Here is a 144179-nt window from a genome sequence, read left to right as displayed (position 1 = left end):
ATGATTATGACGGAATGACTGGAACGACCAGTCGCTATGACGTGCACTGACCACCAGGGGGCATATGCTCAATGCAGGAGCTGCCCCCTGGTGGTCAGTGTGGCCTCATAGCAGGAGCACCACTCAGCCAGAAGCTGGGCTCACAGCTGGTGAGAGCAGTGGTGGTGGTGGTGGGAGCCTCTCCCACCTCGAGGCAGCACTAAAGAGCAGCGAGCCAAGTGGTAAGGAGTGAGCAGGCAGGTGGTTAGGAGTGAGGGGTCCTGGATTGGGAGAGGGCACAGGCAGGGCTAAGGGACCCCCCCTCACACCCTGTGCATGAATTTCATGCATTGGGCCTCTAGTATAGATAATAACAAAAAATTATTCCATAAATAAATATTTATTTGTTTATTAACTCTCACATCAAGACGCTGAGTTTTTATTGTAATCCCATTTACTATGGTAAAAAATTATCAACAAATAATAAAAGATAAATTATATCAATTTTTATTTATTGGGAAATTCTCAGTGACTTATGGCAAAAATCACTTTGTTATTAGGTTTATTGTAAAGAATCTGTAGAATACAAAATATTAAAACAAGATAACTAAAAAAAAATTTCCCCTAGTTTTATCTCACTTGTTCATTCTGTAGAATAACTCCAGAAAATGGAACAAGTTGTATGTTAACTGCATAGACAAAATCCTACTTTTGGATTGACTTCAAAATAGCCAGGACAGCCCAGCCAGAATAGCTCAGTGGTTGAGCACTGACCTATGAACCAGGAAGTCACAGTTTGATTCCCAGTCAGAGCACATGCTCCAGGTTGCAGGCTCGATCCCCAGTGCGGGGTGTGCAGGAGGCAGCCAATCAAATGATTCTCTTTCATCATTGATGTTCTTCTCTCTCTCTCTCTCTTCTCTCTCTCTCTCTCTCTCTCTCTCTCTCTCTCTGAAATCAATAAACATATATATATTTTAAAAAATAGCCAGGACAATTGTCCCAAACTTCTTGGATATTCTTAGCTCAGAGGAAACCATATTCATACATGAAGAGTCTAAACCAGTTCTACCAGCATTGGCTCCTATCAAAAGGGAAGAAAATTCAAAAGAATAGCGTAGACTAGACCCTGATCTCTAAATATTATTTTTCATAAAAATGATGAGGGATTCTTGGAGAAATGGCTGGTTCCAGGTCTGTGAAAGGAAAGACAGTAGATGAACATCTTGTTAGTCAGAAAGGGAGGTTAGTCAGAAGATACCACGCTACTGGGGACATGCTAGAGGGATCAGGGACTGCTTGAAGTGCTCCTACTAACCATAGATTAGATAATTAGAGCATCTAAAAGAATAATGACTGCAATGGATGACAATATGTCAAGTACTGTTAAATTTCATGAGTTTATAAGCTAAAATTAAAAAAATTTGACCTATGCCTTACAAAGGTGATATGAGGACTGTGATAATAGAAATACTCAGAGGCATACATAGCATATTTGATGCTTCCTATAGCTTGTCTGTACCAAAAAGTTACTTCCTGTAATAGCCACTCATGAAATGAAACAAACAAAAATAGTGGTTAGAAAAGAGGACGGCCATAAAAACTTTCTTTTAGTAAACTTTGTGCATATGAAAATGAGTAATAAATAAAATCAATATTACAGTGCAAAAATAAAAAAGTAATTGTTTTAAAATTATATAAATGTATTTTTGTTTGGCGACACACTCATTTTTTATTAAAGTACAGTTGACATATTCATGTATTTTTATTTTTTCATCACTATCTATGCTCTCTGTGCACTCTTCCACTCCCCCACCCTGAGCAATCAATGTATTTTTTATTTATTTATTTATTTATTTATTTATTTTTAATGAATCTTTATTGTTCAGATTACAATTGTTTCTCCTTTTCCCCCACATATCTCCCCACCACCCAGTTCCCACCCCCCCCTCTGCCCTTACCCCCCCCCCCCCCCGCTGTCCTTATCCATAGGTGTATGATTTTTGTCCGGTCTCTTCCCATACTCCCCACACAGACACCCCTTTCCCCCTGAGAATTATCAATCCACTCCCATTCTATGCCTGATTCTATTAAGTTCACCAGTTTATTCTGTTCCTCAGATTTTTAATTCACTTGACTTTTAGATTCACTTGTTGATAGATATGTATTTGTTGTTCATAATTTTTATCTTTCTTCTTCTTTTTCCTCTTTTTAAAGAATACCTTTCAGCATTTCATATAATGCTGGGTTGGTGTTGATGAACTCCTTTAGCTTTTTCTTATCTGTGAAGCTCTTTATCTGCCCTTCAATTCTGAATGATAACTTTGCTGGGTAGAGTAGTCTTGGTTGTAGGTTCCTGCTATTCATCACTTTGAATATTTCTTGCCACTCCCGTCTGGCCTGCATGGTTTCTGTTGAGAAATTAGCTGATAATCGTATGGGAGCTCCCTTGTAGGTAACTAACTGTTTTTCTCTTGCTGCTTGTAAGATTCTCTCTTTGTCTTTTGCTCTTGGCATTTTAATTATGATGTGTCTTGGTGTGGTCCTCTTTGGATTCCTTTTGTTTGGGGTTCTGTGCGCTTCCTGGACTTGTAAGTCTATTTCTTTCATCAGGTGGGGGAAGTTTTCATTCATTATTTCTTCAAATAGGTTTTCAGCATCTTGCTCTCTCTCTTCTTCTGGTACCCCCATAATTCTGATGTTGGTTCGCTTGAAGTTGTCCCAGAGGCTTCTTACACTATTTTCAACTTTCTGAATTCTCTTCTCTTCATGCTTCTCTGGAGGAGTGTCCTTGGCCTCTTTGTATTTCAAATCTTTGAGTTGATTCTTGCAATCCTCTAGACTGCTTTTGGGTCTCTGTATAATATTTTTTATCTCAGTCAGTGTATGTTTAATTTCTAGTTGGTCCTCATGGAATTTATCGGCCTTTTCCATGAAATTCTTGAAAAACCTTATAACCGTGGTTTTGAACTCTATGTCCAGTCGCTTGTTCTCCTCCATTTCTTTGGTTTGTGATCTGTTTCCTTGCCTTCTCATATTCTCTGCTTCCCTAAGTTGGTAGGGTAGTTTTGTGTACTAGGTGTCCTATTGGTTCAACGGGTCAGCCTCCCAGTTACCTGAGGTGGACACTCTTGGTGTACCCTTGTGTACTGTGTGTCCCCCAGCAGGAGCTACAGCAAGGGCTAGTTTTCTCCTCCTTTGCTTGGGCGGTTTTGGAGCAGTCTGACTGGAGCTGCAGTTAGTTTGGTTGGGCTGCTCCAGAACAGGCCATTTAAAAGCAAAAGCCGCTGTGTGGAGCCTGGGCGGGTTTGTAGAATGTGCTGGGCGGGTCTCAGGGCTGGGCGGGGTCTCAGGGCGTCACTAGGCTGGGGCGTGGCCAACGGCGATGGCTGCCGTCAGCCGTCTCTGCCTTTCCACGTTTCCAAGTCCCTGCGCCCGTGCTCCAGCGCAGTAAACAATGATTGCTGGGCGCACCACTGCAAAAAAGTAACTCTCACTTTCCGACCCGATGGCCGAGAGTCCAGCTTCTCCCCGTAGGTGCCTGGGTCCCCCGAGTGTCCCCAGAAACTGGATTTCAGAGTGATCGGGAGCTTGTCTCCCTGCGGGTTGAAGAAAAGCCGCGCACCCAGCCGCCCGCCGCCAGCCCGATTCGTGTGCCTCCGTACCTCAGCTTTTCAGTGATTGTGTTCCTTTCTCTTCTTAGTTGTCAGTCTTCCACTCAGCCAGCTTTCCCGTGGTTCTGGGTGGTAGACGTTTTTGTCTTTTAGTTGTATTTTTGAAATTGTTGTGTGAGGCAGCAGATTAGTTGTTTAACTATGCCGCCATCTTGGCTCCTTCAATGTATTTTTTTAAAAGAGAATAATAGATAAGGTTGTTAGATATGCTGATTATTATGAACTGAATGTTTGAGTTCTCCCCAAATTTATATGTGTAAACCCTAACTCCCAGTGTGGCTTTAGGAAGTAATTATATTCAAAGGAGCTCATAAATTGGGACCCTGATCTGATAGGATTAGTGTCCTTATAAGAAGAGACTTCTCTTTTTCAATGTGAATCCACTGAGGAAAGACCATGTGAGAAAGGAGAAATCAGTCATCTGCAAGCCAGAAGGAGAATCTGGAAACTGAATCAGCCAGAACCTTGGTCTTGCACATCTACTCTCCAAGACTGTAAGAAAATTAATTTCTGTTGCCTAAGCCATCCAGTCTATGGTATTTTGTTATGGCAGACCGAGCAGACTAATACACCAAACATGTTGGTCTGTTACAATAATAAATATATAACATTAAATTGTTTATTGCACTTTAACGTTTTGTAAATTTGTCAATAGCTTTGTCAAAGTTGATTTTATTTATATAGTTTTATTTAACAGATTGTCTAGCCAAATTTGCCAATCAATCTTTGCACAGAAGTGAAGAATACTTTTTATTCATTTTAATTTCAAAGTTTTTGTCACAAAAAGCCAAAAATATTAAACTAGACAAAAATCACAAACACAAATCTAGGTTGGGATAAGATTCATAAAAACTCATTGTACTGTAAGTTTCATAAATTTTAGACAGAAGAAAACTTTAAGTGGTGCCACAGAATGACTGAAGCCGCTCAAGTGCTACTTCTTCATCTTTTCCATTATGAGCTATCATTGTTTATTTTGAATCTACAGTTTAACTCAGGAATATATAGCTTCACAAGGGTTGCTAATGACACCCAAAGAGATCTTGAATAATTCAAAACTGTTATGAATTTACTCTCAAAATGAGTGTGTAGTTGTGTCTGCATATATCAGTGATTGAGAAGTCTTTAAATTAACTTTGTAGTAGAATTTTGATTATCGCATTCTACTTAAAAGTTAATTCAAAGAATCCTAAGTCACCTGTACAATTATTTAGAACTGAGAACAACAGAAGTTTTTTAGAATTATTGGCATACTGTGATAATAAAAAGCAGGTTAATTTTAAGTCAGTTTTATCATTGCTTTTAAATTCTCCAGAAACAATGCACTTCCTTATTTTACTGCCCTGTCTTTACGAAAAGTCCCTAGCAATGAAAATAGTTAACATTTGTTGAGTACATCAGAATTAAATGCATGTTCAATCACTGTGATGAATAAATGATTTAATAATCTGGGAATACTGAAATGCTGTTTTCAACATGTTTTATGTTGGTTGCTGTCCAAATTTTCTTTCTGGTCTAGAAGACTTGGGGCTGACTGTTCAATTCTTATAAAATTATTAACTCATCAAACTGAATTGGGATTGTATGTGATGGAGGGAAGAATGCTTGGGGATAAAGGGAAGTCATTCTGCCTTGTTTCTCTCTAATCATGAGGTCTTGTAGCTCCACTTTACTCTCTTCATAATGGTTTCCTTCATAGTTGGTTGATACATAAAAGCACATAAAACCAGTAAGAGTAAATCACATGTTTTCCTATATTCTATAAGTTATTTTTATGGAAGTACATGAACGATGTTACTTATTGTTATTTATTAATCATTTGGGAGAATTTGCCTTCTGTGAGTAGAATAAAAAGGTAAAGGGCCTGGCTGGGTGGCTCAGTTGGTTAGAACATCATCCTGATTCGCGGTTTGATCCCTGGTCAGAGCACATACTATAGGAATTAACCAATGAATATATAAATAAGTGGAACAACAATGGATGTTTCTCTTTCCCTCTCTCTCTCTTTCTCTCTCCCTTACTCTATGTCTAAAATCAACTTTAAAAAAAAGAAGTACAAATTGGTAGTTACAAAATAGTTACAGGAATATAAAGTAAAGCATAGGGAATATAGTCAATAATATTGATAATATTGTAATAACTATGTATGGTGGCAGGGGGTACTGGAAATATCGGGAGGAGCACTTTGTAAAATATATGATTTCCTAATCACTATGCTGTACACCTGAAACTAATCTATATTATAAAGAGGTAATATGCAAATTAGGCCAGGACTCCGAAACCGGTCATGACAAGACAGGAGGAGGTTGCTTGTGCAGGTGAGGCCTGGAGCAGAGATGAAGACAGAGGCAGGGGGGCCTGCCCGAGCTGGCGCAGAAGCTCAGGCGGCCCCGGAGCAGACACAGGCAGAAGGGCCAGGGGATGCTGAGAGTCAGGTGTGGGTCCTGGCGCCCCCAGGGGTGCCTCCTTGCTGGATTTCAATCACGTGCTGGGCCTCTAGTACAGAATAATATTGGCTCCCCGCCTGCTGCCCGCCTTCCTCCGTGGTTCTCTAGTTAGTCCGCCGCCTCCTTAGCCGCCCGCCCTAGTCCCGAGCTTGCGACTCAGGGACCCTTGTTGTGGGCGTTGTGGGTGCAGAGAGGCCCGAGTTGGAGCGTCTCCCGAGTGCCTTTCACCTGAGAAGTTCAAGGCACTTTGTAGAACTTCTGCCACTGGCTGGCTGTGCGTGTGTCTTGCAGCACATTTGTAAGCAATGGCTGCCATCCGGAAGAAATTGGTGATTGTTGGTGATGGAGCCCATGGCAAGACTTGCTTGCTCCTCGTTTTAGCAAGGACCAGTTCCCAGAGGTGCATGTACCGGCGGTGTCTGAGAACTACGTGGCAGACGCTGAAGTGGATGGAAAGCAGGTCGAGTTGGCTTTGTGGGACACAGCTGGGCAGGAGGATTATGATCGCTTGAGGCCCCTCTCCTACCCGGACACTGATGTTATCCTGATGTGTTTCTCCATTGACAGCCCTGATAGTTTAGAAAACATCCCAGAGAAATGGACTCCGGAAGACAAGCATTTCTGTCCCAGTGTGCCCATCATCCTGGTTGGGAACAAGAAGGATCTTGGAAATGATGAGCACACATGGCAGGAGCTAGCCAAGATGAAGCAGGAGCCGGTAAAACCGGAAGAAGGCAGAGAGATGGCAAACAGGATCGGCGCTTTTGGGGACATGGAGTGTTCAGCAAAGACCAAAGATGGAGTGAGGGAAGTTTCGAAATGGCCTCGAGAGCTGCTCTGCAAGCCAGACGTGGGAAGAAAAAACCTGGGTGCCTTGTGTTGTGAACCTGCTGCAAGCACAGCCCTCACGCGGTTCCTTTTGAAGTGCTGTTTTATTAATCTTAGTGTATGATTCCTGGCCTTTTTCATTTATCTATAATTTACCTAAGATTACAAATCAGAAGTCATCTTGCTATCAGTATGTAGAAGCCAACCATGATTATTAATGATCCAGCCCATCTGGCCCACCGGGTCCTCCGGCAGCGCTCTAACAGCCCTCCTCTGCACTCCCACCTGACACACCAGGCTGATTCAAGGAATTCCTTAACTTTTGCTTCCTTCTGGAAAGAGAAACGGTAACTTTTGTGAGTTAGGCTGTAACTACTTCATAACTAACATGCTTTGCCTGTCATCTGTCAGCTGCCAGGTACTCTGGTGAGCTACCACTTCAGAGCTTTGCTCCAGAGCAGATTTCATTGTCGTACCTCTGGAGTGGGCATCCAGTTTTTTCAAAATGTGCTCAGCCAGAGAGGCGCAAGTTCATGCAGCTGTGGCAAAGTTACAGTTCTGTGGTTTCATGTTAGTTGCCTTATAGTTACTGTGTAATTAGTGCCACTTAATGTGTGTTACCAAGAAATAAATATATCTACCCCCCCAAAAAAATACAAAATAATATTGAATGTAAAATATAATTTTAAAAATAAAAGAATTATTTTACTTTTTATACAGATTCTAGTGGGAAATTATTTCTTTTTCCCCTTTCAACCTTATTTATATTATGGAAAGAGAAGGTATTTAAACTTTCCCTTTATTTTTTATTTATTTATTTTTTTTTATTTGTTAAATATATAAGCTGGTAACCTTTTGGTAATTTGACTGTTTCCCATGTCATATTACTCAAAGCATCCGTGCCTGTGAGTATGCCAATATCAGCCTGTATTTTTCCAGCTTATTAACTTGTCTGCTCAACTCAGCTTTCTCTATCCTACAGGGCCCCATCTGCAGTTTTAACAATATTGATGATTAATTCTACAAAGGGTGGTTTAAACTGCAAGGAAGTACCTGGAACTGAGCCAGAGAGCAGCCATATCCTCTGAGATATCTCTACAGCATAGGAAGAAATGTTTTCTGAGACATTTCTATTATCTTGCTGAAAGATAGTCTAGTAGCTCCTGCTCTAAGTGCTTCTGGAGGGCCATGGCAATAAGTTAGAGGATTGTAAACTTGCAAGACAGATGACCCAGTTTAGGCCCTCAGAGTGACTGTACATTAGATATGAGGAAACAGGAGTATTTCTCACACTGAGAAAGGAACATTCTGCCTTCTGAACCATTTGTTAAATTTCACATCTGGCACAACTTTCCCCCCCCTATTTTTGCTGTAATTGTATCACTGTGCATGGCGAAATGAGTACGTGCAATGATATCTTAGCAATATAGAACAGTGCCAGTTTTTAAATGGGTATTTCCACCATTTTGAATCATGTGATCTGAGACTAGCTTATTTTTCAAAATGTCAATTTCTTCATTTATAAAATCCTCTTCTCAGGGTGGTTGTGAAGATTACACAAGACAACGCCTGTGAAAGTATCTGGCACAAAGCATCAAATCAGTGTGGACTCAGAAGAAAGGCAATGCTAAGTTTCAAGAATTCCCTGAGTCTGTAGAACATCTGTATTCACAGCTGCCTGACATATTCTTGAATTATTTGGTATTTCAAAGTCAAAGGGTGAAACTTTTTGATAAGAGATGCTTATATGTTTTAAGCATATATATTTTAAATTAAAAAAAAGTTTATTTAAATTAGTTAAAACAAGAAAATTATATTTTAGATATTCTTAAACTAATATGGGTTAGTTTATTTAGTGTTACATTTATTGAAGATATTTAGAGATACTTTGTCTCAGTGACTGTTTTTCTTGCTAACAAATTATTTGTTAAAAAATGGGAGGAAAGAGGCTTGATCTGATTATATAAAATAATTAAATGAGAATATAATAAAATCAGTGATTACATTGTCAATTCTCCCCCAAATAAATGTCTCATCTTAATGAACCTTAATTTTACTCTTGATTTTATTTATGCTCTATTATTATAAATTATTAGTTATGAAAATAGAGTAAATGTTACTAAAAACCTCCAAAAGTTTCATAATATAATTTTCATATCGTTTTAATTTAAAATATTTGTAAAATTATAATAGTTATTAGTTTATGGTTATAAAATTTTTAATTCAATGGGATTAAGTCATTTTCTTAGTTTCATACAAGAACTTCATTAAACAGTTGCCAGTATTATAATTTCCTATCATTTAACCATGCAGTTTTATTTATTGTGCCTTTTAGACATTTCCCGATTAATCACATTGCCACTGTGATTGTTTGGTCATCTCATTGGTCCTTTATTTTGATAATTTAAATTGTAACTTGACTATTATCTCTTTATGTAATCTTTTCTGCTTCAAACCTTGCTCCACAATATAAACAGTTATTTAAAAAAATGAAATCATAGCAATTCTTTTTTTAATTCTATTATATGGTTTCTAATAGCTAGAAGAAAAAGTTTAAACTACCTAGCTTTGTGTAGAAAAAAGCCTTTAGTAATCTCCCCAATTTTCATTACTGATGATCTCCAGCACATTAGTGCATTTAAGTTGCTCAAGGTGTTTTTGATGAATGAATGAATGAACTTCCCATTTCAGGTTCCTTCTGCCTACCTACTCTCTGCCCCATTCCCACACTCAACTCTTGCTTTATTTAAACATGCTATGCTCCCTCCTCCCCCTATGCCAACTGCATCTAAGCCTGCAGAAAAAAACTTCAGTAAAACAAAGGGATTTTGTCTGTGAGATTCATGAATTTTGGGCCATATTCAAATGCAGAGAAGATGGTAGGCATAATTACATGTTACAAAACAAGGGACTCATATAGGCATTGATAAAAGTATCAGAGTGTTTATAACTGGACCTTTACTTTAATCATATCCTTATTGTTGATTAAATTCATCAAAAACACCTTGGGGTTAGTGAGGGGGCAACCAGGCCAGTAGGGGGGGCAGTTGGGGGTGACCAGGCCAGCAGAGGGGGGCAGTTGGGGGCAATAAGGCCGGCAGGGGGGCACTAAGGGGCGACCAGGCCAGTAGGGGCAGCAGTTAGGAGCAACCAAGCCAGCAGGGGGAGGCAGTTGGGGGCAACCAGGCCACCGGCGGGGCAGTTAGGGAAGATCAGGCTTGCAGGCAGAGGCAGTTAGGGGTGATCAGGCTGGCAGGTGAGCAGTTAGGAGCCAGCGGTCCCGGATTGTGAGAGTGTGCAGGCTGGGCTGAGGGCACCCCCCCTCCCCCCCGTGCATGAATTTTGTGCACTGGGCCTCTAGTATCTGTAATAACAAGATAGAAAATGAACCTTGAAGGAAAGACATTCTAAGGTGACATTTATAACAATATTTGTTCAGAGAAAATTCTCAAATTCCTGAACTGATTTTCAACATGATGCACTGATTGCTTTAACAACAACAAAACATTATCTTTTATCCTAATTACTTAGAAAGAAACCAGGAAGCTTGAAGGTTTTTATTAGAAGATATGGTAGATTGGAAAAGTTGCTATGTCTCTCTGAAAGTGGTCCAGATCCACAGTCTTATGAACAAAGCACAAATACTACTTGTTAATTAAATCTGCTAATTATACATGGGCGATATTTGTTCTTTATGTGTCTTGGCACTATTTACTAAGTATATTTTGTTTTATAATAAAAAGTTGAATCAGTATACATTGGATAGGACTAGTAGTGAAATTCCTCAGAGTCAGTAATGGACTGATAATGAGTTGGTAATAAATAAAAATATTTACATATTTTTATTGTGATATAGACACATACAATAAAATGCACATATCTTAGTGTACAGTTCGGTGTATTTCTTAAAAGATATAAAGTGCATATATCCTAAGAATACAGTTCAATACATTTAAAGAATGTGTATGTAACAGGTAATCCCTAACCAGATCAAGACATGAAAGATTTCTGGCAATTCTTTCTATGTCTTTCAGAAAAAATGTCACTAGCTTCCTCATGCCTCCATCAAATCACTAAGAGTATCACTCGCGCCCCCACGCTCCCCCGCCAAAACACTTTGAAATTAATGTGAGTGAAATTATGCCATATGAACTATTTTCTGTTTGGCTTCTTTCACTAAAGATTATGTCTATAAGATTTATTCATGTCATTACTATGGTCTTATCTGTCACAAGGATTCTATACTCTGGTTATTTGATTGAAGTTTACCTTTTATGAAAAGCTCAATATAAAATTATTTCTAAAGTCTAAGTCATTTTAATGTTATTTGTTATTAGATTTTCCTGTTGCTTTTTGTACTATGTACTAGAAATGATATTAGAATTTTTATTAAAAGAGAAAATATTAGAAATTGCATCCTAAGGATCTGTTGATAATCTAGATACCTATGAAAACAATGAGCAATATCAAATATTTGGGCTTTCCTACTATATTAAAAATTTAATAATAAAATATTTTCTCTGAAGAAATGGAAGTATTCTATTTTTTTTTGCATTATTCAGTGTGCTATCAGATTTTTCTCTAAATAATGAACAATATTTTTAGTGACACAATTATATAGTTAACAAGAAAGTCCTGTGTTTGATGTTCAACTACAAAAACAAAACAAAATATACTGGAATAGATATCGTTTTAGAATAGAAAATATTTCCAATTTATAATATTCCACATAATTATTTAAAGATAAAATAAAATAAATTAAAAGTTTTATTTATTTTTTATTTGTATACAGGATTCCTTAATACGGGAAAGTCCAAATGGTCAATTTGGCATTTTTGAACAGCATAGCAATGGGAAACCAGGCAGTTTGATGGTCTCATTATTCAGACTTGAAGTAGTCCAGACTGAACATTATGTAATACCACATCCTCAAACTAAGGATACCATAATTAAATTGTCAGTTTTAGGTATATTTTCTTCCTCTACATACTAGTATATATCTCAGAAAATAATTACATTTTTTACTTTCATAGGGGTTTTTATTGCTCTATACTTATTTGAAAACTTATAATTCACAGCTTCAATGATAAAGAGAAAATTTAAGGCAGTAATTTGAGAAAATATACATAACTGGATGGAGTTGGTGGCATGATATTCTAATACTTTATAATATAAAATATGTACAGATCATTGAGTCTAGCTCCCTTGTTTCAAAGCCCTTTATAATGTTTAAACAGAATTGCAGAAATAAACTAGAATGATCAAAAAAGAAAAAGAGTAAGTGGTCATTTTAAATTCTTCTTATCTTTGTTATTAGTCAAAATATTAGGACATTTAAAACAAAAAATATACTTTGAGCACTTCTAAGTTGCATAGAGTTATTTATATTAATTGTTAATGATGATAATTAGAATATATTGAATGATCATTATTTTCTAGACAATGGTTTAATAACTCTATGTAGATTTTCTCATTTGAAATTTCTGTTGTTATTAGCATAAGCTTCCATAAATATTCCTGTGAGAATATTAATGTTATGATCATATAATATCTGAATAGTCCCACAAAATAGGTATTTTAGTAATAATTTATTTATTCAGCAAATATTAATTGTTAGCTATATAACACATAATGTTTAAATTGTAGGTGAATAGGAGAGACAAAATCTCTGTCCCCATGCACTATATTCTAAGGTGAGGCAGGAAATAAATAACTATAATATGATGGGTAACAATAAATGCTATAAAAGAAAATAAAGTGAGGGTACAGTGAGTGATGGAGGATGCTATTTCAGAGAAGTTAATAAGAAAAATTCTTTTTGAGATGAATTACAAGAAAATGTCATGTGAATATATAGGATAAGAGTGTTAAGGGAAAAGGGCACAGTAAAAACTCAGAGATTGGAACAGGCATATAGGTCAATGGAACAGAACAGAGAACCCAGAAATCAACCCAAGCCATTACCTTCAATTAATATTTGACAAAAGAGGCAAGAGCATACAATGGAGTCAAGACAGTCTCTTCAATAAATGGGGTTGGGAAAATTGGATGGACAAATGCAAAAAAAAAAAAAAAAAAAAAGAAACTAGACCACCAAATTACACCATACACAAGAATAAACTCAAAATGGGTAAAAGACTTAAATGTAAGTCTTGAAACCATAAAAATCTTAAAAGAAACCATAGGCAGCAAAATCTCAGACATCTCTTGTAGCAGTGTGTTTACCAATACATCTCCTAGGGCAAGGGAAACTAAGGAGGAGAGAAACAAATGGGGCTACATCAAAATAAAAAGCTTCTGCACAGCAAAAGAAACCATCAACAAAATGAAAAGGGAGCCCACTATATGGGAAAATATATTTGCCAATGATACATCTGATAAAAAGGGTTAATTTCCAAAATATATAAGGAACTCATACAACTTAACAAAAGGAAGACAAACAATCCAATTAAAAAATGGGCAACAGACCTAAAGAGACAATTCTCCAAAGTGGACATACAAATGGCCAAGATACACATGAAAAAATGCTCAAAGTCACTAATTATCAGAGAGATGCAACTTAAAATGACTATAAGATATACCCTTACACTTGTCAGAATGGCTATTATCAACAAATCAACAAATGACAAGTGCTGGTGAGGGTGTGGAGAAAAGGGAACCATAGTGCACGGCTGGTGGGAATGCAGACTGGTGCAGCCACTGTGGAAAACAGCATGGAGTTTCCTCAAAAAAAAAAAAAAATATGGAACAGCCATTTGAACCAGTGATTCCATTTCTAGGACTATGTCCGAAGAAACCCAAAACACCAATCAGAATGAATATATGTGCCCTTATGTTCATAGCAGTGCAATTTACAATAGCTAAGATCTGCAAACAGTCCAAGTGCCCATCAGTAGATGAGTGGATAAAAAAATCTGTGGTACATTTATACCATGTAATACTATGCAGCAGTATAAAAGAAGGAAGGACCCTTTGAAACATCATGGAGGGACCTGGAGAGTATTATACTAAGCTAAATAAGCCAGTCAGAGAAAGACAAGTATCACATGATCTCACTTATATGTGGAATCTAATGAACAAAACAAACTGATAAACAAAATAGATCCAGAGGCATGGAAGCCATTGAATAGACTGTTGAATTTCAGAGGGAAAGCTGTGGTGGGTGGAAAGAGATCAACCAAACAACTTGTATGCATATATGCATAACCCATGGACACAGACAATAGTGTGGTGAAGGCCTCGGGTGGGCAGTGGGGGTGGGCTAGAAGGGGTCAGTGGGTGGGGGAAGGACATCTGTAATACTTTGAACAATAAAGATAACAAAAACCAGATAAATACTCTGAAGGAAAGGGATATGGTACCATCAGAGTGTCTGAAAGATTTCTGATCTATCCTGAGAGGAGAAGGTGGTCAGGAAGGTTAAAATATAAAAATAAATGAAAATTTACTAGGTAAAAAATTTTGAGGAATGGGCATTTCTGAAAAAGGAAATAAAACGAGCAAAGACCTTGTGTTGGGAATGAACATGATCTGTTTGAGAAACAGAGATCTGTGTGGTTGGAACACAGAGAGAAGGGGGGGCAAGTAGTAGACATTGGACTTGGATTGGTAGACAGGGGCCAGGCTGCATAAGGTCAGGGTGTCTAAGTTAAGAACATTTGCCTTAATTCTTACATCAATGGAAACCATTAAAGGGAATGAACCAAGGCAGGAGTACATGTGACATGATCAGATTTGTCTGTGTTGTGGAGAAGAGAGTGGAGAGGGAGAAGCGAATGAACGCAATGAGATACAGTGGTATGTCAATGCATTGGTCTGGGTGAGAGATATTGATTACCTGAATGACTGTGATCAGATTGGAGATGGTGAGAAGTGGAATATTCCAAAAATATTTAGGAGGTAAAAATCAAGACTTGTTGATGGATTGGATATGAAAAATGAGGGAAAAGGAGGAAAATTCCTTCTTATATATCAAATTTTAAGACTCAGTCCAATTATCACTCATTTAGGTTAGCATTTTCTTACTGTCCCAGTAGATAAAAAAGAGTTTCAAGTCCTTTAGGTTCTTTTGGCATAATATTCAGATCATTTTATGGCACTTAAAGTAACTTGTTTGCTGGATTAAGTGCTTTTTCAATAGACCATGAACTTCTTGAGAAATCAATGACCATGTTTAATTTTGCTTTGTATTTCAACATGTGACATTATACCTTTCAAATAATATATGTTCATTGAAATTGTTTCTTGACAAACTGACAGAATAAATTAAAATGTCATAGATAAATAGAGCCAAAATTTATGAATTAAGCACAAATATTTTAATAAATAATACAAATACATTTTTGGTAGTCATATCTACAGAAATAGATTTATTCTATTCAAGGAATCAAGAGATCATTAAATATGAACTCTAAAAAATTTTAGCAGTGTACTTTGATAATTATGAAAGACAGCAATTTTCAATTTTTATTCATTATCCTATACTTTGTCCAGTTGTATTCAAAGAACTTTTTGGCTAACTGCACAAAAAATATACTAGCAAATACTAAAACAAATGTATTTTATTTTATTGAAATGTGATAACAGTAGTCATTGCACTCAAAAACGATGTACAGTATCTAAAAGTTTTAGTAGAACTATATTTTGAAAGTGCTTTAGAATTAATTAAAACTATGAAAATAAATAAAACAAATGAATAAATTATATTGCAATGATACTTAATTTTTTCAATATCCATATTCCACTTAAGTCTTCCATAAAATTAATTATATTCTCTTTATATACTACATTTTTTATATTTAGAATTTTTGTGGAGATTTACATAATTTTGTCAATTTTTCCATACTGTGTAAAATATAAGGTATTGACTATATTATGTAAATCTTTCCTTGATTATTTGATATTTATTATTATGCATTCTATTCAATTTAATTTATCGTGTGCCTATTGTGTGTAAGGTGTTATTCAGATGCTAAAGATTCAAAAGCTTGGAGTCTTCAGGGGTAGGAAAAAGAAACTCCCCATTTAAAGGTCAGCTATTAAAGCAAGGCATGGAGAAAATGCTATGGGAGCAAAGAGGAGGGGCTGGCGGACTAACTCTTTCTGAGGAAGTCAGGGGAGCTGTCACAGAGGTAACTCTTTAAATGTCATGAAGGGGCAGAGGTTTAGGAGGTGAAAGGAGCAGCATGGCTAAAGGCCTGGGTTGTAAACTATGTGCGCTCAAGTAATTAGAAAATGCTAACTATGGCAAGAGCAAAATGTTCATATGGCGTAGGGTCAGAAGCTGAGGCTATCCATCCTTTGATCTTCCCAATAAAACAAACAACAACTCTTCATTAGAAGGTAGGAGGGAAGGGGAACCACCACCTTAGCACTTTATTTCTACTAGGCCTGCAGCTCTCTTCCCAGAATGCCTCCAAACGGTAGTCCTCATATAGAAGCAGAAGCTGGAGGGGGTGATGGGGTCAGTCACACACCTAGTGGGGTCCACTTTATTTTTTTAAAGCAATTCCAGCATTTATAGTCTTTCAGTCTTAGAAGATATATTCACTTTCTACTGTGACTGTTACAAGTCATCACAAACTTCGTGACTTCAAACAACAAAAATTTATTGCCTTATTGTTCTTTAAGTCAGAAGAACATCTTAGTGGTTAGATAAGATTAAGGGTGGATACAGCTGTGTTTGCTGCAGGCTGGAAGGGAGAATCCACTTTCTTGCATTTTCTAGTTTCTAGACTTGCCTTACATTCCTTGGGTCATACCCATTCCTTCATCTTCAAAAACAGCAATGTTGCATCTCTCTGATCCTTTTCCTGTATATTAGTCTGTTCAGGCTGGCATAACAAAACACTGCAGGCTGGGTAGCTTAAACGTTAGAAATTTATTTTTCCAAAGTTTTGGAGGCTAGAAGTTCAAGATCTAAGTGCGCTCAGCTTTAGGGCCTCTTTTCCTGGCTTGTAGACAACCAACTTCTTTGTGTGTCCTCACATGATTTCTTCTCTATTTGCACACGAAAGGAGAGAGAGAGAGAAAAAGAGAAGAGAGAGAGAGAGAGAGAGAGAGAGAGAGAGAGAGAGAGAAAGAGAGAGAGAGAGAGAGAGATCTAGTATGTCTTTCTATTCTTAATAAACACCCTATCAGATTAGGGCCCTACCCTTAAGTCCCCATTAACCTTAATTACCTCTCTCAAAGCCCTATCAACACATATAGTCACATTGGGGATTAGGGCTTCAACATATGAATTTTGAGGCGGTACAATCAGTTCATTATTTATAGACTAGAGGCCCGGTGCACAAAATTCGTGCATGGGGGTGCCGGGGGGTGTCCCTCAGCCCTGTCTTGGCCTGCAAAGACGCCAGCATCCCTCATCCCGGCCTCTAGCCAGAGGTTCCTCCCCTCCTTCTGCACAGCCTCTGGGAAGATGCTTGTCCTGGGGCCTCCTCAGGGCCCTGGCCCACGACTCCCTACAGTTCGGGTACTCCGGGGCTTGGGCTTTCAGGTCTGGCTTCCTCATCTGGCATGGTGAGCATCAGCTGCCTTGTGAGCCTTGCCTTAGGAGTCACCCCCTTGGACCATACTACTTGCCAGTGTGTGTGTGGGGATGGCCTCGGTGGCAGTGATTTGATGTCTGTAGCATGCCTGCTGACACCCACCACTGCGGTGCCACACTGGTCCCGTCTGGACTGCTGGCAGGGGGCTTCCAGTCTGCGACTGGGGCTGATGGGCTGCGACTGGGGGCTGCAGGTGGAGGACCCCGGCACCCATAGGGCTGTCAGCATCAGGAACTGGAAAGATCAATTTTTCTGGTTCCTTCCCTGCTGCGAGGATGCTGAGCTCCAGGCCCCAAAGGCCCGTTCACTCCCGCCGCATGGCCGGTCGGGGCAGGGGCGTGTGTGCGCGGCGCTGGGGGGCCCTGTAACTCCCGCCGCACGGCCCGCTGGGCCGCAGCACAGCCATGGCACAGACGCTGAGCTCGCGCCGCCGCTGGCGACCTGAGCTCAGCGTCCTGCCGGCCCCTTTTGGTCCCTGCTCAGCAGCATGACAGCCGATCGCGAGTCCCCGCCCCCCGCTCGTCTCACGGGCCCAATTGGCTACCCCGGCCACCCCAAGTCCCGCCCCCCTGTGCCTCCCGGCCCAATCGCGGGCATAGCGGAGGTACAATCAATTTGCATGTTACTCTATTATTAGGTAGGATAATAGTGTTTTCTCTAACTGAAGGAAAGAAAGGTCTGCTGTTTTTAGGACTCATGTGATTGAATTGGATCCAACAAGAAAATCCAGGATATTTCTCTATCTCAAGATCCTTAACCTTAATTTCATCTCAAAGTATCTTTTGCCATGTAAAGTATTGTATTCACAGGCTTTAGGAATTAGGTGGAGGATTTCTTTGTGGGAGCCATTACTATACCTACCACAGAGGAAATTCTAGATTATGGGAACTGTCCAGTTGAACATTTTGTTAGGTAGTTTACCAGTTTATAGTCCACTGAACATTCTGGGATGTGTGAATTTTATTACCTGTGAACATTTCATTGCATTATATTCATTTATAGAAAGGAACACTTGCCAGAGGACATTATTAGGCCTGGGTCTTGAAATATATAATATGAAAATTACATATCTATTATATTTAATATTGGTGCCTTTTTATGATTTAAGGAATATTTTCTCTCAGTTTCTGAGTTGTACAATTATCCAACTAAAAGCATCCACTACAGAAAACAACTTCAGATGAGGCAATATCAAGGAACAATGTCCTTCTTTCACACACACTGGAGAAGAGAAGGCAATTTAGGAACAGATGTGAAAGTTTGCTATTCTCATTAAGACTAAGTTCCAATATGTACTAAACTACAGAGCAGAAGATATGAAAGGCAGAGTGGGGAAACATTTTCTGCCAATGCACTCAGCAAGACTTAAGGAGAAATATAGAATTTGGTTAAAAATAGAAGAAAAAATCTTGACCTATAGGAATGTACAGTGTGTTACCTATATATAAAGTATCAAACCAACAAATATATAGATAAGTGACAGTCCCAATTTATCATCCACTTAGGAGCAATTAATGAGAAGGAAGAGAATTAACTGAACTACATGTTTTAGTAATACATAACAGGTTTAATTCTCTGTTGTGTCTTTGGGGACAGGTGCTCACAGCTGGCTGTAAGTCAGGGAAGGGGAATGGGAGGGTGCAAAAGATCTCTCCAAGGTATCTCCAGTCCCCAGATCCTAGAATCTCACTATTGTGTACTGGTTTTGGAGTGAAGGCTTGCCCTCTCCTGGCACTCTTTTAAAATAAACATATTGTCACCAATATCTTCATATGACTTTTAGCAGATCGCTGACTTCTTTCATAGAAAAGAACACTATGAATTTATAAGGGAAGGACCTCTGAAAAGGAAGACATATAGAAAGGACAGTTGAAAATTACTTTCTTAGTTAGTAACCAAAAACCTTCATGGCCGAAGCTTTTCTGTAAGGGTTTATTGAGGCATGTGCTAGCCAGTCCTGGGACATACAGTCCAAACACCAGCAGCAGGGCTAGGTGAAAAGCATGAACATGTCCACTGTCCTGGAGCTGATGGGGGGCGGGCTCTTTAAAGATGTAAGTTGTTTTGAAAGAATTTACTTTGACTGTTAGAAGGGAAAGGAAGAATTGTGAAGTGAGTAAGGTTCCAGGATGGGTGCACAGTCCACAAGGAAGAAATATTTACATGTTTGATTGGGTGTAGGCAAAAGTTCAGAAAGTTCATGCATAAGCATGGTGTTCTGTGGTTGCCTATTTCTTTTTAGATAGCAGCTTGGAAGTTGATTTAAAGTTTCAACATACATTAAAGAATGTGAGCAACATTTTATTAGTGGGCCTACAGCTATTAGTTGGTTAATTAACCAATTTTTCCACTGTAGGGTTGATGTTCTGGATGAACAGATGTTCTGATCTACATTGGGACCCAGGCTGATGAACTCAGCAATTTCTAATATTTGACTTCAAGATTGTTCTGGATATTGCCTGACAGTCATCCTGAAAGAGAAATAGAGAGGATAAAGAAGGATGTATGGGGTATTTTATGAGTAGCGCATTGAAGTGTAACATATTTTTAGTCTCACACCAATGGAAAGAACTTAGCCACATATAGTAGTCCTTCCTTATTTGAGGTTTTGATTTCCATGATTTCAGTTACCTTCAGTCAATAGAGGTCTGAAATATTAAATGAAAGTATCCAGAAATTAACAATTCATGTTTTAAATGGCACATCACTGTGAGTAGGGTAATGAAATCTCATGTCATTGCACCCTGGACATGAATCATCCCTTTGTCCAGCATATCCACACTGTACACACTCCCCTCTGATTAGTCACTTAGTAGCCCTCTAGGTTATCATATCGACGGTGTGTATCACAGTGCTTTTGTTCAAGTAACCCTTATAGTATAGGGCTATACTATAGTCTAATGCTACATCACAGTACCTACATTATACACCTCACCTCACTTTGTCTCATCACATAGGCACTGTATCATTTCACATCATAAGAAGAAGGGTGAATATAGTAAATAAGATATTTTGAGAGAGAGACCAGATTCACATAAATGTCAAGGTATATTGTTAAAATTGTTCTATTTTATTATTAGTTATTGTTGTGCCTAATTTGTAAATTCAAGTTTATCAATATTATTATTCAAGGTATACATGTTTAGGAAAAAAATAGAATATATAGGGTCTGGTATAACCCACAGTTTCAGGCATCACTGGGTTTTGGAACATATCCTCTGCCAATAAGGGGAACTACTGCACCACACTTCATTGCAAGAGAGAGTGGGAATTATAACAGAGTTGGGCACTCGTATATCCCGTGACTATGAAAGTAATGGGAAGAGCTTTGATGTATTCCTGGCAGTCTCAGTCCCATTTGTTCTTTCCTTCTTTGTTCTCTGTTGTCTAGAGACATTGAGTTTTAGTTCATTGACTGTTGTTTTCTTCTCTGAGGGTTTTGTATATGACACTCTCTCTGCTTCATATGCCTTCATCCTTTTCTTCACTAGCTAAATATTATTATTCAGAACTAAGAACATTTTATGTTCCTGGGAAAGTTGTTGTCTCCTTTGTAACTCTTGGAAAACTTGTAATAACTTGTTCAATGACTATCATGAGTGTAAAATTCAGGAGTACGGGAATTCTCAGTCCTGTTCACCACTAAATCCCCAGTATCAGGCATTTGGTAGATGCTTAGTAAATGTTTCTTGAATGCATACATGGATAGATAACTGGATGGAATGAGTGCAAATATGGGTAAATTTAGAGATAAATGGGAAATAAGCTGATATAACTATAGTGTCCTTTGGTTTTCTCTGTGAATAATATCTGCAAAAGCAGGGTAAGGGGTTACAGAAAAAAAAAACTGAGAAGAATTGTGTAACTTTTGGTAGCTACAAAGAATAGTGATGAAGAGAGATTAGTGAGAAAAGGAAAAATTATATCTAACAATGTTGAATTTTTAATTGTTGAACACCACAGCTCTGTAGTGATGACTATGATGATTTTCTTCAGCATTATTTAGTTTCAGAGAAAATGCATTTTCGAGATGATAATGGTTACTAATGGCTACAATATATTGATTTAGGTATGTGCATAACACTTTTCATGTAATTTTTTTGTATAATATTTTCAACCCCTTTCTTACTTCATAGATGAGGAAACTAAAGACCAGAAACTGTAAATAAATGGCTTAAGAAAATACAATTATGAGGAACTTTGATTTGTACCCAAGTCTCTCACACTTCCAGGATAGAGATTTACAAAGCAGGCTGCCAGATATGTGAATATGACAAGAAGTTAATGGTGTAGTGAGAGTGTCCTTGAAGTGCTGGTCCCTAGGGTCAGTTTGAGTAAAGGAGGTATAAGGTTTCATGGATGTTTAGTGGGAAGAGTTAGTGGTAGAGGTGTAAAAATAGGTATGTGAATTATATTTTGAAAACACAGATCAGAAAATAAATTTGTGGCTCCTAGGACAATGGAAACTAAGGAGAAAATAGACAAATGGGACTACATCAAAATAAAAAGCTTCTGCACAGCAAAAGAAACCATCAACAAAACAACAAGAAAGCTCACTGCATGGGAGAACATATTTGCCAATGTTATCTCTAATAAGGGTTTAATCTCCAAAATGTATAGGGAACTCATACAACTTAACAAAAGGAAGATAAACAATCCAATAAAAAAAATAGGCAAAGGACCTAAATAGACACTTTTTGAAAGTGGGCATACAGAAGGCCAAGAGAAATATGAATACAAGCTCGAAATCACTAAACATCTGAGAGATGCAAATCAAAATGACAATGAGGTACCATCTCACACCTGTCAGAATGGCTATCATCAACAAATCAACAAATGACAAGTGCTGGTGAGGATGCAGAGAAAAAGGAACCCTTCTGCACTGCTGGTGGGAATGCAGACTGGTATAGCCACTGTGGAAAACAGTATGGAGTTTCCTCAAAAATTAAAAATGGAATTTCCATTTGACCCAGTAATCCCACTTCTAGGAATATATCCCAGAAATCAGAAACACCAATCAGAAAGCATATATGCATCCCTATGTTCATAGCAGCACAATTTACCACAGCTAAGATTTGGAAACAGCCTAAATGCCCATCAGCAGATGAGTGGGTTAGAAAACTGTGATACATCAAGACAATGGAATACTACGCTGCTGTAAAAAGGAAAGAACTCTTACCATTCGCAACAGCATAGATGGACCTGGAAAGTATTATGTTAAGCAAAATAAGCCTGTCAGAGAAAGATAAATATCACATGATCTCACTCATTTGTGAAATATACTGAACAACATAAACTGAAGAACAAAAATAGATCCAGAGACATAGAAGCATTGAACAGACCGTCAAACCTGAGAGTGAAGGCAGGGGAGACTGGGGAGTGGGGGTAAGAGATCAACCAAAGGACTTGTATGCATGCATATAAGCATAACCAATGGACACAGACAGTAGGGGGATGAGGGCATGTGCTGGGGCATGGGAGTGGCTGAGGAGAGGTCAATGGGGGAAAAAGGAGACATATGTAATACTTTAAACAATAAAGAATTCAAATTTAAAAAAAGAAAATAAATTTTGGAAGATGACAAGATCTAGAATATAGACCTTAAGAGTGTTTTGTCAGAGGAGAATGTCAGTGAAGTTTGTTAGATGACTGCCAATATGGACATAGTCTTTCAGAATAATGACAGAATCAGTGAAAAGAAAGACTATAATTCAGATGCTAAAGTCCTTAATAAATGTGACATAAGAAAGTGGAGGTCAATTTATGACAATGATGAAAATGAGAAGCAGAGGGTACAGGTGAATTCTTAGGGGCTCCAATGAGGAACGATTTTTGGATGAGTAGCAAATGTAATGTGAATGAAATGTAGTAAGAATAAATAGTAAGGGAAATATAAACACATCTCCTCACTATAAAATACAGGGAGAATTAACAGCTCATTCTGAAGACTTACTGAGCTAAATTTTATCATTAGAGGAGAGCCAGGTTACATAGTTAAGTTCAGGATGTTGTGTATCAGAAAAATTTCTTAAAAATAGTTCCAGTAAAAATAGGTAGATGTAGAATAAAAAAAAAACAAACACTGCGAGCTCTGAGAAGAAGATATATATATTTGATGGAAGGTTTGCAACGTAGGTTATAGATCAAGGGCACTAGAAAGGCAAGCAATACGGAGGAGGAGGGGATGTACTTGAAAGTAACTAACAGGCTCAGGGTTCCAGCTGGGGCTTTGATGACAAGTTGTTTTGTTGCTGCTGCAAATTCAGATCGAAGCAAAATAATATTAAGGACTACTGGAGTGAGAAGAAAGTTGGATAAAAAAAAACAAATTAAAGTATAAGTGGAATACGTGTTAAAAAGGATGATAATTTTGAAGGGAAAATGAGAAAAATAATACAGCCTCTTTATTTTATAAATGTATTTTTTGCGTTACTCACTGACTTTGTAGTGATTAAGATGACCTCCATATTCTCCTCAGCTTGTCTGAACGTAAGACAGGCTTCTTCTTGTCCCTGGCAGCTCCCTCTCATCCCTGGCCCTTACAGAAGGCCCATGGCCTAACCCCAGAGGTCCTTTCCCTCCCTTTTCTTAGAGCATGTAATTTAGAACACTTGTAATTATAAATTCTTTCTTTGATCTTTTGAGATGTAAATATTTTTAAATGTCTCTTGCCAGTTTTAGGGGTTTCCAGACTATCTTTTTCAAGGACCTGGAAGCTATTTTTTTTTTTTCTTTTTAAATATAATCATCACAGAAGATAGTGCCCCTGTCTCCCGGCCTCTGTGGGAAGGTAGGAGCCTAATTTCTATCTCCTGTCATGAAGACAAGAGGACGTTTGCTTTTCCTTGGGGTGAGGCCAATTAATAGACACAGATGATCAGTGTTCTGCCCTCACCCAAATGCTGAGAATGGTTCCACCCTTTGTTTCAGGAAGTTGAGCACAGTCAGGCTTCTGGTTTCTCTCTCCTATTGCAATATTCTTGAATAAAGTCTTTCCTACCTGTTTATATTTGTCTGCTGTAATTTTTGCTTTTACAGTAGCTTATAAGTCTTTTCTGTCATTTCCCTTATGGCTGACTTTTCAAAAAATAAACTGTGTTCTAACTAAGTGCAAGGGGAAAAGTAAATATCATTGGAGATTTGATCATTCAGAGAATAGTTTCCAAACCTGTTAAAATTTCTGGAAGCTATTTTCACAGAAGAACAGGGCAAGTATGTACTCAAGTATTACATTTTTCCTGGGCATATTATAATACCTCAGAATATTTATTAAAAAGAAATAGAAGTTTGTCTTTGGATTACCAGTATTGATCTCCCACCTTTCAATGAATTATCCACTGAGATGATTAAGCGTCCCTCCATCTGGCCTCGGAAGATTTCTGTTGTACTTGCCAGAGGGCCCCACTGAGGATGCCTTATGCCCTCAGCAAGTGACTCTCACCTTTATGCTTTGTCATAAATGATAAATCAGGCATTTAGCCAATGCTTGACTGTGACAACCTTTGCCTTATTTATAAAAGCAAATGTTGGGCAATATATGTTATAAAACTTACTAAAAGGGTGCTCGCCCTGGCTGGTGTGGGCTTGATCTGCAGTAGGGGGCTTGCAGGAGGCAGCCAATGTTTCTCTCTCTCTCTCTCTCTCTCTCTCTCTCTCTCTCTCTCTCTCCCTCCCTCTCTCTCTAAAAAAAGTGTGCTCAGTGAGACTGGAGATGGTCATTAGGAAGCTTCTGCTTGGAATTCTTGTCTTAGAACATGTTTTAATGTGTGGTTTAGTTTTATTTTATTTTTTTATGTTAGCTCATAACTGCCACTAAGACGATCTTAATCAATAGACATTAATTTCCTTCCCATATCTACATTTTTTCATTCAGATAATGTGTGTATATACTAAACATTAGTTAAAATAATATAATCATTAGATATTTGTGAACTTGTGAATATCTACTATTTTAGTGATATGAACCTGCTTTCATATTCATAATTATGTAAATGTGTTTTTTCTATACTAGAGTTCATTGCATGGGGCTCCTTTAACTGGAATTAGTTAACATTTATATAATGCTAAACAGTTTTACTCTTGGGATAGCTATTTTGTTATTTTCTCTTGTTGTAGAAGAAAAATTTCCACTCAAGAAACCTTTAGTTCCAGAAATGTTAGGAGGGCCAAAACAAGTTCTAAAGAAAATGAGAACTAAAGTGCCAGCTGTTTAAGTTGTACTCTCCTTTGATCTTTAAGGGAGAAAGAATGATCATTTGTGCTAGATCCAACCAAGGTCACCCATGTAAGACCACAGATTAAAGTTTAAGCGACAAACTTAAGACCATCCTCCTGCTTAAACACTTTACTCAAGGAAAGCAAGTTCTTATTGCAGTTTCCCCTAAATTCTCCATGTTCTTTTATTTATTTACTAGAGGCCTGGTGCACAAAATTGATGCATTGGGGGGGACAGGGGGCTCAGCCTGTCCTGTGTCCTCTCACATTCTGGGACCCCTCAGGGGATGTCGGGCCTAAACCAGCAGTTGGACATCCCTCTCGCAATCAGGGACACTGCATGCACCAGTGACCATACTTTTCATACAGGTGAAAGGCATCTTGCTGTTGTATGGCAGCTACTTTTATTTGCCCTGGTTATAAAAAGTAGTACATAACATGATCCTTCTGAGGCAATAGTACCATTTTCCCATTTTATGGGTGGAAAAACTGAAGCAGAGAGAAGTTAAGTTAATTGGCTTTGTCACACAGTTATAAGTGTCAGAATCAGGGCTGACCACAAAATGTGCAAGCCAGAGTCCATGCATGTCATCGTTGCATCATCCTATTTTTTCAGTGTTAGAGTAGTCTTGCCAGGTTTTAATTTTTAAATCTAAGAGACTGTTCTCAATATATAGGGTAGGGTCCCTAGGCCTGACTGGTGATCAGGGCCATCTGTGGGGCAACCGGGCGGTCAAGGTGACCCCCGCTGGCACCTGCCTTGGCTGGCAGCCTGGAGCCACCCATTGGCCTGCCCCGCCCCCTGCCCCTCAATCGCTGCCACGGGTCACCTCCCTCTCAGGGGGCAGACGCTCAACTCAGGAGCTGCTCACAACTTGTCATTCCACTGGTGGTTCTGCCGGTTGGTCAATTTGCATATTAGACTTTTATTATACAGGATTTATTATTTATTTATTTATTTAGATTTGGTCTTAGATTTATTTTTTAAATACATTTTTTATTGTTGATATTATTACAGATATCTCCCATTTTTCTTTTATGTGTTCAAATCACCTTGCTCATTCTACAAGGCTGCCGTACCCTCTTCTCTCTGGCTAATTCCTCATTTACTATGTTTGAGGGCACAGCCCAAGTTAAGCTTCACAATGAAGCTCCCATTAGCTTCTCTAAATAATATCAGAAATTATTTTGCAAATTGACCATGTGATCTAACTTTTATATCAACTTAACAAGATTACTAAGATAAGATGTTATGTAGTATTGAGCACATAAAAGCTAGCCATTATATTCATGTAAAACTAAAGAAAAAAAGACTCACTTCCAAGACAATTTCAGCCCTTTCTCCTTTTTAAAATAATAGTAAGTTGAATTTGACAAAAAAAAAAAAATGTTGGGGATAGGGCTTATGTATATCAAACTTTTACTCTTTAGGGGGTGATATGGATATCTAAGTTTAATGACATTCCATAACTTCACTCTTTATGGTTCATAAATATCCCTATTCTATCCTTGAAAATCCATGATGATTCTAGAAAGGTACTAATTGGAAATGGAATAGATAGTATTTGGAACTTATTCTAACTCCAGACTGTCTACCGAGGCTGTCTAATTCCCATTTCTCTTGTTTTTCTCTCTACCAAAGGCTGTTTATAAACTATACCTTTACTCAATCCCTTTAGATATATACTAAGTTAAAATTACAAAAAAACATACCCCAAAACTCTTTTCCCTACTAATCATCTTTCCATCTCAAAATTTTATCTTTTGCAGAATGAAATTATTTAGGGAAGCACATTTTAATATATATATATCAGCTCGAATTAAGATGCAGGCCCATAAACTTTCCTAAAAGTTTTGATTTCCTAAATCAAAATAGTAACTTTCAACTTTCTATGAAGAAAATAATGAGTTCATTTGATTAAATATAAAGAAATAATTGTGTTTGTATTTACTAAAATTTTAAATGTTAATTTCCATGTAGTATGCCTACGATTGACCAGATATGCTTAAGAGGTTGTCATATAATTCTTTTAGTAGAAATTTTTTTTAATACAAATTTAGTGTAATACTGATCCTGGTGAAATGGCATAAATTAATCTGCAAAGATTATAAAGTCTTAATTCAGGTTTAGGGCATTCTCAGCAAGATAATTGTGATTAATCAATATTAGCTTATAGAATCGTGTAATCAATGAGCAGGGAAGCCATTTAATCTATCACCTAAATAGAACCTATCAGGAGTGAAAGGAGTGCGAGTGGGAAACTAGGATATAAGTTCATCTTGTATCTTTGAAACATATGTTCTGAGAGGTTGGTAGATTTCTAAATTTGTGACTACTATGGTAACTTATATACTTCTCACCTCAGACTCAGTAGAATTTAAATTCCTGAGAGTTACTGAATTTACTATGGTAAATAGTGTCGGTTAAGCAATAATGAGCTTTGAATGCTGAAATTTTGGTTGCCTCACTTGGTAACTAAGTAAGTTACTTCTGTACATTAGTATTGACATAATTAAATCTATTTTATACACAATGGAATTTAAAAGCATTATCTAGTCCTAAATTATATGTGGTTACTATTACTATATTCTCCTGACTCTACATAGATTTCACAACTATTGCTATCATGCAAAATAAGCACATTCTTTTATTAAAACAAAAGCTCATACTTGGGCTCAAGTATGAGAATGACTCTTCAGCCCAAAACTTACAATTATTGATGTTATTATATTGTTATTATTATTTTGGCTATATATACATGTGTTGTATTGAATACAAATAATGTTGATAGACTTATATTATGAAGAAAAATATTTAAGACTGTATTTTTACAGAGATATATTTGTTGGCAGAGTTGTCCAACTGAAAAGATTTAATACTATTTATCTCCTTTTTACTACTAGTGGCTGAAAACCAGTGCAATTATCTTAAACAGAAACAACAAAATGAAATATTTATGAGAAATTGAGTATAAAGGATTGGTTTAGAAAAATCTTTGGAAAATAGATATTCTCTTCACAGTACTTTCATTTGGGTTCTGGAATGCTGAGTGATGGTTATGTGTGGTGTTTGTTACTTCTAAGACAGAAGGAATCCTCACCAGACATGCAGTGGACTAACAAATGGCACGAAGAAATGATCTCAAAACTGACTGTCTTGTTCTGGGTAGTTTTGAGCCATCTAATTCACCAGTCCTTCAGTTGATAAAGAATGGAATAGGGCTATTGAACTATCCCACAAAGCCATTAAAATTTATAATTAACATAAATTATTGCAGAGCAGTAGTTTCTGTTTTCTAGCTCTCCCTGGGCCTGATTAACCAATCTCTAGGCTGGGCAGGCTCTGCATTTTGGCTTCTTTCTTATGCGGCATATCTTTTCAGACATTTCTTCCTGAAATAATACTTCAAATGGAGAAAGCTAACTGGCTACGCTATTGTTGCTTTTTTCTTTAGTCAGTCCACTTAATATCCACATTTACTAAAAAAATATTTAAGTATTGTTTAAAATAAAGTAGCCTTTTCTTTCCATACTCTTGAAAGACTGTGTTTTCTGTTGTTCCTCCAAACTTCCACTTACAGAGCTCTCCACCTGCATTGAACTTGCTCTTGTTTGGCTTTGGATCAGGGATTGATGAGCAAGAGGTTGGTTAAATCATGATTTATTATATCTAAATTCTTTCACAGAATATCACACTTAAAGCATTTAGAAAGAGGCTCTACCTTTTTTTTTAAGCTTTTAATCTATTAAATTAAATTTATTAGAGTGACATTGGTTAAGAAGATTATATAGGTTTCATATATACATTTCTATGATACATGATCTGTGTATTGTATTGTGTGCCCACCACCTAAAGTCAAATATCTTCTGTCTCTATATATTTGGTCCTCTTTACCTTTTACTACCCTCTCCCAACCCCCTTCCCACTGGTAACCACCATACTGTTGTCTGTGTTTATGAGTTTCAGTTTTAAGAGTTACAATATGACCCAGAAACCCTGCTTTTGGATATCTATCTAAAAAATTTATTTGCAAACATATATGCACTCCTATGTTCATTGCAGCATTATTCACCGTGGCCAAGACATAGAAACAATCAAAGTGTCCTTCAGTAGATGACTGGACAGCTTTTAAAAATTTTAATTGTAAAAAGTAGTCAACTGTGATAGATGATTATTATTTAAATACTAGAGGCCTGGTGCACAAAATTCATGCACTCGGGGGGTGGGGGGTCCCTCAGCCCAGCCTGTGCCCTGTCACAGTCTAGGAGCCCTTGGGGGATGTCTGACTACAACTGAGGTGGGAGAGGCTCCCGCCACCACCGCTGCGCTCGCCAGCAGTGAGCCTGGCTCAGGGCTGAGCAGCATTCCCACTGTGGTAGCCCACTGACCACCAGGGGGGCAGCTCCTGCATTGAGCGTCTGCCCCCTGGTGGTCAGTGCGCATCATAGTGACTGATTGTTTCACTGTTTGGTCGATTTGCATATTACCCTTTTATTATATAAGACTAGAGGCCCGTTGCAGGAAGATTCCTGTAAGAACAGGACTTCCGGTGGGCTTCCCTCCCACCACCGCCACCTCTCCTGCCCCCCCGCGCTTTCCCTGCCACCTCTGTCCTCCACTCCCCACCCCACTCTTTTCCTCCTGCCGCCGTCGCCCCAGCACCCTCCGTGCTTTCCCTCCCGTAGCCACCACCCCCCCTGCACTTTCCCTTCCACCGCCACTGCTGCCCTGCACTTTCCCTCCCACCACCACCTGTGCTTTCCCTTCCCTCCCGCCATCTCTGCCCCCCACCCCACGCTTTCCCTCCCACAGCTGCCGCCCACCCCCCCGTGCTTTTCCTCCCGCTACTGCTGCCCCGTGCTTTCCCTTCTGCCACCGTCGCTGCCGCCGCCGCTGCTGCCACTGCCCATGCTTTCCCTCCCGCAGCCGCCTTGCTTTCTGCTTTCCCGCCCTCTTCCTTCTATGCTGTCTTCAGTCTTTACTCCTCCCTACCTCAGCGTATGCAAATTAACCGCCATCTTTGTTGGGTTAATTTGCATACTCGCTCTTATTGGCTGTGGGCGTAGCGAAGGTACGGTCAATTAGCATTTTCTCTTTTATTAGTGTAGATACTTGACCCTCAAAAAACTTTTCCTTAAAGTTCCATTAAATGAGTTCAAAGTCTCCATAGCTGGATTAAATCTTTGGAGCTTCAGGTTTTTCTTTTATTTGGTCCTATTCCATTGGTTTCTTTATGCTTTTTCTCTACCCTCCTTAAGCTGCTTCCTTTGGGAGACAATACCTTGCCAATGAGGAAAAGTAGCATAGTGGTGAGGATGTGAGCATTGCTAAGGTCCAAATGAGGATAACAATTGGACCTTCTTAGCAGGAAAGTTATGAACATTAAGTAAGTTAACTCATGTAAAATTCTTAGAATTATGACTGATGTGAAATATGTTTTCATAAAATTTATTGAGGGCCTACTATAGTTTGGAGCCTATGATAGACATTTAGGGATATAGCTATAAGGAGAATATACTGTTAAGATCTGAAGATCTGAGTTTAGAAGGAGAGGTGCACATTGAAACAAATTAATGGAATGAAATGCAAATGAACTTTGCATTGTGTTAATAGCATACAGATTACAAAGGAGTCATAAATCCTGGGGGGGGGGGGGGGCAGTCTGCAAAATATTCCCAGAGGAAGAGTATTCCAGCTAATCCTGAACTCTGCTGGATAGTGAAGAGTGGTCTGGCTGCTGTGCCATTGAGAGGCAGAGCAGGCAGCATCCTGGCAGGCGGGGCCGGTGATTCTCTTCCTGCAGTCTTCCTGGAGGCTTGGCCAGGGCCTAGCTCTGCAGGTGTTCCAATGATTTCAAAAGCGAAAGGAATTAAATTGCTTTTTGCTTAAACTAGGCACAGTAGGTATTTATTTTTGTAGTAGAACCTTGACCGATATAGTGGGTTATATTATTTTTTAAAACAAATTTTATTTTTATTGAATTTATTGGGATGACATTGGTTAATAAAATTATATAGGCTTCATGTGTACAATTCTATAATACATCATCTGTATATTGTAGTGTGTTCACCATCCCAAGTCAAGTTTCCTTCCATCACCATTTATTCTCCCTTTACCTTCTTCTACCTCCCCCAACAGCCCCTTCCCTCTGCTAATCACCATACTGCTGTCTGTCCACATGACTTTTGAAGAATTACACTCCTGATAACTGTCTGCTCCTCATCTTGGGTAGCTGTTTACACCTAATGTACACATAAGGTAGACATCACACCTACACTTCTTAAAGTGTATTTTAAATATATATATTATTATCTGTTTGTACATTTCAAAGAATTCAACCTTAATGACATCCAACTTGCTTAAAAGTAAAATATAGACAATAATACCTATTATACATAGTTGTGAAGGGACAAAATAATAGTTTTTGTAAACTGCTTTGAAAAATATAAAGCACTATGTAAATATTATACACTAAAACTTATTTGTTTTATTATCAAATTGTAAGCATTTTTAAAATTTTTTTTTTAGTGAAGCCATAGCAGGTTCTGTTTCTGAGATCACATAATTAACCTCAGAAACAAACACAAAGGCACATGCATTAGCCTATGGTAAGGCTGACAAATATTTGCTAATCTAAAAGAAAATTAATTTACATCTCTGCTGTAGTTTCAATTATTGTCATATGCTTACTTGGAAAAACATTAATGATAGCATTATGTTGCAGCAGGATTTTTTTATAAATGGTGCAATGGTAGGTTAAGTGCCATCCCATTTGGCTGAGTGAAAAGCTGAGGAAATTATATGAATACTTCAAGTTTTTAAAATATTTTCCATTTATTTTCTGATCACTTTAAACATTTTCTTTTTTTAATTTTTAATTTTGGCTGACATTCAATATTAGTTTCAGGTGTACAGCATAATGGTCAGCCATTCATATAATTTATGAAGTGATCCCTTGGTAAGCCTAGTACCCACCTGGCACCATGCATAGTTATTACAACATTATTGACTATATCCCCTGTGCAATACTTTACATTCCCGTGTTTATTTTGTAACTGCCAATCTGTACTTTTTAATCCCTTCACCTTTTTCACCCAGACCTCCAATCCCCCTCCCATCTGGTACCCATTAGTTTGTTCACTGTATCTATGAGTCTGTTTCAGTTTTGTTTGTTCTTCTGTTTCCACATATAAGTGAAATCATATGGTAATTGTCTTTCTCTGACTTTAGATGTTTTATGTTGAATTGTTGAAGTAATTGATTTGAACTTATCTGAAATTTTTCCTTGTGTTTCTGACATGTTAATTAGCACTTTTGTGGTGTGAGGTTTTAAGGTGGTTTTTTTTTGTGTGTGTGTGTGTTTTAATGGCCTGAGAAGTATCTAAACCTATTTGTGTGGTTCTTTTAAGATCCTTATTATTTTTAACATTTTGTGATGAAATTATAAAGCCTGTATTCAAGTCCCTTACTGAAGAACATAAGCAAATAATTTGCCTACTATAAGCCCTTCAAAGAACTTTCTGAGTAACTCTAATAAGCAGTGAAAACAACTGATAATAGTTTTTCTTTGATTCAAAAATTGCATAGTGAAATGAATATATTTTTATCTCATTTTCAAACATTTTTCTTTTTTTTTCTAATGTATGTATAACTACTAGTATATACATCATCATTATCTGTGTTCACTTTAACAAAAAATATACAAGCCCCAAGAACCAACTTTGGATAAAAATGTTAGTGTATTGATTCCCTGTTAGAACCTTTAATCACATACTTATTCACATACTGACTCAAAACCCTTTTCTGGTTAAGTTATGAGTTTCTTTGGAAGAATACTTTAAAAGGATTTTGGATATTCTTTCACTTAGGCAGTATTCAAGGGCCACAAAAACTCTACATGACAGAGACCAGATATATTCCTTTAATTGCAATGATTTTTTTTCTTTAAAAAATCAATAAGACAATGATGAACAACCACTACTATATCCACTAGTAAACTTTTCTGCTAAAAAAAAAAAACCTCCAATAGCTTTAATAGTAGTCTAATATAAAAATTTAGCTTCCATTGTTACTGGGCAGTTCTGGGTTGGGTTTGCTGGGGTCAGCTGGTGTGGTGGGATGGCTAACTGGTTTAGATGGCCTCATTCACAGTCTGGCTAATGCTTACAATGACAGAGGAGCAACTAGGCCACATATCTTTCAACATGGGTTCTAAAGGCAACAATATGACAAGCCCTACTCTTGTTCTAAGCATTGGAAACAGACCGAGTCCTTGTGAAACTTACATAATGTTTGCTAATGTTGTATTGGGTGAAGTAAGTTACATGGCTAACCCAGACTCAGGGGCTCTCCCTTTGATAGGAGGGGAATTATTAGTGGCCATCTATGCAGTCTGACTCAACATCATTAAAAATATTTAGAAATATAATCACCCTCCAAATATTTATAAAGCTATATGCTCAAAGTACTAATAATAGAGAGAATGCCTTTTATGGACCGGATGATGGTATTAGGAGGTGGGACCTTTCAGAGGTAGTTAGGATTAGATGAGGTCATGAGGGTGGTTCCACAATGAATGGGAATAACTCCCTGATAAAAGACCTAAGGGAGCTGCTTTCTGCTGTCCACCAGGTGAAGCTATTACAGAAGACCGGAGAAAAAAACCAAGCCATGCTTAGAGAAAGGGAGTTACATTTTAATTATGATTATATGCAGGCCCAGAGAAAAGTGTGTCTTTCAAATTCTGAGCCCCCCAACATGGAGGAAACTTTCTCTATTTATACTTTTTCCAGTCCTTTGTCTCCCAAATTTGGAATGAGACTTCTGGGCCTTCTGAGAAAGAAGGCCTGCCTGCTGGGAAGGGGCCATGGGACCATATCTCAAGGCCTGGCCTAGTGCCAGCACTGACAGCTGTGTCTGGGGCATAGTTTATGGCCTCTCTGGAATGGGAGTAGTCTTATTTTCCTTATTATTTAAGCAAGCAAGCGTTTACAGAAGCCAGAATAGCAGAGTTAAAATTTCAAACAGCAGTTTTTATATAAGATGGATGCTTCAAAGCTACAACAAGAAGTCAGCTGTCTGCAACCCAGAAGAGAGCTCTTATTAGAACTTGATCAGCTGGCATTCTGATTTCAGACTTTGAGCCTCTAGAGAACTGAAAGAAATACATTTCTGTTGTTTATAAAGCACTTAGTCTATGGTGCTTTTTTATAGCAACCTTAACTAAGACAATGCCTAGTGATAAACAGTGTTTTTTTTTTTTGTTTTTGTTGTTGTTGTTTTTATATAAGGTTAAGTCGTCAGGAGACTTGTGGAGGGGCTGCTATTAAAGTAAACACATTCACATGCTCACCTGGAGCAATCATCTAAAACTTATATTTTTGTGGAAGTTTGGTCAAAAGTTCTTTCTTTTGAAAGTTGGTGTAGGCTAACCCATCAAAAAATAAGTCAAAGATGTGCCTCCTGAATTGCATTTTCTTCTAGGACAGAAGTATGCCTAATGATTTTGTAATATAGAAATCTTTCTATAACATATATTATACAATATTTATTTTCTTTTTTTAAAAAATATTTTCATTGATTTTAGAGAGGAAGGAAGTGGGAGAGAGATAGAAACATCAATGATGAAAGAGTCATTGATTGGCTGCCTTCTGCATGACCCTACTCGGGATTGAGCCCACAACCTGGGCATGTGCCCTTGACTGGAATTGAATCTGGGACCCTTCAGTCTTCAGGCTGATGCTCTATCCACTGAGCCAAACTGGATAGGGCAATATTTATTTTCTGTATCAATTCTTGGAATGTTAAATTACAGGTTTAATTGAAAATCAACATCTTTCAAAACTGTTGTAGTGTATGTTTGAATAAAGTAGAAATAAATATTTCAACAGCTGTTTCCTTTTCTTTCTTTCTTACAACTGTCCCTATGCCTACCACAAAGGCAAGGATTTTTTATAATCCTGTGATCAGCTGCTAATCAAAATTGTAAAATTGATCATTTGCCTTCTCAAATTGCCCATGTCTTAAAAAAATAAGTAAGAAGAGTTTTGTTGGATGAAATTTTTTGTGCCAACGTTTCTCTATAGTTAAAACCTTTTTGAGTTGTTTCTAGAATTTATAAAATCCTATTTATTGATATGTTAGTCAATCCATCTACCATCCATTAATCTGTTCATAATTAACTCATTGGCCCAATGTAATCACATGAGTTCTATAAAAACACACACACAATATATTCAATGGTGACTATAGCATTCCCTCTAGGATGGGAGCCAAACAAATATGACCACTATTATTACTTCTATTCAATATTTTACTGTAGTTCTTAGCAAGTACAGAAAGGTAAGGAAAAGAATTAAATGTTAAAGAATTGGAAAAAAGAAATAAAACTGTCATTTTTTGCAAATATGGTTCTACTGGTAGACTATCCAAAAAATCTATATATTTTTAGAACATATGAATTAGCAAAATAATCCAACATATCAATTTTACTACTATATACCAGAAACAGGTAATTATAAGATAAAATAAAAACTTGATACCATCAATACATCTGAAATATAATTTATGAATAATTAAAACCTCAATGTTATTTAGATATCAATATTCCTAAAATGTATTCTTATATTCAATACAATCTCATTTAAACATATTTTCTTGTTGAAAACAACAAGCTAATTCAAAACTTCAAAAACCTAAATAGACAAGACAGTCGAAGAAGAAAAAGAATTGGAGGGGTTTTACTGTATATCAACTTACTTACTATAAAGCTACAGTGATTAAGACAGTGTATTATTGGAAAACAAATAGACCAATGAAATAAAATAGAGACCAGAAAACACCTATTCATATTCATACTGCTGTCTACACTAATAAAAGAGTAACATGCTAATTGACCATACCTTTATGACACCCACCAGCCAATCAGGAGTGAGTATGTAAATTAACCCAACAAAGATGGCAGTTTAATTTGCATATGCAGGCGCTGAGCGGCCAGGGGCGGGGAGGGACGCTTGCGTCATCGCCATGGTGATGAAGCAGGTGTTCTGCACCACCCTAGATGCTCCGGGCTTCTGGGCAGCGTGGGAAGGTGGAAAGGCGGCTCCTGGCCAGAGTGAAGGCGGTGCCAGCAGCCAGGGGAAGGAAGGCCCATTTTTGCACAAATCTTTGTGCATCGGGCCTTTAGTGTGATTTATAACAAAAATGCCATTTCAATTTAGGGGGCAAATGAATTACAGTCTTTTCAATAAATGGTATTGATGCAACTAGAAGAAAGTTAATGTGGTTGAAACAGAGTGAATGATGTGAAACATAAGGAAAGATGAATTAAATAGAGAGGCAGAATCAAATCATTTATGACTTTATAACCTAGGAAACGAATTTATATTTTGGTTTAAGTGTGATGGAAAACTACTGGAATTTTTAAAAACTGGCTGTTGTGTAAATAATGAACTGTTTAGGCTATGAGTTCAGCTAAGGTGTCATTGTAACAATATAGGTGAGAAATGTTAGCTAAACATAGGAGGTAATACAGATGGAAAGAAGCAGATAGTTTTGGGTTATGTTTTTGAGGCAGAATTGACTGATTAGAAGAGATAAGAGGGAAAGAAAATAATCAAAGATCGCTTATTGGCTTAAGCAACTTGTTGGATGGTAGAACTATGTATTTAGATATGGATCAGAGGAAGAGTTATTTTTGGGGTGTTATGACCACCTCCTACTCAGCCCATTGGTAGAGGAGGGATCCTATGCCCTAAATCATAGGAGGTGATATAAAACACAACACCTGATACTAAACAGATGAAATGGGCAACAGTTTATCAGTCATCTATTCTCACAGCCCAGGAGAAGTGAATACAAATGGTGCATTTGGGAGCAAAGTAAACCAAAAGGGGCTGTGCAAGGCAGGCCTTGTAGTGACAGCAGGGTGAGGAGCCCATGGTTTCTGCCAGAGGATATGTGTAGCTTTTTTGAATAAGTTCATGGGTTGCCAGGGAGGTGAATCTCTCCTGTCACACTCCCTCTGTGCTTACACTGGAGCCTAGTTAACCTTTTAGTTTCATAAGACAGTTTTCTTATTTGCATTCACTTTTATCTCTGCCTGAAAAAATAATCTTTTTCTGGATAATCTCAATAAGGGCCACTTTAAGTTTCTGTTTAAATGTCTTTCTTATGAATTTCTCCCCACTGTCTCAAATTAGCTTATGTTTTCCTGCTATGCATTCTCATCATGAACTTTTCCTTCACATCTCTTCCATGGTAGTAATTAAATGCATATTTATGTAATTATTTGAGTACTATCTTCTTCACTTACTATAAATTTTATGAAGTCTTGGTTTCAATTTTGTTCTTAAAAATATTCCAAGTGCTTGGCACAAGTCCTGGTATAATGTAAGTACTTTGATTGTCTTCATCTCAGTCATAAATAGAAATGGAGAGGATTCATTCTATAATAAGGATAAGGACAAAATCCATTCAATTTTTTATTTTACCTTATTCCTAGGATAGCTTAATGGAAAATTTTGTTCAAAATACTAGTATTGCTGAATTTATATTTGGCTTCTGTGTTCAACTTCACCCTTTAAAATTGTATTCAAAATTTGAACTGTAATATTGAATTTAAAATAATAATTCCAAGGAGCACTTTCCTATTAATATACCATTATATACCAGTTATTCTATCATGTATTTATCTATTTATCTATCACCTCTATTTTTATTATTTTTATATTGCATATATCTGTTAAATATTAATACTGACTAATACTTCAGTTATTGTTTGTTAGTCTATAGGTTTAAATATTAGTAATCTACTCATGAGCAGTAGAAAAGGTTCTGTGGCAGGGCATTTTGACATGTGTCCATTACCTTTATTCCAAACATAATCTTTTAAAAAATATATTTGTATTGATTTCAGAGAGGAAGGAAGAGGGAGAGAGAGAGATAGAAACATCAATGGTGAGAAAGTATCATTGATCAGCTGCCTCCTGCATGCCCCCTATTGGGGACTGAGCCAGCAACCCCAGCATGTGCCCTTGACAAGAATTGAACCCAGGACCTTTTGGTCCTCAGGCCAGCACTCTATCCACTGAGCCAAACCAGCTGGGGCCCAAGCATAATATTCATTCCAACATTGATGCACTCTTAACTTCATGCCATTTTATTATTAATCTCCATATATTTCTTTCCTCCACCTTAATTAAGCCTTTTGTCTCTCCACTCATACTTGACCATTATCTTTTCCTTAATTTTAACCCTGACATTATGAGATAAATCTCAGACATAGGGTAGAAACATCTGTTTTAAACATTAAATGATAATAAAACAAAGTTGAATATTTCATATTAAAGTCTTCCCGAAAGAAAAATGATTGCATTTATGGTGCTTAATCAAAATAAAGTGTTATATACCCAATCACTCCAGTAGGTTGTACAAATAGTGTAACATAATAAAAAATTTTTTTTCATGGTTGTAATGATTCAGGAAACACACTTCATACTGAGTTTGATCTGAAATGTTACAGACAGGAAAAGTCTTGATCATTTGTAATCAAATTTATGTCCTTTCATATAATTTTGATGCATGGCTGGAAGAACCTTAGGAGAAGGTGAGGTGGATGTGAGCAATTCTTGGTTTGTGTGAATCTAAATTGGTATTATAAAAGGTTACTGGCTCTGTCTGACAGAAGTAATTTATTATTTGGCTTTGTCAAACCTCAAGATAATTTTAGTGTTGATTAATGATGTACCACTAACTTTCTTTACTCTTAAGTTTGAAAGTAGCAGTTAGTGGAAAAATGTATAGATTATTTAGGTCTCCTTGTTCCTGTATAATCTGTTCCCTATGCTTGACTTTTTCTTCTCTTTGGAAAATTTCTATTTATTCTTCAAGATTCAGCTCAAGCCTCATCTCTTCTGTGAAACTTATTTTCTATCCATCTCTTCTTTCCTACTAATTTTTCCAGGGAGACAGAGGTGCTCTCCCCACTCTGTTTCCATGACACCTTCTACATAATATTTTTTAAATTTTTGTTTATATTGCAGCAAAATTATTTACTTAAAAATGTAGCCTGGCCAGTGTGACTCAGTAAATTGAGCGTCAGTAGATTGAGAGTCATCCCATGCACCAAGAGGTCACTGGTTTGATTCCCGATGAGGGCATATGCCCCAATTGCAGACTCAATCCCCAGTAGGGGGTGTGCAGGAAGCAAGCTGATTGATGTTCCTCTATCATCAATGTTTCTATTTTCTCAACCTGTCCTTTCCTCACTCTCTAAAAAATCAATTAAAAACCCCATATTTTAAAAAAACAAAAAGAAAATGTAACTGGAGCTTAGCATTTTGAGGATTCTACAATAGGTACTATATTAATCAACAGTGTGTTAGTCATAAATAAGAATTGTTGTCCAAGAAAACACAGAGAAAACCAATAAAAGAAAGTGACTATATAATAATTCTTGTTCTGAGTACATGTTTATCAATTTCTCAAATAATTGTTTTATCATGTAGAAAGCTAATATGCTAGTTTGCCAATATTTGCCAATATTCTGAAATTTTCTCCAGTTTCCTGTGTAGATTATTTTCTGTATAGTTCCCGTGAACTTCACTAACATAACTTAACTGACCCAGTTTGGAATCAATCCTGGGACAGCCTCAGGCCTGGAATGAGAATCAGGACTTACTCTAATAATAATAAGAATTCATCAGAATAACTAAGCTAATAAAACATCTTAGCATCTAACTCCTAAAAACCTTCTGTAAAAACACTACATGTTTTGAAATGTTTGGAGGTAGTAGTCCATCAGCTTAAAACTACACTTGAAATGTACAATAGTGACACTTTAAAGATTAAAATATCTGAAGTGTCAGGATCATTTGTTTTCTAAGATTATTGTCAGAATTAGAGAGACAAACATATATAGCCTTTATTTCACCAAGTTTATGTGGCTGAATCTCACAAATACTAGTGAAAGGCATGGGGAGTTTCTGGAGTCAAACTCCTTGGGTTCCAAGATTAGTTTCACCAGTAACAAACTGTGTGATTTGGGCAAGATGCTTAAAATCTCTGTATTTTAATTTCTTTATTAAATTAATTTAATTTCTTTATAAGAATAGTAAATAAACATGGGAATAATACTCTACTTCATGGGGTTGTGTAAAAAATTAACAAGCCATACATAACTTAAAAAATGCCTGGCCGTGTGGCTCAGTGGTTGAGTGTCGACCTATGAACCAGGAGGTCACAGTTCAATTCCTGGTAGGGCACAGGCCTAGTTTTTGGGTTGGATCCCCAGTAGGGGGTGTGCAGGAAGCAGCTGATCTATGTTGATGTTGCTCTCTCACATTGATGTTTCTTTCTCTTTCCCTCTTGCAGAAAGCTAATTCCAGCAGGTCATAAATGCAAGAAGTTTTATCAAAAGGTTGATGGAACCTTGAGGATTGCCTGCTGGAAGTGGCTAAGGGGATTTCCCCACAGCTAAAGATTTGCATAGATGATTGCTAGCTGCCAGACGGCTGAGGGCATTTCAAACTACATGTTATTGCCTCCTGCTGGCCAAACACCTGAACAGCCTTAGGCAGTTCCCTCAATCCAACAAAGCCTCTGTATACTAAACCTTGGCCTTTGATGTGTGTATCTACCTTGCCTTAGGACAATTTGTGTTAATAAAAAGCTCTGGGTCCAGAGAGGCAGGTGAACTTGGTTTCTTTAGCTAAGTCTCCTCTGGCTCCCTAAAATGCCTTCCAAAATAATGTTTCATCTCTAGACTCTTTATTAATTTACCACAGCCCTTCTCCAGATTTCTGAACCTTTCTAGATGCTGGACAAGACCCCCCGGCACCTCTACTTTCCTTTCTCTCTAAAATAAATAAAAACATATTAAGTTAGACTAAGTGCTTATATTGGTAATAAAGAGGGCGGCTGATTCAAGATGGTGATGAATTTCACTTGCTGAAATAAATGTGTTAACTTTAAAAAAAATTCTTACTAAATTGGAAATGATTTTCTCTTGTTTTCACACAAATGTTTTCTGTTAAGAACAGAAAAAAATAAGAGAAATAAATTGAGCAAACTCTAAGTCTACTTGGGAAGGAGAGCCTTATGTCCTCGTAATAATATTATGGACTATTGTGAATGTTCGATGCCATGAGAGTTTGTAAACACACATTCTCTGAGGAAGATCATAATAATAAATTTTGAAACATTACAATTGTTTGAAACCTATTCTGAACCATTAGCTTTCATGTTATCACTAAAGAGTACTAGCAGCCCTAACCAGTTTGGCTCAGTGGATAGAGCGTCGGCCTGCGGACTCAAGGGTCCCAGGTTGATTCTGGTCAAGGGCATGTACCTTGGTTGCAGGCACGTACCCAGTAGGGAGTGTGCAGGAGGCAGCTGATCAATTATTCTCTCTCATTGATGTTTCTAGCTCCCTATCCTCTCTCTTCTCTGTAAAAAAAATCAATAAAATATATTGAAAAAAAAAAGAGTACTAGCAATGTAATCATATAGTGCTTAGCTATTCTTAGCTGCTTACCTTTATCTAAAAAGCAAAAAGAGGACATACTTTCAACAATAAATATAAATAAATAATAATAAAATAAAAAGTGCTATCCTTAATAGTCTGTTCTTTTGTTATCATATGAGGTAGGTGAACTATATTTTATTTTTTACCACAATGTCCATGGATTCTGACAGGCATAAAAGGAAAATGGCTGATTCAGATTTGCAGAAGTTTCTCTGATTCCTGAGAGAAATCAGAAGGTAAAATCTAAGCGAGGTTAGGTCATTGAGAGCAAGCAGCATCTCTTTGAATTGAAGATGAGGTGATAGGTTTGTCAATCTGAGAACATCTGGCTTGTGTACTTTAGCTGTTATACTCAGGGTCAAAAGAGTTTTCAAAGCTGCTGCTTGATTTAAGTTCACTATGCATTTGGAGCTCCAAATCTGAAAGAAGTTTTCCATAATCAAGGACAAAGAAGGATACTTTCTATAAAATCTTTCTCTATTAAAAGTTTCATTCTTCAATATTTATATGATATTAAAATATTTGTTAATCACCTGACAAAACACAGAACCTTTCAGTACATAAGAGTAAGTGATTGAATTACATTCCAGAATATTAAAGAAATCTTCTGCATAATTGGTAAAAAATTATTGTAATGATTACTTTGTATGCTTATACTCATAAGGAGTATATTTACTTATTTTATGTTTTAATATTCATAGTCAAGAGTAAAGAAAGCTAATGATATCTCATTTTTCCATATGTTGGACATATGTTGGTAATGCATGTGTTGGCAGTTATGACAGTTATAAAATCAGATATTAAAATACTCCACAGCCGGGAGAGAGGTACATATAATACTTTTTCTTAGAATTTCATCATTGCTAAGGACCAGTGCCTGCTGTGTGCTTCCGCTTCTTCTCTTCTCTGAATTTGAGTTTGTAATTATATTTGTTCTGTACCTTCTCCAGCACTGCATATTGGTTGTGGGATAGAACAGATGACCTGTCATTTTAGATTGCAGATTGCAGAACCATAAGCAGCCCCATCCAGTTAGATGGAGAGGGCTGCATACCACCTGGACACTGTGATATTTGAGCTGGATGCAGTAACTGAATTTCATTTCCCATGTCTATGATGGGCTGTGTGAGGGTATATGCTGCCCTCCCATAGTGCAAACTTGTTGCTGAGAAGTAGCTACCTAGCAGAGTCTCTCTTTCTCTGGCTCCTTTGCATCTAGACTGTACCATGTGTCCAACTCTTATCAGTGGAGTATAATTAGAAATCAGGTGTGCCCAAGATTTCCCCCCTCATGCCTTGGTTCAAGAAAGCACACCCACATTAGAAGCTAGATTTGGAAGATACTGAACTTACAGGGGGAAAGAGCCCTATTCATTGACTCAGAGTTGGAGAACCGCATCCTCTTAAAGCAGGAATTCTATCTATGGATCTCATGTGAGAAATAAACTCTTTCAGATATTATACATTTTGGGCATCATACATTTAGTTGATCATTACTTAAATTAATGCAAATATATGTTTGGTACTTAAAAGTCAAATGTTCAAAAGAAATTACTTAACTTTTATTTATTGGTGACTGAATTGACTACATGTGAGGACAAACATGTGAGGACTATTTTCAAGTTTTGTCTTTAAATGAATAGCACATCTGATTTTTAAAATTATTGCTCAGTTTTTTTGTTGAGGTAGTTAAGCTATCAACTTTAATAAATTCATCATGGCTCTGTTTGCCATGATATCACCTTGTTCTTTAAGTTGTAGCACTAAAGAGTCATTTGTCCCCCACGTTCTTAAAGCTTTTGCATTTGCAGACAACTATCTCTTTGCCGTTCCCACTGTTAGTGTTGCAGACCCACCTTGGGATAATGTAAAGGTAGGATAAAAGCAGACCCTGACTTGGCCAGGGGTGGTGCTGGATGGATGGGATGGATAGGAAGCAACATGAAGGTATGAAGGGGGATGAGATAGACTTCCTGGGGAGTTGCAGAGTCTACTTTGGTGAGTAGGGAGGCAAATTTCACATTTTTGAACCACATTAGCCTGCATGACTATTCTTAAGAAAAGTAACAGTGTTATTTTGACCTATACATCCAAGACCTTGAAATAAAATGGTAGTGTGTTGGCAGGGACATGTATACTCCTCTTTTGCCTTTATTGTGTAAGCTGGGGAAGTTTAATTTCCACCAAATCCTTTCATTTTTTAGGAATTATCCATATTTGTTAAGATTTGCATTTTAGCATCAATTCTTTGAATATATAAATATCGTCTTTGAGATGCTTGGGTTCTTCCCCTAGTACCCAATATTTTTGAGTCCGTTTATCTTGCTTAAAATCCTCATACGCCTCTTCACTGTTTCTAGGTCCCCACTGGACCCACACCAGGTCTGTTCCACGTGGCTTCTCCTTGCCTAGTTCGGGTTTTCAGTGGCTTCTGGGGTGCTATCACGATTGCATATTTTGAAATTGCTTCATTCATCCTGCCAATTGTCTTTGCATATCTAAGTCTTAATGTTGCTCTACTAAATAAAGGGTCATGTACTTTCTGTGCCTGCCTTTTAGGAACACAAAGGTAAAGCTTTGCATGTTTTAGTGCTTTTCTTAGCCTGGTGCATAAGCTCATGCTCAGGGTTTGCATTCATTACAATGCTCTTGTCCTCTTAGACCACCTATGACTGCCCACACACATCCACCCTTAGGATACTTAGAGGTTAGAGGAAGAGGGAATCCAACAATTGAGACCTTTGGTACTGGTAAAACTTCTGACTTAGAACATAGAACAATATTCTGATGCCTTTCATTCATAAACTAGGATCCTTTTCTATAGCCCTTGCTGTACATTTTAGAATGAACTGTGAGCATCTTGTTATACACTGAAAAAAATTTTCATTGGTAATAAAATATAAGTTAATTAAAATTGGTCTTCACTTTTTCTTGAAATGTCAGACCAGGCAGAGATTCAAGTTCTTTAGAAGATTAGGCCATTCATCATTGCTTGTTTGGTTTGTCAGACACAGGAGTTTTTGTTTTTTAATTTATAAAGCGTCTTTATGAATATGACATTATATCTAGAGAGTAATTATGTTAATTTTTCCTAATTGTGATATCATCTGCCTAACAATAGCCAAATATTCTAACCTTTAACAACCCTGTAGCTATTGTTTTTCATGTTTGCAAAGCATTGTCATAGTAAGCTTGAAAAAATGGAGATAGTTCCTGTGAATTCAGGTAAAACAGAAAGCTTCTCTCTTTTCCTCAGAATGAAGCTACTTAAAATTTGTTACTTATGCAGTACATGCTTATTATGAAAAATATGGTTAACAAACACACAAAAGGAAAATTGTAACATTTAGATATATTTTCTTTACTCAAGGCAACTAAAACAGACATCTGCCATTCTTTCTGAACACCCAACACCCATGTTTGGGGAATTTCCACCTTATGAAGCAGATTCTGCCTCCTATTTTAGAAGTACTAAACCTAATACTTATTTTCAGTTGGCCTGGGAGCTACAGCAAGCACACAGCCTAGGTTGCACCAATCCATGCAGCCAACCCAGCCCGTGCTTTGGATTGAAAGCTAGTGAAGCAAAGCAGCAGAGATGCAGGGAAACCGATCCAATGAGGGTGGTGCAGTGGCCTTTCATCCCAAGTACCCACAGGTGACAATTTAAGTCATCATGGTTACACTGCATGCTATTGATGATCAATGCCTACTTTCCCGTTGATTAGGAGTTCAGATAGTGCTCAAGATCAAAGAGTTAAAATAAACTAGAATCCCCTGTGACCACTCCTGGTATCAAGCACTATGTCAGTCAGTGGTCTAGTTAGAAAAAGGTCATCTTAGGTATTTCAAGCAGAGATTTTGTTCCCATAAATGTTAGAAGTCTGAAAGAGCAAATTAAAGCATGTCGAGGCGACACAAAGATTCACACTTGGAGTGAATCTTTGTGTTGATTATATGGAGTGCTTGGATATAAAAAAGAAAGATAAGATATTGTTAGACTGAGAATCCAGAGAGGGGACCTCAGTGGGCTGATGCTTGCATCTTTTTTTTTTTTTTAATATATTTTATTGATTTTTTACAGAGAGGAAGAGAGAGGGCTAGAGAGCTAGAAACATCGATGATAGAGAAACATCGACCAGCTGCCTCCTGCACAACCCCCACTGGGGATGTGCCCGCAACCAAGGCACATGCCCTTGACTGTAATCGAACCCGGGACCCCCCAGTCCGCAGGCCGACGCTCTATCCACTGAGCCAAACCGGTTTTGGCTGATGCTTGCATCTTTATGAAGGTGTCATAGGCCTTCAGGTGAGGAAATGTGGGTGGTGGTAATCTGATTGCTAAGGGGACCACAGAACATTTATTACCATTACCTTGGAAGGGCATGGAAAGCTAGTGCGAGGGGTGAGGGGTGTTGAAAGAGCTAGTGGTAGGTGTCAGTGGTTTGCTGTTGCTGGAATGTCACTTACCAAAGTTTTTCTCCGTCTACATTCTGATTTCCCTCCCATTACAGAACCTAGCAGAAAAGTCAGGAAACAAGGACGTCTGGAGAGTATTTTTCATGAAGTCCCATCACTGATACTATGGAGAAGAGTAGTATAGAAGGGGGTTTGGTGGTGATACAGCTGGAAAATAGCTGACATACTCTGACATTGAGAAATGATAGATATATGAAGAACTTCAATCTCCATGATACCTTACATAAAAACTCATTTTTTTCATTTATTTAATAACTATTGAATGACCGTCATTCCCTAATAGAGCTTATGTATCAATTCAGGGGAATAAGTAATAAATACGATGAATCAGTAAATTATATGTTATTTTAGAAAATGAGAAATGCTATGACAAATAAAGAGCTGAGTGGAGGACCAGGAGGAATAGTTTGGGGGTGGGAGTGATATTAAATAAGGAATTAGGATCAGCCTCTCTGGGAAAAGATTTGAAGAAAACGGAGTTTGTCATGTAACTATGTTGGTGGACTACATTCTAAACAAAAGGAACAGGCAGTATCAGAGTCCTGAAGGTGTAGCATGCTTGGCTACATGTGGCATGGCAAGGGAGAAGGCAATGTTGATGGCTCCCTGGATCCCAGTGAGCACGGGAGAAACAGTAAGAAGGGCCACATCATGAAGCCAGGAGAGGGTTTTGAGCAGGTGAGAGATATGATGCGATGCTGTTTTAAAAGAATCACTCTGGTTGCTTTATTGAGAATCAACTTTAGGGAAGAGATGGGGTGGAGGCTATTGCCACAATCCAGGCAGGAGATGATGGTGGCTTGGACCAGGTTGGTAGCAGGGTAGATACCGGTAGTGTGAATCAGCAGAACACTGGGAATCTTTTAAGAGCCTAAAGGACTTCCTGTGTTTTGGATGTTTGGTGGGCTGGTAAAGATATGCTGCTTCTTTCTCTCTTTTCCCCTTTACGTAGACTGAGTTGGTATAACAGGGTAGGGGATGCCTGGCTTGTCTCTGAGGGGGTGGTAACTGGTGGAAATGGATAGGCAGTATGGGTCTTTGCTGCCCCGTGACATGGAATTGTCCCTGTTCCTTCTTCCTCAGAGCTCAGGGTGGGAGGCATTGAGAGATCAGCCAGTGCTGCCAAGGGAACCTGAAAAGAAAAAAATTCTGCTTTCATTTATTATCTCCTTATTCTTTAACCTAAGATGGCTGTATCTTTCCTAAGAAGTGAGCTTAGTTTCGCATCTTCACAGCCACTCCTCTGAATTGGACTTTTCTTTTGTTGTTGTTAATCCTCACCCTAGGATATTTTTTTTGATGACTTTTAGAGAGAGTGGAAGGGAGGGGGATAGACAGAGAGAGACACATGGATCTGAGAGAGACATATCGATTGGTCACATGAGCCTGCAACCGAGGTATATGCCTTTGACCGGAATCAAACCCAGGACCCTTCAGTCTGCGAGCCAACACTTTATCCAGAGCCAAACCATTTAGGTCTGAATTGGCCATTTTTATTTTTTATTTATTTTTTATTTATTTTTTTTTTTAAATTAATTTCTTTATTGATTAAGGTATCACATATTTGTCCTCATCCTCCCATTCCCATCCCACAGCCCTCCCTACGCATGCCCCCACCCCCCTGTTATCCTTAACCACTGGTTAGGCTCATATGCATGCACACAAGTCCTTTGGTTGATCTCTCCCCTTTACCCCCACCCTCCCCTAGCCTCCCTCCGAGGCCAACAGTCCGATCCATGCCTCCCCGTTTCTGGGTCTGTTCTTGTTCATCAGTCTATGTTGTTCATTATTTCCCCTAGATGAGTGAGATCATGTGCTATTAGAAATACACTTATAAGAACCGAAAATGAGACAAGCAATAATGGTTATGCTGACAGGCAAATGAATTAGTCTGTAGTGAGTTTCTTTCTGGGCCAACAGTTCTTTTGAGACCCAATTTCAATGTCCAACAGTTCCTTATGTGTACATGTCAGCACTGACATTTCAGTTCTGGATGGTGGACAAATGGTGGTAATGCAGGTCCAACTCTCTCTGGTTTGGTCCTGGGCAACCTGCAGTGATGCACAGCTGCTAACTGCTAGTATGGGAAGACCACGACAGCGTCTTCCATCTCTGGACTGCTTCTCTTCTGTCTTCATGGCTGGAGTAGTCCTGTCGATTCCTCTCTGTTGCTGGAATCCACATGGTCTCGGAATTGTTTTCTGAAAATATACAAACATATTCTCGACCAAAAGTTAATAAAGGAATATTTTCTATAAATTTGACTTGGGATCCTATTTCATTTTTTGCCCAAATGATTTTCCTCTGGCTTGTTTTGACACCTTGTATGTTTTTCATGGGTGTCTTACTTTTAGCCTTACAATTAATTTTCTAAAGTATTAATTTTCTAGATGTAATTTACTTACAGAATATTTTTCCTTACATGATATTCTTCTACTATCCTCCCCCCCTTTTTGATTTAAATATTAGGAGGCTTTTGAAAATTTTATAATGTAGTCTTGATGGCTTTTAAATTTTAATTTTTTGCACTACAATATTACTGTTTTAGGTTCATTACATGGTACACAATTTTATCATGAGATGAACCACCAATAAAAATTTTAGTTAACACTTTAGGAACACCTTTTTGTCCAGTACAATTAATTTTTCTAGAATATTCGCTTGTTTCAACTAGCCTGAATTGGCCATTTTTAACTTTTCACCTGCTGGAGGCTAATTCCAGAAGGTCATAATTATGCAAGAAGTTCATCAGAAGGCTGATGGATCTTGGGGCTTCAGCAGGGCTGAAAATCTGCATATATTATTACCTGCTGCTGGAACAGCTGTAGGCATTTCCCCTAACCTGATAATCTTTTCCTGTTTACCTGCTGCTGGCGGAATAGCTGAAGGAATTTCCCCTAACCTGATAATCTTTCCCTGTTGATCAAATTTTACCTGTTTGCGTTCCTAAAGGGCCAATGTGTTTCTCAGCAAATAAAAAGCCGTGGGTCCGGACATTCGGAGAGCCCACTTCACTAGAAAGTGGAGCCTCCTCTGGCTCCCCCATGCCTCCCAAATTTATATTTCATGTCTAGTCTCTTTATTCAGTTTACGCACGGCCTTTCTCCAGATTTCTGAACCCTTGCAGCTGCGGAAAGACCCCGGCATTCCCCTATACAGCTTTTCTTACTCAGGGCCCAGGGCCAGGTAGCAAATTCCCAGAACAATCATACAGAATCCATGAGCTCTTGTTTGTGTTCTGAAAACAGCCCAAGCCTAAGTGACAGGATGTTATAATGCTCCATATGCCCCCAAAGAGCTTTGGGTGGGGCAGATGATAAAGGTTTCTCTAATGTTCTCCCCATGCACACAATGATGCTAATCATGTTTTAGGACATTTATTTACTGTTTGTCTCTGACCCATTTATGCATTAGAGTATTCAATTCTCACATCAGCACTTGAAGAAATTAATATTTTCTCTCTTTATTTGATGAGTTAAAAGAGGCTCAGAGCAGAGAATCACTTGGCCCAGGTCTCCCAGCTGGCAGGCAGTGGGACTCAGACGGAAACTCAAGTCTGTGGGTGGATATAGCCCTGACGCCATAGCTCTAAAATGCTATGCTCTGTGTTCAACTACCTGTACTTTCGGCTCTGCAGGCCAATTCACCTGCTCCTGTTCCCTGAACAAAACGTGTCTCTACATTTTTATGCCTTTGCTCTGCATAATTTTCTTTTTTCAAATAAGGGTAATTTAGGAAAATTAGACATATTTTTGTGAGAAAAAAATAAGGATGAAAGCACAATCATCTTGAGGAATGGTTGAGTGATTGTGCTTAGACAAGATAGCACCCTCCATAGCATGTTTTGCTAGCCAGTAAGAAAATATTAGGGATGCTTTCACTTTTACTATCCTTTTTAATATTTTTAAAGAGAAAAGAAATAATATCTGTCACATATAACACATATACAAAGGGTATGAATGTATTAAACCTATTCAGTAGAATTATCACAAGTAGAAAATACTTTATTCACTAGCTACAAACTTTATGTACATTTATTTCTTATATTCAAATAATTTTTGCCAAGCTATTTTACAACACATAATTGGTGACCTTGTACAGAACAACTGGACATTATTATCCATTCCTGCTTGACCCTGGGGGAAATTAATACAACGTTATTATTCTATACTAGTAGCCCAGCATGCGATATCGCGCGCAGTAGGCCGTCTGCCGCTTCTGTGGGAGCCCGTGGGAGCCGTGCTGCTTCCACAGGGGCTGCGCCACTTCCGCGGGAGGTGGGAGCGAGCCGCCGCCTGTGGTGGAGCGGGGCAGCGGGGGTGGGCGGAGGACCTAGAGGTGCTCCATGCGCATGCAGCCTCGGTCATTACTGTGACACCGTAATGGACAATTTGCATATTACCTCTTCATTCATATATATATATATATATATATATATATATATATATATAGAGAGAGAGAGAGAGAGAGAGAGAGAGAGGTAATAAGCAAATTATGAATTCATATATATGAATATATATATAGATATATAGATATGGCCAGTGTCATGCTTGATTGCCTTATTTTTGGCACTATCAACAATGAGTGGGAACTCAAATGGTTACTGTTAAAAGGGTGAGCAGTTGTTGCAACTCTCCAACCTTTGTAGTTGATGAAATAGCTTATCAGACACTAATCAGAAGTTTTCTGATAAAATCCTGAATTAACAAAAATCAAATTCAAATTATGAGCTGGCCACCCATGGCTTTTCACATTTATTTTGTGCTTCTGAGTTATGATACCAAGTTTCTTTGCATTTTTCTGTGTGCTTTGTAAGGGTGAAGTTCACTGTAAACTTGGGAGGATCTCTGTTTTGAAGAGATTGAAAGGATCTGGAAAAGAATATGAATCTGGCTGCTGGGTCAGAAATGTCACCAGCGTGAAATTGGGAGATGGAATGAATAATGCTAGCTAAAAACCAGGTATTGTTAGATTGGATTCTATAACACTTATGTTTACTTTTTCCTCATGCAGGTAATTTAAAAAACACTTTGTCCAGGGGCAATATACTGAAAATACAATGTTTACTATTTATTCATTTTTGTCTTTCAAAAAGAGAATATTTAAAGCAATGTGAAGTTTTTTATTTATTCAGATTTCTCTCAAAATAGTGTGCATTTTTCTTCAGCTGATCTAAATCCAAAAATATCTTAGAACATTATAACAATCTGCCTAGTATTTCTAGCCAGTCTTTGCCTATACACAATAACAAGGTTCACAGTGAACATTTACATCAGAAGGTAGGGTGAATTTTGGATGCAAATTTTTCCAAACCCTGACAAAAATGAAAACACTGGCATAGCTTTAAAGTGGGACCTACTGAAGCTGATTTCCATGTGTATTATTCTATAATTCTCAGTGACAAAGTTCATACAAAAAGGATAAAATATCACCTCTTTTGTATTGTTTTCATTTATTTTATTGTTATTATTTTTCAAATTTTGAACTTAAAAAATTATTTTATAAGTCTTGTTTTAAGAGTCACTAGTATTGAGTGAATGATGTCAGTCTTTTTCTAAAATATATTTTAAAAGGTACTGTCTGGACCTTAGGTATTTCTGTCATTCTAGAAGTGTGATAGTTGGTAAATAAAACAACAAATCTACTAAAACTGAAAGAAAGAAAGAAAGAAAGAAAGAAAGAAAGAAAGAAAGAAAGAAAGAAAGAAAGAAAAGGAAAGGAAAAGAAAGGAAAGGAAAGGAAAGGAAAGGAAAGGAAAGGAAAGGAAAAAGAAAAGAAAAGAAAAGAAAAGAAAAGAAAAGAAAAGAAAAGAAAAGAAAAGAAAAGAAAAGAAAAGAAAAGAAAAGAAAAGAAAAAACAAACAGTATGGCTGTCTGGAGCAAACTTTTCCTTAGATGTCTTAAAGAATTATACTGGATTTCCCTGGCATGTGTGAAGGCCCAGACTTGTTTTTCAAATGTATTTTGCTGGCGGCTGGCCACATTGACTCTGAGGGCCACGCTTTACATTTGCATTCAATAGCTGAATATGGTCCCATGTATGGAGAGGATTCATTAACGCTAGTCCCATAATCATTTGAGAAGATAATGTTTACTTTAAAATATTAGACTTTTTTCTTGACACTTTCACACTGTGTGATAAGCATTTACATTTTTTTTGAAGTGAACATTTAAAAGCATTACATTCATCAATTAGATGCTAAATAGTAATACATTTGCTTATCTAAAGCATGCAAACTTCAGAGTTTACTGAGTATTGTGATAACTCTGTAATAATCATTGACTATTTCAGCATTCAATTTTTTAGTTTTTGAATTTGTTACATAAATTAAAATGTATGTGTCTGCACACTCAAATATGTATGTATGTGTGTCTGCTTATTGGTGTAATCAGAAGAAGTTCAGCTTAAACACATACGGTGGGTTGTTTAGACTTTTAACACATTATAACAATTAGATATTTCTAGTTTGGGGTCCAAAATAAAGAGGATGATTGAAAAATTTAATGTCTTGGCAGCAAAGGACCACGATTTGCTCTTGAATAATTGCTTTAATCTTGTTCTTCAAAAAGCAAATAGTGGGTTCTATATTGATGGAGGCATAACAATTCTGTAAGGTGTTACAGGTAATTATTTTAGCTGGATAGCTTTAAAAATACAACTGATTATTTTCAAGTTCTCAGAAAGTTTCTGCTTTCTTGAGCAGGATTGAGAAGATCTCTAATTCAAGGAAAGATGATTCATAAGCACTGATGTCTGGAAGATAAATTTCACACTTAATGGTGCATCTGGTTTTGTTATGGCTCTCAGAAATGTGTCAGTGTATTTTTCTTCTAGTGAAACAGATGCTTCTTTAGGGCCATTAGCTCATTTCTTTCAGGGGGAGGGGTACTTCTGAAATATCTAAGCAAACAAAAGGAAAGCTCTCTCTGTGGGGTATAAGTTCATATGTATCCAAACTATTGTCTGGCTTTCTATTGTAATAGATGATTCACCTTTCTACATCTTGCTTGATTTACTGATATGTAATTTGTACATACAGGCAGCACATAGACATTTTTCTTAAGGGTTTGCCTTTAAGCATATTTTCCTACAGCCCTTACTCTTTCCTTCAGTGGGGAGAGAGGAGAGCTAAAGGTCTGTACGATTTATAAAGTTGATGTTCACCTTTAACTTTCCCCTTGGGTTATGGAGGAGAAACACACCTTCCTTTGGAGCAGATAGATGCTCCTGTCTGCCATCATAACTATAAATTCATATTTTTAATTCTTGCCTAAAAATTGCCCTTCTCTTTTGGGAGAGTAGACAGGACAGGACTGATACACGGTGAGGAGAAAGGGGCCCCAGGCTGCCACCACGGTGGCCTCACCCTACTTTCACCTCAGCGAATGCATTTAGGAATACTCATCCACGGAGGTATAGGGTGAGCTTATGAAACTTGAGGTGGTGGAGGCAGACTTGGAATTCCTGCGGGAGCAGCTATTGGAGCTTGCGTCTCTTGGTGTCGCTCTCTTCTTCTGGCTGGATTTGGCGTTGACAGAGTCGCTGGGGTCAAACACCACTGTCATGGACTCCATTCTCGTCACAGTGTACAGGCTGCTTTGCCTGGTTGGGTGGAACCTGGTGGCCTTGAGCTCCAGCTCATCATAGCTAGACACTTCGATGAAAGGACACCAGCGAAAGGCTCTCTTGAAGCCAGCTCGAAATCTGAGAAGTGGGCCACAGGGAGAAAGAGTCATGCTTTCAAGAGGAAATTTCTTTCAACTGCCTCAGAAAGCCCTCTGTAAGGCGTGTGGCCAACTCGGTGTTTTAATCTGATTTTCTAGTCAAACTCTTAGAGTTTATGCCACAGCACGGGTACTGGTCTTTTAAGTTCTTCTTGTTTGCTTTGAATCTTAATTTACCGCCAAGGAGAAGCAAGTCATCAAAGAGTAAAAGGGCACGTCAGGTAATCAATATAACAAAGAAACAGTGTACATTTCTTCAATAATTGCGTACATTTGCATAGGTGTAATTGAATTAGTCTTGCCACTTAAGGCACTTAAAGATGACATATTTGGAAACAGCTTTTTTTCCAGTCATAATTACACATTTATAAATTAAAGTCTTATTTAATGTTAGAATTAGTTGATAAACTTAATGGGTGTTTTTTAATTTTTATTTTTAGAAGAGTTTATCTGAGCCAAACTGACAACATGTACCAGGGAGCAAGATTTCAAATGCTCCCTAATCATGATGGTTTTTATCTAATCACATGTGAAAGTGTAAAATCCTTGGCTTTGTAAACTATTAAATGAAGTTGATTAAAAAAGGATGGACTGCTTGTGGGGTGGCTTGAATTGATATATGGCTTATACAATGAATAAAAAAAAAGAGTAAGAATTAAGTATTTAACAAACTGAAGGCACAGTGTGGTGGAGGCCCAGTTGGAAAGAGAGCTTAGAATTTAGCTCAGGCAGTTATTTAGATGATGTTCCCTTTCTCCTTGTGCTCAAAGTAGCACAAAACACATTGGTTTATGAAGGAAATGATCAGCCCTATGAAATTAACCCCACTCATCCATGTGCTGACCTTACAACTAAGGTGATTTTTACCTGGAAACCACATTTTACTATTTTTTCCAGCCTTAAATTTAACTGTTAGTATTCCTTTTTTTTAAAAACTTCACTTTAAAAATAGCTTTTCCCTGATCACCTCAACTTCTTCACACCCCATTCCCACGGTGCACCCTCTCTTACTCACTGAGCTCCTTATGCAGGAAGGAAGATTGGAATTCCCCTTTGTCTGTATTGTTACCTCTATCACACTCACAGCAACATTTTCTGTTTAAAAGTTTATTTACAAAACACCCCTTTTAGTAGAGTACACTCACATAGGCCATCATCTGTGCATGTCTGTGAAGTATCTTCATTTCTTTGAGGACCTGAGCACATCTTCAGCTCACCCCCTTCATCATGAGTGCCTCCCTTTTTCCTTGGCATATAAAATTATGAAAGGCTTGGAGGGAAAATGTGGCCCCTATAAAAACTGGCCAGTTAGAATCTCTGAGAACATTGTTTTGAGGATGTAACTGTTAAGGTGAGGTATCCTATCTAATTAAGAGGGGATATGCTAATTGACTGCCATGCCCTCAAAGATGGCAGCACCCACAGCCACAAGATGGCAGTGCTCAGTCCCCTCTGCCCAGCTGGGGTGGCAGGCTGCTCCACGCGCCTGCCTCTGGAGTCCCCCAGCCCCCTCAGCCCCCCAGCCCCCCAGGGCCGGCCCAAGGCACAGGCAAGCCTCCAATGGTGGCTGCCCAGCCGCCCAGGGCCGCCCGAGGCTCAGGTAACCAGGGCCGGCTGAGGTTTGTGCTGCCGGCAGTGGCAGTAGCTGAGGTGTGATGGGGGCGTCACCTTCCACTGATTGCTGAGGGCTCCCGGATCATGCACTGGAGGACCCCCCCTCCAGTGCATGAATTTTCATTCACTGGGCCTCTAGTTTTATATAATAGGGGAGAGTCTAGAAAAATATCCAGCTCTGTGCTCCTCTCAGTGAATTTTTTTCATTTCCCCTTCCTTTTTCATTTTAAATTTATACCAAGAAGATGGAGCAACGTTATATGCTTCCAATGATGCTAGGAGTGACAAGAAACTTGCATTGGGAAATTTTGTTTTTACCTCTTATTCAGACAGCAGTAGATGATGGGATTGTACATGGTCGAGCTCATTGCCAGCCAAAAGCTTGCGAGGTAGACCTGCTGGATGTATTTCCACCTATTTAGTTGTTGATAGATCGCAGTGAGGATGAAGTAAATATGATAGGGCAGCCAGCAGATGGCAAATGTCACCACAACAATAATCATCATTTTTACAACCTAGAAGAAAAGAAGGAAAAGGTCATATTTGAAAAATTTAAAAGTCATGAAATAGATGACTTTCAATAGCTTCCTGAAAATCATATTTTTCCTGGCAGTATAGTTAAATCCATAGCATGCCTAAGGAATAGTCAAGATATGTTTTTAAATGGGAGGTAACAAAGGGACAATTGCCTATGATAAGTTTCAAGGAAACATACTTGTGTCACCATTCCGTCTTTATCTAACCTGAGTGAATGGGTGGCACTAAATTAAACTGAAACAAATTTGGTTTAATAGGTCTGTCTACTAAATTTTTTCATACTTCTTTTGGGAGTTTAGAAATAATATAATGTTTAGAATATCTTTAAATAATTTTGAGGCTTACCCACAGTTAGATCAGAACACAAACTAGAGAGTCTTGACATAAATGGCCTATATAGCACCTTAGAACTATGAAAATATATCATCTATGTACTGGACTTGTCATTTTAAAAAAATATTTGTAAAATTGATTTTTAGAGAGAGAGGGTGGGAGAGGGAGAAAGAAAAATATCTATGTGAGGGAAACATGGATTGGCTGCCTCCTGCACATCCCCTACAGAGGATACAGTCCACAACTTGGGCATGTGCCCTGATCAGGAATCAAACCAGGAACCTTTGGTGCACAGGACAACACCCAACCAACTGAGCCACACAGGCCAGGGCTGGACTTGTCATTTGACTACAAGCTGGAGATTCAAATGAAAGTTGGCAAGATTGAAGATCATAAGAGACATGATTCTAGAAATAGACAAAGCATGAAATGGATCAGTGTGGAAGGCAAAGCTTTCCCAAGGGCCTAATCCCTGTACCATCCAGGTGACTAGTACTGAGCTGCTAGAAATTGGCCACCAAGGCTGAAAATCCAGGTCAATAACTCATAGAATATCATCATTGACTATACCATGTAAAGTCTTTTGATTTTTTCAAAATTCTCTGAATTGTATTCCCTGCCCCCCCCCCCCCCACCTAAAGATCTATGTTCAGAGTTCTGCGTTTTATCTCTCCTCATTCTTTCTTTCTTTCTCTTCCTTCCTTCCTTCCTTCCTTCCTTCCTTCCTTCCTTCCTTCCTTCCTTCCTTCCTTCCTTCTTTTCTTTCTTTCTTCCTTCCTTCTTTCTTTCTTTCCTTTCTTTTCTTCCTTCCTTTCTTTCTTTCTTTCTTTCTTTTTTTCTTTCATATATTTTATTGATTTTTTTTACAGAGAGGAAGGGAGAGGGATAGAGAGTTAGAAACATCAATGAGAGAGAAACATCGATAAGCTGCCTCCTGCACACCTCCCACTGGGGATGTGCCCACAACCTAGGTACATGCCCTTGACCGGAATCGAACCTGGGACCTTCAGTCCGCAGGCCGACGCTCTATCCACCGAGCCAAACTGGTTTCGGCTCTCCTCTTTCTTATTCATATATTTGTAGAATAGAAGTAAGAGCCATATTTTATTACTATCTATGACAATGTGAATAGTGCAGGCTACTACGTTAAATATAGTATCAGCAAATGAATGTTTTTGTACAAACTAACCACAAACTCCCTATGCATACTAAACTTGCTTTCCAACAATAGCTGAAGAGTTACATAGGCTATCAGAGTCTTTTAAAGTGACTTCCAACCGTCAAGTCTAGAACATGGAGACATTAAAGTAAATGTGCAGAATTTTATTAAGTTAAAATGCATCTGGAACAGAGGTATCAGATAACTTATTATTCACATATATATGGTCTTAAGGATCTTGTTGCAAAACATTTAGTAACTTATTAGAAGATTTCTTTTTTAAAAATCTAAAAGACCCTAAGCTTAGGCCTCTGCTCACACAATCTTGTGAAGTGATTTTAGATATATCAAACTTAGGACCCCAGGTTTCCTATAAATGCATAAGCAAGCTCTTGGGTGAACGAAATTGCCTTGCTTCGTGAAATGCTGAAATCATTAAATTGAAATTGTAATCCTGTCCCTCACAAAATGTCAAGTAAAAGAGTACTTTGCAGCACAAACCTTGAGGAATGATAAACGTGAAAATGCTGTGAGCAGTTCCCCTGTGTGGGTTATGGCTAGTCAATGGCATTAGCACAGACAGGGTATAAATGCTAAGCAGGAAAGTTGATAAAGTTCTTGAAACTCCTGAGATTTTTAGGCAAGATAAGAGTGTGATAGAGATGATGCAAATCTGTCACCATGTCTTGACAAATTTTATTACAACTTGATATAAAGATTGATTGACAATGACAGATGATTACTAGAATTAGTGGGGCAATCACATTATGAGATATAAAAATGCTGAATCACTATGTTATATGCCTGAAACTAATATAACTAATATAATATTGTATACCAACTATAATTAAAATAAAAAACTTTATAAGCCAAATAAAAAAGGCAAATATTAGAAAAAAAGGCTAATCTATAAATACCAGGCTGTGATTTTTATTATTCACTTAGTAGAGTTTTGTTAAAAAGGTGAATTTTTTAAAATTTCAGATAGAAACCTTTGAATGAAAAGGAGGTAGAGAAGACACAACTGACTTCTGTATGCACTGAGATAACAGTTAATGGCTTAATCAAGATGCAGATGAAGTGGTAGATATAAAACCCTACTTTTCTGGGAGCTAAGCAGGGGTTTCAGAAGGTTGTGTTTTCATTTTGAGCAAACAAAGGAAATACCAGTTGACAAAGAGTGGTATCGCTAGATTGATAGATGATCTGCAATAAGTACAATAATCCTTTTTTGTAACTTCAGATTTCTGTTTTTTGTAGTTCATACCCAGTATGCTCTTGGTATCTTTCATAGTTTCAGATTCAGTAAAATAAAGTAAGCTTTTGGGACTTTCTTTTGAATCTAATTAGGTGCAAATTATCGTATCTAGAGATAAAACAGCCCCTAACTTTTTTTCAAAATTTTATTGTGATAAAAATAAGTAATATAAAATTTATCATCTTAATCATTTTAAGTTCAGTTATACATATTAATATTGTGCAGCCATCTCCACCACCCATCTCTAGAACTCTTTACATCTGGCGAAATTGAAACTCTACTCCCATTAAATAACCTCCCCATTCCCTCCTCTCCCTAGGGCCTTTACTCAAATAAAAAGGGTTCTAAATGTCTTTTTCTTTTTTTAAGCTTGATTGATATTGGGTATTCATGAAGCTGAAAGACTTATCCAGCTTCTGAGGCAATGGGATTTATTTTTCATGGTAATGTGGACATTGCAGCCATCCATTGTCCTTGGCACAGAAACTTACCAGTAGGAGGGATAAGGGAGGTGGGACAAATGAAGAAGCACTTGCAGTAGTATTGCCTATTTCTCATAGTTAAGAATCCATTTTCATTATATAGGCAGGGTTGAAATGCAAGTCATCTGTTAGTGAGAAGAAGCTTTGGGCTTCTGAGAAGAAGCTTTTCATGTATCAAAAGGAAAAAAAGACCTTTGATTTTTGTACCCTGTGTAGGTTAGACTGGAATGCCTGCGGCTGTTCTTATCTGCCATGTTAAGTTAGTGCAAGATAGATGATTTTGAGGTTTCCGACAGAAATGAAAAAAAAAAAAAATCAGTCTAGGAAATGAAATAAAATACTGTCAGCCAGAAAAAAAGTCTAGGAGTTGTAGTCTTCAGGGTAGAATTTATTCTTTTAAAATGTCTGAATTGGAAATTCAACTCTACTGGTACATGACCAGAACTTCTTGTTTTGATTAGAACTTCCTCAGAGTATATTGAATTATTGGAAGAACCATCCCATGGACCACACATACCCTATCACTTCTCTATACCTTTTGTCAGCTCAAATGTTCTCAAATGGTAATTATTTATTTTTAAGTCAAAATTATAGACCTGCTTGTTTTAACCACATATTAGCAAAGTAAAATATTTTTAAGAGTAAGATATGAAAAAAAACAAAACGTTAATGAAAAGCATTAAAATCTAAAGCACCACTTCCTGGGCTATTTAGGTTGGTTTTTTGCTGCTTCAGTTTCAAAGGCTGTGGTTAAAAATGTCATTCCCAGCAAGAAAATAAGAACTAAGTAGTAATACTTGTGAAAAAGAAGTGCACAATGTTCCAGAAGAGTTAAATTTTGCCAGTAATTTCAGAATTAGATGAGCATATAGGCATATTATTTTAGTGTTATCTGAGAAATTTGACACAGTAGCCCAATCCAAAATGTATATCTAATTAACATTAGCTTAGAGCAATACCTGTAAGTAATTATGTCAAGTCCAAACCATGAGTTTGTGTGTGTAGATTTACAACAATCTATAGCAAAAGAAAGGAGTGCAGCCATCAAAAGCAAGACAAGATGAAATAGAAAAGAAGTACATTAAGGCAAAGGGAATAAAAACTGGTGTTCTGAGATTATGGTTAGAGATAAAAACTTAGGCTTATTATGAACTGAATTGTGTCCCCTCAAAATTCGTTTTTACGTTTACAAAGCCCTTTTATTTATTTAAGTTTTGTTCTAGCTTCATTGAGATATAATTGGCATGTAGCATTATGTAAATTTAAGGTGTACAATATGATGATTTGATACATGTGTATATCATGAGGTGATCATCACAGAAGGATTAGTTAGCAAACATCTCCACCACTTCACATAAATTCACATTTTTCATTATCTTTTTTTGTGTGTGTGGTGACTACATTTAAGATTTACTCTTTTAGTGACTTTCAAGTATATAGTATAATATTGTTAATTATAGTCATTATGCTGTACATTAGATTTCCAGTGTGTTCATTTTATAACGGGGCAGTTGGGAGGGTCTGCAGGTGGGGTCCCCAGCAACTTGTGGGCTGGCTTCCAGATTTTAGTAAAAGGCTTAGTGCTTCTTTCATTCATTTAAAAATCTTATGAATATATATGAACTTATTAAATCTTCATTACAAACCCTTGATCACAATATTTATCTATTTTATGGATGAGAGACTTAAAACCAAAATGGTATAGTGATTTCTCAAAATCCCAAAGGCAAGTTCATAGCTAGAGTTACTGGGTATTTTAATTCTTAATTAGCCAAGGTTCATTTTGTATACATTCTGCTTCTCAAGATCCTTAGAAATAGGCTTTGCTTCTTTCCTCATTTAGCATGCTCAATTACAGTTAAAAGTCTAATAGATATGTATTTCTCTCCTAATAGTGTTGTCAAGACATAGAAGAGGCTGATTCTGGAAGTAAATGTAAATAAAACATTCTTATGTACAGTAAATTCTTGGGTATTCAAGTGCATGAATTTATATCTCTAACCTAGACCTCTCCACTACCCTTGTGTTATTTTCTTTCCTCATGAACCTTAGGTGTTTTGTATATTTGTTTGTGTTTTGATATATTTCTTCACTTCTCAACAGTGACAAACTCTTTTTCCACAATTGGAGTTTTAAAATTTAAATATCATTTATTTAGTCCCATAATCCTCTTGCCATAACTAAGGGATTTTGTCTTTTGCGTTTAGTTCACAAAGTACAGCTTATTCTAGGCCCTCTCCTTCTTTGTCTTGTTTCTAGCAACTGGTTTTCCTATGATTTGTTTTGATTTTTTTCCCAACTCTAAACTCTTCATCCTTGCATGTACTTTTATTTTTTTATTTGTTATTTTTAAAATTATTTTATTTTTTATTGATTTTCAGAGAGGAAGGAAGAGGGAGAGAGAGATAGAAACATCAATGATGAGAGAGAATCATTGGGAAGCTGCCTCCTGCATGCCACCCACTGGGGATGGAGCCTGCAACCCAGGCATGTGCCCTCGACCAGAATCGAACACAGGACCCTTAAGTCCTCAGGCTGACGCTCTATCCACTGAGCCAAAGTGGGTAGGGCTGCATGTACCTTTAAACTGAAAGTGTTCTTTTTGGGGCTACAAATCTGCAAATCGTAAAGAACGAGCAGGCTCCTCTCCTGTTGGCCAGCTATGTGTCCTCAGAGGATAGCAAAGCATTGAAACTCTCATAGTCTTAGGAATAATGAGATGAGTAAAACAGTGTCTTTCTCTCCTGCACTGCAGCACCCTCCACACTTCACATCCCTCTGAGCTCTGCCCACTGTCTTATTGCAGATGCTGCATCACTCCAGAAAATTAGCCAAGTGGCAGATGAAAAAGCAAAACTTTAAAAGAACCCCTTTAAGCCACCACTGTCCCTCAGTTAGGTGACGGTCTCAAAGGCATCTCGAAATGTCATGTTTAAAACAAGCTCCTTCTCTTGTCCATCTCCCCACCCCAAAGCTTTCTTTCTGTGAAGAGAATCTCAGTAAGTGGCGCCACCACCCATTCAATACCTGAAGTCAGATACTTAGAAGGCATGCTTGTTTCTTTGCATTCCCCCATTTTCACTGCACCATTCAATATCTTGGCAAATCCTAATGGCCAAGTCACCAAAGTACGTCTGAGCCTTTTCAGGGCTTGTCATCTTTACTGCTATACCCTCTGAGAAAGCATCATTATTTTTCTCCTGGACAACTGCAATAACCACCTAATTGGACTTTGCTTCCAAACAGCAGTTAAAGTGTCTTTCTGAAATAAAACCAAATCTTCTTACTGTTGCTCAAAACTTCTGCTATATTTTGCTTCTCCTGCCTTATTCTCCAGTCTCACCCATCATATACTTCCTTTGGTTCTTTCTGCTCCAGCACTCTTGCTTCTGATCCTTCAACATATCAGTCACATTCCCTTTCCAGACATTGCTCACCTAGTCTTTCCTGCCTGGGGTATTCTTCATCCAGGTCTTTTTTCTTTTTTTTGGCCTTATTTCTTCTAACTGATAAAAGCTCAGCTAGAATGATATATTTTCCAGCAGGTATTTCCTATCACCTTGTTTAAAAGTGACCCTCATTGCAGTTATTCTTTTTCATATTACTCTTTCTTTCTTTCAGCATTCTGAGCACAATTGGTCCTTATTTTGTTACTAGAGACCTGGTGCATGGATTCGTGCACTGGTGGGGTCCCTCAGCCTGGCCTGTGCCCTCTTGCAATCTGGAACCCCTTGGGGGATGTCGGATTGCCAGTTTTGGCCCGATCCCTGCAGGGCCAAAACTGGCAGTCCAACATCCCCCAAGGGATGTAATAGTGCGTGAAGTGGCAAGAGGCTGGAGAGGACCCGGAACCCTGGGCCCAGCGCCGTTCCGCTCCTGCTCATTCTAGCCCCACTGCACCTGCCGCTACTGCTGGGTAGCGCTGCCACAGAGGCAGGAGAGGCTCGTGCCGTGGCAGCTGCACTTGCCAGCCATGAGCCCAGCATCTGGCACCCTTCAGCTGAGTGGTGCTTCCGCTGTGGGAGCGCACTGACCAGAAGAGGGCAGCTCCTGCATTGAGCATCTGCCCCCTGGTGTTCAGTGTGCATCATAGCTACCAGTTGTGGGGTCGAGCAGTCGAGCAGTTGATCAGTAGCTTAGGGATTTATATATATAGATTCTAGAGGGTCTTTGTGTCCTGCCAGAATGTAAATCCTTTGAGGGCCTTGGATATTTCAGTTTTGTTTACCCTATATCTCTATAGCATAGAAGAATACACACAGCACAGGATGGCCCTCCTTTGAATAAATGAATAAATAAATACATGAATAATATAGTAATGATTGACATTCTCATATAGGGTATAGGGCTATGATAGCTTGTATAAAATACACCTTCAACCTCATACAGGCTTCTGAGAGAACATTATCAAGTTTCTCTTCAGATTCTCTCTATATTGCAAAAATTAATAATATATTGATAATTTTGCTGTGTGCATTATAGTCTATAACACTGGTCATATTTTTAGCAGTCATAGGTAGTGCTGGTCATAAGAGTCTTCATATAGTTAAGTATGGTGTTGTGATAAATGAATGGATGAAGAACCAGGAGCTATGAATTTTAGTCACAACTTTTCTAGCAAATTATCTGTGTGATCTTATAGAAGTTATTTAATCTCTTTAAGTCTCAATTTTCTCATATGTAAAATGAGATGAATCTCATAGCATTGAGATAAAGGTTATTTAAAATGATGCTTTTAAGGATCTGGGGAAAACTATCAAAGTTATAATTATGTTTTAATAGCTAAAATATAATAACTGTCTTAGCTTGGGCTGCTATAATAACATATCATATAGTGTGGTGGCTTAAATAACAGACATTTATTTTCTTAAAATAATCAGTTTTCAATTTTCAGCAAGGCACTGTATATGAAGGGAATTATTATCTCCTAATTGATTTTCTGCTTTTTAATCAGCATGATAGCATTTGAAGGACCTTCTTCTAATTAATATTGGCGTTCCTACTCCCATTGGTATGCAACTACTATTCTGTCCATCATCCTCAGTTCTTTTTGGGTGCTCTTTTCCTTTACAGATTTAGCATGTGAAGCATGTCTGGTGTTTCTTTAAAGTGTCAGTGACAATCATTATCATCTAGGTTTAGTTGGCTGTGGCAAAAGGATTTAGAAATTCCTATTTCAGAGATTTGTAAAATGCTGCCAGATCATGTTGAAGAATGATGAAATAATGAAGCAGAAATAATCTGAGGTTAATACCTGAGAATGAAAAGGTATGAAGCATTCACAATGTATTATTTCACCAGGTCTAAGTATTTCCAAATAAAAACAGATTAGAGACAGATTGGAGGACTACAAATGATTAGAAAAACCCATACATTTGGAAATACACTGCATAAAGCAGGTAGAAGGACAGACACTCAAAGTCCTTTTGGGATCTACTATCTAAGCAAAGTAGGAGAGAAAAGTCTCTGTAATTTTTACAGAAATGAAATAAATATGAAAATCAGTAACAGAAAGACATCTGAGCAAGTAATTAAAATCACACACATAAAGGGTTTATGCAAAATAGCGTGACAGAAAATAACAACATTATTTTTCTATTTATAAGCTCTCCTGACTTGATGGAAAGTGAAACTGAGTATATGAAGGATATTTTGTTTGCTGAGAAAGGGAATGGAGATAGATGGGAATTTGCAAGTTTGGAATTATTTAAATAACAGGGCTACAGTTTGAATAGTAGGAACCGTGCTAAATTTGTCTTGAAAAATGGTGGGTGAAAGGTCTTTCTGGAGCACAGAAATGCATTAAGGAGGTGGCTGCAAGCAGGAAAGGAGAAAGGTGGAGAACTAGATAAAGAGGAAAACACACACACACACAATTGCCTGGGGGGTATTAAGCTCTGAGAGGCAAACCCCCTTTGAACTAATCTACAAAATCCTCAGTGAAATTCACATTTTTCATTCAGGACACACACACACACACACAAACGAAAAACAGTGATATACATGAGTTTTGCTAAAATCTTGGTCACAAAAAATAATGGTAAATAAAAACTGTCGATTACTGGGAACTGGCCATCATAAAAAACCGAAGGGGTAAAAGTTACGTATAGGCACTATGTTGGAGAGGACGTTGTCCTGCTAGGCACTTTAAAAAACGGCATTGCCCATTTCTGCAAAGATTGTGTAAACATGGAAAGGTGCACTAATTTTAACAGAAACTGTTTCCTGACAGGCAGGAATGAAGAAAGAGGTAGAATAGAAAGTAAAATGAAAAGAGCTCAGCAGCTAACTGCCAACTAGGGATGAGAAAAAGAGGGAAAATATCCAAGTCAAACAAACAGAGAATTACGTAGTTTCCTCAATTTCCTTTCAGCTAAAGGATGAACAGAATGGAGTGGAGAGAAGCACGACCCTAGTCCCTCAATTAATGCCACTCACACTTGCCAAGACCTCCCATCTTCAACACAGAGCAGAGATCCTCCTTAGCTCCAGGAAGCTACCGGAATCCATGAAATGACTTACCCAGAGGGATACATTTCTAAAAATCTAAGTAATGACTTTGTTATAGATTGAATTGTGTCCCTCTAAAATTCATATGTTAAAGTCCTAACCCTCAAGTACTTCAGAATGTGACTATCTCTAGAGATAGGTCTTTAAGGAGCTAATTAAGTTTCAATGAGGTCATACAGAACAGTGGTTCCCAACATGGAACATACACCCCACAGAGGGCAATTTGATTTTTAAAGGGGGCAATTCGAGATGAGTTATTAACAGTGAATTTTTTTTTTGCATTTCATATGGTTCTAGGTTCCTCATGTATGGTATATAAATACATATTGTGACATATTTATGCATTTCAGTTCTCTATTATATGTTTTGAAACTTTATTTGCTATTTTTTTCATATCACTTCATATTTTTATTTTTAAACAATTTCCTAGTGATTTCTTCCTCAGTACTTCAAGTGTCCTTTTGTTCTTTTATTTTTCTCTTTCATGGATGCCATGTTCTTTGGAAGCTTGTTTAAAACAAGTTAATGGCCTTTTAGGCTTTCTCCACATGAATAGGAGTTCACTTTTTGAATAATAAGAATTACATGTCATGGGCGGTGGGGGGCATCAAAGTTTTAGAGATGCTTGGGTGGGGCATAGTCAAAAAAGGTTGGGAACCACTGATATAGATGGACCTTAATTTAATAAGACTGGTGTCCTAATAAGAAGAGGAGACTGGGATGCAGACAGAGAGAAAACCACAGGAAGACACTAGAAGAAGACGGCCATCTACAAGACAGGGAGAGAGACCTTGAAGAAACCAACCTGATGACACCTTGATCTTCTATCACACAGAACTGCAGGAAGATACATTTCTTCTTTTAAGGCATTTAGTCTGTGGTACCTTGTGTAGCATCTCTAACAAACGAATAGACTCTTCTTTCCACTTTCCCTCACTCATCACCTCATCCACTTGTAAATCATATGTGGCAGGTATCATGACATAGAACTTACATTTGTATTCTGTTACTTAACCAAGGTGAGCCATACACTTATACACTGTAATTCACATAGCTGCTTCTGTCACTGAAATAGCTAACTTAATCCAGCACATATTATTCATTACTTCCAGCAGAGACAGCCCTTCACTATGTCAATCCCTGTGTCCTAGATGTCAACCAAAGGGACACGGAGAAAGAAAAGCCTGTCTTTTTGTATTCTTTGGGATTTTGGAAAGGATTTTTGTTTTCAGGAAAACGATTTATAACAGATTTTATCAGTTGAGAGTCTGGGGCAAGATGGGGGGACTCATGGAAATGTTTGTTAGGCTAGTAAATATGCTATGGAGATTTGCAGCACTTACACCTAAGAGTATACTGTGGAGTGTGCTAGCTGCTATCTGTCATCTGGTGATCAGTGTTATTTGGCCAGGCAGTTTATATTTGATGCTAATGCGGTTAGCTCTGCACAACACTGAAGTAGTTTTCTCCTCTGTGAAATAAAGAAGGTGTTTTTGTCCCCCAGCATAATTTAATGTTGAGGAAATTTGGAATTTTATAATGAGTAGTATATGTATAATACAGACTTTTTGCTTACTAGAATTATTTGTTTGCTGGAATGCTATATCCATAATCTATATATTAGGAATACTCTTAGATATTTTTCTTGTGGCAAGGTGAAGAAATATTTTTATTCAATGAAATAAGGAAACATTTCAAGAAGAGTTTAATTCATTCTGCAATAGAAAAGTAAATCTCATTTTTAATCCTGAGATTATTAATATACTCTTACAGACATTCCCTTTGACCTGAAGATTCAGTCTTCCTGTTTGCACTGGGATGAGCAGCAGAGTACCAGGTCAGAACTCAGGAAGCTTAAAGTCCAAAACTAGCTCTCCCTTTTAATCATTTTTGACCTTTAGCAAATCACATACATAACAGTACATTTCTTACATATAAAAGGAGAAGGTTGTTGATTCATAAAACCTTATTCTTTCCTTCATTATCCATTCATCTGTCCATCCATCCATCCATTTATCTATCCATCCATTCAACCCAGAAGGCATTATGCTAGGCATTGAGGACACAAGCACATTTCTTGCTCAGTATTCTACAACAGAGTTGAGAATTTACCAGTGATAAAATGTCCACATTTCTTACAGACATTTAATTTAACCTAATTTAAACTAACTTATTTTTCCCTTTTCTTTTTTTTTGTATACTCTAACAGTACTTTAACTTATTATTAAATGAAGTTTAATTTTTAAACTGAAGAATTGTAAGGGGTTATTAGGCAATCTATCATTGTGAACATAAGTAAGTACTTCATGTATTCAAACATAGCCTAGTTAAAACTACTTATGTTTACATTAAAAACTACTCAAGCAAAGTAGAACAGGAGAATATGGATAACATGTAGAAATGGGCATTAGTCTTAGAACAGGGAAGAAACACAAGTTTGTGGTAATTTATCAGATAAGAAGTGGGAAACATTGAAATAAATTCTGACAAAAATCTTGTCTAAAAGCTGCACTGAAAGCTCATGAACAAAAAACATAATACATATGAGAACAAAGGCCAATCTGTTTCCAGATAAGAGATTCCATATGGAATCATTTTAGCATTAAATAAAAATATAAAAATGGATTATTCTTTATGAGTGGATTATTCATAGGTAAGTAAAGGGGGTGAGATGTACTATGATTTACATGGACAATAAAATTAGAGAAATTTAGTTTATAAAAGGAACTTATTTTATTAAAATTTATGTATTGAGTATACATTATAGAAAAAGCAAAAAAGTGTTAGAATGCTGATATTATGAATTATCTCCCCCCCCTTTTTTACCTCTTTTACTGACATTATCTATAATGCACTTTAACTGTATAAAAGGATATAAAAAGGCCATGGATTATTTCTTGGACTTCAATGTTAGCTTGGGATCTAAACCAGATTCCTCTACTTATTTGAAAACATAGTATTAAGCAAGTTAAACTCCCTAAGCCTTGATTACATCACTAGTTAGATAAGTATAATAATATCTTAGAATGTTAATGAGGTTACTAAATGAGATAACATATGTGACTAACAATGCTTAGGCACAAGGTCTTATAATTAAAGATAAAAAATTAAATTAAAAATTGAGCATCTGAAGGAATATACATCCAGATTTTATAATCTTACTGGTCACTTATTTCTAGGTGTATAATGTAACAGAGATCCAAGGTAGCTTATTTACTATGAATTTAAATGAGATAATTTCTTTCTTTAGTTGAATCATTAAAAAAAAAAAGCTTTCTTTTTTTTTAAAATTCATTGTCTTGGGTTTTAGGTTGATTAATTGTATTTGCTTTATTTTTTAATCACAGATTTCCCTAAATTGGCTTTTTTGAACAAATGGGGTCTTTCTTAAGATGGATAAAATACTTAAATGTAAGTCGTGAAACCTTAAAAATACTAGAAGAAAATGTAGGCAGCAAAATCTCAGACATCTCTCCTACCAACATGTTTACTGATACATCTCTTAGGGCAAGGGAAACAAAGAAGAAAGTAAATAAGTGGGATTAGATAAAAATAAAAAGCTTCTGTACAGCAAAAGAAACCATAAAAAAAGAAAAGAAAAGGGAGTCCACTGTTTGGGAGGACATATTTGCCAATGATACATCTGATACATCCAAAATATATAATGAATGCTTACAACTTAACAAAAGGATGACAATCAATCTAATTGGGTGGGTGGATGGGAAGAGATCAACCAAAGAACTTGTATGCATATATGCATAACCCATGGACACAGACAGTGTGGTGAAGGCCTAGGGGTTGGAGGTATGGGATGGAGGGAGTCAATAGGAAAAACAGGGAACATCGTAATACTTTCAACAATAAAGTTAAATTTTTAAAAATTTAGACATTAAAACACCAGAAAGCTGGTGGGGGGGAGGGAAAGAAGCTGGAGAAAGTATATGAATATGAGTCAGCACCAATTAATCACAATGCTGAATAAACAGCTACAAATGCATCTCCCACTGACAAATGGTCAGAAGGTAAAAGACTGCACATCATTATCAACACAGGCCATAAATAAGACACAAAATGAAATAGGAATAGAAGACAGGTGGTATCTACTCTCTAGCTGCATGAATTGTAAGTTAGCAACTCATCTTTTTTCAAAGGATAATTTATTACTCTGTTGTAAACTGGTAACCCCTACTAGAGAGGAACTATGCTATCAATGAATTTTTCTGTATTGGTTAAAAATTCTATTACAAAATTAAAAAAATAATAAAGGTAGAAATAATAAAATAAATAGCAATAGAAACTGGCAGTTCTGGCAAAGGGATTTGTCTCTGCTCCTCTGACTTGGGTTCCAGGAAGTTGGGGGTGTGGAATTTGGGAGGAGGAAACATTGAGAGGTGAGCAGAGGAATTTGGGCTAATGATATCCTATAGCTGGTGTGTCTGTATTCACTATTATCTCATTTGGAGGGTGTGACAGAATGTTCTTGTGAAAATTTCTAATCAGAATACAGAATGGGTTGGCATAAAGCTGTGGTCAGAGATTACAGAGTGTGAAGTGTTTCCTGCATTAATAACATTAGTTGTTACCTCCATCAGCATAAGTAAGTCTTCCCTCTGCGGGTAGATAACGTCAGCTGCGTACACACCATGTCCACCTGGCTGTGTTCTCCTAAAGTGCATTCATCATCTTCATCAAAACTGTTTTATTTTCTCACAGGCTGCCTATTTCCTGTCAATGGTGTCCTAATTTTCTAAGTAATTGAGTCTTTAAATAGAATTTTCATTTCTTCTCCTTCAGTGTTTATATCTAATCAGTCATCACACACTGATGATCAAGTTTTTCACATTGATCCCTTGTTTTCACCTTTACCTTCTTGCTTCAACTTTCTTGCCTACCTATCTCTAAAATAACACCTTTCCTATTTATTCCAGAGCCTTATTATGATTTTAAAATAAAATAATATATAGAATTTGTGCTATAAAAGGTTATAGAATTGTGACACTATCTCAACACAGACTCTGCACTATATAAGCCTTGTATATAAACCTTGTCATTTTTTTTACTAATTTACTACTCATGCCCAAACTTGGCTTAGATTCCTCACTAATGATCACTCCAATCTAAGTTTCTTTGTCCTGTCAAAGCCTCACAAATTATTGTTTCTTTGTGTAAAGAGACATAAGATCTGTCTACTTTTTGGTCACTCTCTTAGTATCAACTTATCATCTCCCATAAACATGAAATTAATTGTTTTGTCGCCCACTAGTCTGTCTTGTGTCAATTTTATTATTAGTCTAGCCATAAGAACTTAAGAGGGGTAAGGAGAAAATTCCTCTTCCTGATACCCCAACTAGATAGGGCTACGGGTAGGAAAAGAAGGAGATGGAGGGATGTCTAAGACTGGAGAGACAGAAGTATAGAAATTGAAGTCATACATTAGAAGAAAAACAAATTTTATTTTTGAGAGAAGGAAGTTCCAAGATGAACTGACCTTAAGTGTGGGTCTTTCTATCCCTACCCCTCTGCATAACCCACCACTTGTAGCAGGGGCCCTCAAACTTTTTAAACAGGGGGGCCAGTTCACTGTCCCTCAGACCGTTGGAGGGCCGGACTATAGTTTAAAAAAAACTATGAACAAATTCCTATGCACACTGCACATACCTTATTTTGAAGTAAAAAAACAAAATGGCAAAAACACCTGCATGTGGCCCGCGGGCCATAGTTTGAGGACGCCTGAGTCTTGTAGACAACAGTATAATATGGGTGAGTGGTTACGTGTGTGGGATCAAAGGTATGAGAGAAAGCTTGGGCTCTAAACAAAATCAGCTGCACAAAACCCATTAGAAAATGTCCTATGAGTTTGGCCTACTAATATTTCTGACCTGAAATATATTTTCTTTTATAGGATTTTATAAGGTTTAAGTAAAATCTTTGTGCACAATGCCTGATACACATTAGATGTTGAATATCTGATGAATCGCTATCATGAATGTTTATAATTAGAAGGAAACTTAGAGCTACTCTAGTTCAATCTTCTCATTTTATAAATAAGACTGAACCCAGGGAAAAGTGAGGATTCAAACAAGATAATGCGCTCTCTCTCTCTCTCTCTCTCTCTCTCTCTCTCTCAGTAGACACAAAATATTGTGCTTATTTGGATTTTAGATTTTTCTCTAAATGCAAAAACAATTATATTTATACTAGAGGCCTGGTGCATGAAATTCATACACGGGGCGGGGGGGGGGGCGGGCAGGGGTGAAGGCGGTCCCTCAGTCTGGCCTGCACCCTCTCAGTCCAGGACCCCTTGGGTGATGTCCACCTGCCGGCTTAGGCCCGATCCCTGGACATCCCTCTCACAATCCAGAATCCCTCACTCCTTACTGCTCGGCTTGCTGCTCCTTAGCAGCAGGCTCCTTATTGCTAGGCTTGCTGCTCCTTAGCGCTGCTGCAGAGGCAGGAGAGGCTCCTGCCACCACTGCTGCGCTCGTCAGCCATGAGCCTGGCTTCTGGCTGAGCGGCAACTCCCCCTGTGGGAGCGCACTGACCACCAGGGGGCAGCTCCTGCATTGAGCATCTTCCCCTGGTGGTCAGTGTGCATCATAGCAACCAGTAGTTCAGGTCGTTCTGCTGTAACAGTCGCTTAGGCTTTTATTATATAGATTTGTCTACTGATATTTGGCAATGACAATGTAGTTATTGTGGAATTGTTTTAGATGTGGCAAAACCATGAATTAATATCCATATGCTTTAGGGTATTATACTAACTAAGGAGAATCGTTAAGATGTTTTGTGTATTGTTTTTATTCAGTATGTATTAAAGTGAGCTTTATTATGTTAAAAACTCATTTAAACTAAAACAAAAAAAATAATTAAGTGACACAATTTTTAATAATAAAAAACAGATTTTATACTAGTGGACATTTTTACAAATCTCAACTACCAGTTGTACCGGTTAATAATGTAGATTTTTTTCAATAGATGGAGTTACACATATGTTGTTATATATGCGATTTGATATGTATGCTATTTCATTGTATTGGCAGCAAGCTTCAAAACTTCATATGTCAAATTTGCTGAAGGTGTTAACATCATAGATATTTTTACGCTTAAAAATGTTGAATTTTGTGCCCAAAAAAGAGCATTTGTGGGAAGTTTTAATTCATTACTTTATTTTGAAGAAAAGTGCTGCTGAAAGTTATCATATACTTCAGGAAGCTTATGGTGAACATGCTCCATCTCAAGATACTTGTGAACGATGGTTTAAACGTGATGATTTTTTTTTTTATAACCCTAACCCTAACCCTAACGCTAACCCTAACCCTAACCCTAAATGTGATGATTTTGATGTGAAAGACAAAGAACATCCAGGTCAACCGAAAAAGTTTGAAGACCAACAATTACAAACATTATTGAATGAGGATGCGTGTCAAACTAAAAAATAACTTGCAGAAAGATTAAACGTTGCTCAGCAATTTCTGATTGTTTACAAGCAATGGGAAATATTTTAAAGGAAGGAAAATGGGTGCCACATCAACTGAATGAAAGACAACTGGAAAACCTAAAAGTCATCAGTAAAATGTTGCTTCAATGGCATGAAAGAAAGTCTTTTTTGCATCGAATTGTGACTGGCAATGAAAAGTGGATTTATTTTGAGAATCCCAAACACACAAAATCATGGGTTGATCCAGGTCAACCATCAACATCGACTGCAAATCACTTTCATAAAGAAGACAAATCTCTGTGGTGGGATCAGGAAGGTGTGGTGTATTATGAGCTTCTAAAACCAGGTGAAACCGTTAATACTGATCGCTACCAACAACAAATAATCAATTTAAACCACGTTTTGATCGTGAAACAACCACAATGTGCCAGAAGACACGGCAAAGTAATTTTGCTTCATGATAACACACCATCACACACTTCAAAACCAGTTAAAGACACGTTAAAAGATCTTGCCTGGGAACTATTAACCCACCCGCCGTATTCACCAGACCTTGCTCCTTCAGATTATCACTTGTTCCGATTGATGGCACACGCACTTTCTGAGCAGCACTTCAAAACATACGAAGAAGTGGAAAATTGGGTTTCTGAAGGGTTTGCCTCAAAACAAGAAAAGTTCTATTGGGAAGGTATCCACAAATTACCTGAAAGATGGGGGAAATGTGTAGCTAGCGATGGACATTACTTTGAATAAAGCACTTTTGATGTTTCTCTTGAAATTATTGTGTTTTCTTTGATTACAAAATCCGCATTATTAACTGGTACACCTGGTAAATATTTCCTCACTTTGGAAATTGCATGCAGTCCCAGTTTCCTGATATGAGAAAAAAAATTTGTCTATGGTACTTCCACAATAGAAACATTTAATAAATAACCTTTGATGAATGAATTGAAATTGATCTAACCATTTTCATTCCCTATGTAGCCACAATTTATTTTTCATATAGATAAATTTAATAATTTAATCATTTATATATTAGGTATGTTTTATGTCCAACTTATATATCTATTAATTAGTATAATTTATTTTCTTCCCATCTTGCTAATCACTGGATTTCTAGCATTTATGTTCTAAATAGTTATTCCAAGATGCTGGCAGACTCAGATATATTTTGGGATAAGTTTTGTCATTGTCAATAATTTTAATGTCACTTTTTTTTTTTGCCACTCAAATTGCCAAGAATGTAGTCTTAGTTTAGGCAAATACTAGGAGAGACAGATGGCAAGTCTTTTGTTTCTGAAGTGAATGAGTTCAAATTCCAGTCATATGGATATACTAATTATACATAAGATTCTAACTCAAATAAACATTCAATGGCTTATGAGCCAAAATCTATGATTTACATCTAGATATTTAGGAAACAGATGCTATTGCCAAAACTGAAAAAAATTAAAGAGCATATTTGATTTATTTTATCAAAAACATTCTAAATATGAGGTTAGCCCCCTTTACTTATTTTTCCTTGCACTGCATTTGATTTTAATCCAAAATAGCAACAAGGCAAGGGATTAATGAAATTTTAGGTTCTGATAAGATCTATCATTCTAGAACAGATTTTTTTGAATTGCAAAAACATTTAAAATCAATCCTACAGTAGTCTGTACACATTTCCTGAAGGAATATGTTGGCAAAAATATTAAGTAATTACCACAAAAAAACAGCACTAACTTAGACAAGACCTTGAGTATTGTGTGATATTGATATTTTATATTTTGCTACTGTCTGAAGATATTTCTATTTCAAGTGCAGGCATTCTTAAGTTAACCACTTTGTTACATTAAAGAGACTATTAATTCAATATACATATTTAAATAGACATTTAAAGCCAATGTGTACATAACATGCAGAATTTTAAAACCTAGAATATTTGCTATAAATTGAGAATATTTTTGGCTGTGTTATGAGGTATTCAAAGTCTTTTTAAATTATAAAATACCTTATATAAGAAAATGTATTAATGTGCTTGCTAACATTTTTGAAAGTCTACTATACATGTGACTCAAATGTTAGTCAATCCTACAGATTACCCTCCAGATCTTAGTAAGTTGTTTGGAGCCATAGAATTTTAATACTGAATTTTCTTCAACAGACTAATTTTTATAATAAGAAAATATTTCTAGAGCTATCAATTTATTTTTCAAGACTGATATTTCATCTTTTTAATATTTAGTGCTAGCTAGATCTACTAGTATTATTTTCAAAGTGAATACATATTTCGGCAGAACATATGCAAAGATCAAGTGGGGATTGTTAATCTGAAAGTTTTTAGACCCCCGAGGTTCTGTATATCAGATATATAATTTATTTCTACTGGCTGTTCTTTAAAGAATTTAATCTATAAGGTTTGAAATTAAGCACAATTCCTAAAGATTGTAGGATAAAGAATAATGAAAGCAATGCTTCTCAATAGTTGCAAAGATTTTTTCAGTGATTTGACAAATTTTTATTTATTTATTTTTATTTATTCTAGTTCATATGTATTTGAGAGCTCAATCAACATTCACTATTTTTTATTGCTAGGAGGTTGGCTCAGCGTTGTTCATAGAGTTATTGTTTTTCCCAACAGTCAGAATGAATTTGCACTATTTTAATCAATAACTCTCTTATTTTATCTCCGAAGTCAAATCTGTAATTTCAAAGATGTATTTTCTAGGAGACAGCATATAATTACCTGGCCCATTCAGAGAAGGACTTATATCTTAGACCTAAGTAGACATATTAAAGTATAAATATAACACAGTTACTAGAAACAACTCTTCCAAACATACCAGATAATATTTTAATTTCGGATTTAAAAAAAGCAATTTAGAGGAGAGCTAGCTATATTCTGAAATTTTAAATTTTTGGAAAAAAGTGTTACTTTTGAGATACTCACAGTAATACCAATAAGTGACTGTGAAAGAACTCTAAGAATAAGGTAATTTATTATAGGAAGTCCATAACATAAATGTCATTTTGTATTATTTCAACCTAGAACACAATCTGAGAGAAAGACATATGGACTGAAAAATTTAAATGTGTTACTTTTTTGAAACATTCCAGAAGGATTATACTCTCCATTTAAATTGATATTTATACTTTAAAACTACAGAATGAAATTGTAAGAAAATATTTATGCCTTCCTTTTATAAGTTATACAGAGGCAAAGGCAGAGTATTCCTCTTGTTTTTGTTCCTTGTGGGACTCAGTGCAAAAATAAAAAGTAACATTCATTAAATTTTAATTTCTTGCTAGAAAAATATTACATGTATATGAAGAAAAAGGAGCTATAATATACAATTATTGGACTTATTTAAGTTTTCCTAGGAGTGAACAGGGGAAAACTGCTAAGGAAAAAAAAGATGCCTAAACCAATAAGAAACAAAAGACAGGAAACTAAGTGAGTAATAGAAAGGCAGAAATTATTCTGAAATATGTAGAACATCACATCAGTTATTTTATGTGATGTTGCCTAAAACACAGCTATAAGAAAATATCCCCCCAAAGATCACCTTTCAATATGAGGAGGATGTTATGAAATGAAGGTTGAAATTGCAAAAGACAAACTGTTCACTTCAGACGACCAAGTTATTGAAATTCTCCTACTTTTAGGATTCTTTCTTAGATGCTAAAAGCATAATGTGGTTGTTTGTGCACTTCATTTTTAAGATTTAAAAAAAATAAAAAAAATAAAAACATGTATTATAGGCTGAAATTAGTAAGTGATGTAGAAAAGATCATGTATACTTTTTATTTTCAAATACTAGATATCATAAATTGTTAACTGAACGTAAGTCTTATCTACCATTATTGTCAATAACAGAAGAAAAACATATTAGTATTAAAATGGAACCCATATTCTACATTAAATTTTTAAAACCTAATTTTATTGTTGTTAGTGAGTGTTTGTAGGTAAGGGATTTTTAAGATGTTGAATGTTGTTGTGGGTTTTTTTAAAATATATTTTATTGATTTTTTACAGAGAGGAAGGGAGAGAGATAGTTAGAAACATCGATGAGAGAGAAACACCGATCAGCTGCCTCCTGCACACTCCCCACTGGGGATGTGCCTGCAACCAAGGTAGATGCCCTTGACCGGAATCACTGAGCCAAACTGGTTTGGGCTGTTGAGTATTTTTTAAGGAAAATATCCACGTAGTTGGTAGTTCTACATAAATAAGTGAATCATAAATTGAATAAATAATAATTGGCATAATTACCATGACTCTTATCCTTGGCAAAACCTCTCAGACTGGCATTAGATACACATCAATTGGAGAGAGGAAGATGGGATAGGTGACTGTGACTCTTTTTAACTCTACAAACTTATCAAAAATCTCACTCACCGAGTCACATAATGGTAGTCTGAGTAAAATCTTAATTAAAAATCCTGGTAAATGTCAATATTATAATTTTAGAGCATTTCTTGTTTAATGTGAATATTCAGAAGTTGGCTTTATAATGTCACCCAATAAGTTGTAGAAGAGTATTAATGCAACTCTCATCTTTTAATCATATGCATGATGGCTGTGTAGAAATCAAATGTGGGGAGAGGGAAAGGGTGAGGAGAGGTGTCAGGAAGGTAGGGAGGGAGAGATAGATAAATGGATATTAGGAAATTATAACACATATTAAAAGAGATGCCATTATTGGGATTAAAGAAGCTTCTGGAAGATTATAGAGTGCATCAGAGGATTCTATTAAATAAAGAAGAAACATAGCTAGAACTTCAGAATATAGTAAATGGGACTCCACTTAAAGTAAAATTTCAGAAGTTTCTTGTGGAGTAATTGAGGATACTCTGAACAAGGTAATAAAAAGTCTTTCTGTAGGGAAGTGACTATTCTATCACAAACTGAAATTGCACATGATCACTGGCTTATAGAAGATTAAAAAAAGAAGCAAAAGGAAAATTGGATTAAAAGAAAACACTAGACAAATAAAAGTGGAAGCAAAGCATCAAATGATATTATACAGTATTAAAATACCATAGGTAGGTATTCTCCATCTCTGATGTGCCACAACTTACACAAATGCTAGGTAAATTATATGTAACAGTACCTTTCTTTTAGCCTTTAGCTGCTCATGATACTTGTCACAGGTGTCTCCTGGGATCTCTCCTCCCCAGAGAGTGATTCCAACAATGGTGTATGTGATGCCCATGACAAGCAATGGGAAACAGTACACCAGTATAATGACAATAATATGGTACCTGAAATTTAAAAACAACAACAACAAAACTCACATGCTGAAGAGCATATTGGGATGAAATAGTGGGACTTTGAATTCATTCCATTTTAAATCATAATTTAAAATGCTAAAGAATATTTCCACATTTTCTCTAAGTCTTCATTTCACACTCATTAACATACCATGATATTGTCACCTACAGTTGTCCAAATGCTACCAGTTGATTTCTATCCATCTTTACTTTATACATGAAAAACATAGTGTTAATTTAAACCACACCTTCCCCCACCCCCACCCCCTTGCCTAGAGAGGTTCAGGATAAATGCCTTTCCTCTGCTTGGTAATTATTAGGCTAACCTAATTAAATGTATCATCAGAAGAAAAGAGATGGGGCAGAATAAAGTAATCAACTGATGATATTTTCTCCTATATATATCCCGTGACATCATTCATATTTGAAATAAATTATTTTTCATCCAAATGAAAAAAAAAAGTTACAAAATACTGTGAGCCACATTGAATTCACAAGCTATTTGACAATGATTTTAAAAATCAGATAAAGATATTTACATGTATTTTTCCAAAGTCATGGAACATTTGATTGTATTGTTAATTTGGTAAATAATATATAGACGTGTCAGTCACAACAGTCATGACGCTATACATTATCAAACAAAATTCTAGGATTTCATAGCTTTCAATCAAAATTATAAGGAGGCAATTAGGGAGGAATAGTCAATAATATAACAGCCCATTTAGAGTTTGTATAAACTTTGTTTGGCTTCCTCTTTCTTAAGAGGTTTTAAATAATTACGGAGTTTGGTATGCTAATATTCTCAATGCCTGTGGGTTTGTTTTCTTTTTACTCCATTTACCCTTTACTACTTCCCCCACCCTCCCTTCCCTCTGATCATCACCATACTATTGTCTGTGTCTATGAGGTTTTGTTTATTTCTTTGTCTTGTTTGTTCATTTGTTGCTTTCAGTTTTATATCCCACATATGAGTTAAGTCATATTGTTCTTGACTTTTTCCCTTATGACTTATTTCACTTAGCATGATATTCTCAAGACCCATCCATGTTGTCACAAATAGCAGTATTTCATCTTTTTTAAGGTGGGTCCAAAATATGAAATGTCAACTTCTATCATATAACATTCCTATTTTCTTTTCAAGCTAGTGTTTGAATTTCTTTAATGTTAAAACAAAGGAACACAACCAAGAGCCTACCAGGACTCTGCTTCCCTTCAACTAGGTTTCTTTTCTTTTTTTAAATATATTTTATTGATTTTTTACAGAGAGGAAGGGAGAGGGATAGAGAGTTAGAAACATCGATCTGCTGCCTCCTGCACCCCCCCCCCCACTGGGGATGTGCCGGAAACCAAGGCACATGCCCTTGACCAGAATCGAACCCGGGGCCCTTCAGTCCGCAGGCCGACACTCTATCCACTGAGCCAAACCAGTTATGGCTCAACCAGGTTTCTGAAAAGAGCAATCAACACATTTGGCCTCTAGTTTCTTCCTTCTCACTCATTTCTCTGTCAATAACAACCCTGCCCCGCTTTGGGTATTGCTTTCATCTCCAATGAGCTTATCACCTGCTCTAGAAAATTCTCATACAGAAGTCATTATATTTTTTCAATTATAAATCTTTGTAATTTACACCAACTTAGTGACCATATCATAATGTTTTATAATATTTGTATGTGTCTGTCTTCCCAAGTAATATGTGAGACATTGAGGGAAATGCCTATGTCTTTTTTATTTAATTATTGCTCCCAACCTACAGTTCCTTAATTGTTCAATAAATTAAATTGAAAATTACAATAGAGAATTAACTTACGTGAAATGTTGTTTGGGACCTTCTGGCCATTGCACATAGCAAAGAGTACGGCCCGGCATGACTTTGGTTTTGGAGTAAAGACACTGAGGAAAGGCTAGTAGAAATGCTAGAATCCAAATGCTGCCAATGACAATCTTGGTTGCTGTGGCTGACAGTCTGGGTTTCAAGGGATCAATAATGGCCATATACCTATATGAAAATAAATGAACCATTTTGTCAGTCTCTTGTTAGTGAAGTTTAAAAAGTAGTTTCAAAGAAGTTTCAGTGGCCAGGGTTCTTTCTCTTCTAGTAAACAAGTTGATAAGGATTTTGCTTGGGTAGAGGCAGCATGAAGTAATATTTACAATATAGTCTTTGGAATCAGACAAATGTAAGTTCAAATCCTATTTTGTCATTTTTTTAAAACCTTTTTGAACCTCAACTTCATTATTTTAAAAATAGAAATAAGAACATCCACCTCTTGTGGGTGAAGACAAGATCAATAAAAATAATGTAAGTTAAAGGCCTTGATTATTTGGTGCTGTGCCTTGCACATTATCAGAATTCATAAATGTCTGCTGAATGGAATTAGAAATGTGAATAACAAGTGCTTAAAAAATGAATTCAGTACCTCAAGACCTTCATTTTTTCTTTTGTATGTTTAAGTTTTTAAAAGATAATTCTAGAGACAATATGGTAATACCTACATGATTGATGAAGATGAAGAACCCCTATAAAGGATATCATCAACATTTCCATCTAAAAGCAAGGAGAGACAAGCTCAGGATTCAGATAAAGATGAATAAATCAAGTGTGATTGAGGCTATGCCTTCCTGCTACCTCCAAAATTGAATTCATACTGCATCATAAAAATTTTCATAGTATCTATCAACATAAATATATATAATTTTTATAAAAATACCTTTGAGGCTCTAAAAATCACACTCACAATGATTTTTAGAGTGTAGTTTTTTAGAAATTGTTAAATCTCTGAATATGGTAACCAGAGTCAAGTTTTATTCACCTAATAAAATAGTGACAATATCCCTGAAAGGATCAAATTCTGGTTTTAAATTGATTAATATGGCTAATTGCCAAATTTTGGCTAATAGAGCAGAAAATAATGTACAACAAATTAATTACATTTTTGCATTTCTAGTTATAAGTCACATTATTTAAATGGTTTTATTTTTACTGTTGGCCATTTTGTGTGTCTCAAACATATACTGATTTATGCAAATTTTAAAAGGCAACATTTTTATCAAAGAGTTAGTATTACTTAAGCAAAAACATTTTAACTTTAAGAATAAATACCTCAAAATGAGAATAAAAATAAAGATAATGAATTAATTTGTGGTTTGCTTTGTGCTTTTGTAATTATTAGGCTTTTGATCTGCAGTAGATATATTGAAACGTATCTATATACTACTCGTAATATTAACTTTTGTTATAATTTACTTAAAGGAAATATTCTTAATTTATTATATATGACAGTCAATAGGTAAAAGTGAATGTTGAATATATAAACAATTATCAAAACAGTATCTTTGTTTAAGAAGATAAAGTGAATCATAAAAAGAATGTAAAATGAAAACTTTAAAATTTACTTCTCATGCTTATGTTGATAAAGATAATAGCAACATTTATTGATTGTCAATCATTACCAGGCTATTTATTGCAATTATATACATTATACATATTTAATATCTAGAATAACCCAATCAATAAAATAATATTATCAGATTTCTTTAGCAGAAAAGAAAACAGAGGCTTAAAGAAATTAAGTAAATTTCTCAAAATGACTCAGATGGTAAGAGCTGGAATTCTAAACCAGTTCTGCCAGTCTTCAAAGTCCATATAGATACAGATTACGGCTTTGAATATAGCCATTTATGTAAGAAATTGTGAAAGAAAATAATATATATAAGGTAGATACCTTCCAAAGAATCAGAAGTTGCATTTTGCCTTATGAATCCAAAAGTATTCACATGTAACAAAAAATAAAAGTCAAACATATAAAGATAATAATTGTATCTGGGCATTTTTGTTTCCACTGTTGCTGATTACAACTCACCACAGTATTTCTCATTGTATTAAATTGTTGTTTTTTGGGTGTTTCCAGAGTCAACCACAACATTTATCAATAGATTTTGTTTTACTCAACTGAATATTTCTCAAACTCTATTATAATCTGCTCTGAAATTTCTGAAGACAATTTGGATGTTTAAACAGTTGATTTTTTGAGATTAAAAAGAGAAATTGAGTGACATGAGTAGGGTTAGAGTCCTGTATAGCTACTGTAGCATGGATAATTCAAAATAAACTGCAAATTTCTTATAGTTTTTTTTAGACAATTAGTCTAACGATAGAGAAAATTTTCCCTGGCAGGTAGAATATTATATGGAAACAATTTATGTTCTCACTAACACTTTAATAAAAGTAGAAATTTTGAAACTTCAAGCTGACAGTTTTGTCATTTCTGATCTGATCTGTTGTTTATTCATTCAGCCAAACATTTATTGAATGCCTGCTGTGGTATTCCAAACACGTAGTGATACAACCGTGAGGAAAGATGGCAGAGCTCACAGTCTACTGAAGTAGATAGATATTAATCAAATAATCTCACTAATAAGTGTAAAATTATAGATATGGTAAGTGTTACCAAGGCCAGGTATATATGATCACATGAATTCATTTACTGAGAAAATACATTTAGATTGTGAACCAATCTTCCCTAGGAAAGGTCACTCTGGGTTGAAAGTTGGATGGGTGGCTATGCAAGGTGGCAGAAGGGTGAAAGTTGCAAAGAAGACTTCTTGGAGAACAAGCACTATATGAAAAACTCCTATGCTAATGGTTGGCTTTTAAGTTTTGAATGGTGTTCCCTTAAAAAAGATACATTGAAATCCTAACTCCCTGTATCAGAGAATGTGACCTTATTGGGAAGTATAGTCTTTATATAGGTAATGAAGTTAAAAGGAGGTCATGAGGGTGAGTCTTAATCCAGTGACCGGTACAAAGGAGAAATTTGGAAACAGAAATACATGGAGAAGGCCATGTGAAGATGGAGGACTGCGTGATGCATTACAAACCAAGGAATTCCAAAGACTGCCAGCAAATCCCCAGAGGCTTGGAAGAGGACAGAAAGGATTTTCCTACAGCTTTCAGAGGGAGCATGGCCCTAGACAACACCTTCATTTCAGGCCTCTAGCTTCCAGAACGGTGAGACAATAGATTTCTGTTGTTCTAAGTCACTCAGTTTATAGTACTTGGTTTCAGCAGCCCTAAGAATCCACATGATGAGTCAGGGTGAGAAGCATTATACACTTGAGTAATTAAAGGGTAATTGAAACACAGAAAGTGAAGGGGGAAAATGGTTTGAGACAAACTTGTAATGCAGGTTACAGATTTTTTTTTTGTCTCGTGGAAAGTAATTGATGCAATTCAATTAGGGACGGAGAATAATCAGATTTTAGTCTGGGGAATGGACTGAAGGATGAAAAGAATGAAGTAGGGAAATGAGTTACCTGGCTGTTGTTTTGCTTTGGGTGAGAGATGATTGATGCTTGAAATAGAGTGTTGCTACATGGTAATAGTCTGAGGAAAGTAAAAAAAAAATGTTGAAATATTGCAGAAAGAGAGAGCCAGTTGGCCAAAGTACCTGGTAGTGGGTAGAATTGCCAGGCACTGCTGAAGACCAATTTGAAATTGGTGATTTGGAATCCATTGTGGCATTATTTCCTATTCTGTGATTCTCTCCAATAATAATAGCATGCATCAGATGGCTGCTTAAGCTCATCCAGATAAACATTCTCGGGACCTTGAGAAGAAATGATCGAATCTCAGATGTAAACTCACTCAAATATCAGTACTTTTTTCTTCCTTTAAAGAAATATATATCTTTGATGTAGTCACATTAGCTTTTCCTAGGTGTTTTTCTGAGCTTCTCACTACCATTCTTCCCTCACCAAACAGACTCCCAAATATGTTAGTCTCCTGAGTATGATTATTTCATGAATAATAACTAAGATTGGGTTCTTATTGTACCAATTAAGATATCACTTTAAAAAGTTTTAAAGTCACTTTTTATCATTTTTTTACAGAGACTGAAATTCTCAGATGCATCTATTTGAAGCTGGTTTCTGTGTTTTGTTAATCCTCATCGAGGATATTTTTTACATTGATTTTTAGAGAGAGTAGGAGGGAGGGATGGGGGTGGGGGAGAGAAACATTGATATGAGAGAGACACATGGATTGGTTGGCTCCTGCATGTACCCTGACCAGGACTGGGGATCAAACATGCAGTCCAGGTACGTGCCCTTGACCAGGAATCAAATCTGTGACCCTTTGGTGTGTGGGCTAACACTGACTAGCACTGGGCAGAGTGGAAGCACATATTTTTATTGACATTTTAAAAAATCAGTTTTCCTTTACACTTTATTAGACCAGTTTGCTTTACCACTTACTATTTTTTTCTGATATAATTGAGGGGTTCTTTTCTCTTTGAGGTATATTGCACAATACTATTTTTGATATAACTTTACTTAATAAATGAGCATTTTCCATTTTGTAATTGTTCTTGGTATCTTGTCTAATTCTTTTTTTTTTTTGATAATATTTTTATTAAACTCTCTGGATCTTTACTTGTTTCTACACATTTCAAAATGAAGGCAGGTGCTATCTTCAGATGATTACTTGTTTATATTAACCATGCAAAGAATATTTGTCTGAAGTGATATGGATTTTACTGTTTTCCAGTTTGATTCTGGCTACAGCAGACAATGTTTTAGCCTGTAAATGACAAATGTAAATTGCTGTTTGGCTTCCATGCAAAATAAAGATTAGTTGCAACAGTTGCTCATAACCCATAAAATTTCAACTTCTGGCCTATGGTGCTAGAACATTTTTTGCTTGGACAAATCACTAGAAATACAACCTTTCTTGAACCTGCAATTTTTAGACAAATTTTGTTGTGCACTTTTCTATAACTGTTCTAAATGAACTTAAGGATGAATGAATTATTATTGTCAGTGAATTTTGAAGATTTTATGAAAATAAACATATATAAATATGCATATGAATGTACATATATAATAGGGACTTCAAAATATTATCCAGCAAAAAAGAAATCACTTGTTTATTTATTCAAAAATTTTTATTAATATAAATAAAATGTATACACTGGCATTTGAGGAAAATTATGTTTAAAGAATAAATTATCAAAATAGTGAAAGTATTAGACTTTCATTGCATATGCTTTCAATTTAAATTTAGCAATTAGGTTTATTTATTTAACTATTTATTTATTAAATATCAAGCATTTATTTTCAACTAATTCTTAAATGCCAACAATTTTTTCAGGATTGTGTGACATACTTTGGCTATGTTGATAAACAAAATAGATGTTGTTCCTAATCTTGTGGAGTCGGAGTCTAATGTAGAAGAAATATATTATTAAAATAGTCAGAGCATAGGTAAGAAATTATTACCTAATTGGGACAATATTACCTCTTGAATAATAGGTAAACTTTCCTTGGAGTTTTAGTGTAGTGCCTGTGTGAGTTCAGCACACATCCCTCTGATTTCTAAAAACTGCTCCCTGACCTATTTGGTGCCCTCTGTTTCCATTTTCATATGTATAACATACATTCATCTCACCCAGTGTAAACTGTTAGGTTTGATGGAGCAATTGAATCAATACCCCTCCCCTGAGAACTGGCTTTTCAGGTCACTTCACTATGGACATTCCCTTTGCCGAGACCACATTTCACTTGTGGTGACCACATTCCATTATCTCCCCTCCGGGTATGCATCAAGAAGTCTCTGCCCAGAAAAAGCCCTCCAAAAGTCCTTTAAAAGCCGCTGACTCCCCTCACTGGGTGCTGGAGCCATCCAGGCTCAACCACCTGGTGATCAAATAAATTTGTAATCCCTCACCATTCTGGCCTCGTGTTCCTCCTTCGGCGACCTAACATTTGGTGCCGAAACCCAGGAAGGTTCCATGGGGATGGGGAGCCATCGTCCCGGCTTTAGTCACCCCGAGTTTGCTACTCAGAGAGCAGTAGGCAGCGGCAGCTCGTCCTGGGCTTACCTCCGAATCCTACTCGGGTGACTCAATTGCCAGCCTCGATCAGGCCTCCCTCCCTTACGGGGCCTTCCCCAGCCAGCCAGGGGCCTTCCCCAGCCAGCTAAGGAGGACGCCGGACCAGGAATCTCTCCTTCTCCATTGCTGACCCTCCAGCCAATCTTCTCTAGGTGAGTGACGTTCCACAATTTCCCTTCTCTCGGGTCTTCTGCCCACTCTCTCTCTGACTTCTTGGAAGTCCCTCAGCTCGAAAGTCCTAGTGCTAGGCCAGAAGACTCCTCAGCCATTCAGCTTCAGGTCCTTCTGGATCGGGGACACCCAGTCCAGAGGGTCACCTCTCATTTCTTGAGGTGATTTGTCTAGCAGCAGGGACACCTGCCCTAAACAGTCACCTTTGGATTTGTGGTCTGTCACCCTTCCTCTCTCGTGGGCCACACCACACTCCCTCTGCACACTCGCAGGGGAGATCATGCCCAACCACCTCATTTTACTTTGTAACACTGTTTGGCCACAACATAAACTAGATAATAAGTCTCAATGGCCTGAAAACAGCACTTCTAATTTTAACACACTGAGCAATTTAGATAATTGCTGTCACTGCAATGGAAAATGGTCAGAGATTCCCTACGTCCAGGCCTTTTTCACCCCTTAGTCCCAATCCTCTCTCTCAGTCCTGCTCTACCCATCAGATCTTTCTCCTTCACACAAAACATCTTATCCCTAACACTTCTGATTCTGAATCTACTTTTGACCCAGCAGACCACTGATCTCCACCTCCTTACACATCCCCTCCCTCACCTGCAGTAGATTCCCAAAACACAGACCCTTCTAACCAGCAATCACCCTCTCCCCGGCCCCTGAGAGCCAAAATCCCAAGAATACAAGCTCCAAAACAGCCTTTTCCCACCTAACACTTGCTCTCGGGCCACCCAAAGACCACCCTCCTCAACAGCTTCTTCTATTCCCGTGCCCATTCTACCCCTGAAAGAGGCAGCAGGAACTGAGGGCGTAGTCTGTGTCCACGTCCCATTCTCTATGTCTGACCTCACACAGATTGAGAGGCATCTCAGGTCTTTTTCCACTAACCCGACCACCTTTACTAAGGAATTTGAGTGCCTTGACCCAGTCCTATATCCTGACCTGGCACGACATCTATGTCCCCTGTCCTCCTTTACAGAAATTTACCACCTTAGACTCCACCTCCCCAGAGGGAGCCTTTCTTCTGAACACATTTTATATCCTAACCAGCTCCCGACATATGCCACAAACTTTGAAAAATAGACAGAGGCCCACAAACCCCGCAAAAAGACCTCGTTAACCTGGCCTTTAAGGTCTTTAATAATAGAGACGAGGAGACCCAAATCCAAAAACAAAGGCAAGATCAGGCCAGGCTGAGGCCCAGAAGGAGGCCTTCCAGCTCCTAGCCAGCACTCTCATGAACCCCAGATGAAGTTCAGGTCCTCCAACCGTGGGTAAGTCTGTAGAGAGCTCCTGGGAAGGCACATGGGCATTTCTTTAAATTGTCAGTTGAACCCAAGGCGACAGGCAAAGCCACACCCTGGGAACATGCTTTGCCAAAAAGGCAAGGGTGTTATTAGCATGACCTTCATTTCAGCCCAGGTGTTGGGTAGTGGGTTTTGATATGTAAATCCAGTCAAGCACCAGGAATGCTCAGGCCTACTCAAGAACGCAAATAATCTGTTTTGTCTTGACTTTTTTTGATACTTCTTGGTATTTGGGGGTATAAAATAAACACACTATATCGGCTCTGGGTCACTGTCTCTCCATCAGAAGAGGGCAGCAGTCCAACTGGCCCCAGCTTTTTCCTTCCATTTTGTGTCTTGTCTCTTTCTTTCTTTTATTTATCAATCCCGCAGCTGCCTCTACTCAGGAATTGGGCCCACTCTCTAGCCGCGCTGGACGCGGAAAAGAGAGAAAATAGTTACATAAGTCAAGGGCTAAGCCTCCTCCGGGCCCGTGCTTCAAATGAACACTGAGGAAGGACACTGAGCCAAGTCCTGCTCAAACCTGAGACCCCCGCCTGGGCCCTGCCCAAGGTGCGGAAGGGGAGGCCACTGGAAGTCAGACTGTAGACTGGCCCCTCTGGGTCGGACCTCAGCTAGTCTAGCAAGGCTGCCCTCTGGATCTGGTTTGGAGCTCCCAGACCTCCTGGGACAGGCCACCGAAGAAGCTGCCCAGGCCCTGACAGGGCCCCACAGACTTACATCACCAGGACAGAGCCTCAGGTAATGACTGTGGTGGCAGGTAAGCTGATCTCCTTTTTAATTGACACTAGGGCCACTTATTCTGCCCTCTCCAAATTCGCTGGGACCCTTGTCCCCTCCTCAGTCTTTATTATGGGGATTGATGGATTAGTCTTACAGCCATTAGCCACCTCACCTCTACACTGTATCTTACTAAATTCCCCCATTCACTCTTTTTTCATTCTGCCTCGGTGCCAGGCCAGGGCTACCATGCATTCTCTCATAAAACCCAGTTGTCCCAAACCACAGTCACCTACCTTGGTTTCACTCTCTCACTCCACAAGACTGAGGCATTCTTTAGACTGTAAATGCCTTATCTCCTCCATGACTGTCCCCTCTGAACAAGAAATTTTCTCCTTTCTCAGGCTCACTGGGTACTTTCACCTCTGGGTTCACAATTTTAGTCTTCTTGCAAAGCTCCTCTATGACATGACATGGCGAAGGGACCCCCTCACTGAGCCTTTAGATCCCAAGACCAACATTCTCACCCCTTTAATGCTCTGAAAACTGCTCTGACCTCAGTGCCTTCTCACCCCCCCACCCCAACTTTCCCAAAGAACAACTTTCTTTACTGCACATTCTTACTTAACAGTCTGGCTATTATCAGAAGCTGAGCTCATTATCTCTAAAATGTTAGCATGTTATCTCTAAGGAAAAATCCTGCAGTTTTGAATCCAAGTAGCGAGAGGCCTGGGAACAGGCTGCGGGGCCTGCTCCCTCCTCCCCTGCCTTTTCTCCAGCCTCAGATGCCTGTACATAATTTCCCAAAGTCTTTAATAACTTAAAGACCTTGGAGCATTGCTAGGTTAAATGATAAACATCTAAACTATTTTAAAACAACATAAAATACTGAAACATTGATTGCTGGACACGTTTTAATTTGCCTGGTCTTAGTTTTTATTACAGAAGGTTTCTTGTACTTTGTTGTATGCATATTTTCTTGAAAGTAAGAGTGTGCTTAAAGTGTGTTGATAAATGTCAATCTAAGAAATGTTGGCTGTTTACTTTTTGGTTATCATTGAAAAATTAAGATTTCTAAGAGTGAAGAATTCTAATACATTTTAAAGAAAAAAGAAAGAAAAGGTCTGTACAAGTTGCTGAAGGTATGACAGAAAGAAATAATATTAGAGTAGAAATACTTAATGGAAGGTCTGAGGCATGGTTATGCATTTTTGAAGGACATAGAAAGAAGGTTTGAAGGCTAATTTGAAAGTGTGAAATTTGTGAAGGTTGTGTATGTGATGAGAAGGAAAGAGAAATGTTGAAAGAAAGAAATAAGTTCTAAAGTTAAGTATTTATAAGAATTGTAAAAGGGCCATTTTACTCTGAGCAAGAAAGTGAGGTTTCAGTCTCCAAGCCTGGCAGGACAAGGTTGCTGGATACTTCTTAAGCTAAACCAGAATATTCAGCAGTGGACGTTTAAGACAGGAGTGTACATAAGGCCTCTGACCCCCACCAAGCCTGCTCTTCCGGTTGGCTGGGGGGAGGGGGAGGCATCTGTACTTCATAGGTCAAATATATAAGTTTGCTTACTTTGCTTTTTCAATAAAGGAGAATACTTTAATTGCTTGATAAGTTAGCTTTTCACAATATAGTCAAAGTCTCATATAAACTCATTCATATGAGAAGCCAATATTTTATGAGCAACTGGTTCTAGTAAAGTCCAAAGTAAAATTTGCATATATATATGCAAATGAGCACTAGCCAAAAAGAATGCTGCTTAGAAGTAAATTTAAGCTTAAAAAAAAAACAGGAATTTAAACCTTGATGCAAAATTGTACTGTCATGCTATTTCCACACACACACACAAAAAGCCAATTATAGATTCAGATTTCACAATTTTATTGGATTTACATGTTTAGGGGAGGAAAAACTAAATCACCATTTTTTCCATCTGATGGTTCCAAACATGGCTTGCTTTTTTTGTTATACTAACCTGTTATTCTGTCATTTTCTAAAACCCTACATGCACCATCAGTAATCCTGTCACTTATAACCTTTGAGAAATTTAGCCCAGTTCCCTATATCATCATCAGGCTACTTTGTCTAGCTCAATACTTTGGGAATTCTCCTGAATAAAATTGTTCCCATTGTGTACACTGTGATGTTATAAAGAGATATATTAGTAATTATAAAGCTTAAAATAGAGAATTTGACCTAATCTGGGGTATAGGTTGAAATGATGGGAGAGACATTCTGTGACCTCCCAGAATTAATTAGAATGAAGGTGGGATTAGAAGAGAAACTGGAACAGCAAGTCCTGAGGTTAGAAAAAGCATGAGGTATTTGAAGAACAAAAGAAGGCCAGCTAAACACTAGCCGGTTGGCTCAGTGGATAGAGCGTCAGCCTGCAAACTGAAAGGTCCCAGGTTCAATTCTGGTCAAGGACACATGCCTGGGTTGTGGGCTCGATCCCCAGGGGGGACTTACAGGAAGTAACTGATCCATGATTCTCTCTCATCATGGATGTTTCTCTCTCTCTCTCCCTCTTCCTTCTTCTCTGAAATCAATAACAATATATTAAAAAAGAAGAAGAAGAAGAAGAAGGCCAACTTTTCTACAACCCAGAGGAGAGGGAAAAGCAGAAGAATCAAATGAGCTGGAGATGTAGGTATTAAGGATGACTTCATCAATATAATATAGTCAATATCAATTTAGATTTTCTTTTTTTAACAACAAAAGTAATAACTGCTAACACATTAAATATTTACTATGTACTAGGACTGTTCTAAGAGCTTTATATAAAAACCATTTAAACTTTAAATTCTAATTATTTATATCCACCTTAAAACAATTTATATAAAAATGCTATCTTATTGGTAAACATCACATAAGATTATTTTCTGCTTCTTGTACTATCTCTGATGATAAATAATTTAAAAATCAGAATATAATAGGTTATTTTATTCAGGTATATTATAAAATTATAAGTCACCTTTTTTGTAATATAATTTACTATCTGTATCATCTCTATACTGTGTCAGGAAATTAATGATATGATATGTTATATAACCTTGTATATACCATTTCCAAAGCCCTTTTTTCACAAAGTCAATCATATATTGAATACTTAATTTTGTTAAGATCTTAATTTCCAATGGAAATCTATTAAAACTCTTGGCAGATTATCTTTGTGGAAGTAATGCCTTTATAAAAATATATTTAAAGTTCACATTCACTTATAAGTATTTCCAGTATTCGATGTTTTGTAAAGATAAAACAAATTACTATAAATAACAGTGTGCAGTATGCATAACTGTACATGATATTCTATCCTAATATATAAAAACCCTGGGTCCTAACGACCAGTAATGACCGGAGGCTGACCAACCAGAAGTCAGTGCTGGCCCCGCCCCCAAGCAAGTGGGGAGGGGCAATCAGGCAGTCAGGCAGAGTGGTTAGGGGTGATCAGGTAGGCAGACCAGTGGTTAGGTGTGATCAGGTATACAGACCAGCGGTTAGGGGAGATCAGGTAGACAAATGGCCCCTCACCCCCAAGCAAGCATTAGGGGCAATCAGGCAGGCAGGCAGAGTGGTTAGAGGTGATCAGGTAGGTAGACCAGTGGTTAGGGGTGATCAGGTAGGCAGGCAAGTGGTTAGGGGAGGTCAGATAGGCAGGCCAGCAGTTAGGGGTGATCAAGTGGGCAGGCAAGTGGTTAGGGAAGATCATGTAGGCAGACGGCCCCTTGCAGGGCTGGCCCCACCCCCAAGCAAGTGGTTAGGGGCAATCAGGCAGGCAGGCAGAGGGGTTAGGGGTGATCAGGTAGGCAGACCAGCAGTTAGGGGTGATCAGGTAGGTAGGCGAGCAGTTAGGGACAATCAGGTAGGCAGACAGCCCCTCGCAGGGCTGGCCCTGCCCCCCAGCAAAGAAAGAGGGAGGCCCAGGTCAGCCAAGCCATTGCACCCCAGCCTGTCGTCTGCAGAGGGAGGCCATTGGTGGCAGGGGAGGGGGGGACAGTGCTGCACAGATGGCAAGCAGTGGCAGCGGCGGGGGTGAGGCCAGCTGCCTGCAGCCCGGGGAAGGAAAGCCCCGATAGGCCCTGATCTCAGGTCAGGCCTAGGGACCCTACCCGAGGGGTCCGGGATTGTTAGAGGGTGCAGGCCGGGCTGAGGGACCCCTCCCCACAACGAGTGCATGAATTTTCATGCACCAGGCCTCTAGTTTGTATATAAGGTAATATGCATACAAAGCCCTTTTTCATGGCAATAGAAAATAAAGGTAAATCAATTTTACCTCATTTTATAAGGGGAACAGTTTTTAGATGAAGAAAGAATTCAAGATGTTGCCCAAAGTGGATTTAGAGAGAATAACAGCTAAAGAAACCCTCAGGTAAGATCAATGGACATGTTATATAATAATAAATGGGTAAAGGAAGTGAAAATTTTAAACAGAAGAATCTCAGGACACTTGCTAGTTTTAGTCAAATATATGGAGTGCTATAATATAGAACAAATATTAGAGCAGTTTGATATCACTATAGAGGGTAGGGCTCAGTTTCTGGAGATGAGTCACATATACTTTCCAAGGCTCCAAGGGTATATGGATTGTCTTCAGTGGTATTAAGATTGTTGTTGTCGTTTGTTTGTTTTTTGTTTTGTCTCCGTTGTTAAAGGTACTCAGGAATAGAATGAGTGACAATTTTTTGGATGAATTAAAAGACTATAAACTTCCAAATGAACTGTTGAAATAGATGAAAGTAGACTCCATCACAACTTTGAAATTCCAAATTTAATCAGAGAAAGGTTGTCTAAAAGCTAATTATAATCAGAATTATGACAGGAAGCAGATTGATGAAGACAAGCTAGTGTGTTGAAAATTATATATGTTCGAAGTAATTGTAACTGTGTAATTGCAGAGTACTACAAATGTGACTCATATAGCAAATAGTATGAGACCACATTCCCTTCCATCAACTTCATGATTTGGCTTCCCTTTTTATATGCCTTCTAGGCATGTGATTAGATAAAGCTACATATTATATTTGGCACTACAAGTCAAATTCTGGCAGACCTTTCTCTTAACCAATAGCAGCACTGAGTTCTATGAAAGTGAGTGGAAACAATTTTATATCTACTCTCCTTCAGTATGAATTACTTCAGAAGAAACATGACTATTACTAATGTATATGAGAATATGTGTGTTTCATAAATAAGTTCTTTTACTCTTGGAAAACTAATACCACTTTGAGCATGTTCATTGTAAATATTATTCATATGTACATATGAGTTATTCTGAACCTCTTCCCTTTTCTCATTTCCTTTGTACAGTCATAAATATTATCAGCCAAATTTCTGACATTACCCGTTATGTTCTTTACTTCCCTTCCAACTATCAATGCCTGGACTACTGAAATACCATCATAGTGGGTTTCTTTGATGCTACTCTTTTCCAGCTTTCTTCACAGAGTCTTCAAAGTTCTCATTCTAAATTATTTTACTGTTTCTTCACTTTCAACAGGATTAACTGCAATTCTGCACACCCTTTACTATAGTGACACTAAATATCTTACCCTTTCCTCAAACTGCCTATAATGCATCAGTCAGAGCTCCAGGGAAAACAAGGCACACTCAATTGAGAAAACTGAAGAGAGTTTAATAAATAAGTCATTTACAAAATTTAATTAAGAAGTCATTTGAAAGCCCCATTTTCAAATGAGGAAAGGAAACCAAGTTGAAATGAATGTTCCTAGGATTAGCAATAGCAAAGAGTGGGTGTCCCCTGCCCCCGGCCTGAAGGATGAAAGAATCCTATAATCAGAAGTGAGGAGGTGAAGCCTTAGGAGAGAAGCTCTTGACAAGAGATATGGCTACAATTGGGCAAATTTGCAGCAATTCTGAAAGGAGGGTGTGGTTCATATATCCTAAAGTTATTCTCTCTTCCTTCCACAGCTTCCAGGTGTCTCCCATTAGGCAAAGCTAAGAAGAGGCCAGACAGCAAGGGACCCCATCCATGCAGTTAGTCCATAGAAATATCCAGATGGGGAGCGGGAGGGAAAAAGAGTGCAGTAGGTAGAGAGGAGATCTGAACTGAAAGAGGGAAAGCACCCAGCTCAAATATCCTTTAACAATGTCATGTTTTCCACAGGCCAGTTTCCTTACTGAAATGATTCTCCCCTTGCTCATACCTTATTCTAAAGTTCCACAACTGAGCTCCACTCAGATTACAAAATGTTCACTGTGGATTCCTTCCCTTCCCTACATCCAGTTAATTTTTACCTCTTCAGAGCTCCAGCACATTATGCACTTACTTTGATTTTAGCTCATTGGAGATACTGATTTTATTCTTCTCTATGTTCTTTGGCACTTAAAAAGTATCTGTAGTAGTCAAATGATTGTTGAATAGTGATCACGAATGGTTATTGAATGTTTGTTTACAAATGAGAACTTCAGCACATATATAAATTTTTAAACTGGAAATAATAAACAAAACGTAAAGTATGATTAGAAGGTAAAAATGACATTAAATGAGACAATGTATACAAAGAGACAGACAATGTCAAGCACAGTAGATGATCTAAGTTATCCTAAACTATGTCAAATAACATGAAATTAACACTTATGACAAAAACAACAAACAACAACAAGAAGAAACCAGCTATAGTGATAGGCTTGAGACAAAAGCAAACAAAAAATAATTTATTTTAAGTGGTTCTTCGGTATTTGTGATTGGCATGGAAAGAGAAATAAGCTGATGCCAAAATTCTGATGTAAGAATTTAAAAAGCTTCTTTTGATATTGTCTCTAGCTCTTCAACAGAAACCTAGTCCATTGGGGCACTAGAATATAGGTTATTTCTCTTCTAATTCTCTCCTTTTAAAACAATTTCCTGTATGAAAGCAATGAGTAATGAGATCTATGCAACTTTAATTAGGACAACTTGTTCTGAGTGATTCAGTGATTAAATAAAAATATTTAATGTTACAGTTGGAGACTGTAAGTTCTTTGGGTAAACTAGGAGCTAATTGCTTTCAATTTTGTCTAATGTGGGTCTACATCAGGTAAAACTTTTTCCTGAAGTAAACAGTGGCAGGTAGCAGTTCCACTGTATTATCCTTAAACTCATAGAGATGATGGTGTACATCAAGCAGAGGATGTCTAAATATTTGAGTATTTAAGTTGTGATGGAATAAATACTTATTTAACTGCTAATGGAAGAATTTAGGTAATAGATAACCTCTACACTTTGAAAATAAAGATGGAAAATAGAGGCTATTTTCATATCTAATTTAAACATTTAAATTATATTTTCATGATATCTTAATAAGGTAAATTATTCAGTGATAGAAAATGATAGGAAAACAATTTGTATTGAGTGTCAAATGTATGCAGTCATTATCCTAGATGCTATGAATTTAGTAGCAAACAAAACAGGTAATAGTAAATAGAAGAAAAATAAAGCAGAATAAGTAGATAGGAAATGATATGAGGCTACTGTTTTAGACAGTAATCAGTTCACACATGAGCTACACTGAGAAATGAAAAGACAACTATTCATTCCTTTGTATGAACAGCTTCTCTGTCCTCTTATAACAAACCTACAAATGTAAGATACTTTTATTCTAATAGTAAAAAAGAAGGATCTCTTACTCTTTGAGACAGCATGGAAGGACCTGGAGAGTATTATGCTACGCGAAATAAGCCAGTCAGAGGAAGACTGGTATCACATGACCTCACTCATACATGGAATCTAATGAACAAAATAAATTGATGAACAAAATAGATCTAGAGACATAGAAGCATGGAACAGACTGATGAATCTCAGAGGGAAGGCAGGGGTAAGGGGGGTGGGAGGGTGGGGAGGTGCATGGGAAGAGATCAACCAAAGAACTTGTATGCATATATGCATAACCCATGGTCACAGACAATAGGGTGATGGAGCCTGGGGTGGAGGGTGAGGCTGGGCTAGAGGGATCAATGGAGGAAAAAAGGGGACATATGTAATACTTTCAACAATAAAGATGAAAAAACAAAGGTATTTCTTCTTTGTTCTCACAGACCTTACATGGGCAGACAGACCAAAATAAAACACACAAAAAACAACCAATAAACATTACCTATGAACTAGTTATTTAATATCCTAGAAAGTGATACATGTGATAAAGAAAAAAATAAAGCAATTTAAAATAGAGTATTCAGAGTCTAGAAATAGTTCAGGGAATGAGTAACATGGTCATCTGGAGGATGAGTGTTTCACACAGATGTAAGATCCTGAGGTGGAAACATGCCTAATATGTTGATGAAATAGAGGGGACCAGTGATAGTGGATCAGAGTGGTGGAGTGGTGAGCAGGCAAGAAGGTCAGAAAATAGCATGTGACCAGTTACTATAAATTCTTACAGACCATTGTAGGGACATTCGCACTGAGCAATCATCAGCACCATCCATCTTCAGAACTTTAATTAAAACTTTATTTGGTTTCATGTAAAAATGTGCATTTTGTTGTAGATAGTCATAAAAGGAAAAAAATAGAAAAGAAAATAAAATTACCCAAAGTCTCAGAATTCAGAGCAAATCAAATCTACATCAACCTTATTGCACATATAGAATTATATCAGACTATTAAATCCCTGATCCAAGAATTCCTCATGTGTTAGAGATCCTGCTGAGTCTAGAATGGCATTCAGACTCCAATTGTGTCTAACAAAGTGGTGAGGCTGCACTCCCCAGCCGTCTGTTTTACAGCATTTATTTAACGTACCTGTGATCAAGCTGCAATAAAAGAGGTATGGACAGTTCGCCGTTCTGGAAAGATGGTTCAGTGCTAAGACCCAGCAAGTGAGAGTTGCAAGTAGAAGATGAAAGAACACTGGTCATTAAGAAATTGTTAATGGAGCAAAGGTAAGGGACAAGATCCCTTTTCAAAGTTCTATTTGGAACACAAATAGACATCACCAATATTTTAGGCATAGGGCAAAGTTTGTAACTTAGGAATTTTGCAGATTTGGGTGTAAAAATATGCCCAAACAGCTGTCTGGAGAAAGGCATGGCTTTTTTTTTTTTAAATTGATTTCAGAGAGGAAGGGAGAGGGAGAGATAGAAACATCAATATGAGAGAGAATAATTGATTGGCTTCCTCCTGCATGTCCCATACTGGGAATCAAGCCTGCAACCTGGGCATGTACCCTGACCAGGAATCGAACCGTGACCTCCTGGTTCATAGGTTGACACTCAACCACTGAGCAACTCAGGCTGGGCAGGGAATGGCTTCTTCCTCCCAAGAAACTGTCATGCTCTGTACCAAAGTGTTGGCATTGCTCCCCTCTCCTCCCCTTCTCACCTCTTCCCTCCCCTACTCTCTTCTCCTCTGTTCTTTTCTTCTCTCTGGCCAGGGTGTGGTTTAGAGAATGGAAGTGCTAAGGATGACTATTGATAAACTCTTATCAGATCTCCCTAGGGCTCTTTGAAATACTAGTAATTGGGAGAATAGCAAGAAATGGTTTATAAGTAAAGGTTATGGAATAAAAAAATATTCATTATTAACGTTACCACATTTATACACATGTGTCTGGAGACTTGGGAAAATTGATGTTATATTCAAACATGATATTTTTCTATCTTTGAATAAGAAGTACAAATTGTAGAAAGCACCAGTGATTCATAAATTTCCTAAAAGTAACCTTTCCTAAAACATAGTTTTAGTTACTATTTTGCAAAGAATGCAAAGTTAAAGTTCATCATCTGGGCTAAAAAATGAGTCACGTCTTACTGTAACACTAACAAAGAATATTAACTCCATGGGCAATGGCTTTCTCTAAAGTAGAAAGAAATGAGGAGATTGGCTCAGCATACTAAAGACTGATAAAGTAGTTTGAAAAATTGACCAAAGTTTTTATATCCATAATATGTATAGCATTGTAACATTTACCACAATATATTGAACTAATTTCATTTATTTATAATACCTACTTTGTTTTATAAATTGTTATGTCTTATCATCCAGAAGAAAACCAATTAGATAAGAGAATAAATTGGAGCTCTCTATTCAAAACTGAAAAACAAACCCATGAATTTGTATGAGATTACTTGGAGTGAGATTCAGGCTTCACAATTTTTTATAACTGTATTTTTTAATTGCCCATAATAAATTTCAAAAAAAATAGAGGTTCTATGAATATGTTGCATAACAGTTAGCTTTATGAAAAATAATCTTCCTAAAGAAATTAAGAAAACAAAGAGTAGTATATAATATAGATTTTTATCTATTTAGCTAAAAATATAACTTAGGCCCTAGCCGGTTTGGCTCAGTGGCTAGAGCATCGGCCTGCGGACTGAAGGGTCCCAGGTTCGATTCTGGTCAAGGGCACATGTCTGGGTTGCAGGCTCGGTCCCCAGTAGGGGATGTGTAGGAAGCAGCCGATCAATGATTCGCTCTCATCATTGATGTTTCAGTCTCTCTCTCCCTCTCCCTTCCTCTCTGAACTCAATAAAAATATATTTAAAATAAATTAAAAAAATATAACTTAGTTTAGTTAGATTAAATATTTTTTAATAATTATTCATGTCAGGTATGTTCCTATGTTTAAATAATGTAAATTATTTTTTCTATCTTTGTTAATGTTTTTGAACTATAAAATAAAATGTATTACATTACTTAAGGTTTTTAGGTAAGAAATAGTGAATGTCATCTTCAAAATTCTGTAATTAAATATTCCAATCAATACTGGACCATGTGCCCAGAAATTGTCCTTTGTTAAGTTAGAGTTTCTAACTTAAACCAAAAATGTACTTAGAAAATATAAGTTAATATTTTTTATTTTCTAATATCCACATATATTGAATGGCACATTCACACACATTCACACACACACACACACACACACACACACACACACACACACACAGTGGAATTATTTCACAATGAAGAATCATTTTTCCCACCACCGTCCCCAAATTTGCCATTTTGAAATGTAACAATTAAATATAACATCTAAGATGCTAAGCTTTCCCAGGATCATGCAATAGAGCCAAGATCCAAATCACTGCAGGCAGTCTACTCCCCGGCCAATGCTCTCCTATGCTTCTACACTACTATGGCTCCTAAGAAGTTGTGATGACTGCAGGGTTTAATTAGACAAAGTTCTTCCTTCAATTAAATTAGAATTTAGGACTTGTTTATGCTATATATATTACATGTATGTATAACTCATCTTTAATACATGTTACGTATATCTTAATTGAGAATGTAGATGTTAGAAAAGTATTAATAGAACAGATAATATAATACAAATATTGTCATTTTTATTCACTTATGACATGTGCCATTCAATACCAATTTCACGCACACTAAATTTTCATCAAATTTCATGATGCACTATTAAAATTTCAAGAATATAGTGAGAAACAAAAACAGGACCAGAGTCATAGAAGCATTGAACAAACTGTCCAAACTATGAGGGGAGGGGGGGGTGGTGAGAGGGCAAGAGATCCATCAAAGGACTTGTATGCATGTATATGAGCATAACCAATGGACACAGACAGTAGCGGGGTGAGGGCATGTGCTGGGGGGTGGGGGCGGCTGGGGAGAGGTCAAAGGGGGGAAAAGGAGACTCATGTAATACTTTCAACAATAAAGAATTAAAAAAAATAAAGTACATTGATTTACAAATAATAAAAAAGAATATAGTGAGAATTTCTTAACATGATATGCTAATGCCTCTCCTCCTGATCACATTAAAAAATCATGTGCTTGCAAGAAATATAAAAGACAAAAAAAAAAAAAAAAAGAAAAAAACAAAGACAAAATAAAAAAGAAAGGTGTTTAAACCAAAGTAAGATTCATTTCTATCTTGAAGCAATTTTGCCTGTTCCCCAATTTGGGACTGATATTGCTGCTTCTTTTTATTTCTGTCCCCCCAGAAATGAAGGGTGGAGACACATGTAGAAAATCAGAGATGAAAGGGAAGGGATGATTGACAGTTTCAGAGGTAATAAAGAAAAAAGTGATTTTGTGCTTATTTCTCCTATTTAGTGGCAAGTAACCACTGTTCCTCCAGTTTAACAGTCTTGTTAATGTCAAAAAAGTGCTCCTTTCCACCGGTGAGAATATTGAGACTTGCAGTTAAAGTGAAATCATCCCCTGTATACTCCATGCAGCTGTCAATCACAAAACTGAGACTGAAATCAACTGGTGTGGTTCATTTTTTAGCATAATGTTGAATTAAAGTGTAACCAGCTTCAATAACAGGTGAGAATTTACTATTGTTCTAACACAAGCATGCATATTTCATGATGTCCAATATAAGAAAGCAAATGCACACAGAAACATTCAAAACTTAAATATGAGGACAAGTGGTGGTGGCCCATCCAGCTTTTGAAAATTGTTTGAGCATCTCAGAATCTCCTCTGTAGATGAGGGAACAACCTAAAAGTTACCTTAAACAGCTATAAATTAGTATTTCTTTTAAAAAATTTTTATTGAATTTATTGGGGTGACATTGTTTAATAAAATTATATAGGTTTCAGGTGACAGTGCTATAATACATCATCTGTATATTGTATTGTGCTCACCACCTCAAGTCAAGTCTCCTTCCATCACCATTTCTACCTCCTTCACCCTCGTCTATCTCCCTTAACCCCTCATAATCACCATACTGCTGTCTGTGTCTATGGGTTTTGTTTTGTTTTTCCTTTGCTCAGTCCCTTCACCTTTTTTACCCAACCCAACTCCCCTTCCCTCTGACAGCTGTCCGTCTGTTCTCTAACCATTTATTCCTTGAACTCTTTGTTACTCATTATCTGAAAGATTTGGATGTGATGTTTGAGGCGCAGGATTTACCCAGCTCATAGTCTCACAGACTACTGGAATTAGCATGTTACCCGAGACATTGGCTGGTGGCAATCTTTGGGAAGGAGTTTCTTGCCTCTGATGGATGGATGCTCCATGACGGGGAGGCCAAACCGGTGTTGGCCGGGGCATAAAGATAGGGAATGGATGGGTGGGGATGTGGACCAGCAAACCAGAGAGCAGAAAGAAGAGTAGAGATTGACACTTTGTCCATTTCTCTAACAGGGAGGTGGAAGGCCCAAAAGTTCACAGGGATATAAGTTTTGCTGCAGTAGTTTGAAGCCATTAGATAAAGTCGCTAGTATTGTTTCTAGCTGATTTTGTCCTGCTTGGAATGGCAGACTTTCTCATCTCCCTCATCGGCCTGCGTCAGTCCCTCTAGATGCCCTTCATGGGGATCAAGGGGTTGGGTGGCGTGGGGGTGGCCATAGACACAGAAACTGGTTCACCCCTGGAGGACTGACTACAAATGAGTCCCTGACCTCCCTTCTCCAAGAACTCCTTCCCAGACTCCTTCCTTTTATCCCGCCCGTCTTGTCACCATTTTCCTGGGTAACCTTACCCCCCAGCCCCGCTCTCCCTTCTCCTCCCATCCTTCCTGTCATCTCCTCACCTGTCCACCGCGATGGCCGTCATCGAGTAGATGCTGGCGAACACCGCGGTGATGGGAAAGAAGTTCTGGAAGCGACAGTAGCTGGCGCCGAAGTACCACTCACTGTGGAGCGCGTAGATGAAGTTGACCAAGGTGTTGAAAGCGGCCATGGAGGCGTCGGAGAAAGCCAGGTTCACGAGGAAGTAGTTGGTGACGGTCCGCATGCGCTTGTGGGCCAGGATGATCCAGATGACGACGAGGTTCCCGAAGACCGCCACGGCCACCACCACGCTGTAGGCGAGGGACCAGAGCACGATTCGCCAGGTCGGCTGCACGAACTGGTTGGTGAGGTTGGCCCGGGGCTGCGGAGGCTCGGGGGAGGCGGCGGGCAGCCCCGGCGTGGGGGGCGCGGCGGAGAGGTTGCCGGCCTGGGCCAGCAGCTGCAGCCACTCAGCCCCCGCCGCCCCGGCGGCCGCCCCCGCCGCCAGCGCCTCGCTCAGGGTCCGGGCGCCGGCGCCGGCTCCTCCCGCGCCGACCGTCCCGTTCCAGGCTGCGGGGAGGGAGGCCATCGCCGCGGGTCTGGAGCCCCGGACCTGCCCACCCACCCGCGGCCGGCCCGAGAGCCGCGCCTCCTGAAGTTCTTTGCCTCCCGGTCCCTGGAAGCCCCGCAGGGAAGGCGCGGCTCCCCTGGCTGGTGAGGGGATGCTGCTGTGAGCCTGCAAGCGACGGGGAGGACGGGCGCCGCTTCCTCCAAGGAGTCTGAGACTTGGGCCGGACTGAGATCTCGGGGAGAGGCTGGGGCTGCCACCGGCCGGGAGCTCCGCGCACCGGCTGGAGCACGGAGGTTCCGGCGCCCGGCGCGCTTTATAGCCTCCCAGTCCCCCTCGTTGGTGACGTCGTGGGGGCTGCGAAGCTAACCAACCCCTTCGAGGCGCTGCTGTCCTCCACCCGCCCGCCCGTCCGAGTTCATTCACTGCCACCCGTTGCCCGGCAGCTGGAGCTCGGCAGGAGGACGTGCTCCGGGAGCGGCTGCACTGTCTCAGATGTAATTAAAATCTCTCCAGGATTGTTTCTCCACTTTTGACTGCAAGGTATTTTGCTGAGGTCGCTGCTCTCAGACACTTACTGTTCCTTTTCTAAACCAATTAAACCGTTCACCGGTAAATCAAAAGCACACCCCAGGGGATTTTTTTTTTTTTTGTGTGTGTGTGTGTGGGGGGGGGGGGGGGCGCGGGGGCTAATTCCTAAAACTCCCTAAATGCTGGGGTCAGGGGGTAGCTGCTGAGGGCTGTGGGCTGTGGGCACAGCTAGCCATGCCCTGTGTGTTGTGTTACTGGCTTTTGGAATTTCACTGGACTTTCTGCACGTGTGTTTTTGTTATCACTTCTCGGATCCCTTTTCCTCTAGCTCCCAACTTTCAAATCCAGTCCCCCTCTTCCTCTAATCTCTATGGCCACAACAGACTATGGTTTCCCCTGGAGGAGTCTGCCCTGGGTGCAATGCCATGACGCACAGAGGGTAAACCAGAAAACCCCGCGAGCTGTAGTTTCTTGAAAAAACGTCAAGAATTGGATTTCTTTATTTCTCCGGTATAAACACATCCTGTAAGCAATCTAAATGCATACACTTGGTTATACACTTTTGCACATTTGGCCCTTGGGTTTTCAAGGCCTGACTATGAGGACTCAAGTGACGAAGACGAACAGCCATATCCTTAGTTTCCTGGGCAGGTGGGCAGGCCTGACTCCTGAGCTTTGGCTGGAGCAGGTGAGCTGGAGTGCACTGTGGCAGGCGAGCTGGAGAAATAGTCTGTGATTAGATAGATTTTATAGACAATGTATCAGTATGTTCCAGAGGCTGTGCTCTCCTTTATTTGATTCTTGGGATAGGTGTGCAGGGATTTCATGTTAAACATAATTTAGCAATCTCCTGAAAACATTTGAAATCTTTCAACCTCAGTTTTCTCATTTGAAAATTAAAAATTAAATATATATATATATATATATATATATATATATATATATATATATATATATTTTACAGGGTAATTATAAGGATGAGTGGTTTCAACAGATTCCTTCAACAACACTAGGCAAGATGGAGGCCTCAGGAAGTGTTAGCTATGTTCCTCTTGTTATTGCTGTGCATTTCACCTAAATGTTTTCAGGTAAAATGAATCTTAGGAAGTTTGCTTTACTTCAAGCGGAGATACCTTCTAATTTGTGACTGTTCTGTACTGCTTAATTTCCCAGTTCAGAATATGTTATTTAAAAATCCTGCAATAATTATTGCACAAACGGACATACGGTGACTGGTAATGACTAGTGTTTTCCATTTCATATTTTTTATGATGAAAACAGTAGTGTATAGAAATAAGTTTGAGGCAACCTGATAATTACATTGACAAAACCCTGCTTCCAAGGTAAATGCATGCTGAAAGTGATAATTATCAAGGGTTATTATTTCCCAGAAAGGCCTGTGAAAATATATGATAAATGATAAGTTAACAGAGATTTCAGATTTCCTGCTTACTAATTCTAAATTAAACAAATTTTAAAGGCAAATTACTTCTTTCTGCCAATTTATCATCTAGAAATTACTTGAGTTACAAATGAAAGCCTCTTTCTTACCTAATCAAATCATGAATTTTTAAAAATTTCTTTGTATGGTAAACACCATTTATTAAAATTATAAAATGGATTGCCCAGCCGGCATAGCTTAGTGGTTGAGTGTCAACCTATGAACCAGGAGGTCATGGTTCGATTCCTGGTCAGGGCACATTCCCAGGATGTGGGCTCAATCCCCAGTGTGGGGCATGCTGGAGGCAGTGAATCGATCAATGATTCTCTCACATCATTGATGTTTTTTTCTCTCTCTCTCTCCCTCTCCCTTCCCCCCTGAAATCAATTTAAAAATACATTAAAATAAATAAAAATATTATAAAATGGATCATTGTGGTGGTTTGGTGATTATGTATATTTTGATCAAATGTTTTAAGTTGTAAAATTACTTGGTTGTATAGCAATCCATTCAGTTTGCACTGTTGCTTTACTCATCCATACAGAGTATCATAAGTCTGTGATTCTGTTTTCCTTGGACTTACATGTGGGTGGAGATGATATGACAAAAAGTAAGTGATAATTATGAAATTGAAGTAGTTACAATGTAAGGGAATTAAAGAGATCTTTCCTTTCAGAAGAAGAGAGGAACCCAGGTCATGCTTTTCCTTCTAGATCTGCCTTACATAGTGAGACTCTCTCTGTATCCCAGGGAGGTAGTGAGGGGTAGCCATTGTTCATTCATTGTTTCAGTCATTCCTCAGGTATGCATTGAATATACTTCTTTCCAGGAGCTGTGCCGAGTACTAAGAATGTGGCAATGAAACAGATATGAATCCTGTTGTCCTAGAGCCCTAAATAATTAGCATTTTTGACATTCAAGCAAGTATTATGAATAGTAAATAGGGAAGAAAAGAGAAAAATGGAGTGTGTGACTGAGTGGAAGGATGCTGTACTTTCTGGATTCTGTCAACTTTTCTTAAAAAAGGGGAAGGTCTTGCCAGGCCATTGTGGCTGAGTTGGTTGCTTGTCATCCCATGCACCCAGAGGTCACCAGTTTGATTCCAAGTCAGGGCACTTGCTCAGGTAGGGAGCTTGATCCCAGTAGGGGTCATGCAGGAGGCAGCCAATCGATATTTCTTTCTCTCTATCTCTCTCCCTCTCCTTCTCCCCTCCTCCACCTGTTGTCAGAAACTGCTGGCAGGACTATAAAAATGCTGGGGTAGCAGAAGACCACATTTACTCTCTGTTTTCCTCCTGAATCCCAGTAGAGGTGTGAAAAGTGGGGTTACATACAGATTTTTTTCTAACCTTAGGAGATTGTGCTTATAATTTCCACTCTACAAGGCAGACTTTTAATTCAACCTGAGGTCTTGCATTTTACTCAGCAGATATTAATCTTTATCCAGAGATTTAAACTTATTTTTCTGGAAATACTAGATTAATAGACTTATTGATATTTTTCTATCTTATTGTGTTGGAGAGATCAGGAGTAATATTTTGGGGGAGGGTGGGGACCTGAGTAAATCATTCTTAAAATGGGAACGTTCTGATCCTAGCCTTTGCAATGATTACCACTGCTCTTTTTGATCGCATGATTTGTTATTAGGCAATAAAAATGTTATCTGCTGAGCTGTAACTAAAACTGTGTTTCTGAAATCTCATAAAGTACACATAAAACAATGCAATTTATTTGTAGAACTAACTCTTCAGACAAAGTTTTGTAGAACTGATTGTTCTCCATGGTCTTAGAAAGACACTGGTGGATTGCTTCATCTACATAAATAATTTCCTTGGATGGCTAAGGAAATAAAATTAAAGGAGGGAAAAACTATCTCAAGATATTCAGAAGCCTCTTATTTTTGAGGGACTATAGAGATTGCTTAATCTAAATTCCTTAGAGATGGAGCAATTAAGTCACCAGGAGTTACAATTTATGGTTGAATAGATAAAATGGCTTGGGGGTTGTGAAGAAAGTTTATTAGTATTTCTGGGCACCAGTACTGAATGTACTTTCATATTTAGCTAACAATTGCTGACTAGTTACTGGGCTTTAATTGAAACTTTTGCTGTTGAGTGGTATACAATTAAATACCTATTATGGTCTGTGTTATATCAGCTCATCACTGGGACAGGGAAGACAGCGAAGGAAGTACTAATGAGTCCGGTGGTTTTTTCCTGAGCAGGATGCAAGGGTGATTTCTTTCCTGGGTTCTTGTCCAGATGGATTCGAAGAATGAAGCCATGGACAAAAGGTGGTAGATGAAAAGATAGAAATTTATTGGAAACAAGTGCAGACTCCCGGGTAGGGAGGGAGACTCCAAGGAGGTAACCCATTAAGTTCCTTTTTCCTAAGGTTTATAAAGGCTGCAGTTCTTTGTTTCTTGATGCTGCCTTCCAATTGGTAGAATATTAATTTCAAAGCTCAAAACACACATGGTGCCCCATCTCTTTCTCCCCCTTAAGCGGTAGAATTCTCTACCTCCTGTGAAAATGTTTCCCTCTTTCTCCCATTTGTCAGCGTTTCTCTATCCTCTGTGAGAGTTTGTTTCCTTTCTCCCCATGCCCTGTGGCTTTTCCTTACCTTCTGTGAATGGATGTCTTCCTCTCCCCTTACCCTGTGGCGCTTTTTGTTCTCTGTGAATGAATGCCTTTTGGCAGCTCCAAGCCCCCAACCAACTATGCCTTCCTCCCCCATGGGCCCCCTAATTCCTAAAACTCCCTAAACCTGCCTATTTTACCCCTAAACACTCCTTTCACTAAGAGACTTTCCCCAGTAAGTGGAAATGGCATATTCAAGAACATGCAACCTGAGGAACCATGTGAATCTTACAGCATTTGCTCGTTTGTCAACAGGAATATCAGGAGCTGAAAGAACCCATGGGCTGAATATTGAGCAGATCCAGGCAGACCCATAGTTTATAGATCACATTTGCTTATTACGCATGACTTTGGATGGATACCAAAAAGCCTTGATCAGGTTAGACACTTATTCTATATTTGGATTTATTTATCCACTAACTGAAAAAATACCTCTAACACTGTTTAATGCCTAAAGCAGAAAATAGCTCCATTTGGACCTACTGTTTACATAGCATTTGATCAAGGAACCTATTCATAATTTGACTACAGGTGCAGTGAAACAATGCCCTAAAAACACACACATCTTACCCTCAAAATAGTGTAAAATTAAAATTTGGAATGGGCAATGGAAACAGCTACTAGCTATATTGAGAAGTGATAAGGAACTAAAAAGATGGCTGCATTACTGAATAAATGTGTGTAGATACTGTTCTATTGTTTTTAGCTGCCAGTATTATAAATGATGAATTCTAATATAAAGTTGAATCTTTGGTGGATAAGAGTTTTATTTATATTTGTAAACTTGTATGATTATTATGAAATGTAAAATATAAAATCGAGAATATGCTGATAATATTCTAGAGGGCAGACTGAGCTTCGTACTATTTTTAAGTCTCTTCAGCAGGGAATGTAGGCGATATACAGTGTACAATGTAAGAGCTAAACATTCATTTGATTGCAGAGGCCAGCTTATCAAAACATCATTCTGTTTTATCATTTAAAAACTTGTTTGTTAAGCCTCTGCTACCCCATATAAATTTTGTTCTCATATATGGATATCCTTTTAATTTTGCTTTTCTTTTTTATGAGAGATTAACAATTTCAAAGAAACTTGTACATATAAACAACTATTTCTACATAGAGAACTTGTAGTCTAATTTTTTTGCTCCAAAGCACAACAAAAAGTACAAGAAAAAATGTATTTAAAATGTATTTTGGGGGTTTAAATTCATACCATCTCTATTCTATATATAAAAGCATAAGTGACCATTATAACCAAACGACTGGAATGACCAGAATAACCAGTCAACCAGTCTCTATGACGTGCACTGACCAAGGGGTGGAAGCTCAACACAGGAGCTGCCCCCTGGTGGTCAGTACGTTCCCACAGCCAACCTCCCATGACCCCTCCCCCACAACCAGCCAACCCATGGCCCTTCCCCACCTCATCTGGCTGTCTTCCCTGATTGACCCCAATCAGGGGTGCCAGCTAGCCAACCTACTGTGGTCCCTGCCACCGGCTGGCCATCCCCCAATTGGCCTCGATTGTCAACCAGGCCGAGGGAACCCACCCTTTCACAAATTCATGCACCGGGACTCTAGTGATGTGAATAAAAAGAAATAGTCCTCTATATTTTCTTAGGAAAATGAACTGGATATTTAAAATATACTAATTCCAATGACTTTTTAAAAATCTGTTAATTCTGTAAAGATACTTTTGATCCATGGAATTGGAAATAAACAATATTTTGAACAAAGTCTTATTTCTGCTAACTTACTACAATAGCTGTACTGAAGGGAGTCATCTGTCAAATAGTGGAGGAAAGAAATAGTATTCAATGTCCTTGGAACTAGAGTCTATGATCTCAGAATGCATGCTATCCTTGGCATTAGTTATAGCCAACTTTATCTCCCCATTTTGTACAGTATTTTACAAACCATTTGTGTGTGATGGCTCCCATTGTAGTTAGTAGCCACCAAAGAGTCTGAACATAGCTTGCTTATAGTGGAGAGGTATTTTCTCATTAGTTTTCAGAAGCACACCACAGAAAAGCAATATAACAAGAGCTATACCACAAAAAGCAAGAAGAAACGTGTGGTAATGCCATGTGGACTTCCTCTATTTCTGTAAAGACTCAGGATTTTCCATGTGAATTTTTGTGGCTACATTCCATGATAAAATGTAAGTATAGCACTACAGATTATACTTATATTTAATTGGCTAGGTTCTGATTTTGGATACCTTATGTAAGTTATATTTCTATTGGGGGATTTGGGATAAGATGGATATTCTCCCTTTGTGTACATGGATGTCTACGGTTGATGAAGTAAGAGTGAAACCTAACTCATAATTTGACTGTAATTACATTCTTAATTGCTCCATTTGTTTTCTCACTGTGATTTTCAACCACCATAGGGATGCCATAGAGAAATGCTTTGAGGTCTCAGAGGACAAAATAGGAGAAACTAAATTGAGGTTTTATTTTCTCTCTTCAATAAAATCATATTTAATATTTAGAGATTTTATTTAAAGAAAAACCATCATTAAAAAGTTTAAAAAACAACTGCTTAAGAGGGCCTGGTAGTCTCAAATTAGAGAAGTCATGATGACCAATTCCAGTAAGAGACTGTCCCGATTGTGTTGAGTAAATAACAAAACCCACGGGTCAGAAGTACACATTAATTGGCCTGAATACACTACAAAGCTAAATTATAAAGTTGAAGTTACATGAGCTCAAATTGGATTATATTATTCATCCTAGAAAATTATTACAAGATTATACTAATTAACTCTTTCTTCTAGGAGAATAAACATTGTTATTTAGAAGTGCTTCTTGGGATCATTATAGGATTGAGCCATTGTTTTTTCCACTAAAAATTGTCATTTCTTTCCAAAATATATAGGTAAAAAACACACACAAATTACAGAGAATGCCACATCCACTGAAGAGTAGTCCATATATAAGACAGAACTCTCAGAGTTAGATAGGCAGAGAGCTTCAGCAAACATAATTTCATTAATTGCCAAGCAGTTGACCATCTTGAATTGAAGAGTTTCTTAGTTTAAAGCAAAATTCAGTAGATATAAATGGGTAGAACAAGCAAACAAATAAAAACAATACTTGCTTAACTTTGAGCAAGAAGTTAAGCCAATATTAGGACTCAAGTCTGCATTGTTCAACATAGTAACCACTACTCACATGTGTCTGATGAGTCCTTGAAATGTGCAGTAAGTGTAAAATACACACCAGACTTCAAACACTTACTATGCGAAAGTAAATAAAAATGTCTCCTTGATAATTTTATATTGATTACATATAAAAACAATAAGGACATGTTGGTAATGGATTACTATCTGTTTGTGGGACTAGAAAAAGTATGTAAGAATCCACTCATAATTAATTTTTATACACACATAAGAAACAGTATAACTCAAAACTAGAATTTGGTTCAGTCATTTTCAACAAATATTATGCTATTTTTAATCCTCTCCATATAAGACATCTTTCAGATATTGAACTGAATGAACTCTACCTGATTATTAGAGCCAAAATGTTCAGGCCTAGAATGGACTAAATGATATGAGCAATCTACTCTGAGATTTTTGCCAAAATGACAAAATCCTTTCTGTTTACAAGGATACAATATACAGCATCTTTGTGTCTCTAGTTATTAATTATATTAAATTTAACAGTATTATTGAAAATAATTATGCATATTACACCAACTCTTTCCTTCAAGGAAGTAAAAATTAAATACTGTATCAACAAATACACAATGAATTCATTTTTATGATATATATTTTTTGAGCATCTGCACTGTGTGGCACTGTGTTAGAAAATCTATATATATGAAAGCCTAAGTGACCCTTTGACTGTTCGACCATTCGACTGGTAACTATGACGTGCACTGTCCACGAAGGGGCAGAAGCTCCGACCGCTAGGTTACCTTGCTGCTGGGGTCTGGCTGATCGGAACTGGGCCAGATGGGCCAGAAATGACTTGGAGCCCTCCCACCATCCCTCCTTAGCCTGGATCGTGCACCGGTGGGGTCTCTCGGCCTGGCCTGAGCCCTCTCGCAATCCAGAACCCCTTGGGGGATGTCAGAGAGCCAGAGGCCAGGCTGAGGGACCCCACTGGTGCACAAACACTGGGCCTTTAGTATAATATTAAAAGGCCAAATATATTATATGCCAAGAGAGATCTCAATAGGAGTCACGTGCATTTTGGTTTATTACACTTCGTGGCATTCATGAAGTAGTTACTGCATGTCAAGTACTATTCCAAAGCTTTACATTTATTAACAAACTAGACTCCCAGTGCACAAAATTCATGCATGGGGGAGGGGTGTGTGTCCCTCAAGGGGTCTCCAATCTGGGACCCCTTGAGGGATGTCCGACCGCCCATTTAGGCCCGATCCGGGATCGGCCTAAACGGGCGGTCGGACATCCTTCTCACAATCCAGGACTGCTGGCTCCCAACTGTCCTCCCCTGCAGACCTGGTCTCCCCTAACTGCTCTCCCCTGCAGGCCTGGTCCCCCAACTGCTCTCCCCTGCAGGCCTGGTCCCCACAACTGCTTTCCCCTACAGGCCTGGCCCCTCCCCCCAAATGCCCTCCCTGTAGACCTCATCCCCCCTAACTGCCCTCCCCTGCTGGCCTGGTCCCCCCCCAATTTTCCTCCCCTGCTGGCCTGGTTCCCCCTAACTGCCCTCCCCTGCTGGCCCGGACCCCCCAACTGCTCTCTCCTGCAGACCTGCCCCCCCCCCCCCAAATGCCCTTCCCTGCAGGCCTGGGTCCCTCAAACTGTCCTCCACTGCAGGCCTGGTCCCTTCCCCCCAACTGCCCTCCACTGAAGGCCTGTTCCCCCCCCCAACTGCCCTCCACTGAAGGCCTGGTCACCCCCAACTGCCCTCCACTGTAGGCCTGGTCACCCCCAACTACTCTCCCCTGCAGGCCTGCCCCCCCCCAACTGCCCTCCCCTGCTGACCTGGTCACCCCTAACTTCCCACAACTGTCCTCTCCTGCAGGCCATCTTATAGCAGCCATCTTGTGTCCACAAGGGGACAGCCATCTTTGACCACATGGGGGCGGCCATCTCGTATCTTGGTGTGATGGTCAATTTACATATTACTCTTTTATTAGATAGGATTATCATCATAACAACTTTATGAGTTAGGTATGTCTGTTATCATTATTTTAAAATGATAAAATTCAGGATAAAAGAGTTTAGGTGACAGTGACATAACTCATAGCTATTTAATTGGATGAAGAAGAATCCAAACTCAGCAGTCTGGCTTCAGCAACCATACATTTAACTTTAGACATTGGGAGAAATAAATTTTGTAAGTTCTTTATTGTTTAAAGTATTACATATAGTATTAAATATGTCTCCTTTTCCCCCCATTGACTGCTCCCCAGCCACTCCCACCCCCAGCACATTCCCTCACTCCCCTAATGTCTGTGTCCATTGATTATGCTTATACGCATGCATACAAGTTTGGTTGATCTCTTATCCACCTCCCAACCAGTCCCCCTGCCTTCCCTCTGAAGTTTGGTGGTCTGTTCAATGCTTCTCTGTCTCTGGATCTATTTATGTTCATCAGTTTATGTTGTTCATTATATTCCACAAATGAGTGAGATCATGTGATATTTTTCTTTCATTGCCTGGCTTATTTCACTTAGCATAATGCTCTCTAGCTCCATCCATGTTGTTGCAAATGGTAAGAACTCCTTTTTTACTGCAGCATAGTATTCCATTGTATAGATGTACCACAGTTTTTTAATCCACTTATCTGCTGATGGGCACTTAGGTTGTTTCCAAACATTAGCTATTATAAATTGTGCTGCTATGAATATAGGGGTGCATATATCCTTTCTGATTGGTGTTTCTGATTTCATGGGATATACTCCAGAAGTGGGATTACTGGGTCAAATGGGAATTCCATTTTTAATATTTTGAGGAAACTCCATACTGTTTTCTACCATGGCTGCACCAGTCTGCATTCCCACCAGCAGTGAAGGAGGGTTCCTTTTTCTCTACATCCTCACCAGTACTTGTCGTTTGTTGATTTGTTGGTGATAGCCATTCCGACAGGTGTCAGATGGTACCTCATTGTTGTTTTGATTTGCATCTCTCAGATGATTAGTGACTTTGAGCATGTTTTCATATGTCTCTTAGCCTTCTGTATGTCCACTTTCAAAAAGAGTCTATTTAAGTCCTTTGCCCATTTTATTTTATTGGATTATTTATCTTCCTTTTGTTAAGATGTATGAGTTCCTTATAAATTTTGGATATTAGGCTCTTATCGGATATAACATTGGTAAATATATACTCCCATGCAGTGGGCTTTCTTGTTGTTTTGTTGATGATTTCTTTTGCTGTGCAGAAGCTTTTTATTTTGATGTAGTCACATTTGTTTATTTTCTCCTTAGTTTCCATTGCCCTAGGAGCTGTATCAGTAAAAATATTGCTACGACATATGTCTGATATTTTGCTGCCTATGGATTCTTCTAAGATTTTTATGGCTGCCCATCTTACATTAAGTCCTTTATCCATTTTGAGTTTATTTTTGTGTATGGTATAAGTTGGTGGTCTAGTTTCTTTCTTTCTTTCTTTCTTTTTTTTTTTTTTTTGCATGTATCTGTCCAAATTTCCCAACACCATCTATTGAAGAGACTGTCTTAACTCCATTGTATGTTCATGCCTCCTTTGTCAAATATTAATTGAGCATAATGTCTTGGGTTGATTTCTGGGTTCTCTGTTCTGTTCCATTGGTTTATATGTCTGTTCTTTTGCCAGTACCAGGCAGTTTTGAGAACCGTGGCTTTGTAATATAGCTTGATATCTGGCATTGTGATCCCTCCAAATTTGTTCTTCTTTCTCAAGATTGCTGCAGCTATTCATGGTCTTTTTTTTATTCCACATGAACTTTTGGAGAGTTTGTTCTAGGTCTGTGAAATATGCAGTTGGTATTTTAATGGTGATTGCATTAACCCTTTGCACTCGCTTGCTTTTTTTTTTTCATTCCTTTATTCTAATGCTAACCGTGTTGAGTCACACTCGACATCCGAGTGCAAAAGGTTAAATCTATATATTGCTTTGGGTAGTATGGACAGTTTAATGATATTGATTCTACCAATCCATGAACATGGTATGTTCTTTCATTTGTTTATGTCTTCCTCTATCTCTTGTTTCAATGTCCTGTACTTTTTCAAGTACAGGTCTTTTACCTCCTTAAGTTAAGTTTATCTCTAGTTATCTTAATTTTTTTGGTGCAACGGTAAATGGGTTTGTTTTTGTTGTTTCTCTTTCTGTGAGTTCATTATTGGTGTATAAAAAAGCCATAGATTTCTGGGTGTTAATTTTGTTTTCTGCTACATTGCCTTATTCATTTATTAAATCTAGTAGTTTTTTGATGGCGTTTTTAGGGTTTTCTATGTACAATATCATGTCATCTGCGAATAAGAACAGTTTTACTTCTTCTTTTCCAATTTGGAGGCCTTTTATTTCTTCTTTTTGTCTGATCGCTATGGCTAGCACTTCCAGTACTATGTCAAATAGGAGTGGTGATAGTGGGCATCCATATCTTGTTCCTGTTCTTAGGGGAAATGGTTTTAGTTTTTGCCCATTGAGTATGAAGTTGGTTGTAGGTTTGTCATATAAGGCTTTTATTATGTTGAGGTAAGATCCCTCTATTCCCACTTTGCTGAGAGTTTTTATAAAGAAAGGTTGTTTGATTTTGTCATATGCTTTTTCTGTATAGATTGATATGAGTATGTGATTTTTATCTCTCAATTTGTTTATGTGATGTATCACATTTATTGATTTGTGAATATTGTACATCCTTGTATCCCAGCATAAATCCCACTTGGTCATATTGTGTGATCTTCTAATGTAATGCTGAATCTGATTTGCTAGAATTTTGTTGAGGATTTTAGCATCTATGTTCATCAGAGATACTGGCCTGTAATTCTCTTTCTTTGTAGTGTCTTTATCTGGTTTTGGGATTAGGGTAATGCTGGCTTCATAGAAAGAGCTTAGAAGTGTGCCTTCCTCTTGAATTTTTTGGAATAGTCTGAGGAGGATAAGTTTTAGCTCTTCTTTGAATGTTTGGTAAAGCTCCCCTGTGAAGCTGTCTGGCCCAGGGCTTTTGTTTGCTGGAAGTTTTATGATTACTGTTTTGATTTTCTCCATAGTTATTCTATTTAGATTTTTTTTTCTTCTGATTGAGTTTTGGAAGGTCTTTTTTTTTTTTTTTTTTAATATGTCCATTTTTTTCTAGGTTGACCAGTTTGTTGGAATAGAGTTATTCTTAGTATTTTTTTTTTTTTTACAATCCTTTGTATTTTTGTGGGGTCTGTTGTTATTTCAGAGAAAGAAATTTATGTTGGAGGAAATAGCATGTGTGATTAGGACAACAAAAAAGCATGTGAGTAACTAGGGAATATTAACTGGTCCTTCTATGGGTACTTGATTTTTATCAGCTTAACTTAGATTCTTTTGTTACAACAAAACCAATTCTTGCTAAGTTAAGCAAGGTTTTTTGTTTTGTTTTGCTTTATATGTTTATTTTAAAAGCCTATTGGGTTCACAACATTTATGGAAAGCTTGAGACTAAGACTCAGAAATGAATAATATGAGAGCTGCTTTCAACAATAAAGATAAATGAAAACAACAACAACAATAATAATTTCTTATATTCAGGGCATTTTCTGTTTACTTTATCTTATAATTGATTCCGTATGAGCTACTTGATTTGAGAGAGGTGTTATTTAATGACTATTCGGCTTTTGTGGAGAGCTGTGGTAAACCAGGACAATAGCTATATTCAACCTCAAAAAAAACCAAAACACAAAATGATTATTGTCAAATTGCCTAATGAAATGTGACAGTGATACTCTCTTATATTGCTTTTATTTATTTCAAAAGGAAGGAGCCTCAGATAGAGCTATAATTTATGAAGCAGAAAGATAGTTTAGATATTTTATAGAACAAATCATTTTTATTTAAGTAATATGTCAATTAACTTTAAGTCCTTTTTGTATTATATAAACTCACTGAAATTTTAAATAAGTGAGCCAGTAACCAAGTTAACTGAGCATTAAGTTATTAAAATATTGAAAGCTATAGTTAATTTTTAAAATAATTATTGTTGCAATAAAATACATTTTGAAGGACATTATATTTAATAGATAAAAAGAAATAATTCATGCAATTTTAAATCATATTTATAAACAAATTATTTTAATAAGGCTGAGATAATTAGGGAAGGGCTGTTGACAAGCTACTATGAATCTGGATGCAAGGTGTTGGGCTCTGAACTCAGTAAATGGCAGTGGTTAGAGAGTATTGGAGACAGTGTGTAGGAAACAGATTTAAAAAAAAAACACCAACCTTTGAAGAAGACAGAGATAACAAGCAGTAGCAATTTTCCCACAGTTGTTTAGAGGTGCAAAGTCTTTGATATGGTCTTCCTCGGTTGTATTTTGATATTCTTATTTATTAGTTGTATACCTCTGGGTAAATCACTCAATCTCTTTTGCTTAAATTTCTTAATTTGTAGAAAGGAGCTATTACTATGACCTGCTCATTAGGATTGTTGGGTTAGAGTTGATACTATATTTATAACACATAAATTTCATGTTGGAAATATATTTAGGAGTCAATGTTATATATTCTTCACTTAATATAGGTGTAAAAGATGAGAAGGAGTGTAAAATGAATTTTAAAATAGAATCTGCTGTAACCTGAATCTTAGATTTAGGTTCATTTTTTCTTTCAACAATTGGTTGCTGTCTGTTCATCTATTCTATTTTCCTCTCATGAATTTCTATGACTTCTCTTTCTCTTGTTATAATCTACTGATTGGCTCAAAAGACATTAGAAATAGATTGCAAGATGCAGAAAATTCATTCTATTAATGCGGATACTATCAGTTTATATGAAACCCAAATTTGTAAGGACTACTACTATATTTTTATAGAACAGAAATGTGTTCCTAACCTAATTAAGTATAACTTTATGCAATTTTAATTTTATGTAATTTTATCTATATTTATGTAACTTTAAGTAATGTCACATGCTGTGATATCAGTTGTTTTAGTTTTAAATATAGATAGTCTGAATAATATGTAAATATGCTACCACTCATCATGAACAGAGGTAAAATGAATTAATAATGGGATCAATGACATGCACTGAATTATTGAAACAAAGATGGAGTTTTAGTACCTAAATTTATCTACATCTATATGTAAGCACAGGAAAATATAAAGAATGTACATTTTGGCAATTAATACAGTTAACAATAACTATATTGATAATCAATGTAAATACTGATTATTCTTAGGACACTAGAATAATCAGTATTTACATTGATTATCAATGAGATAGTACTTATATTGATTATCAATGTAAATCAGTATTTACATTGATTATCAATAATATATTTTTCTAGAGAAAATAAACATATTTTCTCTAGAAAAATATATTTATTTAAAATTTAATAATTTGCCTCTATTTTTCCCTAAGATTATAATCAATTCATGATTGTAACAATTTAAAAATAATATTTTTTTCTAGAATAGTTTTAAATTAGCTGAAAAGCTGTAAAGATAATATAGAGTTTTCACATGTATCTCATAACCAGTTTTCCTCCTGTTAGAATCTTACATAATAATGATACAGTTATCAAAACTAATCAAGCAGTATTGATACATTATTATAAACTAAAGTATATATTTTACTTGTCTCCTTAGTTTTTACCTAATGTCATTTTTCTGTTCCAGAATGCCATCCAGTCAACCATAATACATTTAATTATATCATTTAGGCTTCTCTAGGCTGTAACAGTTTATCAGACTTCGCTTTTTTTTGATGACCCCATGATGGTTTTGAGAGCTATTGATCAGGTTATTTTATAAAATAACATTTATAAATGCAATAAACCCTATTGGATACTTCCAGTAGGGTTTACTGGATACTTCTCTCATGATTAGACTGAAGTTATGTATTTTGGGAGAAAAGACCACAGAAATAAAGTGCTATTCTCATCACATAGTCTCAAGGTAAAAGCTATCAATATGACTTATCACTATTGATGTTGGCCTTGATCATTTGACTAAAGTACTGTTTGTCAAGTTTAAAACTTTAAAAATTACTCATTTATTTATATCAATATAGACTTAGGGATATTTATTTTGTACTTTGAGTTATAATTTAATATTACTTTATTTTTATTTTCTTGCTCAAATTATTCCAGCATCAGCTCTTGGGAGTTTTTTCAGTTGGCTTCTGTGTCCCTTTGACAAATTGCCATTGTTGTGTTATTATTTTTAGCTTTTTTGTTTGTTTTTTGTTTTTACTTTCTAGCACTATAAGATATTGTAGCCTCATCTTCATCTAATGTATTTTCTGACCCAGCTCAAGAATCAGAGATTTATCCAAGGAGCCTTGTTTTCTTTGATTGGACAGTGGTATTAGAAACCAAAATTTGAACTCTAAGTGTTCTCATTGCTATTGGGCTGTTCATGCTTATAGGACCTCTCAAAGAAAAGAACAAGGAAGCATATGTATATACTAGCCTGTGTAAATACCCACATCTGCAAATATTTTTATGTGTATCCATCTTACTCTCTATTAGGCTTAGCATGTGTTAATATTAATGTCTTTAATCTAATACTACATAGGTCTTTCTAACCTTTTCTTTGCTCATTTATAATGTTCCATTCCAACTGTGATAAAACTAGATCTCACCATCAGCCACAAATTTACTCAACGGTTTGATTCCATTATACATGTATAGTGATTTTAGCCATGATAACTTGTACCTCCATGAAAAATGTACCAATTAGAGTACAGTACTTACATGTAGTTCCTTTTGCTTTTAAATGTACAATCACCAATCATGTCCAAAGTTACTTAGCTCAGAACTTTCTCTTCTACCCTCATAAATGAGGCTATTTAATATATTTTTAATATAGTTAGATTTCTTTTTGTCCACAGTCTGTATTCCATTCTAGGATCCTCCCAACCTTGTAAATGGTTTTTAAATTTAATCTTATATACATTAAGGTTTACTCTATGGCCATAAATTACCTTAGGTTTTGACAAATGCAAAGTGTCATGGGTTCAGCATTATGTATTATATGTAAGAGCTTAACTACTATAAAAATATCCCCCTTCCACAAAACCCTAGCAACCACTGGTCTTTTTACCACCTCTATAGTTTACTTTTTCCAGTATATCACAGCAATTGAATTCCATGACAGTTTCTGACTGACTTTTTTTATTTAGCAATATGAATTTACATTCATTTATGTTTTTGTGGGGCTTTATAGCTTATTCCTTTTTATCATTGAACTAGAGGCCCAGTGCATGAAATTCACGCATGGGAGGGTCCCTCAGACCAGCCTGCACCCTCTCGCAATCCGAGACCGCTGGCTCCTTATTGCTTGCCTGCTTGCCTGCCTGCCTGCCTGATCCCCCCTAACCACCTCTGCCTGCCTGCCTGATTGCCCATAACCACTTGCCTGCCTGCCTGATCACCTCTAACCACTCTGCTTGCCTGCCTGATCACCCTAACTTCTTGCCTACCTGTCTCATTGCCCTTAACCACTCGCCTGCCTGCCTGATCACCCCTAACCACTCGCCTGCTTGCCTGATCAACTTAACTGCTCACCTGCCTGCCTGATCACCCCTAACCATCTCTGCCTGCCTGCCTGATTGCCCCTAACCACTCTGCCTGCCTGCCTGCCTGCTCACCCCTAACTGCTCACCTGCCTCCTGATCTCTCCTAATCACCTCTGCCTCGGCCCCTGCCACAGTGGCTTCGTCTGGAAGGATGTCCGGAATGACATCTGGAAGGACGTTTGGCTGTCTGGTCTAATTAGCATATTATGCTTTTATTATTATAGATATTATTCAATTGTGTGAATGTTTTACAACTTGCTTATTCATCCACTAATAAAAGAGAAACATGCAAATTACTGTCACTCCGCTACGCTACCAGCTAATCAGAGTGAGTATGCAAATTAACATGAAAACATGGCGGCAGCCCCACCCCCCTGCCGCTCTGGGCCTGTGGGGGTCAGAGAAGTCAGGTGCCAGCGCCTGAGGCTGGCTGCAGCCCAGAAGATGAAGAAGTCACCTGCCCCGTGATCCCAGGCCGCAGACAGCAGCAGAAGCCTCACGTCCACTGCCCCACATCCTGCGGGAGATGGAGAAACTGGGCCCCAGCACCTGAGGCTGGATGCAGCCCGGGAGACGAAGAAGCTGCCTGCCCCATGATCCCAGGCTGCAGCCAGCCAGAGAAGTCGCCTACACTGCATCCCAGGGAAGACAGAGAAGCCGCCTGCCTGCGGTATAGGCGCCAGCACCTGCGGCTGGCTACAGCCTGGGAGATGGTGAAGCCGCCCACCCCGCAGTTCCGGGCAGCAGTACCTGCGGCTGGCTGTGGCCCAGGAGACGGAGAAGCCGCCCACCTCGTGGTCCTGGGCACCAGCACTTGCGGCTGAAGCCCAGGCGAAGCCACCTGCCTACCATCCCCTGCAACTGCAGCTGGCCTGGGCGCCTATGGCTGACCAGAGGGAGGGAAGCCTGGATCCTGGGTACCTGTGATTGGCTGGAGGAGGTAATCCTGGGTCCCAGATGTGGGGCCGAGGCAGAGGTGGTTAGGGGCAGTCAAGCCAGCAGGGGAGCAGTTAGGGACAATCAGGCTGGCAGGCAGAAGAAGTTAGGGGCAATCAGACAGGCAGGCAAGCGGTTAGGAACCAGCAGTTCTGGATTGTGAGAGGGATGTCTGACTTCTAGTTATCCCTTGAAGGGTCCCAGATTGGAGAGGGTGCAGGCCGGGCTGAGGGACACCCTTCCCACCCCCACCCCCCCATTCACAAATTTCGTGCACCGGGCCACTAGTTTTCTTATAAAAGGGCATCTTGGTTGCTTCAAGTATTTAGTGATTATGAATAAAGCTGCTAAAAATCTCTATGTACTGGTTTTATGTGACCATGAGTTTTCAAATCAGTTGTGTAAGTACCTAGGAATGTCATTGGTGGGTCATGGTATTACTATGTTTAGCTTTGTAAGAAATTGCCAAATTGTCTCTCAAAATGGCTGTACCATTTTGCATTCCTACCAGCAATGAAAGTTTCTGTAGTTCTGCATCCTTGTCAGCAATTTGTATTGTTAACTTTCACATTATAGTTGTTCTAATCTATATACACTGAGTGGCCAGATTATTATGACCACTGCATCAATACTTCTTTGGGCCACCTTTTGCCTTCAATCTGTGTCGATTCTTCTTGGCATTGACTCCACGAGATGTTGAAAGGTGATGCGAGGAATCTGACACCATGCCTGATGAATAGCACTGTCCAGTTCTGTGAGATTTGATGGTTGTAGAACCAGCTGCCTGATGGCACTTTTCATTTTGTCCCACAAATGCTCAATTGGATTGAGATCTGGTGATTGTGGGGGCCACCTAAGCAAGGTAAAGTCTCTCTCATGTTCTTGAAACCACTCCTACACAATACGAGCACCGTGGCATGGCACATTGTCTTGTTGGAAGACGCCATCTCCATTGGGATACGCCATCAACATGATAGGATGAACTTGATCAGCAACGATACTTAGGTATGTTGTGCTATTCAGACGTTGTTCCACATGAATTAAAGGGCCCAAATCATGCCAGGAAAACATGCCCCAAATCATAACATTGCCCCCACCAGCTTGAAGGGTTGTACTCATGCATGTGGGGTGCATGTTTTCATGCTGTTTCCTCGAAATTCTCTGCCATCTGCATGATGCAACTGGAAACGTGATTCATCGGACCGCATGACTTTTTTCCAATGCTCAACTGTCCAATCCTTGTGTTCCTGTGCGAATTGGAGACGTTTTATCTTGGTAACTGCAGACAGCAAAGGTGTGCGAACAGGCCTTCGGCTTCCATATCCCATACGATGCAGCGTACGGCTAATTTGCCTACAAACGTCAGGTGGTCATAATAATCTGGCCACTCAGTGTATATCCCAGTAACATTACTTGCATCTTGTGTAAAACTAGAACCAGCATGTCAGATGTTGATGGGATTCTATATTTATCTCTCATTTTTTACTTCTCTTTCTTTTTAGCTCTTAGATTTTCTCAATGACGTTTGGCTACCTTGATCTGTTAAAAAACAACCACACAAAAGTTACCAATAGCATCTTCCTTTAAATCTTAATTATCCACGTTGGATAAAGAACACTATAAAAATAATTCATATGATATTCTGGAATCTTTGATAACACGTGACTCCATTGATAGGTAAATTTAAGTTGTCAACTTTACATTGTACTTTTACTCATAATTAAGCAGAGTAGTCAGATGGGTATTGCAGGAATATGGAGTACTTCTTTGTTTGTTACTAGTTATATTTAACTCTCTTTTGAGGATTTGGTGCCTTGTAGAGTTACAGTACATGGTGTGAAACGGCATGCTAAATATAAACCAAGTTTACAGACATGTGCACATATGCATATGAATTATCACTAATCCCTAGAACAATCTGCTGGTAGGCAGAATTATTTTCATACTCATAAAGAAACAGATTCAAATATTTTAGGTGGCTTTTCCAATTCCATACAAAGTAGTACTTGTGCAACCTTTTCTGCTTTGTTGCATCTTTCTCAGTATTGGCCCCTAAAACATTAACACCTGAAAAAAAATCGTGGTTTGTTTTGGGGAAGGGGGATCTGAAGTCTGAGTAGGTAGGTCATGTGGGTATGTGACGGATCTCCAATAAAAACTCTAGACATTAAGGCTCAGGTGAAATTCCTGGTTAGCAATACAGTCTTGTGCTCTCACCTATCATTTCTGTGTGACTCCCTTGGGACATACACCTAGAAGCATGTTTGTATTTTCTCCTGAACTTTGCCTCAGGGACTTTTTCTTTTGCTGATTTAGCCTGTGTTCTTTCACTGTAGTAAACCTTAATCATGAGTATGACAGGTTTTTCTGAGGTCTGTGAGTCCTGGTGAATCATTGAGCCTGGGGATGGTCAAGGGTACACTGTCACATACCCTTAAATATAATTATTTGATATTTCCTTTCTGATAACTCCAACATGTGTGTCATATTTGAATCTAGTTCAGATAATTGTGTTGTCTTTGTCAACTGTTTGTTTTTGCCTTTTTGAATACCTGTGGTTGTTTGTTGAAAGCTGTACATGTTATATTAGGTAATAGGGAATAAAATTAATCAGCCTTTAGTGTGAGGATTTATGTTCCTCTGCCTTGAAGTTGGACTGTCCTTGGTGTTTGTTGTAGCTATAAGTACTAGAGGCTTCAAATTCCTTATTGCCCTTGTTTATGTCTTTTTCCTGGTCCTAAAGGCGTCTCCAGGTATTGTTTCTGTGCCTTGCAGCTCTTTCAATTGTAATCACTATCATTATACTGTAGTCCATTTGCTGTGGTGGTAAACTGTAAGAGAGGGAAAAACTTCTATTAAGTTTTGATTAAATCTCAGTCTTTTAGTGGGATTTCGCCTCAGGCTGTGGTGGCCTTCACAACCTTCTTTTCAGTTTATAGCCTTTTTTATTTTTTTATTTGTTTACCTTGTCCCCCACTCACTTCTCTGTCTGCAGCATTTCTAACTTGTATCCTTAAAGTCCTGAATGCTGCGGTTTTCCTCTGTAAGTGAGACAGGAATGTAGAAAAGGTTGGAGTGGGCAGGAATCCCTTTCTCCCAGATGAGACAGGTTTCAAAATTGTGCTGAGGCAGAGTTTCCCCCACCCCCCTTTCCCCATGAGCTGGCTTTTGTATGGGAAAGGGTTAGGAGTGGCGTTTCTCAGTGGCTACTCTTCCTCTCACCCAGACAGAACCACAAGGAGATCTTTCCTGGGTCCTCGTAACAAATTCCTGACAGGATGCTTTGGAGGGGAAGCCCATGAAAGTATAAGTTCCTCTAAGACTATACGCCTACTCTCATGCTAGTCCATCCCCAGTTTCTAAAAATTCATCAGAATTACTATATATTTATTCAACTTTATGGTTCTATAGGCTTCTGCTCCAGGTAAACAAATCTTGGTTGTTGTGTCTCTCTGGATGTGCCTCTCTCTTCAAATTTTGGGGTGGCAATATCCCTAGGACCTCAATTCTATGATGAGTCTAACCAAAGTCATGGATTTTCAGTTTGTCCAACTTTTTTTTCCATTGTAAAGATAGGAATAAAGACTTCTAAGATCTTTATATGTCAGAGCTAAAACTAGAAGCTTTTTAATGAATTTTTAGAATACATATTTTATATATTTCTTCCATATTTTTGTGTGCTGTCAAAATAATGATTCTCACTATGTATTGTCTTTAAAGGAATGCAAGATATCAATATTGAAGTATTTTATTATCTATTCAATAAAATATTGTCATGCATTAAATGATTACGTGAAACTGGAATAGACTACATTTTGTATAGGATTATTACAAATCAAGAAATAGCTTCCAGAAAGTTTATGTAGAACTTTGGAATGGAAATTGAAAAGGCACTGGTTATTTTAACACTTTGTTGTATTTGTCAGGCAAGGAAGGAAATAAGAAATTGTTGCTTAGTGAGAAATATAAAGAGAGTTTGCAGATGTGGGTAGTCCATAGGTAGTAAATAAGGTTCTATTATTTGGGTAACATTTTGACAAGACTATGCCAGGTAGAAGAATGCAAGATAAAATTGCACAAGAAAGCAAGAAGGTTAGAAGCAAATCAAGACTGACCATATAAACAAAGACTGTAAAAGTTAAGAGAAAATTATATTAGATCTTGATGGATAAAGCCCACACTGTTGAAGATTCAATGTTTCAAAAATGGCCTATTGCCAAAACCATCATATCTGTGGCTTAGATATGTTCAGCAAGCAACAAAACTATTCAGTACACAAATATCAATTTTTAATGTAAGGCATTCTTATTTGTAAAAGGTTTAATATAAGTTCAATTTTATATTATATATAATTTCAATTTTATATGTATATTACTATTAATCTACTAATTAATAATAATCTTAGCCACTGAACTGAGTATATTCATAATTTTCACAGTAGTTTATTATAAATTGGTTTTTGAAACTAACTTAATCTTTGAAAGTAAAATTAGTTTTTCAGAGAAAGAATGCTATTTCTAGCAACTGATATCCAGAAAATACCTTTTTAAAAATATATATTTTATTGATTTTTTACAGAGAGGAAGGGAAAGGGAAAAGGATAGAGAGTTAGAAACATCGATCAGCTGCTTCCTGCACACCTCCTTCTGGGGATGTGCCTGCAACCAAGGTATATGCCCTTGACTGGAATCAAACCTGGAACCTTTCAGTCTGCAGGCCGACGTTCTATCCACTGAGCCAAACCGGTTAGGGCCAGAAAATACCTTTTTAAGTGATTTTTTTTTTTAAATCAGGCTAGGTAGACAGGGTATTTTTCTCCTACTTTCCAAGATGTTTAAAGATGCTCAAAGGTATTGTTCAAAATGTATTTAATATACAAATTGAAAAATGTTTTTCAATGAGGAGTCTTTATAATTTCCACTTTTTTTTAACCTAGGATTTTGTAACTACCTATAATCTGGTTTCTTTTCATAATTAAACAAAAATTTGCACTAGCTATATTAGGAAAAACGGATATTAATTTAATAGCTATGTGCCAGCCTATTTTAAAAGTTTTTACTTTTTATTTGTCATTGTCAATATTATCAAAGTTTCTCCCACTTTTAAACATTAACTCTAATAAGAAATTGGCAGGCCATAATTGGTTCTAAATGGGAAATGGAGTTTAACTAGGCATCAATATGTTTTTTTCTTAAGGATATAGGGATTGTTAAAGCATATTACATATATTTTAAAGGTCAATTCAGGTCCAGTCTCTTCCATAGGTTATTTATTGCTGGAGTAGCTTTCACTAATATCTTCAATTCCTTAAATTTATTTATGCATAGAGTATATTCACCAAAATTTGACAATTAATTTGTTTCTTTTTTAATATGATCCCTATTATTGTGCATGGGTGGGGTCTGGCTGGCCATCCCAATAGGGGCCTATCAGGTTGGCTGGTGGAGGTGAGGGGAAGAGGGAGGTTGGCCGGCTGGCCCTGCCCTTGATCAGGGTGGGGAGGGTCGATTGAGGGTGGGGCCAGTTGGGGGAGGGGCTGCAGGCGTTTGGCCATCCTGGGGGAGGGGCCACGGGTGGTTGGGGAGGGCCAATTGGGGATCCCATCAGGCCAGTTGACCACCGCAATGCACATCATAGTGACCAGTCGTTCCGGTCTTTCTGGTTGTTCCGCTGTTCCAGTCACTTCGCTTTTATATATGTAGATTTTAATGTAATATGTTTGTGGTAGATTATATTTTACCATGATGGCTACAGTAATATTTCTTATCCTGTATGTTTTATGACAATATGACTTTGGCTCTCTACTTATTTCCTCCTCTTGCATTCCAGGTATGCTTATGGGTCAATTACAACCAACAGAATTCAGTGGAAGTAATGTTACATGACTACAAAGTCTACATCAGAAGAGGTGATGTACTCATCACTGGGACACTTGCTTTTGGAGCACTGAAATACTATTTAAGAAGTTAGATCATTCTGAGGCAGCCATGTTGTGAGGATGTTGAGGCCTCAGGAAGAAGCCATATTTTTTTCTGATATATTTCCTGAGGCAAGGGAAACAAAAGGGAAAATAAACAAATGGGACTACATCAAACTAAAAAGCTTCTGCACAGCAAAGGAAATCATCAACAAAATGAAAGACAACCCACTGAATGAGAGAACATACTTGCCAATATATCTGATAAGGGGTTAATATACAAAATTTATAAAGAACTTATAAAACTCAACAACAAAACAAATAATCCTAGTAAAAAATGGGCAAAGGTCCTGAATAGACACTTCTCTAGAGAGGATATACAGATGGCCAATAGATATATGAAAAGATGATCAACAGCACTAATCATCAGAGAGATGCAAATTAAAACCCAAATGAGATAACACTTCACATCTGTCAGAATGGCTATCAATAAATCCACAAACAAGTGCTAGCGAGGATGTGGAGAAAAGGGGACCCTTGTGCACTGTTGGTGGGAATGCAGACTGGTGCAGCCACTGTGGAAAGCAGTATGGAGTTACCTCAAAATATTAAAAATGAAACTGCTTATGACCTAGTGATTCCACTTCTGGGAGTCTATACAAGAAAATCTGAAACACTAATTCGAAAGAATATATTCACCCCTATGTTTATTGCAGCATTGTTTACAATAACCAAGATTTGGAAGCAGCCTAAGTGCCTATCAGTAGATAAATGGGTAAAAAGCTGTGGTACATTTATGCAATTAAATACTACTCAGCCATAAAAAGAGAAGGAAATCTTACCTTTTGTGACAGCATGGATGGACCTAGAGGGTATGCTAAGTGAAATAACCCAAACAGAGAAAGACAAGTACCATGTAATTTCACTTTTATGTGGAATCCAATGAACAAAATAAGCAAATGAAATAGAAAGAGTCATAGATACAGAGAACAGACGGACAGCTATCAGAGGGGATGGGGGGTTAATGGGCTGACAGAAATAGATGAAAGAAATAAGCAAAGGGGGAAAATACCTCATAGACACAGACAACAGTATGGTGATTACCAAAGGAAAAGGGGAGTGGGGGTGGGCAGGTAGAAGAAGGTAAATGGGGGATAAATGGTGATGGAAAGAGACTAGACTTTGGATGGTGAACACGCAGTACAGTATATAGATAATGCATTATAGAATTGTACACTTGAAACCTATATAGTTTTATTAACCAATGTAACCCCAATAAATTAAATTTTTAAAAAGGGCCCTTTGGATGTCTCAGCTGAGCCACCCCCCGCCCCCTCCCCAGAGAGCCAGAATCAACTACTAGACATAAGAGTATATAAGCCTTCAGTTGATTCCAGCCCCAGGCTTCCAAGCAGAAGCAAGCCACAATTACTAAGCCCTGTACAAATTCCTCATCCATAGAATCTATGAGAATAATTAATTTTTTAAATAACTAAATTTTGAGGTACTTTGTTATATAATGCCAGTAATTTGAACAATTTTAAGTTCTATAATACACTGTGAAGGGAAAGGGAAATCTATTCCAATTCTTTTATTTCTATGTAGTCTTCTGTAGCAGATGAGGGAGGATATTTGCTCTACCCAATTCAGAGCCCTTCTGCTAACAAAAGAAAAGTTTTTACAAATTGTTCAGATGTGAAGCCTCTGATTAGGCTGTGATTGCAAGTTGGTGGAGCTGCTCAATTAGGTCATGCTCAAAGGCGTGGAGCTTTCTTTTGTGTCAAGTGCCCAGCCTGTTTCCACATAGGACAATCCCCGGCCATCTTACTTACCTTCTACTCTCTTCTTCAGAGTTACTAACAAGATTCTGGTAAATTTCAAAAATTCAGTTCAAGGCCAAGAAGGGAGAGAAGTTCCTTAAATCCCCTATTTAGGCCAGTACTCTAGTCCATATCTACATTATCCCTAAGATTGGGATTTGATGCTCAAATCAAACTAGATTGTGCTCTATTTTCTTTTGTCTTTCATCCTGTGCTTTCAACTCCCTCTCTTGAGTGCCAGTCTAAGGAGCATTGGTCAAATACTACTTACTAATTCTAATTTCCCAGGGTAGGTAGAGAGGATCCATTAACTTCAGATAGGAAAACTCACAAAATGCTGGGTAGCTCATCATCAACTACTTTTTTTCAAGTAATACAACCAAAGTGTATTACTTGAAAAAAAAATTGGTAATGATAATAATAATGACAAAATAATAACACCTAGAATGTATAGAAAACTTTCTATGTGCCAATCTCTTTCTAATTCTTTTGCATGTGTTCTGTCTTTTATTAGCTCTTCAGACTGTGAGGTAAATATTAGATAATATTTCAGAGGGAATGTTTCTATTTTGGACATGAGAAAACTAAGGAACAATAATTTGTTTTAGGTCACACAGATAGGGAGCGGCAGCACCAGGATAAACCCAAGGTATGTGGCCAGAAGAAATTACTTCCTCCACCTACTTGCTGTTGAAATTGGAAGTAGATTAGGAAGATTTATGTGCTTTTTTAATTTACTTTTCAAGCACATTCATGGTGACTAGAGTCTTATCCCACTGGAAGACTAAATCATAGAGTAAGAAAATATTTTCATTTATGAAGTACTTTTATTACTGAAAGCTCAGATTTAAAAATTTCAGTGAAAAGTGTATACAGAATTTTATCACATAAGGTGTTTACTTAGACAAGACTATACATAAAACCATTTTTAAGTATAAGTCCAATATTTTTATCCTTTAGTTTATTATCTCTTGTGGTAGTGAGCTGATGTTTCATTTCATAGGTATTATTACCTTTGATTGACCTAGCAACAAGATTTGTTGTTAACCTAACCTTATTATAAAGACTAGTGGCCCAATGCACAAAATTTGTGCATATTAAAAGGGAATTAATTAGAGGAAATATTTTAATATTGCTATTTGCCCTTTCTCTATAATAGAATGTCAGAGATGGAAGAAAATTAATAAAATGTATATTAAAATCTTTGTCCTATCAGAGTCTGGGGAATGCCATGGGACCCAGAGTCAAGTCCCCATCTACCTGCATGTGCCTTGAAATAGTGTGAGACCCAGACCTGGCTGGCCCCACCCCCAGTGGGCGAGATCCAGACCTGGTCAGTCCCACCCTCATCTAGCCCCACTAGGAGGGGCGTGCAGCCTCAGGTCCCCTGACAAGCCCCACTGGGCAGGGGCATGCAGTCTCAGGTCCCCTGATGCACACCAGGCAGGGGGTGCAGCCTGAGGTCTCCTGGCCTGGCATTGATGTGGGAGACATGCCTTGAGGCCTCCCCATCAAACCCCCTGGGATGGGGGCACGGTCTCAGGTCCCCTGGCCGGGAGCCGGGGGGCATGGCCTCAGATCCCCAGTCAAGCCCTGCTGGGTGGGGGGCACAGCCTCAGGTCCCCTGCCCTGACCTGGTGCCACGCAGCCTCAAGTCCCTGCTGATTGCTCGTTACGGGAACCCTGCCTCCGCTGTGGGTACAGCCATCTTATGTTACAGGAACCCTGCCTCCGCTGTGGGCACAGCCATCTTGTGTTACAGGAACCTTGCCTCTGCTGTGGGCACAGCCATCTTGTGATGGCTTGAGGGTTAATTTGCATATCACCTCTTTATTATATAGGACTAGAGGCCCGGTGTATGAAATTTGTGCACAGGTGTGTGTCCCTCAGCCCAGCCTGCACCATCTCCAATCTGGGACCCCTCGAGGGATGTCTAACTGCCAATTTAGGCCCGGTGGGATCAGGCCTAAACAGGCAGTCAGACATCCCTCTCAAAATCCAGGACTGCTGGCTCCCAACCGCTCACCTGCCTGATTGCCCCTAACTGCTTCTACCTGCCAGCCTGATCACCCCCTAACTACTCCCCTGCCAGCCTGATCTATGCCTAACTAATCCCCTGCTGGCCCAATTGCCCTAATTCTCCTCCCTTGCCAGCCTGGTCGCCCCCAACTGCCCTCCCTTGGAGGCCTGGTCCCCCCAACTGCCCTCTCCTGCTGGCCTGATCACCCACAACTGCCCTCCCCTGCTGGCCATCTTGTGGCAGCCATCTTGCGTCCACATGGGGGAAGTCATCTTTGATGGCATGGGGCGTCCATCTTGTGTGTTGGAGTGACGATCGATTTGCATATTACCCTTTTATTAGATAGGATAATATGTATTCATATGTTCCAAGCATAAAGGTAAGGGGATTTGGACACAGAACATAGAAATGAGGTGAGGTTGAAGACAGGTGATAACTACATTAAATGCGTAGTCATCCACCACAATACAGTTAGCCCTGATAAAATTTCTGATAGATGAAGCTGAAGTGCCAAAGAAAACATATCATGTGGTTATATTTTTTGGATTATAGAGGCTGCTTTATGTCCTGTAGTTACTTTATTTGTCTCATAAACTCATTTAAAATTGTCATTGAGCATTAAGCAATATTCTGTCAGAGACTTTGAGAGATTTTGGTATTACAAATAGATATAGAGAAAACTTGTAAGCATATCCATGTTTCTGTGCAACATGGATATGCTAGACTTATTGTTAATATGTAACAGGATTTCTAGAAAAAAATGACAAATGATTATTGCATATACAAGAGGAGAAATATTATTAGTAAAAAACTTTATTGTTAACATCATTTCAAATACTTATTAGGTGCCTAGAGAAAAAAATAAAATTACATATAAAAAATGTTCAAAGGCAAAGTTTCAAAAGAATGTTGATATACATTTCCATAATAAAAACCAGGACACACAATTACATATTTTTGATAGAGTGAGAAATTAGCTTACATTTTCTTTATTTTAAGTTCTATTTAAAAAGTTTTACATCTGTAAGAAATTTTTAAAATCCATAAATTGAAAGATATTACTGATTTACATTCCCACCAGAGATGCAGTAAATGAAGATACTGGATATCCATAGTTGTGAAGTTTCAACAAGAACACTTGTCTGAATAACCAGTTTTAATTCAGCTGTTCTGTTCCCATTTTCTCTAGAACTGATAATAGGGATATCATTTGGACTTTAAGTTAAAGGTGGTGGATGAGGCAGAAATGATTTCACCACTTGGCATGCATATGACAATTGTCTTACTTTTGAAGTGGAAAGCTTTATTCCTGCTGCGTTTGGATAATTAAACCAGACTCCTCTTTCCCATCAGTCTTCCCCAGACGGTTCCCAATTCAATGAAACTTTATTTCCTTAACTAGAGACCCAGTGTATGAAATTCGTGCACTGGAGGGGGGGGTGTCCCTCAGCCCAGCCTGCACCCTCTCCAATTTGGGACTCCTCAGGGATGTCCAACTGTTGGTTTAGGCCTGATCCCACAGGCAGTCAGACATCCCTCTCACAATCTGGGACTGCTGGCTCCCAACCCTGCCTGCCTGCCTGATTGCCCCTAACCACTTCTGCCTGCCATCCTGATCACCCCTAACCATTCCCCTGCCAGCCTGATCGATGCCTAACTTCTCCCCTGCCAGCCTAGTTGCCCCTAATTGCCCTCCCTTGCCAGCCCAGTCGCCCCCAATTGCCTTCCCCTGCCAACCCGGTTGCTCCCAACTCCCCTCCCCTGCCAGCCTGATCGTCTCCAACTACCCTCCCCTGCTGGCCTGGTTGCCCCTAACTGCCTTTCCCTGCTGGCCTGATCGCCCACAACTGCCCTCCCCTGCCAGCCATCTTGTGGCGGCCATCATGTGACCACACGGGGGTGGCCATCTTGTGCAAGGGTGTGACAGTCAATGTGCATATTACCTCTTTATTATATAGGATGCTCTCTAAACTATAACTTTCTCTCCACTTGCATTAATAACTCATTATAATAAAGCATTTCCAGTAAGTTTTTATATATACTAATCTAAAAGGGAAGAACAAAATTATTCTTTAGTGTTGAATATGAACACTAAGGATTATTACTATTAATCATTAGAGATAGCTGGTGAAAGACAAAGAGGCCCAGGGCAGTGAAAGGATTCCAAATGATAACCTGGGTAACATGTCTTTGGCCTTCTGGTGTAACATAAGATTGGTCTATTGATAATAGTGAATAAGCAAAATCATAATTTAGTATAACTAAATCATCATTTAAAGAACTTAAAAATGCAATAAAGCTCTTGTTAATGTTTTCTTAAGTACTGTTGATTTAGGAACTTTATAATTATTTCCAATTTTTTTTTACAGACATTGAATATAATTTAAATAACTACAATGTTCTGACAGTGGTAGTTCTGCAAATCTAAGACTTCTTGACAGAAAGATTTTATTGTTCCTAAAATAGTTAAAATTTTCAAAAGGTAATAATGAAGAAATTAGTTATATTCAATTGTATCAATCCAGAGTGAGTCTCACAATGCATTCATCCATTGAATCATTGCATTCATTCAGCTGGTATTTATTAAATGTCTCCTATGTGGTGTGGTAGAGATACAGTGGTGAACAAGGCATAGCAAAGACAAGCATCCAGCAGATAGTCACAATTGGGAGAATTATTATAGTGTCATGTAAGGTTGAATAGGGAGACAGTCCATGACTACCTCAGAGCAGGTAAACGAATTACATGATATCACAACTCTTGGCAAAGATTTTAGGGAAAATTCTTTTCAAAAAATTTTAAACAGAAAACAGGATATTTTAAACTTTGGCTTATTTAAATGCCATAATACAGTGTCAGAATTACAAATAAAACATGAACTGACATTATCATATTCTTAGCATAACTTACAATGCACAAAGGCAAAAATTTTTTCTAAAAGATACTTCATAAAATTCATAAACCATTTCAATTGGTTTTATCATAATTTTGTTCATGTTACAAAGGCTCTATTCTACAAGGAAAGTTTCCATTTTTATTTCACTATAAGAATTTTATTTTGATTTAATATCATGAAATTCATAAATTATGCTTTATAATTTGTTATATCTGACTAGAAGCCCAATGCATGAAATTGTGCAAGAGTAGGCATTTGCAGCCATGGAGGCTGCCTTGATCCCTCCCTAGCAGCCCAGGCAGCTGCAGCCCTGGCTTGGTCTGATCTAATTAGCATACTTTGCTTTTATTATTATAGACTAGAGGCCTGGTACATGAAATTTGTGCACAGAGAGGGGTTCCCTCAGCCCAGCCTGCACCCTCTCCAATTGGGGATCCCTGGATCCTAACTGCTCACCTTCCTGCCTGCCCAATCACCTCTAACTGCCTCTGCCTGCCTGCCTGATCACCCCTAACTGCCCTCCCCTGCCGGCCTGATTGCCCCTAACTGCCTCTGCTTTGGCCCTCACCACCATGGCTTTGTCCAGAAGGAAGTCGGATGTCTGGAAGATGGCCAATTGACCTGGTCTAATTAGCATATTAGCCTTTTATTAATATAGTTAGATTATATAGGATAGGATTACTTAAATCGGGGGAGGGGGTAAGCCTTTTTCAGCAGAAGGATATGCTCTTGGCAGACAAAAATACATAATCCCTATATCTGGACTGATAGCCAGCCATATGCACTATACTGTCAAACCGGTCATTAAAACATTGAACCACTTTTTTACACCTTACACCAAACAGCTGTTGCCCTTAAAAGCCCTCCTCAGCCCCCACCTTAGGTTCTGCCTTCACAGTTCACCAGAATAGGTTTTGATTGGTCAGTTTCTATGCCAGTCAGCATCAAAAGCTCCACCTCTAGGCAGCCACTGGCTCCTTGCCGTTCACCCAGATTTGATTCTGATTTGTCAGTTTTATGATAGTAAGTACTTCTGGGCCTATCTCTGGGCCTGATCAGAGAGGCGGGGCTGATCAGCAGTTCTGGGCTGCTGGCGAGGCCCAGAGAGAAAGAGAGTCAAGGACTGATCAACAGCTGCCATAGAGGCTGTGGATCAGACCCTGCTTCTCTCTCTGGGCCTTTCTCCATGCCTGATACTCAGCCCCCTTGGCAGTCAGTGCTGGGTCGGCAGCCACTGACTTCTGGTGTTCGGTTGTCCCTTTGGTCGTTTTGGATGTTACAGACCCTGGCTCTTTATATATATTAGAGGCCTGGTGCACAAAATTCGTGCATGGGGGGGGTGTCCCTCAGCCCAGCCTGTACCCTCTCTAATCTGGGACCCCTTGAGGGATGTTTGACTTCACGTTTACATGGATTGGGCCATGGGAGTGTGGCCAGCCTGGGTGAGGGGCTGATGGCTGTTTGCAGGCTGGCCAAAGCCCCTTCAGGGTGGGGGGTCCTGGCCAGCCTGGGTGAGAGGCTGAGGGCTTTTTTCAGGCTGGCCACACCCCCTTCAGGGTGGGGTCCCCACTGGGGTGCCTGGCCAGTCTGGGTGAGGGGTTGATGGCTGTTTTCAGGCTGGCCACACCCACCAGTGACCCAAGCTCCCAGCCCCTCCTTTCTTTTTCTTCCTTTTTTTTTTTCAGCACCTCGTGAGTGGAGGCCAGTGCCAGTTGGAAGCAGGTATCTGGGATTTACTTATCTTCTATAATTGAAACTTTGTAGCCTTGAGTAGAGTCCATGGCTGGCCAGGGCAGGCGGGAAGCTTGGCTTCCTTCATCACCGGGGGCAACCCAAGCCTCCTGCTCACTTCAGCTTCGTAGCCACCACCATTTTTGTTGGGTTAATTTTCATACTCACTCCTGATTGGCTGGTGGGTGTAGCAGAGTGATGGTCAATTTGCATGTAGATAGATTTGTTGTCTAGTTTTGGCTTCAGGATGATACTAGCCTCATCAAATGAGTGGTGAAGTGAACCCTATCTGTATGTTTTCTGGAAGTAATACTCAAAAATTGGCATTCATTCTTAATTAAGTATTTGGTAGAATTCACTGAAATTATTTAGTTTCCACTCAATTTTATGAGATGGTTTTTAAATTAGTAATTCAATCTCTATTTGTACACTTCTATTCAAATGTTTTAGTGTTTTTTGGGTCATTTCTTTTTAGAAAGTTGCTCATTTCATCTCAGTTATCTAATTTTATTAGTATGTATACAGTTGTTCATAGTCTTCTCTTATAATCTTTTCCATTTCTCAAAAGTAGTAGCAATGCCCCCTCTTTCATTTTTGACTTTAGAAATTTGAGTCTTCTCTTTCTTCTTAGTCAATCTATCTAAAGGATTATCAATTTTTTTTTATCTTTTCAATAACTAACTTTTAAGTTTATTGATTTTCCTTATTATTTTTCTATTCCCTTTATCATTAGTATTTTTCATGTATAAAATACTAAATTTAAAGCAGCATATCATTGGATTATGTCTTTTTATTTATTCTTACAATATTAGATGTTCAAGGAGTTTTTAAACTAATTACCTTTTAAAGTGATTATTGATATAATTACAAATCTATATTCTTGCTATTTGTTTTCTTTTTCCCATATGTTTTTGGATTATTAGCTGTACATTTTTGTTATTTAACTATTGTAGAGTTAAGTATACATTTTATAGTTTAGTTATCACATTAGTCATCAAGTGATTACATCACTTCAGATTTATTATGAGAAACTTAAAACATTCTATTTTTCTGCTTACCACCTTTGTGATGTTTGTCATATATTTTATTTCTAAATATACTATAAACACCAGAACACTGCAATTGTTTTGTTTAAACAGTCAATATTTTTATTGTACTCATTGTGTTACTATTCCCAATACTCCGCTCCATTGTGGAGAGTAAGATTTTATTTCTGCCTGTAGAACCCCCACTAACATTTATGGCAGTATGCGTCTACTGGTGATAAATATTTTTGGCCTTTGTATATCTGAAAAGTTCTTTATTTTGTCTTTCTTTTGGAAATATATTTTTGCTGACATGTACTTCTAAGATGATAGATTTGTTTTCCAGTGATTTAAAGATGTTGCCAAAATATTCTTGTCTGACACATATTTTATAAGAATTCTACTCTTTCCTTATCTTGTCCCTCCTTCCATAATGTCTGTTTTTTACCTGCCTATTTAAAATATTTTTTTTTACCCTTGACTTTAAGAAATGATTACTGTATGCCTTGGAGTTTCCATCATGTTTTTTTTTTTTTTATGTGACTGGAATTCATTAAGCTTTTTGGATTTGTAGGGTTATAGTTTTATTAAATTTGTTAAGTTTTGATTATTATTTCTTCACTTTTGTTTCTCTCCTGTTTTCTCCTTTCTTTTAGGGATTCCCAGTACACATATGATAAGCCTCTAAAAATTGTTCATTTATCAGGAGTTTTGTTTCTCTATGTGCATCATTTTGGATATTTTCTATTGTTCTGTCTTCAAGCATACCTTTTTTCCCCCTGCAATATCTACCATTAATCCAATCTAGTATATATTTTAATTGTAGACATTAAGTTCTAATCTTCAGAAATTTGATCTGGAATTTTAAGAACAATTTTCCAAGCATTTGTTTTAAAATGTTTAATCTTTTCTCTGATGTTTTAAACATATATAATGCAGTAAAAATAACTTAAATGTGCTTTTCTGCTAATTCTTACATCAGTATTGGTACTGAGTTTATTGTCCTGATTGCTTTTACTCATTTGGGTCATATGTTCCTGCTATTGTGAATACATGATAATTGTTTATTGCATGTTAACATTGTAAACTTTACCTTTTGGGGTGGTGGATAATTTTGCATTCCTACAGTTTGAAAAAGAAATTGAAAAGAAACATTTTTCTTTTTAGTAATGCTTTAATTACCTAGTACAGTGGTCAGCAAACTCATTAGTCAACAGAGCCAAATTTCAACAGTACAACGATTGAAATTTCTGTTGAGAGCCGAAAACTGACTTCTGCGCATGGGCCACGAAGTTTCAATTGCACTGTACATGCGCGCTTGCACGTGGTATTTTGTGGAAGAGCCACACTCAAGGAGCCAAAGAGCCGCATCTGGCTCGCGAGCCACAGTTTGCCAACCACTGACCTAGTATATTGGACCAGAGCAACTTTTAATCTGGGATGAATTTCGCCCCACTACTAACCCAATACTCACCCTTCTGAATAATCTGCCCAACAACGAAGTAAATTGTAAGGTTTTCAAATCTGGCTTATGGGAGCAGACACTCACTATTCATGACCCTTTGTGAATGCTGGGTGCATTCCCTAGTAATGATTTTGAATGTTTTTCTCCCTGCACTAATCTCTTAAATCCATATTCTGATCAGAACTCTGCTGAATATTTCTAGAAGATACTGTACATATCCGTAGGGTTTCCTCTCAGTGAAATTCTGTTCCTTTGGTCTTTCCAGACCTTTGGCTCTATCTACTCTAGTTGGGGACACCACTTGGCTCTACCTAACTTCTTTCTCTTTCACCCTCTGTCTGCAAACTCTCCCAAGGCAGGTAGATAATTGTAGGACTCACCTTGTTTATTTCCTATATTTTTTCTTAATGTTTAGTGTCTTGAAAACAATTGTTTCACCTCTTTTTTTCTCTTCTTTTTAGTTATTTCAGATGGAAATCCAAAACCAGCCTTACTCAGTGGCTAAAATGGATGTCCCCTTAGCAGACCCACCCTCTATAATTTTCATTTGAGATGCTGTAGTTTTCATCTCTAGAAGTTTGATTGTCTTGTTTTATATGTTTTAGTTCTCTTAATATATTAAAATTTTCTTTTATGTCTTGAATATATGGAACCCACTCATAACTGTTTTATTATTCTTGTATCACTTGAGTAATCACTAAATTAAATATTGTATTGTCCTTCTTTACATGCCTGGTAGACTACACATTCTGAACTTTACTTTTTTGGGTGCTGTATATTTTTAATTTCTAAAATATTGTTAGAGCTTTGTTCTGGGACATAGCAAAGTTACTTAAAATAGTTTGACTTTTGGCTTTTGAGTCTATATTATAAGTTATGTTAGGCAGGACTAAAGTATGTTCTAGGGGTGATTTTTCCACTTCTTCAATTACATATATCAATCAGTACTCAACTGAATACTTTGTGGATTGCTGGAATTGTATCTCTGTATATTTTTCTCCTCTTTTTTATCTGCAAACTCTAGCCATTTTGGTTTCCAGGCTTTATCTCTGTTGCCTCAGCTTAGGGAGACTACTAAACACTGCCTGGGGTCCCTCTTCCTGCACCATGGCCTGGAAACTTTCTCCAGGCAGAGAGATGGGTCAATATTAAAGCTCATCTCTTTTGTTTTCCATCTCTCAGGGACCACTATTCATTGTCACCTGATATATAAAGTCTTGAGTGCTTCCCCTCCTCCTCGTCCTCCTCCTCGTCCTCCTCCTCCTCTTCCATCTTCTCCTCCTCCTTCTCCCTTGCCTTTTCTCTTCCTCTTCCTTTCTTTCATATTCTATGTTTTGGACTCTGTGAGTTGCTATCAACCCTGTGGGATCAGGCCTAAACTGGCAGTCAGACATCCCTCTCACAATTCAGGACTGCTGGCTCCCAACCGCTCACCTGCCTGCCTGCCTGTCTGATTGCCCCTAACCACTTCTGCCTGCCAGCCTGATTACCCCCTAACCCCTCCCCTGCTGGCCTGATCACCCCCAACTGCCCTCCCCTGCCAACCTGGTCGCCTCCAACTGCCCTCCCCTGCAGGCCCGGTCACCCCCAACTGTCCTCCCCTGCTGGCCTGGTCACCCCCAACTGTCCTCCCCTGCTGGTCTGGTCACCCCCAACTTCCCTCCCCTGCTGGCCTGGTTGCCCCTAACTGCTCTCCCCTACTGCCTGATCGCCCACAACTGCCCTCCTCTGCCGGCCATCTTGTGGCAGCCATCTTGTGACTGCATGGGGGTGGCCATCTTGTGCGAGGGTCAATTTGCATATTACCTCTTTATGATATAGGACTAGAGGCCTGGTGCATGAAATTCATGCACTGGGGGGTCCCTCAGCCTGGCCTGCATCCTCTTGCAGTCTGGGACCCCTCAGGGGATGTCCACCTGCTGCGTTAGGCCCACTCCTCACAGGGATCAGGCCTAAGCTACCCCAAACAGTCCCAGACTAAGCCGGCAGTCAGACATCCCTCTTGCAGTCTGGGACCCCTTGCTCCTTACTGCCCGCCTGCTCACTACTCCTTATCACTTGGCTCGCTGCTCCTTAGTGCTGCCGTGCAGGTGGGACAGGCTCCCGCCACTGCTGTTGTGCTTGCTAGCCGTGTGCCCGACTTCTGGCCTAAGGGCACTCCCCCTGTGGGAGCGCACTGACCACCAGGGGGAAGCTCCTGCATTGAGTGTCTGCCCCCTGGTGATCAGTGCACATCATAGCGACCGGTTGTTCTGGTTGTTCCACCTTAACGGTCGCTTAGGCTTTTATTATATAGACTAGCGTTCCCGTTGCAGGAAGAATCCTGCAATAGGATTTCCTGCTGCACTCTACCTCGCCTCAGTTCCGCCCTTGTCACCCGCCTCACCTTCTCCTCCAGCTCGCCTGCGTTTCCCTTCGCCCCTGGCCCTGACTCTGCTCGTCCCTTCTCCTCCCCCCAGGCTTGCTTGCTTCTTCGAAGCTTTACTCCCTTCTGCAGCTCTTGGCTTCTTTCAACGCTGTCTTGATATGCAAATTAGCCGCCATCTTTGTTGGGGTAATTTGCATACTCGTCCTGATTGGTTGGTGGGCATGGCTTAGGTGTAGCGAAGGTGTGGTCAATTTGCATATTTGTCTATTATTAGATTAGATTATACAGAAATTTTGTTATTTCTATAATCATAATTTATATTTTTTATGGACTACTAGGAACAAAATTAAACTCATTGCCCATTTTCTGGAACTTAGATAGATAAGGAAAAAATACATGATTTGCCATATATCTCAACCACTCTGGCTGCTGTATTGATAGTGAACTAAAGGGTGACAAGGATTGGATCAGGATGAGTGGTCAGATCATTTTGTAATAACCCAAGTAAAGCAGTAGTGGCTTCAACCAACATGGTAGCAAGAAAGTGGTGGGAAGTGGTCAAACACTAGACACAACAGGTAGAACCACAGGATTTCCTATTTGAATGTAAGTGCTGTGTAATAGAAAGAGAAGAGTGAAGGATGACTTCAAGTTTTGGGTCAGAGAAATCAAAGTTATCATATCATCAATAAGTGATGGAGGAACACTGTGGGACATGAGCTTGAAGAAGTTAGATTAGTAGTTAAGTTTTAGGATATTTTTTTTTTGAAGTGCATTTTAGACATCTAAGTGTAGATCGCAAGTAAGCTTTTGAATAAAGGAGTTTAAGGTAAAGAGACAAAAAGTTTAGAACTATAAATGTGAGGGTTTCCAGCATATATAGATTGTACTTAAGATTTTGGGATTGAATCTGACAAAGGCAGTGACTACAGATAAAGAAACAAACCAAGGATGGTATTTTGAGACACTCTAATATTAAGATATCAAGGAAAAAAGGAAATTATTAAATGGAACTGAAATGGATATTATTCAATCATAAATACTGAAGTTTTCTAGATGCCATGCAATGTGTATAAAGGAGAATGAAATAAGCACTGACATATGCTGCTGCTGATACATTATGTACAAGAAAAAATAAAATATGAAGTGGTGAACACACAATATACAGATGATGTAGTATAGAAATGTACATCTGAACCCTATATAATTTTATTAACCAATGTCCAAGAAAAATAAATAAATAAATAAATAAATAAATCTAACAATAAACAAAAAATAAACCAAAGAATAACATGCAAGAGAAAACAGAGATACATATATAAGTAGATGTATAAGCAGATCATATCTATATATATAAAAGCCCAGTGACCGAACAGCAAAACGACCAGAATGACTGGTCAACCAGTTGCTATGATGCGCACTGACCACAATGCAGGAGCTGCCCCCTGGTGGTCAGTGCACTCCCACAGTGGGAGCACCACTCAGCTGACCAGGAGGAGCAGCTTCTCCCCCAGCAGGCCAATCCCCACAGGCCACACCCTCTTACCAGTGCACAAATCTGTGCACCGGGCCTCTAGTGTAAATATAGATAGATAAGTGATAAACAGATAGATTGCATGCAAATAAGTAGCTTTATTACAAGAATTTATCTTTTTTTCCTGTTTTCTTATAGCTGAAATTCTTTTTCTTTAAATTCTTTATTGTTGAAAGTATTACATATACCCCCAAGTCCCCATTTACCTCTCCCAACTTGTCCCCATACCCCAAAGAATTTATCTTTATTGTAGCTGAATGGACAGGCAGTTAGAAAAGGATGAATATGAAACTAAAGAAAAATGTTCAAACTAGAACCTACAAATATAAGCAGAACTCAATAAGGTTAACTAAACTTCACATTGCCTCTCTAGGTCCTAGCCTCCAACTTCAATGGTATAGGTGTACTGTGAGAGAAGCTGTCACTGAGCAAGTACCTGACCATGGAACCAGGGAGACTGAAGAAGATAACAGAGGGAACTGGAGTTGCTGTAAGAAAGCTAGCAAAGTGAACCAGTAGGTAATTGACAGCATGTATGTTACCAGAGTGCCTCATGCCTTGTATAAAACAAATGTGGCTGCTACTTTATTTTCATCTTCCAAATCTTGAATAAAATGTTTATCATGACCCATAACTCAGAATCATGCAGGTAGGTAGTTTTGCCTTAACTAATTTGACACAATATAAATACACCACATCTTAAAGAGACTCAATGTAATGATGTGAACCAAACATTGATTAAATATAAACTTATGTGGAAAAGTGGAACTGGTGATGGAATACAGGCAATTATTTCAAAGTATATGACTCTACTAACAGGAACAAAGAAATGAGGTAATGGTGGCAGTGGAAATGGGACAAGAAATATTTTAACTATAGGTGAAATAGGAGCATGATTATATGTTAATGTGTATGATCCAATATATACAGACATTTTAGAGACAGAAGGTAGAAATGCTGGCAAATGTCTTTGATTTAGAAAATTGGAACAAAATCTAGTTCATAGGTGAGAAGTTGGCCTTTGATAGAACTATAATAACAGGAGAGAAGCCAAATTATAGTATAGGTACAATTACTGGCAGGTGGGTAGATGCAAGGATGGGAGCTGGTAGAAATTCCCTTCTGATTGTTTTACTTCTCTTACTAACATTACAATTATTGGATTAGAAAGAAGACTGGAGTAGATGTTTTATTTGTGAAGAGAGAGAGAACGAAATATTATTTCAGAAGAGTAGGAGAGTAAGCAGACTTGAGAAATTATAAAAGTCCTATTGAGATTCAAGGTCATGACTTTAAAATGAGACCAGTCAGCATTCTTGTCTTGCTCTCTGGCTATTGCTTAAAAGCATGCATGTAAAGTCTGAGATCTACCAAATCTATATATATCGATAAGCCTAAGCAACCATTACAACTAGTCAATGCAATGACCAGTCGACTGGTCGCTATGATGCGCACTAACCACCAGGGGGAAGATGCTCAATGCAGGAGCTGCCCCCCTGGTGGTCAGTGTGCTCCCACAGCCAACCTCCTGCAGCCAGCCAACCTCCTGTGGTCCTTCCCTCCATCCAGTGGCCCCAATCACAGCTAGGCTGAGGGACCCCACCCGTGCACAAATTTGTGCACTGTGCCTCTAGAAGGTTTATAAGAAATAAAAAAAAATTATTACTATTAAATGAGGGATAGGTGAATTTATTTATTTATTTTTAATAGTAAATTATTATATTCATTATTTTTCCTTATTTCTTAAATAAAAAATAACACAATATACATGCTTATGGCACTTGGCTCTTTTCATTTAGTAACATTTTCTCCATAATATATTTTTGTTTAGTTTTTTCAATATTGATTGTTGAAAGCATTACCTATGTCCCCTTTCCTTCCCCATTGACCCCTTCTAGCCCACCTTTGATCCCACTATTCACCACATTATTCTCTGTGTCCATGGGTTATGCATATATGCATATAAGTTCTTTGGTTGATCTCTTTCCACCCACCCACTCCTGCCTTCCTTCTGAGATTCGACTACTAGTGATTTATGGGTGAATTTACATGAGCAATATACATTTTAACAGAAACCTGTTTTTATTACTTTAATAGTAATATAAATCA

The 144179-nt window shown here is 38.0% G+C and overlaps 1 protein-coding gene and 1 pseudogene across 1 annotated transcript; one reads left to right on the top strand and one right to left on the bottom strand.

Annotated features, from left to right (window-relative positions):
* The first annotated feature begins 6382 nt into the window (after positions 1-6382).
* On the top strand, positions 6383-6985 carry LOC103293856 (transforming protein RhoA-like; annotated as a pseudogene).
* A 47103-nt stretch (positions 6986-54088) lies between these two features.
* Positions 54089-103095, bottom strand: TACR3 (tachykinin receptor 3). Its single transcript, XM_008150304.3, has 5 exons — positions 102548-103095; positions 80823-81011; positions 78852-79002; positions 56354-56550; positions 54089-54401 (listed from the first exon to the last, which is right to left on the bottom strand). Exons 1-5 carry the CDS (start codon positions 103093-103095, stop codon positions 54089-54091), a joined length of 1398 nt encoding a protein of 465 aa, XP_008148526.2.
* Between the last annotated feature and the right edge of the window lie 41084 nt (positions 103096-144179).

The sequence above is a fragment of the Eptesicus fuscus genome, chromosome 2 (genome assembly GCF_027574615.1).
Source record: "Eptesicus fuscus isolate TK198812 chromosome 2, DD_ASM_mEF_20220401, whole genome shotgun sequence".
Classification (NCBI taxonomy): Eukaryota; Metazoa; Chordata; class Mammalia; order Chiroptera; family Vespertilionidae; genus Eptesicus; species Eptesicus fuscus.
Note: the sequence above shows the minus strand (reverse complement) of the source record. Positions and strands in the feature narration are given on the sequence as shown.

What these genes read in the sequence shown, in the direction of transcription:
- TACR3 (XM_008150304.3), bottom strand. Translation starts at nt 103,095, where the DNA reads ATGGCCTCCCTCCCCGCAGCCTGGAACGGGACGGTCGGCGCGGGAGGA. An exon ending in ACGGCCATCGCGGTGGACAG is followed by an intron (nt 81,012 to 102,547) that starts GTGAGGAGATGA and finishes ATTTTCATATAG; the next exon opens with GTATATGGCCATTATTGATC. An exon ending in AGCTAAAGGCTAAAAGAAAG is followed by an intron (nt 56,551 to 78,851) that starts GTACTGTTACAT and finishes CTTTTCTTCTAG; the next exon opens with GTTGTAAAAATGATGATTAT.